Genomic DNA, 144,179 nt, shown 5'->3' with positions numbered 1-144,179 from the left:
TGAATGCAAGCAGCTATTGTTAAAATTACTGTTAAAATGTAAAGCTCTTGTTGCAAAATAAACACTTTCGTTTGTTTAACATGGGTGGAAAAACGTTTGACTCCGTTTGTGCTCAGGTTCAGACCTGAAGGATTCACTATTAACACCTACTGCATGTCATTAGCTCTCGTTATCGAGACCGTCGATACTCAGCACCCCTCCCTGAGTATCAGCTCAATAGAGATGGATCTCAAATCTAAATCTAAACGTGCTGAGAGCCTCGGAAAATAAAACAAGGTCATGAATTGTTCTTCATGCACACAGCTCAGGAAGTCTCGGCAGTAAATTAAACCCCAAAACAGCTCATCCGCAATTTATTTGCACCGCTAAAGTGCCCTGTTTGATCTGTCATTTGTAGAGCCAAAGGTCGGCTCACATAAAACGCCTTTGCCGTATTTAAGGACGCATTATTGTCAAGTTAGCGCAATTAATCACATAAGGGCAATTTGTTTTTTGTTTTTTTAAACAATGATAGATAAACACATTTCATATACTTATATAATTGTGTGTAATATGTAGGCCTACGATTAAAAAAAACAAATGTCGCACCGTCCAAAAAATTAAAGCGTTGTTAAATTAAACGCTATTTTTAAGGCCTCAAATAGCAAATGTAATAATGCCATACAAAAAAATATTATCAAAATTTATATTATTTGTATTACAGCAAGAAACGTCGAGAAACCAATGATAACGCACTTAAGCAGACCTGAATGTGTTGCATTTTCTCTAAACAAATCAGCCACCGATGGTTGTAAAGACACTGTTTAACTACAAACTATTAAAGCTAAATCAATAAAATACTCAAAACAGGCCTCTGTTGGTAAATATATTAAAACAAGGAAAACGTGTGTGTTACAAAATCGTTTTACAGCCGATGAACACTAGAAAGATGTGAAACCAGTAAAACACCAGTCATGAGAAACACTTGTCATCCGCCTTCTTGCTTTCTTGCTTGTAGCAGAATTGGTTGCATTTTTGTGCGACAAATAGATTTCAAGAATTTCAAGAAACTCAATTCTTGCTACTTGCTTCAGTTCCACGGTTTCAACCTGGCGACCGAGAATGTGGGTGTTTTTTTAATGCACACAGCAGAAATGTTGCTGAATTAAAAAATAAAAATAAAATGAATTCATCAAATTCGCGTATTATTATTTTTTTCAAATGTTTGTACAATAACAAATACCTAAATCATGTCAGCCAACTTATCTATACCTAACGTGCATTAGACATTATATTTGTTAATAATATAATAAATAAGCAGGAAAATTTCCAAATAAAAAAAAGATGTGCATACATTTGTATGTGAAGACTTTGTTTTAGTGGTACAGTTAAATCTAACAGTGGTGACCTGAGGTCAAAGTGGGCGACACTTTTTTAAACATTCTATAATTATTAAAAAAATGAGGATTAAATGCAAACTTAAAGCAAGCTGTCTTGTTGTGGGTGTATTTTATGCAATCTCTTCCTGTGTGGGTGCTCGAAGCGAAACGATGCTTACCGTGTGGTGGCGGGTACCTCTGCACGGCCCGGTTTCCGTAGTACGGGTGACCGCTCTGTCCGTCGATGTTGAAGAGCACGTCCATGTCCTCAAGCGGGTACTGCGGCTCCATGTACGAGTGGCCAAGGCCGGGGTGGTGCGGCTCTGCGTGCTGGCCGTTTAGCACCGGGTGTGGATGATGATGATGATGGTGGCTCATCCAGCGGGGTTGCTCCGCACTCACTTCCATCGTGCTTTAGTTTTTTGTTTTGTTTAGCAAAGTTTCATATAAAAACGTGTCACACAGGATAAAAAATTAAAAGGGAAAAAATGCAATAATAATAATAATAATAAAGTCCGGAATTCCTTGATTAATCCAGACGCCTTTTTTCACAGACGTGGCTTCTGATGATCACCTGCAACTGAATAAAAAAATTCACTTTACTGTCAAGTCCGTCCAAGATGTTTCACGTACTTGTGTCTCATTGGTCAGATAGAATAAAATAAAATAAGTGTCCCAGCCTCTAAAACCTCTATAACCGGCGCATTAAATAAAAGTTGGCTTGCTTTTCAAAACAAGCAAAAAATAAATGCAAATAGCGCCCTCTGATCGCAAATTGTAATAAATAAATAAGTCCAGTATAGTGTGAGTCAGGATCCAGCGGGTTGTTTTTAGCAGATTCTGAACGCGGACGCGGACTCAACAGGTCGGGTCGCAATTGGCGCAATGGAGAGTTTCAGTGCGCTCGGACTCCACCGAAACTTTGAACGCACTGATCAAAATCTCTGTTTATGCGCAGCGCTAAAACCTTTCTAACCCCCTACTGACTCCCTCCCTCTTTCTCTCGCTCCCTCCCCTTTCTCTAAACTTAGACCGTCTCTCTCTCTCTCTCTCTCTCTCTCTCTATCTCTCTCTCTCTTTTTTTTCTCTCTCACTTTTTTTTACAGTGAAGGCATTCTTTTAGGATGGCGCCAGGCAGCTCAATGCTCGCAGACAGCTTGTGGCGCGACGCAACTTAAGGAGGGTCTCTCTCTCTGTGTGTGTGTGCTCTCTCTCTCTCTCTCTCTCTCAATTCTCTCAACTCTCTCAATTCTCTCTCTCTCTCTGTCATCAGTAGGGGAGGGGCCACCAAACCGCCCGGACTAATTGAATAAAGTGGGGGGCCAAATACGGAATGATGACCAGGACCTCTGGAGCGCTTCCTCTCTACCCTCCCTACACACACACACACACACACACACACACACACACTATCCCATTCACAAACTTATATAGATCGACTACTGCATCCATACACACTTGCATTTATACAGAACATGTCCAAAGTTAACAAGTCACATCCACCAGAATAAAAACACGTTTTATGTTATGCTTTACAGGGGCGTATATATAAATATGTATGTTACAGGCAATATCAGACAATCTAAAACGGTATACAGGTATACTTTATGGTTTTGTTTTGTTTTTATTTTAGCTATTAGGCCTGAAAAATAGGTCAGCAAAATATTAATCTAGAGATTAGAAAGGCTGTCTCGATTGTCACCTGCATATACAAGCTGATTTATTGTCCATTGTACAATAAGCAAAGTAATAAGCACATTTGCAAACCACATACACTCTCATTCTCAAACATATAGACGAAAATAGAAACAGGCTAATTCATTCATTCATTCATTCATCCATTCATTATCGTTTCTATCTAAGCATATGAAAAACAGTTTTCTGGTTAATTTAAGTTGCAGAAACATTAATAAAAGACTAATGTAAATAAATAATATTAGAATGATTAATAAAAAATGAATACACGTTACTACTTTGATTGTATAGTAACTGTTCGTTTACTTCATTTAACATTTAAAGGAATACGGGAAATAAAATATAGAATATAGAACGCTTTTATTTGTCATATATACATATACATGTGTACAGTACAAGGAAATTCTTTTTTCGCATGTCCCAGTTTGTTTGAAAGCTGGGGTCAGAGCACAGGGTCCAGCACCCCTGGAGCTGAAAGGGTTAAGGACTCCCAAAAGTTCTGGCACTTAAATATTTGATGTGTTTTTATTTCTATTTTTGGCAAATTCAGCAAGTGTCAGAGTAAGACTGAATATTCGGCTTTAAATGTGAAAGGCTTCCGTCGTCATTCTTTTGTGACCTGTTGCCTCTTCCTTTCTCTCTCTCTCTCTCTCTGTCTCTCTCTCTCTCTCTCTCTCTCTCTCTGTGTGTGTGTGTGTGTGTGTGTGTGTGTGTGTGTGTGTGTGTGTGTGTGTTGTTCTCTTTAAACTGCGTGACAGTGCGTCCTCTCGCGGTCACATTCATGTGATTTTTTTCTGCTGTATTGCTTCCATCCTGTTGGTTCAAAATGGAGCTAATATACAGTATATGATCTTGTTCTGCGACACTAGAAGATCTCCCACTTCCCCTTCAAACCTTAAGTACTTTTCTTTTTTGAGAGCAAAAATTGATTTTATTCTTCGCTGTGTGTGGGACTCTAATAGCTCAGACTCCGTATTTACGAATCAAGGTTTATTAGTCACATACACACAGTCATACACAGTACAATGAAATGCCATATTGGTAATTACAAAAAAGACAAAATATATATTTATACTAAAAATAGAACTGTTTTAAAATGTAAAAAGAAAAATTAGAAAATTTAAAATTGAAACTGAAAAAAGAAAATAGAAGCAATTTAAAGTGAACCAAGTGTGCAAAAGTGAGAAATGTGCAACATAATACTGAACAACTGAACATATATTGTGCAACATAATGCTGTGAGTAATTATTATATGCAAATACAAATCTATATGCATACACTACACTACACACACTCACACACTCTCTCACACACACACACACACACATATATATATATATATATACATACATACATACATATATGTATATATATGTATATATAAACTGTATACTGAACAACATAATACTGAACAACTGAACATATATTGTGCAACATAATGCTGTGAGTGATTACTATATACAATTACAAATCTATATACATACATTACACACACACACATATATATATATACATATATATATATACATATATATACACACACACATATTTGTAACATCTCGTTTCTGTCAGTGTGATCGAGGCAACAGTTTTGTACGCCTATAAAAAAGAGTCTGAAGAATAAAAATACTCTTGATAGTCACATGTTTACTGCTCACAAATAAAAGCATGGCAGACTACCTTGCTAAATGACGTGCCATCTTGTGAGACTGGTTGGTGGGGAAACACATGCTGCTATCATTTCCATCGTGACCACAAGAGCTGAAAATCTACCGTATGCACCTTTATATCCGGTTTAAAAAATCGTTTCTTAGTTAAATATTCATTTGTTCTTTTATATTGTTGAGATGTTGAATTAAAATAAACAGGCACGATGTTAAAATTGTATTAGTGGGCCTGTTATGTAGTATATGGATTGGCATTGGGAAATGTTATAATGTTACTGACATGCCAACAACATTACCTGTTTGGACATGGATGTTTTTAATCAACGAACAATAAAACTCTTGTTTTAGAGAAAAATGTATAATTAAAATGCTTGTTTTAAATAAACAGGTAACATTTGCAGGTATAGGTTAAACCAACCAGTAATGTAATTGTGAAATTGAAAGGCAGGCGAGAACTCAACTTCCAAGAATCAATGCATCAGCATAAATTAGAAGGTACATAGTTTGTCAGTACTGAGGGGAAATGTAAAAAATATAATATTTAATACAACTGTTCCACGTCAAGTACGTACATAGAATTGCACTGCATGTGTCACGTTAATCACTGGAGGAAAAATGAAGCTGTCCCTTTTTTAAATAAGTATTATTATTATTTAATTAAAACAGAAGATGCAGAAGTGCAGAAGTGCAGTAGATTAAGCACAATGCAACCTACATATTTGCTGTGTGTTGGTGTATGCCAACAAACAAGCGTCTCAGTCCTGTCCTATGCAAATTTCCTACCCCCCCCAGACCGTATCAGATGCACCTTGGTACCCCTTGACTGAGGGTATTCCTTTTCTAAATTCTCTACAACACACACACACACACACACACACTGTAATGTCAACATTTTAGGATGCAGAAATATAAGACCTTAAAAGGCTTTTACCACATCAGTAAGCTGCAGTATATTTGTTGCTATAGTGACCAGGTTGAAAGGGGGGTGTGTGTTGGTGACCAGCCTCTCCGACGCCACCGTTATACACCAACTGTGACGTCACTGACCCCAGATTAGTAAATAGTCAGGAAATTAATTTAGAAACGACATCATGAACAAGAACAAATATTAAGACCACATTTTCAGGTTTTGTATTGGATAAAACCGGATGCCAACGTTACAGCATGGCGCGTTTGCACGGTGAGCTCAGTGAGCGCTGGGCACCGACACCAGAGTAATAAACACAATACGGGATTCGATTATATTGAACAAAATTGTGTGCTTATGACTGCATGCAGTGCACACCCCAAGCAATTACTGAATAATCTAATTACCCAGGGCAGGCGGGTCCTGTTGTATCCACTACGTGCCAATGTGGCTGCAGGTTTTCATGCCAACCACTGATATTTGGTTTGAAGACCAAGACTAACAAATAAAACAATTCAGACCAGGTGGGCTTGTGTTTGGTTGGTTGGTTTAAAAATACACAAACACTTCGGTCCATTGTAGGCACGACTGGGCACGACTGGGCACTCCTGCCCCGATGGTGAGTGTAGGCTGCTATACTGTATAACGTATTAGATACCGTGTGTATTCGTAAAACGCTTTGAATTAAGGAGACCAGTGTGTGTGTGTGTGTGTGTGTGTGTTCGCCCCGGTTTCTAGTGGAACTGATACAAAAATCGATACGGTGAAATAAATCCACCCGGGAGTTCGTAATCTAAAATGCATTAAGTGGACCAGCATACTTGACTTTGACTCCCATACAGCTCGTGTATCATTTACCTCGGCTACTGTGTGTGTGTGTGTGTGTGTGTGTGTGTGTGTGTGTGTGTGTGTGTGTGTGTGTGTGTGTGTGTCTGACCATGAATGCCAGGCATGCGTTTCCACCTCGCACCAGGGTGAGGTGAATGGGCACTACAGTGTACTATAAAGAAACAGAAAGAAATGAACATGTTGCTGATTTAGTGAAACCTTTCAGCCCAGTTCAGCTTCCGTGAGACGCAGTAAGGGGTCTGTGGTGTGCATTGGCTTCTTCACCAACAAGACTGCAGAGTTGCAAGTGTGTGTGGTGTGTGTGTGCGTGTGTGTGTGTGTGTGTGTGTGTGTGTGTGTGTGTTAAAACTCTCGACTTGGTGGTGGACCCATTCGAGAGTGTGAATGATGTCTTTGCGTGTGTTAAATCAGACACACTTAGCTGTTCAGTAAATCAGTGGTAAGTCAGTGATAGTGGGTCAGGTTGGAGATTGCTCAGATAATCTGTTAGTTTTTTTTAAATGTCAGATTAAAATCAGGTGAAATTCACACTTTTCAACCGTTTGCCTCTAAAGATGATCCCACTGATAACACAAATATACGTACTAATAATAATAATACAAATGTACGTACATAAAAACACGCTCTATACAAATGACCCCACTCACAAAACAAATACACACGTTTGGTCATGTCAGGTTTGTAAAAACAAAATAACAATAAAATTGAATCAACTTGAAATCGAAATGTTAGACATTATGACGGCACCCGTATCATGCAAAGCCACATATAATGGTGTATTCTATCATTTCAAATAAAATATTATTGTTATTGTTGTTATAATAATAATAATTATTATTATTATTCGTATATAATTATGTTAAAAAAAATACATTTAATTTAGTGAAGTTAAAATTCCGCCTTTAATTTTAAAAAGCGAAGATCATTTGCAAACTTGAAAGACATTCATTAACGCATGCTATTTATCATACAGTTTCGTACAACTATGTGACTACAGTTATCTTTATTTAAGAAAACTTTACCATGAACATTAATATAACCTGTGCGATAAACCCAGCTGATTAATGTGTTTTCTTGTGAGTACTGGATGTTTTACGCCGCATAACGGAATATAAAGAATAGAAAATTTCAGACGATTTAATTTAGTCCCTTTTTTATTAACAAATTTTGCCCCAGTTATGCTGGCTTGTTATAGCTATACCTGTAATATCTACAGTGAGCTGCCAATTTATCATTTATACGATCATAACACATGAACTGACAGCGGCTGCAGGGCTGGAGCTTCTGCGGCAATATTCCGAGTGCAGTAATTTATTTATTGTATGTATATATATATAGATAGATAGATAGATAGATAGATAGATAGATAGATAGATAGATAGATAGATAGATAGATAGATAGATAGATAGACAGACAGACAGACAGACAGACAGATAGTAGCTTATATATATATATATTACATTTACATGTAAAATGTAAATATAATATGATAATGTATAAGCTCATTTTATAAAACTGAAGTTAAGGTAACGTAAGGGGTAGATGGAGGTGTGCGTATATGTATGTATATGTATGTGTGTGTGTGTGTGTGCATATAATATGATAATGTATAAACTAATTTTATAAATATAAGATATATATAAGGTAAGGTAAGGGGTAGATGATGGAAGTGTGCGTGCAAAATCATGAACGGAAACACAGGCAGTATTTCAATCGTCTTTCACCGCAATCACTGATAAGCAAAAAAATAGAGAGGAACAAAACAGTAGTAATGTTTTGATTAAAATTATTTTTATACCACGTTAAAAAGAATTAGGATGTAAATACTACGTGAATTTATCTGCAGTCAGGTAGATTACTAAATGTGCACCGTTAAGAGCAGGGTGCAGGATGAATAATACCCCACATGCTGGTGCTTTCTTCAAGTCTTTTCAAGAACGAAATTTCTGTTTGAATACGCGGCGATATTTTAGGTCTTTTCGGTTCTAAGAACCGAGGTTAGAAATATTCTAAAAAAGCGCTCTCAAAGTGAGAGAAAACAGATATTTCTAAGAACGACATTACAGTCATTTTAGTGACGAAGATGAGGGGAATGACTGAGCGCACTTGGGTTTTGGTAAATCATAAAGAAAGGAAAACATGAAAGAGTCGATGAGACATGAAACACACCTACTTTCCATCACTCACTGCTGAGACAAAACGCTCAAATGCGACGTCGTAAAGGCTGTAATCATGCACAATTTTTACTGTTTGTATTGCATAAAGAAAAAATAAAGCGATGTGTATGGAAATGTATATTTATAATGTATAAAACCTGTAATACCGATGCGAACTGTACTCATGCTTCATCTTGTCGCAAGGTCTGAGTGTTTAATGTGTCGCCAACGATAAATGAATGAACATGTTTTTGTTTGGTCTCTATTTAAATTAGGTTAATTTTTGCAGCCCTCAAAATCCACCAGCACAACAAGCATCGTTTATACAGAACAGTAAATACAAGTACATCTCTTAACATATACGTTCTTGCCATGCAGGAAAGAATATTATTTAGTCTTTTAAGGAAAATTTTATGGCTGGTTCTTTTAATATTTGTGTTGTTAGAGTTAACAAAGGAGTCTGTTATCAGAATCGTTTACCACCATAAACGTTTACACCATGTGGATAATTGTTTTAGAGAGATTAGGGTGTGAAGGTCATAAATGATGTCTTTAGGATATCACTCTAAAATACATTTTCAATATATAAGTATTTGTGGCCTATATTGCTCCATTGAGTAACATTTTAAGAAACGGATGGTGTATTGTCCTATTTTTGTATAAACATGAGTCTGTCGTTTGGGTTGGTTTTTGTCAAACCATGGGGGTACATTTGCCAAACAGAGGTTCTCACTATCACAGCCAAAACAGCTGCCGCACTTAAATAAAATACACACATGTAGTCAACACACTGTGGTTAGTACCAATGAAAACGACTGTGGTGTCCCATAATGTCCTCATCACTGGGCTGCGTGTGTGTAGTTCTTACATACAGATACAGAGGCGGAATACACACACACACACACACACACACACACATGCACACACACTTCTCTTTTATGACCCTAATCAGATCAATTTCACGGCTTAAAGAAGGCAGACTTTCCCTGCACACTCAGGTGGTAATAGATCATTAAAGCTCCTTCATCTTCGCAAAGGAAAATGACTTTAAAAAAATATCAGCTAACCATAAAATCCCAGAGCCATTTTTGGAAAGTGGACGTGGGTGCATAGCCTGTGTATCTGGCCTGTGAAATTACTGAACACACTCAGGATTGAAGATTTGACATTTATCTGTCCCTTTGAATTTGCATCGGACACAGCCAAGTGCATCCTATCTGACACATGCACTGAAAAATGTGGCTCGGTGTCTGACATGCATGAACCTCGAGTTCTCGTCATTTCAGTCATTCCGTTACACTCAAGCCTACAAATAGCTATCTGGATTTCTATAAGCACCCTTTAATGCACAGTTCACGGAATTTAAACATTTATGGTGGGAAATTGCTGCCTAGAATTTGTGCCATCTGCAGAAACTGACCATTAAAGGTTTTCTTTGTAAACAAACTGATTCCTGCATGCAGTGATTTAAAGAATAATTCTGAATTTAAAACAACAACAAAATAATAAAGATGCATGGGAAAAATTATTAGGGCTCTACTGTACACACCTCAGTTCTTTTACATTTTGCTGGTGCTACGATTAATTAACAAGAAATAACATAAGAAAACCCTTTTGTCTTAAAAAAATATCTGCGACATCATCAAATATCATCAAAAACGTCATACAAAGTCTAAATGTTTTAAGAAACTACAGGTTCTCAATGGTCTTTTTCTAGTGCCTTTATTTTTTTCATGGAGGCTACTAATATTATAGGACGCATTTTCCCATCATGCAATGCCAAACGCGCCCAAATAACATGCCCAACGTTGCTTGTCATTTTCCTCCAAATACATCCAAACCGTTGACAACAAATGTGAAACCCCAAAGCATTCAGAATCATTAATACGGAAGCGTTCTCGACAGACAGACATCTAAATTAATGCCTTCAGTTCTGCCTTCATCTCTGTTTATTGTACAATGTAGGAAAGAAATTAAATATATGTACTAACCTGCTAAATTTAGGAGGTTGTCTGATGTGGTGGCGCACAGATCGAGGTGACGGTGGCATTTACAGCCGCGTAAGATAAGAAAAGCTGGGGTGCGCACTGAGCTTCTTTCTCCTCCTAGCTCACTGCACACACACACACACACACACACACACACACACACGTACACAAGCTCTTTCAGAGTTACCGTACTTACTGTACAGCAAGCGCGGCTCAATGAAGGCTGCAGGGAAAATGCACACAAATTCGCACAAATATGCACAAATGCGCACAAAAAGCTTAATGTGAGCTGCCATTAACAAGTTTGCCAGACCGAGAAGTTCGAGATCGAAGACAAAACATGAGTATATAAAATTTGTGAGACACATCTCAACACAGCTAATCATTTTATTACATTTACATTTTCAGCATTTAGCAGACGCTTTTATCCAAAGCGATGATACACAATGAGCAATTGAGGGTTAAGGGCCTCCTCAGGGACCCAACAGTGGCAACTTAGTGATGGCGGGGCTTGAACCGGCAACCTTCTGTTTACTAGTCCAGTACCTTAACCACTGAGCTATCACTGGCCCTTATTATAATTATTACATGTAATGTCTTAATATTATTTTTTAAAAATCGTGTTCATTTGTGTGTAGAAAAACTGCAAGTGTTAATGCAACAATAACCATCAATTCAACCAACAATATAAACCAACAGTGTCGTTGATAATTCAGCGCTGGACGGGCATTTTTATTCCTTTGAAACAAAACAATAGAAGGAGAACAGGAGCAAAATAAAATCAAAAGATCGAGCACAACGTCTTTAAAGAATATAATTAGGGTGGTACATTAAAATGAAGGCATTGCTTGGCTTACAATACCAGCCAAAAGCCAGAATCGAGCTGATCAACTGGCAGCAGCAGCTTTATGTTTTATTTCTATCATCATTTGGCATAAAAAGGATGAGTCAAAATCACTCTGAGATTGTACAGATGTATTAATCCTTCAGTCGAAGCACAAATTAAACTCGTTACTAAGAAAAGCTTTACTAGGAAAATTGATTTTTCAAAAAGCATCCCGATCTGGGTGTAAACGCGATTTTAAAACGCGTTCAGTCAGATTAATGCTTTGATAGGCCTATAATGAGCACAAAAGCACAAAATCAAAACAGATAATTGGGGCATATTGTAAATGCAATAACTAAAGATTAGGGATGATCCGGAAAGAGTCATGAATTCATTTTATTTGTTGGAATAGGAATATTAAATGTCTTTATTTCCTTATCAATTAAGCAAATCTGTTTATCTGTTTATCAGATTATTATTGATGCTGATTTCAAAATTAAAAAAACTATATATATATATATACTATATATATATATATATATATATATATATATATATATATATATATACAGTATATACATTTTCCATCTATAAAAAAAGACTAATGAAATACATAGCATTGTTGCATAAAATAAAAAGATAAAATGCGGCTTTGCGCAGTTAATTGTTTGGAGGTGAATAAACGGTACTGATTTTTCAACTTGCACGAAATGACATGTATTCATAAAGATCTACTTACTAACGACGAATTATATCTCAAAAATAAACCCATTATTGTCTCTCAGAAGTTAGTTGGATGGATGGATGGATGGATGGATGGATGGATGGATTATAAGATGGATGGATGGATGGATGGATGGATGGATGGATGGATGGATGGATGGATGGATAGATGGATAGATGGATAGATGGATAGATGGATAGATAGATAGATAGATAGATAGATAGATAGATAGATAGATAGATAGATAGATAGATAGATAGATAGATAGATAGATAGATAAAACATTGGTGGGTACTGGTCCTGGCTGACTGGATGACAGATTAAGACCAGTAACAGCTATATCTGTATCTGTGGCAGCAGGCCTGTGTCTACTCACTATTGCATCATAACGTGCAGGGATTATGGGAAATTAGCATTTCTGATTTCTGATTATTTGGTTTATCAGTAGTGATCATGTAGTAGATTACATTATTAAGAAGAAAAATTCACCCTTCTCTCTCTTTCTCTCTCCCGAGTTCTAATCTTTTATTCCTTGAATTGGTTATTTTCGTTCATGCTGATAGTGTTGGTATTGGTGGTGTTTTTTTTTTCTCTAGGTTAATGTGTTAGTGTTGGTTGTGTATTGATAGTACATTGTTGGTAGTGTTGGTTGGAAGGGTTCAAGTGTCATTGCTCTATTTTAAATTGTTGTACTGTAGTGTAAATGTGTACACTTTATAATATTATAACCAAATATGCCATTGTTTGACAAACCACTAAAGGACGTTTAACATGACAGGAGTTGATATTGTTGTTGGTTATTGGTTTTGATAATACTGGTAAAAAATGGTTGTAGTCACTGTTTTTGTTGTGTTACTAATATTGGCCAATTTAGTGGTGGCAGTAAAGTTGATAATGATAGTGTTGTTAATTGTGATGGATGATACTGATAGTCTTAGTGTTAGTCCAAGGGTATATGTACATTGGTGATGTTAGTGTTGGTGGTAAGGTTGATATGTAGCATTGTTGATTGAGGATGTTGGAAATGTTGTTGATGATGGTGGGGTTAGTATGTACAATGTTTTTGATTTGGTGTTTATACTAATGTTAGTGAAATGGTTGGTATGGAGAGCTGTTGAGCTTTTATTGTTGGTGTTAGTAATACTGGCGATGACAGTGTTGGTGGTTGAATTTGTGATGGTGTGATACTGGTTATGTAAGTGTTGGTGTGAGGGCCAATAGTGATATTGTTCATTTTGTTAATGTTATTGTTGGTGTTAGTTATATCAGTGTGGGAGCAAGAGTTAGTAAGGATAGTGTTGATAGCACTGGTGATGCTGGAGGAAGCGTTGATGTACTGGTGGAAGGATTGATAGAGACAGTGTTGCTTGTGTTGGTGGGTACTGGTGATATAGAATGTTATTGTTGGAGGATAGTGTTCATAGTGCTAGTGTTGATATTAATAATGTTTGGTGATATAGGGATGATAGGGTTAGTATCGATTGTGTGTGTGTGTGTGTGTGTGTGTGTTGGTGATGTTTGTCATATTGGTTACAATAGTGTTAAAGGTTAAGTTAATAGTAATAATGTTGATCTTGGTGGTGTTGGCACAATTCGAGATGATTATATTTGTGGCTGGGTCAATATGGAAAGTGTTGGTTGATGTTAATATTGTTCAAGATAATGTTGGTGGTTGGTTGGGATGTTCTAGAACTGGTGTTGGTGGTTATACGTATATGTTGGAGTAGTTTTGTTGATTGTCTTGGTGTTGTTGAAAATATAGATAATGGTCATGTTGATTCAGTTGATACAAACAGTACTGTTGATTTAGTTTGTTTGTTTGTTTGTTTGTTTATTAGGATTTTAACGTCATGTTTTACACTTTGGTTACATTCATAACAGGAACGGTAGTTACTCATAACACAAGGTTCATCAGCTCACAAGGTTATATTGAACACAGTCTTGGACAATTTATTGTCTCCAATTCACCTCACTTGCACGTCTTTGGACTGTGGGAGGAAACCGGAGCACCCAGCAGAAACCCACGCAGACACAGAGAGAATATGCAAACTTCACACAGAAAGGACCCAGGCCGCCCCACCTGGGGATCGAACCCAGGACCGTTGGCAGAATTAAAGAAAATTTTATTTGTGGGTGGGTTCATATGGATATTGTTGGTTAACGTTAATTTTGTTGAAGATAATGTTGGTGGTTGGTTGGGATGGTGTTATTGTGTTGTTAGAACTGGTGTTGGTGGTTATATTTTTGTTAGTTTTAATGGGTTTGCTTATTGTGTCTGTGATATGGGTAATGTTATTGTTTGGGGATAGTGTTCATAGTGCTGTTGTTGATATTGATGATGTTTGCTGATATAGGGATGATAGGGTTAGTATTGATTGGGTTTGTGTTAGAAATAATGTTGATGGTGGTGTTGGCACAATTTAAGATGATTATATTTGTGGCTGGGTTAATATGAATAGTGTTGGTTATTGGTAATTTTGTTGAAGATAATGTTGGTGGTTGGTTGTTGCTAAAACTGGTGTTGGTGGTTCTGTTGATTTTCTTGGTGTTGTTGAAAATATAGATGAGGGTCATGTTGAGTTGGTTGATAGAAACAGTGCTGCTGGGGATCGAACCCAGGACCAGGATATAAAGAAGATTATATTTGTGGGTGGGTTCATATGGATATTGTTGGTTAATGTTAATATTGTTGAAGATAATGTTGGTGGTTGGTTGGGATGATCTTGTTAATTGTGTGGTTAGAATTGGTGTTGGTGGTTATATTTTTGTTAGTTGATTTTCTTGGTGTTGTTGAAAATATAGATGATACTCATGTATGTTGCTGTTAATTGTGTTGATGGTAAAATGTGTGTTGTGGTGGAGTTATTGTTGGTATTGGTGATACTGGTGATAGTGCTGTCAGGTAAATTGAAAGGGGTTTTAATGTTGGTTACTACAGTATTCTGGTAAGGTTATAGGCATGGTGTTGTGGAATGATTGTGGTGGAGTTGAGAAAATAGCATGTGTGGTAGTTATTGTTGGTGTTAATGTAGGTGTTGGTAACATTGGTAATGACAGAGTTGGTGGAATTGTTTATAGGAATAATGTTAATTGTGTTGATGGTAAAATGTGTGATGTGGTGGAGTTATTGTTGGTTTTGGTGATAGTGCTTTCAGGGAAATTGAAAGGGGATAATGATTGTTTTGGTGTTGTAATGTTGGTGATTACAGCATTTTTGGTGAAGTTGATAGGCATAGTGTTGATGATTGTGTGGTAGTTATTGTTGGTGTTGGTGATACTGGTGATAGTGCTGTCAGGTAAATTGAAAGCGGTTGTAATGTTGGTTATTACAGCATTTCTGGTGAAGTTAATAGGCATGGTGTTGTGGAATGATTGAGAAAATAGCGTTGATTGTGTGGTAGTTATTGTTGGTTGGTGATATTGGAGATGTTAGTGTTGTTGGTGGTGTAAATGTTGTTGTTGGTGTTGAATTGTAAGCCGTTGCTGGTGCTCTGCTCTGCTCTTATCTGCTCTTCGCCCAGATCCAGCAGGATCAGAGAGGCTGATTAAGAAAGAAGCAGCGCGGCCATAATGATGAGCCATAATGAATCCTTATCTCTCTCCTCCAGATTATCAGCCTTTCAGCGCGCCATGGTTTTGTTACATGGGATAATTTATTGCATCTAATACATCACAATGAATCTGATGGGGTGGGGGGAAGAAGAAGCGATGGCCAATGTTTGTAAAAGAGGTTATTTTTTTATCCCAGGGGCAAGGAAAAATGCCTCTGCGATTTTAAATTGGTAGAAAATATAAGGGGATCTGATTAAAAAAAGAAAAGAAATATAAAATAAAAAGAAGTCGGTGGTAATCTTGCCTTGCAGTATGCACTCGCCTATAATTAAGTGTGTCAATTCCAGGCAGAACAACATCGACCTGCCATCACTGGCGAAGATCCCAATTTCACCATGATTTATTTCTCACCGAGAGCAGATAATTAATCATAAACACCGAAAACACTGCAGCACCGCGCAGATAAGGACAATATTTGCATCTAAAAAAGATGCGATGGAGCTAATTCACCCCACCAACCTAAAACCCTGCATTACTGAAAAAAACACCTCCAAGATTTCTAATTTCCCATGACCACTCTTTGGAGAAATGTCATTAAAGCACGGAGAGGAACTGGGAACGACTCAGGAAGGTGGAAAGGTGGGTTTGGCTCTGGGTGTTGATGATATATAGCTGTGTTTTGGTGCGGTACACACTGCTGAGGTAACAGCACAGATACAGATAGGAGGAAAAACACGTTCCATCAAAATAAGATAAAAGATACAACAGCTGATACAAGCAGTAGCTGGGGTTATGATTTCACTATCGTCGTTATCACTCTCCAAAAGATAAGTACAATGTAAAGGGGATAATAATACTTTATTTTAATGGTTTTATGGTTTAGGGAGGCAGAATCATGTCCGATGGTTCTGGAGAACTAATAATAATAATAATAATAATAACAATAATAATAATAATTAACGAATTGGGACTAACAGCTCAGCATTTAAGAGTCAGATGTAATAATTATAAGGTTGAAAATAGAATATTATGTAATTTATTAATAACAATATGCATAATAATAATAACAATAATAATAATAATAATAACACTAATAATGATAATACAGTAGTAGGGTAATCCGTAGCTCAATTGGTAAAGCTTGGTGCTGGGTTATAATGCTAATCCGCTTTCTGCTGAAAAACACGTTGGCCCTTGATCAGTTCTTCTATCCCACAACTGCCAAGTTCGGATTTGATTCTGTATCTAGTTTTACATTTATATAAACAGATTATTATTATTATTATGATGATGATGATGATGATGATGATTATTATTATTATTATTATTATATTACGATAATTTTTTTTATCTAATTCTAAACATCTTTTTGGACTAAATAAATAAACAACTAATAATTTAATTGTAAAACAACAACAACAACAATATAATAATAATATAATAATAACATAATAATATTTTTATTCAAATGTATTATTATGCTTATTTTTTATTATTATTATTGATATTTTGTTATAATAATAATAACAACAACAAAATAATAATAATAATAATAATAATAATAATAATGATAATAATAATAATAATAATAATAATAATAATAATTATTATTATTATTATTATTATTATTATTATAGGAGTGTTCATTGGCTTAAGAATTTGTGCTAGTGTTAATAATTTAAAATCCTAAATCCTAGGACTAGTACATTAGTTTGGCTCTTAATCAAAATTGTAATTTTGGACGTCCCTTTTTTTTATAAATAAATAAATAACGTGGATGTATAATTGTATTCATTCGAATGTATTTACATTTTCAATAAATACATAGTACATTAATAAAAACAAGTAAATAAATAAATGAAAACTAAGTTAAAAGTAAAGACCTTTATTTTTTTATTTTTTTTTATTTAAATACGACTATTTTTGATCAAAAGTTTGTTTAATAACATCCTGTCTGGACTCCAGAGTATTTTCTTTTCCTGCCAGCCCAACATTTCCATTGGCAAATGTAATTAGCTGGTGAGTCTCATTCCTTTCTCTCTCTCTCTCTCTGTCTGTCTTTATGTCTTTTTTTCTCTCTTACTCGTTCTCAGCCATTCATTCTCTCTTTGGATGATCTGTCATTTTGCAGTGTTCTGGCAGAGCTGGGAAGATCGTATCGTTTTATTTATTTCCCCTTTTATTTATTGACGACAGAAAGGAGACGGGGGAGAAGGAGATGAGGGGTGATGAGGGGAGATGAGGGGATGGAGAGATGTCAGAAGGAGAGATGAAAAATGCATGTTGGTAATATTAAAAGAGAGAGAGAAAGAGAGAGAGAGAGGGTGGAATAAAAGACGGAGAGAAAGCTCTGAGATATTTGCTTTACATTAAGGTCAAAAATATGTCAAGGATGCGCAGTGAAGGCGTGAGAGAGAGTCAACACCATTCACATTTCAACATTTACCAAAATGCAATGCGCTGTGCTTTAAATGCTGTGTCATTTGAAGGTCGGTATGATGGCCAGCTTCCCCCCTCACTGCGGCTTTTTTTTATCAGTGCGCATCATCCACTCCCAACACGCAAGCTGTGCAAACCAATCCGCCGCTCCTTCGTTCTGTATGTGTTCGAGAAGATGGAGATGGACCAGATTAGCCTAATGAAACGGATGACAGGGGAAATTGAACACAAACGTCACCTGCCCTCCCACCATCAGCACCAGTTCCCCCCCGCCACACCAATGCCTGCTCCCTAGAGGCGGGTGCACAATAACAGGGTCTTTATCTGCGCCAAAACGTTCTCTAACGAGACGTTTATTATCAGGAGTGTTTTCGTTTATCCAACCGCCCCCCTTAGTGCGAAATCAGCTTTTAAGCACAAGACTCCCTTTTTCATCAATGACCCTAAATTTAATTTCTACTCAGAGAACAGCTCTACACCAATAACAACACTTTAAATTAAATATATACTGTATACTCAAAACTCAAAAGAAGCTTTATTGGCATGACAAATAAGGACATTCGTATTGCCAAAAAATAAAAATAACAATAAGAAAGAACAAATATATACAGAACAGTTACATGTGCAAAAATATAAAATAGAATAAAATATTAATAAAAACAGTGCAAAATAATAACAATAATTATTATTATTAATTATAATATTTACAGTAATGAGGTAGTAATAACGATCAGTTTGTGTGTGTGTGTGTGTGTGTGTGTATGAGACATGATCACCCACTGTCCCTCACCTGGTGGCACACACACACTATATGGACACAAGTATTAGTACACCAGTTCTAATATTTAAATCCATGCTGTTTTGACTGAAAGGGCACAAATTCCCACAGAAGCCGTCTTAGAAAAATAGTGGTCACTCTATTATATCTTTACAACGGGATGTCTAACAAACTCATGGTCAGATGACCATGCGTGTCTGAAGCTTTTGATTCCTTTTTATGATTATGATAGGAAGTTTTATCATTTATAAAATTATAATTAGCTGTTTTATAGGCATTAATACAATATATATATATATATATATATATATATATATATATATATATATATATATATATATATATATATATATATAAATTAAAACAGCAATAAAAACGTAAATTTAAGCTGGTATAAATCATTAGAGAAAATGTCCTGTGATGCATCAACACCTTCATAAAAACGGTGTTGCATTAACACACACGACCGCGTCCAACATTAATTAATGTATAGATCTAATACATATTAAACAAAACATTCATTTTGAGAGAATCAGACAAACGATCTCTTCATTAATGAGTAACCTAATGTAAGCTACACAAATTTGCTTATTGCTGAATTAGAGATCTTATAATTATAATGCATATCGATTTTTTTATTAGACTGTGCTATTAAGGACTGGACGGTAAACATAAATTAAATAATAAAATTAATTGTTGTATTTGCTGAAGTATTGTCATTATGTTTGGATTGTGAATTTACATCTGTGTATAAACTGACGCTTTAAAACAAGACCGTAATCACGATATATATTTAGATATATTTAGAACCCCCATCCCGGTAGATTTGGTCGCCCCCTTTCCCAAACGTTTAACTCATGGCTTTAATGTTTGCTTTAATATATAACTATTTTGGCTACATATCAGGTGTTCTGTTCCATTGTGAAAAAATATTTTGTAATAAAGCTTTACATTTAATCACGACGATGTTTTATAAAACACATTTCCACAATAAAAAAAAACACTTTGAATATATGTATCCTTAAATGCGTCTCTTTTGTTTCACATTTATAAATGCAAAGTCAAAAGACAGTATGTGTGTAAATGGACCATTTGCGTCCTCGACTTCTACACTATACAGGATTTTTTCCTTTATATTAAAGCATGTTTCCTGCCCACACCAGTGGCTTTAGACACTTATGCAACGGACCGTGGCCCAAAATGTACCCAAGTATTTACCCACCTCCTTAAACGCTAAATAATTTCAGATTCCTCTACAAATTGTCACAAAAGACAAAGAGAAACTGGAGATCTGGTCTTTCACATTGCAGTGGTGGAATTTTGGCCCACTCTTCTCCTGCAGAATTGCTTTAATTTAGCCACATTAGCAGGCTGTCAAGCATGAACTGGACGTTTAAGGTCCGACCACAGCATCTCTCAAGTTCAAGTTCAAGTCAGGACTTTAAGTACATTTACATTTTAGCCTTTATCCAAAGCGACTTACATTACAGTTACACTATACAGTCTGAGCAATTGAGGGTTAAGGGCCTTGCTCAAGGGCCCAACAGCAGCAACCTGGCAGTGGTAGGGCTTGAACCAGCGACCCTCTGATCACTGGTCCAGTACCTAAACCTTAACCACTAGGCTACAGCTGGCCACTCCAAAAAAAAGTAGGACACTCCAAAACACAAAACAACAAAAACACGATCTTAACTAACAGCTTTGGGATGAATTGGAATGATGATTGTGAGCTGGGCCTTTTTGTCTGTGTTTAACTTCACAAATTTGTCACTAAGCTTACGGTCAGGTGTCCACAAAAATCTTGGTACCCCCCTTCTCATTTTTAAATGTGTGTGTTTCAGCCACAGCCATTGCTAACAGGTGTAATAAATTAATTATATGAAGGAAATTATATGCATCTGACTTTGCGGCAACAGTCTAGGGAAGGCCCTCTGCACAAAGCAAGCTCTATAAAGACCGAACTGGAACATCAACTGCAGCTTTCTTGACCAACATCAGTGCCCAGTCATACAAATGCTCTTTTTACCAAATGGGCACACATTCCCACAGACATACTTTAAAGTCTTGTATAATCCATGCAGGCCAAATCACTTTTTGATCTAAATAATTGCAGCATTTTAAGCATTTCTTTTCAAATGGCTTGTTTTTTTATTCATTTAAGTATTAGGAGGGTTTGGGGGGGTGCTGGTTTTTTTAAGAAGCTCAGTCAATGGCTGTTTGTTGGACTCTTAAGTGTCTGAGGGAAACAGAGAGTGACTGAGAGGGGAGGGCGATCACATCTTGATTTTCATTGCAATCTTTTGGAACAAATAGTCGCACGGTTTACCATTTACACTCGTTTTCTCCAACACCGGGCCATGGCGACATGTCGGCGCTGCAGGCTCGAGTGGCCACAGGCTAGGATGACCAGAGAGAGAGACTCTCTTCTTGGAGAGCTTGGGCTATCAGGTGTTCAGGGATCAACCCCCCATACACACACACATTCAAACACACACTCCTGTGTTACCGACTTGCTGTTGCTTGGCGTGTTTTCACCACCAGGTGGCGGTTTACAGTGGATGCAGTATTTAATAACAACCGTGTACAAACTGAAGGGCATCTAGAGTGAAAACTACATCAATGTTTAAATTACAATCATGGCATTATCCAAAGTGACTTACAATTATGGCTTAATGATTGGGGATTAAACCGGAAACCTTCTGACTGAGGTCCAGTACTTTAACCACTGAACTACCACTGCCCTGATCTAGGCTAGACACTGCAGGAAATGCATAAAAGCCTTAAGGCCCCAATGATTTAAATTCAGTTTAATTAAAATGATAAGAAATAACATCATTTACAGCGGATGGGCTCTTAACTTTTTTTATTAGTCATTACAGAAGACCTCATTAGGCTCGGCTGTGCTGGTTTGCCTTTTAAAGATAACAAAATCTACTCAGTCAAAGAGGTTTGGACACATCCAGTGCTTTAAAAAATATATAGATATATTATTTCTGACTGATTCTATTAGTGCACCTCACACTAGATGTTTTTATACATGTTTTTTATATATCGTTATACATGAGCTTAAAAAAGGAAAACTAATCAAACACAACACATTTCTACATTTACATTTTCAGCATTTAGTAGACGCTTTTATCCAAAGCGACTTACAGTTGTGACAGTATACAGTCTAGGCAATTGAGGGTTAAGGGCCTTGCTCAAAGGCCCAACAGAGGCAACCTGGCAATGGTGGGGCTTGAACCGACAACTTTTTAATTACTGATCCAGTACCTTAGGCCACTAGGCTCCAGCTTCTTCAAACCGCTGATTTGACTGTTGGTGTGATGTTGTAGATAAGCTTTTTGCTTTGATTGATGGGAAGATGAGTGTAATTTATATATTACAGGTTGCTGAAATGTCACGTCTTTGATAAACAAGCTAAACTGGCTTACCAAGAGGCCGTGGTATGAAAAAACCAATAGTGTAATATTATATCCACACTATCACTTAACTCCAGTAACAGAGAGATGCTGGTGCCACACTGTTAAAGTTGGAGCTCATTCACTTTTACCTGATATTAATGCTCTTACAGCTGCAGTGTTCAAACAACTGAATTTTAAACAACTGCTGAATAAACCCAGCTTTCAATGTTAAAGAACACAAAGCTCTAATTCAGCCTCTCTGACTAAACACATGTTTTTGCAAATAAATTTGGCAATATCATTACTTATAAAGTAGAAGTTAAATAATAAAAAATACTGCTACTACTTCTACTACTACTACTAATAATAATACTATAATAATACTATATAACAATAATAATATTAATACTGCTACTACTACTAGAGTAATACTATATAATAATATTAATATTAATACTACTACTACTATAATAATACTATATACTAATACTATATGGTAATAATATTAATACTGCTACTACTACAACAGTAATATTAATAATAACATTTAAAATAAGATAAAAACACTAATATTAATCTAAATACATATATCAATAATATTTTTATTAATAATAAAAAATTATGAAATGATAATAATAATTGTAAATTAATTATAAAATAATAATAATAAAAGACAACAACAATAATATCACTACTATAACTAATAACAATAAAAGTTATAATAATAATAATAAAGGTAATAATAATAATAATAATAATAATAATAATAAAAGTCATAATAATAATATCATAAAGGTAATAATAATAAAAGTAATAATAATAATATAATAAAGGTAATAATAATAATAATAATAATAATAATAAAAGTAATAATAATAATAATAAAAAAGTAATAATAATAATATAATAAAAGTAATAATAATAAAAGTAATAATAATATTAATATAACAAAGGTAATAATAACAATAATAAAAGTAATAATAATAAAAGTAATAACAATAAAAGTAATAATAATAATAATAATATTAATAATATAATAAAAGTAATAATAATAATAAAGATTATCAAAAGAAAAGTAATAATAATAATAATAATAATAATAATAAAGGTACTAATAATAAAAGTAATATTAATAATAATAATAATAATAATAATAATAATAAAGGTAATAAAAAGAAAAGTAATAATAATATAATTAAGGTAATAATAATAATAATATAATACAGGTAATAATAATATAATAAAGGTAATAATAATAATGATAAATAAAGTAATAATAATAATAATAATATTAAAGGTAGTAGTAATAATAATAATAATAATAATAATAATAATAATAATTAAAATAATAATAAAAAGTAAAAATAATAATAATAATAATAATAATTAAAATAATAATAAAAAGTAAAAGTAATAATAATAATAATAATAATAATAATAATAATAATAATAATAAAAAGTAAAATTAATAATAATAATAATAATAAACTACCAGTGGGAATCAGGGTTCAAATCCCCAGCAGTGCTATTGACCAATCGGGCATCCACATACAGACATGACTGGCTACTCCTGGAAATGGGGATGGGTTTGGGGTGGCCGAGGCCTCTTGGTGTACTGCCGTCCGGTCAGGGTGTGTGACTGCATTCAGCCCCCGTGACTCCAGAAAAATCGTGACCCTGACCCACCATGACCCTGACCAGGATATAGCAGCACACTGTCTAATTACTGCAGGCCAATTAATCAGAGCAGTTATTAAACACTAATAGAGCTCCGGCGTTCATAACAGGATGTTTGAGGCACCTCGACTGATCACATCAGTACAGCAGCAGCGCTGAATCATGATTATCAGCTCAGACGTATATGATGTTTACAGCTACGTTAGCGTTACAGCTTCTACAGCAGGCCGTGTTTATTTATGTGTTTATTTATGTTTGATTGGCGCTCGGGATCATGGGTAATCCGCCGCTACGCTCCAGCATCTTTATTATTTTGATTTAATTTTATAACTCGTTTCTCCCAGCGCTGGATGCAGGACTGTGATGGTTGCCTGGGAAACGCTGATAACACCCAAAGCCCATTTCCATGTCTGAGACGAGGTCAGTACAAAGTCATTCTCTCGCTTTCTCATTCTCTTTTTCCTTTTCTCATTCTCGCGCTTACTTTCTCACTCTCGTTCCTTCTGTCTTTCTCTCTTTCTCATGATCATATTCTGTCTCAATCTCATTTCTCCCATTCTCTTATACTCCCACTCATGCTCACTTTCTCTTTCCATCTCTCTCTCAAACGTACTCACCTGCATTTACACTTTTTACCTTTCTCCCAATCATTCTCTTTCTCATTACTTCTCAATCTCACCCCTCTCTCATTCTCACACACATTCTCACCCTCATTTACAAGCTCCTTCTCTCACCAGTTCTCTCATATTGACATGCTTTTCGTTTCTCCTATTCTCCTCTATTCTCTTTCACTTCTCAGTTCTCTCTTAGTGGGACTCTCAGCCTAGTGGGTAGAGCTTTGGGCTATCACCTGAAAGAGTTAGAATCCAAGCTCTGCAGTGCAGCCACTGTATTTGTACAGTACACGTGTATCTGTATATATGACAAATAAAGGCATTCGATTCTATACACTTATTCTTACTTGATATCAATCTCTCTCTCTCTCTCTCTCTCTCTCTCTCTCTCTCTCTCTCTCTCTCTCAAACTCACTCACATGCACTTACACTCCTCTTCCTTCCTCTTTCTCTCACACATGCTCTCATTCATTCTCATTCTTAATCTCATCTCTCTGACACACATTCTCACACTGATTCTTACTTCATCTCAATCACTCTCTCAAACTCATTCACATACACTCTTCTATTCTTACTTTCTTTCTCACGTGCTCTCATTCATTCTGTTTCTCTCTCATCCTCAAGCAAATTATTCACATTTACATTTTCGGCATTTAGCAGACGCTACTTTCCAAAGCGACTTACAGTACTGTGACAGTATACTGTCTAAGCAATTAAAGGTTAAGGGCCTTGCTCAAGGGCCCAATAGTGGCAACCTGGCAGTGGTGGGGCTTGAACCAGCAACCCTTGGATTACTAGTCCAGTACCTTAACCACTATTCCACAACTGTCCCACAACTGAATGCAAATGTAAGTCATGTAAATGATTAAACTTAGTAATTAATTGGTTAATTACTTATTGATTCACATATTACTAACTGGGCAGCACAATGGCACTGTGGGTAGCACTGTCGCCTCACAGCAAGAAGGTCCTGGGTTCGATCCCCAGGTGGGGCGGTCTGGGTCCTTTCTGTGTGGAGTTTGCATGTTCTCCCCGTGTCTGTGTGGGTTTCCTCCGGGTGCTCCGGTTTCCTCCCACAGTCCAAAGACGTGCAAGTGAGGTGAATTGGAGACACTAAATTATCCATTAATAATAACTCATTCACTCGTTGATTAATTCTCCTACTCATTTCATAAGTCATTCACTCACTTCCTTATTCACTCACTTCCTTATTCACTCACTTCCTTATTCACTCACTCACTCACTTCCTTATTCACTCACTTCCTTATTCACTCACTCACTCACTCATTCACTTACTTCCTTATTCACTCACTCACTCACTCACTCATTCACTCACTCACTCATTCACTCACTCACTTCCTTATTCACTCACTCACTCACTCATTCACTCACTCACTGTTTGGTTTCTTTACAGAGTGAAAGTGTGGAGAGGAGTGGGGTTCAGTAACTATAATGAAATGCGTTATGATAGATAATTAAACACAAACCTCTCTCTGCGTTTCCTGCCTGATAATTTCTTCCTGTTTGTTGTTTTCTTTTCTCTCTCAGCGGGGGGGAGGCAGAAAGTTGGTAATGAGCGTAATGAGAGCAGATAGAGGGGCTTCATTAGCGCCTTTGGTTTAGTAATAAGCTCTATCTGCTTACTGCACCTTCACAAAGTTTGTGCACCGGCAGGCTGATTACACGTGAACTATATTCAGTATATTCAATACAGAAGTACAGAATACAGGCCATTCAGAGAGTTCAGCTCTCTCTCTCTCTCTCTCTCTCTCTCTCTCTCATTTACACACAAAGCTTCAGGCTGAAGAGAAAAATATCCTGCAATAAATAAAGGTTCTAATTAGAAATCACTTTTTTTTAATTGCTCCGCGTCTCTAATTGCTTTTCAAGCTTGTGGTTTCAAAACAATTGATAAAAAAGTGGAAGAGATTGAGGAACAGCGCTATACAGCCCGGAACCTCATAAACATTAATAATTATAATAATGAATTAAAAAATATAAACAAGCTGGTGGCATCACCCTGAAATATCTTTGTTTCCCACGATAACGCTGATGGTTCTTTAACTTTAACTCTGATTTCAAAGACTGAGGAGGAGAAAATGGAAATGAAAATATAACATTGCACAGATATTCAATTCCTCCGGTCATTTGAGGATTAAAGTAATTACAGCGGTAAATCAGGGTGATTTTGTTCATAAACCTGCAAACCAACGTTAAAATATTAAAATCCACAACAGTGAGTTTTAACATTCGCATGTTTATATGTTCACATCTCCAGTTAAAAGTTTGAATTAAATGTTACCTGATGGGCGGCATGGTGACTCGGTGGGTAGCACTGTTGCCTCACAGCAAGGTCATGGGTTTGATCCCCAGGCAGGGCGGTCCGGGTCCTTTCTGTGTGGAGTTTGCATGTTCTCCCTGTGTCTGTGTGGGTTTCCTCCGGGAGCTCTGGTTTCCTCCCACAGTCCACTCAGGTTAATTGGAGAATTGCCCTATAAGTGAATGCGTGTGTGTGTGTGTGTCTGCCCTGCGATGGACTGGTGCCTCGACCAGGGTGTTACTGTGTGCCTTGCACCCATTGAAAAGCTGGGATAAGCTCCAGCACCCACCTGCGACCCTAATTGCATAAGCGGTTAAGAAAATGAATGAAAATGTTTACATGTTTAAATTAAATATTATCTGATTGTGTAAATTCAGGTATTGGGACAACTTCATGTGTATTACAATCACTAACAGGTGTAATAAATCAATTATCTAAAAGAAATTTTATGCTTTCAACCTTGCAGCAACAGTTTAGGGAAGGCTCTTTCCTGTTCCAGCATGACTGTGCCCCTTGTGCACAATGCAAGCTCTATAAAGGCATGAAGAAAAGTCCTGACCTCAACCTCAACAGCTCTGAAATGAACCGGAACATCAACTGACCAACATCATTCTTGACCAACATCAGTGTCCAGCCATACAAATGCTGCCATGTTTTGACTGAATGGGCAAAAATTCCACAGACGTCTAGTCTAGTCGTGTCCAATTACCCTGATTGCATCCTCTATACTGATTCGACCCTTCACCGCTGACTGAGGACGCCTCTCAACTGACATGCACCCCCTCCGGTACGTACAGTCAGTACAGACTGCATTTTTCACCTGCACGAGTCGAGTTCGTACACCGACGGGCACCGTGTACGGAGGGCCACACCCCCATCAGCATTATTCCTCAGCCCTGTGCAGGCGCCATCAGTCAGCCGCCAGTTATGAGGACCTATGATCCGACTTTCTTACCCTCTAACCCTGAACAACAGCCAATCGTTGTTCATGCAGCCACCCAGCCCAGTCGGAAAAGCAGAGCTGAGATTCGATACAATGTATTCGAAACCCCAACTCTGGTGCGCTAGGCTCCATCACAGTTATTTAAGAATGAATTCTACTTTTATATGACCCGGGACATTTTGTTTTACTTCATTATTATTTTATTGTCAGTTCATTTTCATGTTTAACCTCGAATAGTAATTAGTCACAATCATAAGTCGCTTTGGATATGTAATTGATAAGGACGTTAAATGCGTTTGGCTCTGTGAGTTTTTTCCATTTCATCGTTGTTGAACAGTTATGTTCCTGAGAGCTTCAGAAAGCTCTTTTACTTTTACCCTGATTGTTACTGTAGCTTGAAATCCAGCAACACAGAATTTCAACAATATTGAAACCAGGTGATAAATTGTTCAACAGCTTTAACCTTGGTGGGTGAGAACTTGCACATGTCATGCCAGCCATCAGCTTCCGCTCAGTGTTACTAGGTACATTTTGGGAAGGGAGTGCTTACTGATAGGTGAGACAGGAATGCAACTCTTCCACCAAGAAAACTGGGCCAATTACAGTATGTCCCATGATTCAAAGCTTCAGATTGATAGCCCAAACTTGACCCACTAAGCTAAAAGCTACACAAAAGCAACGTAAAAGTTGCATTAAAGCTACATAAAAGGTACTTAAAGGCTTGTTTATTTGTTTATTAGGATTTTAACGTCATGTTTAACACTTTGGTTACATTCATGACAGGAACGATAGTTACTCAGTACACAAGATTCATCAGTTCACAAGTTCATATCAAACACAGTCATGGACAATTTAGTGTCTCCAGTTCACCTCACTTGCACGTCTTTGTACTGTGGGGGGAAACCAGAGCTCCCGGAGGAAACACACACAGACACAGAAAGGACCCGGACCGCCCCACCTGGAGATCGAACCCAGGACCTTCTTGCTGCGAGGCGACAGTGCTACCAACTGAGCCACCGTACCGCCCTAAAGGCTGTGTAAAAGCTATGTGAAAGCTGTGCCCAATTTAATAGTCTGTGTGTGTATACACAATGAACATCAGGGCATTAATCTAATCTAATGATCTGATTTGTTTTTCCAGTGAGAATGTATTTGCTAGTGTTTGCAGTGAAACCCGTTATCAGACAGGATTATTTTTACTGGATTGTGCGTGAGGGTGAGAGAGTGACTGGACTCGGCTATTTGCCGTCATCTCCTCTCACCCGGGGAGTAAAAAGGACCTTGAGCACAATTTAATCTTTCACCTTTGTGTTTGACCCCGATCTTATTAAAGTGCACCTTCAAATCCACGCTGACCGCTGACTCAGGTTCGTCCACACTCTGCGATTAGCACGTCGTTCTGATGTTGTAAGACGGCGTCGTTTAACAGTGAAATGAAGCGCGTGGTTTCTGCTCCCTGTAATGAAAGACTTTATATTCCAAACATCTTCACTGTTTCACTTTCAAAATACACATCAGAGTTAAATACAGCCACTGGCAGGTAGCTGCTAATTCACAAAACGTCACCATTCTGAATTATTATTAATGATTTACTATGAAGCTGGTGTGGTGTGATGGTAACAGCAGTGCCTGAGTTCCAGAGGTTCAAATCCCAGGCCGAGCGCACAAATACAGAAGGCGCATGGTGTTACATGAACCTAGCCATTTTGGGTAGACACATCAGTTCACCCTTAGTGCAGGTCCCAAGCCCGGGTAAATTAGGTTGCTTCAGGTAAGGCATCCGACGTATAAAACTGTGACAAGGGGCACCCAGGTGGCGCAGCAGGATATTCCGCATATTGCCACCGGTCGGCTGGGCGCCATCTAGCGGGCATAATTGCCAGTGCCTGCAGCAGACACGTTTCTGCTTGGGCGATATGACCGGACTATGTGGGTGGGGTCTTCAAACTCTGTGTAAGGACCCTGATTGGCAGATAGAGAGGCGCCTGTGCAGAATGCATGGGTGAAAAAGGGTTCTGCAGGGGGCTGCGCGCGGGTCGGAGGAGGCGTGAGCAGCAATATACCCACCTTGACTGCAATCAGGGATCCACCAGCAGCGGAAGACAAACTGACTACGATAAATTAGGAGAAAATGCATCAAGTATAAAAAGAAAGAAAAAAATCAATTAAAATATATATACAGTGTATCACAAAAGTGAGTACACCCCTCACATTTCTGCAGATATTTAAGTATATCTTTTCATGGGACAACACTGACAAAATGACACTTTGACACAATGAAAAGTAGTCTGTGTGCAGCTTATATAACAGTGTAAATTTATTCTTCCCTCAAAATAACTCAATATACAGCCATTAATGTCTAAACCACCGGCAACAAAAGTGAGTACACCCCTAAGAGACTACACCCCTAAATGTCCAAATTGAGCACTGCTTGTCATTTTCCCTCCAAAATGTCATGTGACTCGTTAGTGTTACTAGGTCTCAGGTGTGCATAGGGAGCAGGTGTGTTCAATTTAGTAGTACAGCTCTCACACTCTCTCATACTGGTCACTGAAAGTTCCAACATGGCACCTCATGGCAAAGAACTCTCTGAGGATCTTAAAAGACGAATTGTTGCGCTACATGAAGATGGCCAAGGCTACAAGAAGATTGCCAACACCCTGAAACTGAGCTGCAGCACAGTGGCCAAGATCATCCAGCGTTTTAAAAGAGCAGGGTCCACTCAGAACAGACCTCGCGTTGGTCGTCCAAAGAAGCTGAGTGCACGTGCTCAGCGTCACATCCAACTGCTGTCTTTGAAAGATAGGCGCAGGAGTGCTGTCAGCATTGCTGCAGAGATTGAAAAGGTGGGGGGTCAGCCTGTCAGTGCTCAGACCATACGCCACACACTACATCAAATTGGTCTGCATGGCTGTCACCCCAGAAGGAAGCCTCTTCTGAAGTCTCTACACAAGAAAGCCCGCAAACAGTTTGCTGAAGACATGTCAACAAAGGACATGGATTACTGGAACCATGTCCTATGGTCTGATGAGACCAAGATTAATTTGTTTGGTTCAGATGGTCTCAAGCATGTGTGGCGGCAATCAGGTGAGGAGTACAAAGATAAGTGTGTCATGCCTACAGTCAAGCATGGTGGTGGGAATGCAATGGTCTGGGGCTGCATGAGTGCAGCAGGTGTTGGGGAGTTACATTTCATTGAGGGACACATGAACTCCAATATGTACTGTGAAATACTGAAGCAGAGCATGATCCCCTCCCTCCGGAAACTGGGTCGCAGGGCAGTGTTCCAGCATGATAATGACCCCAAACACACCTCTAAGACGACCACTGCTTTATTGAAGAGGCTGAGGGTAAAGGTGATGGACTGGCCAAGCATGTCTCCAGACCTAAACCCAATAGAACATCTTTGGGGCATCCTCAAGCGGAAGGTGGAGGAGCGCAAAGTCTCGAATATCCACCAGCTCCGTGATGTCGTCATGGAGAAGTGGAAAAGCATTCCAGTGGCAACCTGTGAAGCTCTGGTAAACTCCATGCCCAGGAGAGTTAAGGCAGTTCTGGGAAATAATGGTGGCCACACAAAATATTGACACTTCAGGAACTTTCAGTAAGGGGTGTACTCACTTTTGTTGCCGGTGGTTTAGACATTAATGGCTGTATATTGAGTTATTTTAAGGGGAGAATAAATTTACACTGTTATATAAGCTGCACACAGACTACTTTTCATTGTGTCAAAGTGTCATTTTGTCAGTGTTGTCCCATGAAAAGATATACTTAAATATCTGCAGAAATGTGAGGGGTGTACTCACTTTTGTGATACACTGTATATATTTAAATTTTCTATTTTTCCAACCTCCCCCCCCCCCCAATTTTCTCCCCTAATCTAGTCGTGTTCAATTACCCTGATTTTATTCTCCACTGGTTCAACCCTCCACCACTGACTGAGCACATTTTTCACCTGCACAAGTCGAGTTCATTTATACAACAGTTAGTTCCGACCTTACAATCTGATTGATTGAAAAGCGTTCTAACCGTGCTGATATTCGTGACAACAGTACGGCCTTTTCACACCACAACTGTATTACTCCGCTGACGCGTTGCTAGTAACAACAAGCTTCATGCACACAAGCCGCCGGTTGTTTTGTAGGCCTATTTGTGCTCACACACATCCAGAAATTGATACGGAAGTGTGCAGATTAACATATACAAATAATGCAATATCTCTTATAATATAATAATTCTTAATTAATTTTATTTTTAGCTTTTTCTCCTTCCTTTCATATTCGCTTATTCATAATCGCTCATTATTTTTATTCCAAACTAGCGTTACTTTGTAGTGTTAAACTATAGGCCTTTTTTAGCCTGCTGTGTTAAGGTGGGGTAGGGAATTTTTACTGTTGCATAGCAAATTCGTTGTGGAACTACTTTTAGGCAGAAGGTATTGTCAATATTAAAGCATATTCAATATGAAATTCAGGGCTTCTTTGATTTATTTTCTTTCTTTAATTTGTAAAAACTGTTGTATAAAAGCAATAGAACACTTGAGGTCGTGTGTTATCGCGAATAACTCCCTCTCGTGTTCTATTGCTTAAATATACCGATCAGCACTGTGCACAGAGAGCCACACCCTGATCAGCATTATTTCTCAGCCCTGTGCAGGCACCATCAATCAGCCAGGAGTTGTCGTAATTACACCAGTTATGAGGACCCATGATCCGGCTTGCCCTTAACCCTGTAAACAACAGCCAGTCGTTGTTCATGCAGCCGCCCAGCCCAGCCCAGCCGGGTGGCAGAGCTGAGTTTTAATACGATGTATTCGAAAACCCAACTCTGGTGTGCTAGCGTATTTTACCGGTGCGCCACCTGAGCGGCCTTGGGCAGTATATTTTGATATTATACGCAGTGACCTTCTGTTCATGTTACTTGTTTGTGTTAAAAATGAACCGCTGATCCACTCATACCAGCACAACACACACTAACACACCACCACCATGTCAGTGTCACTGCAGTGCTGAGAATGATCCACCACCTAAATAATACCTGCTCTGTGGGGGTCCTGACCATTGAAGAACAGCATGAAAGGGGGCTAACAAAGTATGAAGAGAAACAGATGGACTACAGTCAGTAATTGTAGAACTACAAAGTGCTTCTATATGGTAAGTGGAGCTGATAACATGGACAGTGAGTGTAGAAACAAGGAGGTGATTTTAATGTTATGGCTGATCAGTGTAAGTACATGAATATAATTAAAATAAATCTTGAAATTCTGCTGGGGAAAAGATGAGGTGACCGTGGCTTCGTGGGCGTCACTCATCCGTCTTCAGCTTCTCTTCATGTTTATCCAGGTTGCAGTGAAAGTTTACAGAGATTAGCATGAAAGACATCAGAGTTTCCTTTAAAATCAAATGTTAGGGAGTTTAAAAACAGATTGAAGTACTTCGTGTGTGTCTGTGTTTTGGTGAGGTCCTGAATCCCAGACCATAAATCTCTGATGGCAGTGCACGAACTGCACGACATTTATATCTCCTTGATATTTCCTTAATGAGTGCCGCCGCCGCCGCCGCCGCTGCTCTGCATGTGGAAGACATTTCTTATCTCTGGGAAACAAAACTGGTCCAGCAGTAAAAGCTGCACTTCTCTTTGATTCGTCCAATCACAAAGGCCCGATCTGATTGGTGAAAGGGTCCGTCTGTGTGTGCGCGTGATTAGCGGGAAGGACAGGTAACTCCGGGATGTGTAATGAGATATTAATGAGGAGGCAGAGCTGGGAACGGTTAAGCTCAGGCCGGGGCAGAAACAGAAGAGACCGGGCATCAGGTGAACTGGAACACTTAAGAGTTACAGCATGGCATTTACACACAGACACACACAGGCACACACACAGACACAGACAGACACACACAGACAGACAGACACACAGACAGACACAGACACACACAGAGACACACACAGACACACACACAGACAGACAGACACACACGAAGATAAAGGGCACAGTGGGTTTTGTTTCTACTGTAGAACCTCTGTCACCCTCCACAGTAAAATGTAGAGTCAGTGCAATGGTGCAAAACAGTGAAAATTAAAATTTGTTTTAAAAAATAAAGTCAGAATAAATTCAAGAATGAAGTCGTACAAGTTTTAATTTTAAGAAAAACAGTCAAATAAGTTTTGATTTTAGGAATCATTTCAAAATGATGATTTTCAACAGAATAAATTGATTTCAAGGAGAAAGTTGAAATTATTTCGAGTTTAAGTTTCAATTTTAAGAAAATAAAATCAAGAAGAAAGTTGAATTGATTGCAAGATTAAAGTTGTACAAGCATAAGTTTTAGGAATAAAGTCGTCGGAGTTTTAATTTTAAGAATCATTTCAAAATGATATCTAGAATAAAGCAGGGCAGAGCAGTTTTAATATTCAGAATAAAGTTCTATAATTTTTAGAGAAAAAAGAAGTCAAAAGAATAAGTGTAAGTTTCAATTTTAAGAATCAGTTGTAAATGATAGAGTAAAGTTGTATAATTTTCAAGTTCGAGTATAAAAGTCAAAATCATTTAGAGAAAAATCATATGATTTAACTTTGGGAATCATTTAAAAATGACTTAAAACAAAGCAGGGCAAGGTTTGATGTTCAAAATAAAGTTCTATAATTTTTGACTTTGAAAATAAAGGTAAAATAATTTCAAGGAAAGCTGAAATTATTTCGAGTTTAGTTTTTAATTTTAGGAAAAAAATTGTAAGTTTAAATTTCGGGAATCATTTTAAAATGATTTCTAGATTAAAGTCAGGCAATTTTTGATATTCTGAATAAAGTTTTATAACTTTTCATTCTGAAAAAAAGGCAAATGATTTTAAGAAGAAAGTCGTACAAGCATCAATTTCAATAAAGTAAAATAAAATAGTTGAAAATCCATAATAAAGTTGTATAATTTTTAATTTGAAGAATAAAGTCAAAATCATTAAGAAAAAAATTAAATAAAATTGTTCTGATATTCAGAATAAAGTTCTATCATTTTTGATATCGAGAAAAAAAGTCAAACTATTTCAAGAATAAAGTCGTGTCAAGGTTCAATTTAAAGAATTCAAAAAAAATTAAAAATAAAAGTTGCACAAGTTTTGAAATAAAAAATAAAGTTTAAATAAATTTAAAAGTCAGAATTTAAGTCAGAAAAAGTTTTAATTTCAAGAATGAAGTCGAATAAGTTTTCAATTAAAGAATCAATTGAAAAAGATTTCTAAAATAAAGTCGTACAAGTTTCAATTTTAAGAAAAAATCATAGAAGTTTTAATTTCAGGAATCATTTTAAAATGACATCTAGAATAAAGCAGTGCAAGTTTTGATATTTAGAATAAAGTTTTATAATTGTAGATTTTGAAGTTAAAATGATTTCAAGAAGAAAGTGATTTAAGTTTAAAGTTCAAGAATCAATTCAAAATGATGAATAAAATCATACATTTTTGATGTAAAAAATAAAGTTGAATAGTTTTCAGTAGTTTTCGAGAATAAAGTAAAAATTATTTAGAGAAAAACAGTAAAAATGATTTTAAGAATGCAGTGCTATAAGTTTAGATTTTGAGAATCATTAGAATAAAGTCGGGCAATTTTTAATATTCAGAATTAAGTTTTATAATTTTTGATTTTGAGAATGATTTCAAGGAGAAAGTTGAAATTTTAAGAATAAAGTTGTATAAGTTTTAATTTAAGAGAAAAAAATCGTATAAGTTTCAACTTCGGGAATCATTTCAAAACTATATTTACAATAAAGTCGGGCAAGTTTTGATATTCAGATATATAAAGTTCTTTCATTTTTGAGTGAGAATAAAGTTAAAATGATTTCAAGAATAAAGTTTCAATTTTAAGAATCAATTCAAAATTATCGAAAATAAAGTCGTACAAGTTTCAATTTTAGGAATTTTTTTTAATAAATTTCAAAAATCACTTAAAAATGATATCTAGAATAAGCAAGGCAGGTTTTAATATTTAGAGTAAAGTTCTATAATCTTTCGAGAAAAAACTCAAAGCGTGAGTTTTGAAAGTCGTGTAAGTTTTAATTTTAAGAATTAATTCAAAATAATAGAAAATAAAAGTCGTACAAGTTTGATTTTAAGAATACATTTAAAATGATTTCAGGATTAGATTTTGATTTTAAGAATGAATTTAAATGATTTAAAGAACAGGTTTTAATTGTAAGAATACATTTAAATGATTTAAAGAACAGGTTTTAATTTTAAGAATAAATTCTGAATGATTTTAAGTCGTATAAGTTCCATTTTCCCAAAAGTAGTCCATCAGCATTTAATACTTAAGTGTAAGAACAAACCACTGTGATTAAGAAAAGCGGCGTGGTGGCGCAGTGGGTAGTGCTGTTGCCTCACAGCAAGAAGGGCTTGGGTTCGATTCCCTGTGTGAAGTTTGCATGTTCTCCTCGTGTCTGCTTGGGTTTCCTCTGGGTGCTCCGGTTTTGTCCCAGACATGCAGTCAGACCAAGTGGAGCTACTAGAAATTGTCCTGTGTGTATGTTTGTGTGTGTGTGTGTGTGTGTGTTGTTTTTTGCCCTGTAACAGACTGGCTACCAGTCCAGCCCAATGATTCGGACCCACCGCGACCCAATGACCCAAAATCACTGACCAAGCGAAGTGGAAAAAACAGCTTTTAATCGAATGCACAATAAAAGGAAACTGCACTTTCAGTCAGAGTAAATCAGAATATTATTAAAAAGGCGGACCAGCGTACAGAATCAATTCTCTTTTCTTTTTTTAGGTGAGGTGACGGTGACGGGTCAGGACACGTCTGAAAAACCCATCCATGAAGATGTAAAGCCTCTCATACACACACACACACACACACTCTCTCAGTGACTGAACAGTGGCTGGCTTCTGTACACACATCGTATAGACATATCATAGAATCATCCACATAAAAAAAACAACATATCGTCTTTTTTTCCTTTTAAAAAATACTTAAATGACCGGAGAGACTCGGATTAAAAAGGAGAGAGGGAGAGAGAGAGAGAGAGAGAGAGAGAGAGGTCCAGACTGAGAGAGAGAGAGAGCTGGAGCCGAACGGTAGGAGGATCATCAGTGCGCTTTACGTTTCCTCTTCTTTGTTTTCTTGTCTTTCTTCTTGCCAGAACACTTGACACAGTACCAGGACTGATCCTCCGGAGGGGCGGCTATGATCCCCACACAAGGCCTGAGAGAGAGAGAGAGAGAGAGACACAGTTTTGTTGTTGTGTTGTGTTTTATCGGCATTATAAGCTCTGTATTTAGAGCCACCTCTATGGCGTGCCATTTGTATGTTTTTCAGAACACTTTAACTACGCGAAAGATGTTTAAAGAGGTTGAGATTACAAGAGACGTTTTAGTTTTATGCTTTTCAGAAATTTTTAAATCTTAGAAGGAGCCGTTTTTCTAAAAATTTCTTTTATATCTGATCCAATTAGGTATAGATTTCTGTCCTGGGTAAAAACAACTCGCATTCACATAGAATATGTTTAATTGTTAAAGTAATTGAGCAATGAGAGCACTTTGGGGTCTGTTCTCCTTTTAGTAGGTGTCCGTGTGTAAGGTTTGAGTGTCCTATTCTGCATCGTGTGAGGGCTACTTGGTCCTCCCTCTTCTGAGTATAGGTCATTTTGTTTGGTTGTACGCTTTGTTGGATTTCCCCGAGTTTGTTATTTTCTTGTAAATCCCAGTCCTCTTGCCATTTTTCTTGTATATAACTCCTTATGAGGGGTCTTAAGTCTGTTGGTGGTATGTATATTGGTGTGACTGGTTGTTCTGCTGCTCTTTTGGCTATGATATATTTCCCCTTATACCCTCGTGGCCTGGTATCCAACAAAACCTCAGAATTTTATTTGATTCTTCCAGTGCTTTCAGTTTATGCAGTATTTCTTCGAAGATGGTCAATATTTAGTGATTTGATGGCTTGAATGCAGGACTTTGAATCTGTGCATATGGTGGCTTTCTGGTGACTTGATCTCTGGAAATATGTTATAGCCATTAGAATTGCTTGTGCTTCTGCGGTAAAAATGGAGCTGAGACACAGTTTTGTAAACGTGCAGAGAAATAAACAGTTGTCGCCTAGTGGGCACGGTGGCTCGGTGGGTAGCACTGTCGCCTCACAGCGAGGAGGTCCTGGGTTCGATCCCCAGGCGGGGCGGTCCGGGTCCTTTCTGTGCGGAGTTCGCATGTTCTCCCCGTGTCTGTGTGGGTTTCCTCCGGGAGCTCCGGTTTCCTCCCACAGTCCAAAAACATGAGGTTTATTGGAGACACTAAATTGCCCTATAGGTGAATGTGTGTGTGTGTGTCTGCCCAACCTGCGATGGACTGGCGCCCCGTCCAGGGTGTTACTGTGTGCCTTGCGCCCATTGAAAAGCTGGGATAGGCTCCAGCACCCCCCAGCGACCCTAACTGGATAAGCGGTTAAGACAGTCAGTGAGTGGTTCAAGCCCCACCACTGTCAGGTTGCCACTGTTGGACCCTTGAGCAAGGCTCTTAACCCTCAAACGCTTATGCAATATACTGTCACAGTACTGTTGGTCTGTAAGTATTTATGTATTATGATTTCAACGTCATGTTTTACACACTTTGGTCACATTTACATGACTGTGGGAGGAAACTGGAGCTCCCGTAGGAAACCCACACAGACAAACTCCACAAGGAAAGGATTCAGTCGATAGAAACAAAGTCAATATACACTAAAGATCTGATAAGATGCAATTAAAAGAGCTGTCCACATACTTTTGGTCACATACACCATATTGCCAAAAGTATTCGCTCGTCTGCCTTCACACACATATGAACTTGAGTGACTCCCATTCTTAATCCATAGGGTTTAATATGATGTGGTCCCACCCTTTGCAGCTATAACAGCTTCAACTCTTCTGGGAAGGCTTTCCACAAGGTTTAGGAGTGTGTTTATGGGAATTTTTGACCGTTCTTCCAGAAGCGCATTAGTGAGGTCAGACACTGATGTTGGACGAGAAGGCCTGGCTCACAGTCTCCGCTCTAATTCATCCCAAAGGTGTTCTATCGGGTTGAGGTCAGGACTCTGTGCAGGCCAGTCAAGTTCTTCCACACCAAACTGGCTCATCCACGTCTTTATGGACCTTGTGCTTTGTGCACTGGTGCGCAGTCATGTTGGAACAGGAAGGGACCATCCCCAAACTGTTCCCTCAAAGTCGGGAGCATGAAATTGACCAAAATCTCTTGGTACGCTGAAGCATTAAGAGTTCCTCTCACTGGAACTAAGGGGCCGAGCCCAACTCCTGAAAAACACCCCCACACCATAATCCCCCTCCACCACACTCTACACTCGGCACAATACAGTCAGACGAGTACCGTTCTCCTGGCAACCGCCAAACCCAGACTCGTCCATCGGATCGGCAAACGGAGAAGCGTGATCCGTCACTCCAGAGAACACGTCTGCACTGCTCTAGAGTCCAGTGGCGGCGTGCTTTACACCACTGCATCCGACGCTTTGCATCGCGCTCGGTGATATAAGGCTCGGATGCAGCTGCTCGGCCACGGGAACCCGTTCCATGAAGATCTACACACTGTTCTTCAGCTCATCTGAAGGCCACATGAAGTTTGGAGGTCTGTAGTGATGGACTCTGCAGAAAGTTGGTGACCTCTGCGCACTATGTTCCTCAGCGTCCGCTGACCCGCTCTGTCATTTTACGTGGTACCACTTTGTGGTTGAGTCGCTGTCGTTCCCAATCGCTTCCACTTTATTATAATAGCACTGACAGTCGACTGTGGAATATTTAGTAGTGAGGACATTTCACGACTGGACTTGTTGCACAGGTGGCATCACGGTACCACGCTGGAATTCACCGAGCTCCTGAGAGCGACCCGTTCTTTCACTGATGTGTGTAGAAGCAGTCTGCATGCCGAGGTGCTCGGTTTTATACACCTGTGAACATGGAAGTGATTGGAACACCTGAATTCAATGATTTGGACGGGTGAGTGAATACTTTTGGCAGTATAGTGAAATGTAGCTAGAATTAAAGAACACAGACAATATTGATTTATTTCCAGTTTATGTGATACTTACCAGTGGTACCAGTCGTCACACTCGTCACAGCCGATCATGGGACTTCCATCGTCGGGTTTATTACAACCGGGACAGATCCAGATCTGGTTACCCCACTCGTCCCGAATCTGCGGGTCACATGACAAAGCCCATCATGAACATTTCCAAAACGTAAAGGTTTAAGAGACACGGGTGCACTGCTGTGCAATGCTTTCCTTTTAAATGAGGCTCGTCTTGGCTGGTAGTCCTAGAGAGCATAACTGGGAATCTGTTTTTGGTGAGAGTGATTACAAGGAGGTCGACCACATTAGCAAGTGTAGGTCAGTCGGAGGAAGCATGTGTAAGCCACTATTTTCCAGATACTGGCATACGAGGTACACCTCTAAATCCTTGTTAGTAAATAGGATTTACTACAGCTGAGGACTTCTCTGGGCCCATATAAACAGGGCTAGTTTGACTGCACCCTTTACAAACTACAGGCATCCCCTGCTTTAGCTTTTCAAGGGTTTGCTTTACATCTGATATTTATATGACAGAAGTACAGAAGTACAGAACCTGTTTTTACTAGCTGATAGAAATCGGAAGATGATTTTCACTTTTGCGGAAAACTGTGGACATTCATTCATTTTGTTATCTGCTTATCCAATTATGGTCGCGGGGTGGGGGGAGGTTAGGGTTAGGGTGCTTGAGCCTATCCCAGCTTTTCAATGGCCGCAAGGCACACAGACACAAGGAGACTGTCTGTCTATCTATCTGTCTAATCTATATATCTGTCTGTCTGTTCATATAGCTGTCTAATCTATATATCTATCTGTGTCTATTTGTCTGTCTTTTTATCTGTCTGTCTGTCTGTTTATCTATCTGTCTTATAGATCTATCTGTCTGTCGGTCGGTCGGTCAGTCTGTTAATCTATCTATCTGTCTCTATTTATCTGTCTGTCTGTCTGTCTGTCTGTCTGTCAATCTGTCTATCTGTCTGTATCTATCTATCTATCGGTCTGTCTATCTATAGATCTATTTATCTGTCTGTCTGTCTGTTGATCTGTCTATCTGTCTGTCTATCTATCTGTCTGTATCTATCTATCTGTCTCTATTTATCTATCTATCTATCTATCTATCTGTCTGTCTGTCTGTCTGTCTGTCTATCTGTCTATCTATCTGTCTGTATCTATCTATCTATCGGTCTGTCTATCTATAGATCTATTTATCTGTCTGTCTGTCTGTCTATCTATCTCTCTCTCTCTCTGTCTGTCTGTCTGTCTGTCTGTCTATCTATCTATAGATCTGTCTATCTGTCTGTCTGTCTGTCTGTCTGTCTGTCAAGTCAACTTTATTTATACAGCGCTTTTTACAATATACATTGTCTCAAAGCAACTTTACAAAATCCAGGACCAACAGATACAAAAACCCCTGTTGAGCAAGCCGAGGGCGACTGTGGCAAGGAAAAACTCCCTGAAAATTACAGGAAGAAACCTTGAGAGGAACCAGACTCAGCAGGGCCCATCCTTCTTGGGTCTGTCTGTCTGTCTGTCTGTCTATTAGGTTGAGCTCGTAGCCACTGATGCAGCGCTGCTTTCACATCATCATCACATGAAAATCTTCTTCCCCTTAAAGCTTCTTTGAGAGTCCAAAAAGGAGTAAATCAGATGGAGCTAAATCCGGACTATAAGCTTCTCTCGGTCTCTCAGACACGACCGATTACTTCTCCTCCTACCACACCCTCACCGCTTATAACCAAAATATACAAGTGAGGAAACTTATTGAAGATCCCTCGTTGCACGGAGCACATCACTGCTAGGTATGAGAAGCCTCTGTGCTAAGCTGCCATTTGCAAAACAGTTTGCTTCGTTTCAGGTTGTGTTGTGTCAGATATGTAAGGAGGGGGTAATAACTTTTTTCACACCCCTGTAGGTGCGTGTCGGTGCACGCTGGCCGTTCTACACTGTCTATCAACAGACAGAAAGCATCACAGCTTCAGTACTAAGATATTATTTAGGTGGTGGAACACTGCGCATAAAAAAACAGAAGTGCTACAGTCAGTAGTGGTATACCTGCAGTGTGCACCTGATTAAACGTGTTCATCGTGTTTAGGGCAAAGGGAATAACAGACTTACCACGTAAGCACTGACGGTCTCCGTGACGACGCTGCAGCCGCGGGCCTTGCCCTGGTTGGCTGGGGGCTGAAGCACCGGGGGCGGAGGGGGTGGCAGCACCACAGGTGGCGGGTGAGGTATAGGGGCAACGGGAGGTGGAGTGGGGGGAACGACGACAGGAGGAGAGCGCATCCGCGCACCTGGACCCGAGCGGGGCACGGGAGTCCGAGAAGGAGGAGGGGTGGCTTCCAAATCTGAGACCTTACTGATGACACTGCGAGAGAGAGCGAGAGAGAGAGAGAGAGAGAGAGAGAGAACAAAAGAGAGAGCGTTAATTTTTTAGCCCACTAACATCACTTCAGAAAGTCTGTCTGAAAACCTAGTGAGCTGCCTTGCTGCCTACTGCCTACCTGATCAGCTGCCTAAGACATGGAACCCACAAGGCAGATTATTTAGACGCTCTACTTATACAGAGATTACGCCACTGCAGTTTTAACTTACTAAGCTAACACAGTTAGCCTCAGGCCATTCAAACCGACGGGCTGAGGCGGCACAACCCGCTAGCACGCCAGCTAACGTCTCCCTCCGTGTACCGAAAAACGGTTAAACTGCCCCTGACGAGCCCGAATTCACAAATAAACGACACTGGTGCACCTTTACTAGGGATGTAACGATGCACCACAAGACAGTTAAAAATCGATTCACACGTGTAACGATTCAAATCGTTTTACATGTAAAATGAATCAATATTCACTTTCAACAGCAGAGGGCGCTGGCGCTATTCACCTCGCCTGGTTGACGTCACTACAGGGTTGCCAGGTTCGGAATTTTCCAGCCAAATGTATTTATGTAAGGATACTTTCTTTATTTGTATTATTCATTTATTTTTATACAACAGTTAGTTCCGAACTTACAATCTGATTGGTTGAGAACGCTGACGCATCGCCAGTAACGACGAGCTTCATGCACACAAGCCGCCGGTTGTTTTGTGGGCCTATTTGTGCTCACACACATCCAGAAATTCGACCTGCAGCCCGTTTGGCCAGACTCTGAAACTGTTTGATGCCGATGCACATCCTACAAAGCAGCCGTTTCTTTTTTTAACTGCACAATGAACGGAAGTGTGCAGATTAACATATACAAATAACACAATAACTATAATAAATAACTAAATTCTATTTTTTTATTCGATAACACACGACCTCTCGTGTTCTATTGCTTAAATATAATGTGGGATTTATTTCATTTCAGTTTTTTTTTACACAGAGGGAAATGTGCAGCATTGTTTTGCACAGTTTGTACCAACCTCAGAAAGAAAAGGACGTTCATTATTTAGATGAATAAAAGATAAGCACACAAAGTATATTATTTTATTTTTAAGAGAAATAACAAAAGAAAACTTTGTCATAATTTGTCTTCAATTTCATTTTGTTTAAAATCGTATCGTTACATCCCTCACCTTTATACAAATTAAACATCAATGCAAATTTATTTACATTTGAAAAGTCGTGCCGCACTGAACGCTGGGACGCTCCCTCGTTATTCAGTCAGATTATCACTCAGAATTAAGGCGCCTCTTCAGGAGCATTTTAAAAGTATCTAAGAATTTAGACACGCCCTCTTCTCGGGAGTGTAGGATGATGTCAGATGCGTCTAGATGTTAACGATAACTACCATAAAGCCTAAACATCGTAAACAGGAGTATTACTGTATAGGACGATTACAATGAGAATGCTACGATGGGGAAGTAGAAACAAAAGTTGGCACTCTGGCGGCCCACAGCGTCGAGTTCTAGTCTTGTGGGGTTACTGAACAATGGGATGTGAAACGGCCTCCTCAAATAAACCTTCACTGAGTACCTGACAGGTCAGAATGCTCTGCGGCCAGCAGAGGTCACTACAGTGCACAGGGACATTGAGTATATCCAAACTGGGGCAAGCTTGAATGATATCGCTATTTCCCTATTTTTGATACAGCTGTTACCCTAGTGGTGCCAGTACGGGTGGCGATACCGAGCGGAACCGCGCTCTGCGAGAACCCGTCTCAGAACTCCACCTCCAGCCTGAACTACGGAAGTCCTTCTCTAACCCCGCCGTCCTGCTTCACCCCCTGCTGTTGCTGGGCAACAAAGTGATTGACAAGGCCAGAAAGTGTGAGCAACCTCGGTGAGCGCGGTTTTGACCTTGAGAGCGGTGTGTCAAACTTCAAGCTCGTATTACACACACACACACACACACACACACACACACACACAGGCCATTATTTATGTCTTATCTGAGTGACACCTTGAACGTACACGAGCACTCGCCTGCACAAACACACTCACTCATTCACACTCGCCTCCGTCACAACCCTGCTTCAGATGCTGTGAGCTGTGGACTGTTCAGGAAATGACCTCAGGTCTCCTAAAGGTCGTAGGTCGATGGCATCCGGGCATCAATGGAACCAGTGTTAGGGCTTTTAATGCAGCATAAACAAATACACACATTTTCTAGGTGAAGTTTACATTCTTGCTCATTATAATAAACAATTACTGTTTATTTGCTGAATTTCATTTCTTTTCCAACCTGCACTATATGGCCAAAAGTATCTGGACACCTGACCAGGAGCTTGTTGGACGCCCCAGTTAAAAAACAAATGGTATTATAATACAGTGACCTCTATGTGACCTTTTAAGCCACAACAACAGCCACTTATGTGAAGCCTTCTCACTGGACTTAGAAATATGTCTGTGGGAATTTTTGCCCATTTAAACAACAGAGCTTCATATGACTGGGAATTGATGTTGGTCAAGAAAGCCTCAGTTGATATTCCAGTTCATTCCAGAGCTGTTGAGTGGTGCTGAGGTCAGGACTCTGTCGCTTTTCTTCACGTCTTTATAGAGCTCGCTCATGCTGGAACAGGGAAGGACCTTCCCTAAACTGTTGCTGCATAGTTGGAAGCACATCATTTCTTTAAATAATTTATTCATTACATCTTGGTCAGGGGCTTAAAGCAGTGACCTTCTGATGACTATAGCAGTATTGTAACCTCTGAGCAAGCATCAACCTTTGATGCGCGCGCACACACACACACACACACACACACACACACACACACACACACACACACACACACACACACACACACACGTAAGCGCCCACTCATGCACATACATACACACATATGCACAGACAAATGTAAGTATGTAAGCACACACGTGTACACACACACTCACATAAGCTCTCACACACACATGTACACACACACACTCACATAAGCTCTCACACACACATGTACACACACACACTCACATAAGATCTCACACACACGTAAGCACACACGTACACAAACACTCACATAAGCTCTCACACACACATACACACGTGTACACACACACTCACATAAGCTCTCACACACACGTGTACACACACACTCACATAAGCTCTCACACACACATGTACACACACACACTCACATAAGCTCTCACACACACATACACACGTGTACACACAAACACTCACATAAGCTCTCACACACACATGTACACACACACACTCACATAAGCTCTCACACACACATGTACACACACACACTCACATAAGCTCTCACACACACGTAAGCACACACGTACACAAACACTCACATAAGCTCTCACACACACATACACACGTGTACACACACACTCACATAAGCTCTCACACACACATAAACACACGTGTACACACACACTCACATAAGCTCTCACACACACGTAAGCACACACGTACACAAACACTCACATAAGCTCTCACACACACATACACACGTGTACACACACACTCACATAAGCTCTCACACACACGTAAGCACACACGTACACACACACTCACATAAGCTCTCACACACACATAAACACACGTGTACACACACACTCACATAAGCTCTCACACACACGTAAGCACACACGTACACAAACACTCACATAAGCTCTCACACACACACACACACGTGTACACACACACTCACATAAGCTCTCACACACACATAAACACACGTGTACACACACACTCACATAAGCTCTCACACACACATACACACGTGTACACACACACTCACATAAGCTCTCACACACACATAAACACACGTGTACACACAAACACTCACATAAGCTCTCACACACACGTAAGCACACACACGTGTACACACACACTCACATAAGCTCTCACACACACATAAACACACGTGTACACACACACTCACATAAGCTCTCACACACACATACACACGTGTACACACAAACACTCACATAAGCTCTCACACACACGTAAGCACACACACGTGTACACACACACTCACATAAGCTCTCACACACACATAAACACACGTGTACACACACACTCACATAAGCTCTCACACACACATAAACACACGTGTACACACAAACACTCACATAAGCTCTCACACACACATAAACACACGTGTACACACACACTCACATAAGCTCTCACACACACATAAACACACGTGTACACACACACTCACATAAGCTCTCACACACACATACACACGTGTACACACACACTCACATAAGCTCTCACACACACATAAACACACGTGTACACACAAACACTCACATAAGCTCTCACACACACGTAAGCACACACACGTGTACACACACACTCACATAAGCTCTCACACACACATAAACACACGTGTACACAAACACTCACATAAGCTCTCACACACACATAAACACACGTGTACACACACACTCACATAAGCTCTCACACACACATACACACGTGTACACACACACTCACATAAGCTCTCACACACACATAAACACACGTGTACACACAAACACTCACATAAGCTCTCACACACACGTAAGCACACACACGTGTACACACACACTCACATAAGCTCTCACACACACATAAACACACGTGTACACACAAACACTCACATAAGCTCTCACACACACATAAACACACGTGTACACACACACTCACATAAGCTCTCACACACACATAAACACATGTGTACACACACACTCACATAAGCTCTCACACACACATACACACGTGTACACAAACACTCACATAAGCTCTCACACACACATAAACACACATGTACACACACACACTCACATAAGCTCTCACACACACATAAGCACACACATGTACACAAACACTCACATAAGCTCTCACACACACATGTACACACACACACTCACATAAGCTCTCACACACATGTAAGCACACACATGTACACAAACACTCACATAAGCTCTCACACACACATGTACACACACACACTCACATAAGCTCTCACACACACGTAAGCACACACGTACACAAACACTCACATAAGCTCTCACACACACATGTACACACACACACTCACATAAGCTCTCACACACACATAAACACATGTGTACACACACACTCACATAAGCTCTCACACACACATACACACGTGTACACAAACACTCACATAAGCTCTCACACACACATAAACACACATGTACACACACACACTCACATAAGCTCTCACACACACGTAAGCACACACATGTACACAAACACTCACATAAGCTCTCACACACACATGTACACACACACACTCACATAAGCTCTCACACACACGTAAGCACACACGTACACAAACACTCACATAAGCTCTCACACACACATGTACACACACACACTCACATAAGCTCTCACACACACGTAAGCACACACGTGTACACACAAACACTCACATAAGCTCTCACACACACGTGTACACACACACACTCACATAAGCTCTCACACACACGTAAGCACACACACTCACATAAGCTCTCACACACACGTAAGCACACACACTCACATAAGCTCTCACACACACGTAAGCACACATGTACACAAACACTCACATAAGCTCTCACACACACGTGTACACACACACACATAAGCTCTCACACACACGTGTACACACAAACACTCACATAAGCTCTCACACACACGTGTACACACAAACACTCACATAAGCTCTCACACACACGTAAGCACACACGTACACACACTCACATAAGCTCTCACACACACATAAACACACGTGTACACACAAACACTCACATAAGCTCTCACACACACGTGTACACACACACTCACATAAGCTCTCACACACACATACACACGTGTACACACACTCACATAAGCTCTCACACACACATACACACGTGTACACACACTCACATAAGCTCTCACACACACATACACACGTGTACACACACTCACATAAGCTCTCACACACACATACACACACATACACACGTGTACACACACTCACATAAGCTCTCACACACACATACACACGTGTACACACACTCACATAAGCTCTCACACACACATACACACGTGTACACACACTCACATAAGCTCTCACACACACACATACACACGTGTACACACAAACACTCACATAAGCTCTCACACACACATGTACACACACACACTCACATAAGCTCTCACACACACATGTACACACACACACTCACATAAGATCTCACACACACGTAAGCACACACGTACACAAACACTCACATAAGCTCTCACACACACATACACACGTGTACACACACACTCACATAAGCTCTCACACACACGTGTACACACACACTCACATAAGCTCTCACACACACATGTACACACACACACTCACATAAGCTCTCACACACACATACACACGTGTACACACAAACACTCACATAAGCTCTCACACACACATGTACACACACACACTCACATAAGCTCTCACACACACATGTACACACACACACTCACATAAGCTCTCACACACACGTAAGCACACACGTACACACACACTCACATAAGCTCTCACACACACATAAACACACGTGTACACACACACTCACATAAGCTCTCACACACACGTAAGCACACACGTACACAAACACTCACATAAGCTCTCACACACACATACACACGTGTACACACACACTCACATAAGCTCTCACACACACATAAACACACGTGTACACACAAACACTCACATAAGCTCTCACACACACGTAAGCACACACACGTGTACACACACACTCACATAAGCTCTCACACACACAAACACACGTGTACACACAAACACTCACATAAGCTCTCACACACACGTAAGCACACACACGTGTACACACACACTCACATAAGCTCTCACACACACATAAACACACGTGTACACACACACTCACATAAGCTCTCACACACACATAAACACACGTGTACACACAAACACTCACATAAGCTCTCACACACACGTAAGCACACACACGTGTACACACACACTCACATAAGCTCTCACACACACATAAACACACGTGTACACAAACACTCACATAAGCTCTCACACACACATAAACACACGTGTACACACACACTCACATAAGCTCTCACACACACATACACACGTGTACACACACACTCACATAAGCTCTCACACACACATAAACACACGTGTACACACAAACACTCACATAAGCTCTCACACACACGTAAGCACACACACGTGTACACACACACTCACATAAGCTCTCACACACACATAAACACACGTGTACACACAAACACTCACATAAGCTCTCACACACACATAAACACACGTGTACACACAAACACTCACATAAGCTCTCACACACACATAAACACACGTGTACACACACACTCACATAAGCTCTCACACACACATACACACGTGTACACAAACACTCACATAAGCTCTCACACACACATAAACACACATGTACACACACACACTCACATAAGCTCTCACACACACATAAGCACACACATGTACACAAACACTCACATAAGCTCTCACACACACATGTACACACACACACTCACATAAGCTCTCACACACACGTAAGCACACACATGTACACAAACACTCACATAAGCTCTCACACACACATGTACACACACACACTCACATAAGCTCTCACACACACGTAAGCACACACGTGTACACACAAACACTCACATAAGCTCTCACACACACGTGTACACACACACACTCACATAAGCTCTCACACACACGTAAGCACACACACTCACATAAGCTCTCACACACACGTAAGCACACACACTCACATAAGCTCTCACACACACGTAAGCACACACATGTACACAAACACTCACATAAGCTCTCACACATATGTACACACACTCACATAAGCTCTCACACACACGTAAGCACACATGTACACAAACACTCACATAAGCTCTCACACACACGTGTACACACACACACATAAGCTCTCACACACACGTGTACACACAAACACTCACATAAGCTCTCACACACACGTGTACACACAAACACTCACATAAGCTCTCACACACACATACACACGTGTACACACAAACACTCACATAAGCTCTCACACACACATACACACGTGTACACACAAACACTCACATAAGCTCTCACACACACGTAAGCACACACACGTGTACACACACACTCACATAAGCTCTCACACACACATAAACACACGTGTACACACACACTCACATAAGCTCTCACACACACATAAACACACGTGTACACACAAACACTCACATAAGCTCTCACACACACATAAACACACGTGTACACACACACTCACATAAGCTCTCACACACACATAAACACACGTGTACACACACACTCACATAAGCTCTCACACACACATACACACGTGTACACACACACTCACATAAGCTCTCACACACACATAAACACACGTGTACACACAAACACTCACATAAGCTCTCACACACACGTAAGCACACACACGTGTACACACACACTCACATAAGCTCTCACACACACATAAACACACGTGTACACAAACACTCACATAAGCTCTCACACACACATAAACACACGTGTACACACACACTCACATAAGCTCTCACACACACATACACACGTGTACACACACACTCACATAAGCTCTCACACACACATAAACACACGTGTACACACAAACACTCACATAAGCTCTCACACACACGTAAGCACACACACGTGTACACACACACTCACATAAGCTCTCACACACACATAAACACACGTGTACACACAAACACTCACATAAGCTCTCACACACACATAAACACACGTGTACACACACACTCACATAAGCTCTCACACACACATACACACGTGTACACAAACACTCACATAAGCTCTCACACACACATAAACACACATGTACACACACACACTCACATAAGCTCTCACACACACATAAGCACACACATGTACACAAACACTCACATAAGCTCTCACACACACATGTACACACACACACTCACATAAGCTCTCACACACACGTAAGCACACACATGTACACAAACACTCACATAAGCTCTCACACACACATGTACACACACACACTCACATAAGCTCTCACACACACGTAAGCACACACGTACACAAACACTCACATAAGCTCTCACACACACATGTACACACACACACTCACATAAGCTCTCACACACACATAAACACATGTGTACACACACACTCACATAAGCTCTCACACACACATACACACGTGTACACAAACACTCACATAAGCTCTCACACACACATAAACACACATGTACACACACACACTCACATAAGCTCTCACACACACGTAAGCACACACATGTACACAAACACTCACATAAGCTCTCACACACACATGTACACACACACACTCACATAAGCTCTCACACACACGTAAGCACACACGTGTACACACAAACACTCACATAAGCTCTCACACACACGTGTACACACACACACTCACATAAGCTCTCACACACACGTAAGCACACACACTCACATAAGCTCTCACACACACGTAAGCACACACACTCACATAAGCTCTCACACACACGTAAGCACACATGTACACAAACACTCACATAAGCTCTCACACACACGTGTACACACACACACATAAGCTCTCACACACACGTGTACACACAAACACTCACATAAGCTCTCACACACACGTGTACACACAAACACTCACATAAGCTCTCACACACACGTAAGCACACACGTACACACACTCACATAAGCTCTCACACACACATAAACACACGTGTACACACAAACACTCACATAAGCTCTCACACACACGTGTACACACACACTCACATAAGCTCTCACACACACATACACACGTGTACACACACTCACATAAGCTCTCACACACACATACACACGTGTACACACACTCACATAAGCTCTCACACACACATACACACGTGTACACACACTCACATAAGCTCTCACACACACATACACACACATACACACGTGTACACACACTCACATAAGCTCTCACACACACATACACACGTGTACACACACTCACATAAGCTCTCACACACACATACACACGTGTACACACACTCACATAAGCTCTCACACACACATACACACGTGTACACACACTCACATAAGCTCTCACACACACACATACACACGTGTACACACAAACACTCACATAAGCTCTCACACACACATGTACACACACACACTCACATAAGCTCTCACACACACATGTACACACACACACTCACATAAGATCTCACACACACGTAAGCACACACGTACACAAACACTCACATAAGCTCTCACACACACATACACACGTGTACACACACACTCACATAAGCTCTCACACACACGTGTACACACACACTCACATAAGCTCTCACACACACATGTACACACACACACTCACATAAGCTCTCACACACACATACACACGTGTACACACAAACACTCACATAAGCTCTCACACACACATGTACACACACACACTCACATAAGCTCTCACACACACATGTACACACACACACTCACATAAGCTCTCACACACACGTAAGCACACACGTACACAAACACTCACATAAGCTCTCACACACACATACACACGTGTACACACACACTCACATAAGCTCTCACACACACGTGTACACACACACTCACATAAGCTCTCACACACACATGTACACACACACACTCACATAAGCTCTCACACACACATACACACGTGTACACACAAACACTCACATAAGCTCTCACACACACATGTACACACACACACTCACATAAGCTCTCACACACACATGTACACACACACACTCACATAAGCTCTCACACACACGTAAGCACACACGTACACACACACTCACATAAGCTCTCACACACACATAAACACACGTGTACACACACACTCACATAAGCTCTCACACACACGTAAGCACACACGTACACAAACACTCACATAAGCTCTCACACACACATACACACGTGTACACACACACTCACATAAGCTCTCACACACACATAAACACACGTGTACACACAAACACTCACATAAGCTCTCACACACACGTAAGCACACACACGTGTACACACACACTCACATAAGCTCTCACACACACATAAACACACGTGTACACACAAACACTCACATAAGCTCTCACACACACGTAAGCACACACACGTGTACACACACACTCACATAAGCTCTCACACACACATAAACACACGTGTACACACACACTCACATAAGCTCTCACACACACATAAACACACGTGTACACACAAACACTCACATAAGCTCTCACACACACGTAAGCACACACACGTGTACACACACACTCACATAAGCTCTCACACACACATAAACACACGTGTACACAAACACTCACATAAGCTCTCACACACACATAAACACACGTGTACACACACACTCACATAAGCTCTCACACACACATACACACGTGTACACACACACTCACATAAGCTCTCACACACACATAAACACACGTGTACACACAAACACTCACATAAGCTCTCACACACACGTAAGCACACACACGTGTACACACACACTCACATAAGCTCTCACACACACATAAACACACGTGTACACACAAACACTCACATAAGCTCTCACACACACGTAAGCACACACACGTGTACACACACACTCACATAAGCTCTCACACACACATAAACACACGTGTACACACAAACACTCACATAAGCTCTCACACACACATAAACACACGTGTACACACAAACACTCACATAAGCTCTCACACACACATAAACACACGTGTACACACACACTCACATAAGCTCTCACACACACATACACACGTGTACACAAACACTCACATAAGCTCTCACACACACATAAACACACATGTACACACACACACTCACATAAGCTCTCACACACACATAAGCACACACATGTACACAAACACTCACATAAGCTCTCACACACACATGTACACACACACACTCACATAAGCTCTCACACACACGTAAGCACACACATGTACACAAACACTCACATAAGCTCTCACACACACATGTACACACACACACTCACATAAGCTCTCACACACACGTGTACACACACACACTCACATAAGCTCTCACACACACGTAAGCACACACACTCACATAAGCTCTCACACACACGTAAGCACACACATGTACACAAACACTCACATAAGCTCTCACACATATGTACACACACTCACATAAGCTCTCACACACACGTAAGCACACATGTACACAAACTCACATAAGCTCTCACACACACGTGTACACACACACACATAAGCTCTCACACACACGTGTACACACAAACACTCACATAAGCTCTCACACACACGTGTACACACAAACACTCACATAAGCTCTCACACACACGTAAGCACACACGTACACACACTCACATAAGCTCTCACACACACATAAACACACGTGTACACACAAACACTCACATAAGCTCTCACACACACGTGTACACACACACTCACATAAGCTCTCACACACACATACACACGTGTACACACACTCACATAAGCTCTCACACACACATACACACGTGTACACACACTCACATAAGCTCTCACACACACATACACACGTGTACACACACTCACATAAGCTCTCACACACACATACACACGTGTACACACACTCACATAAGCTCTCACACACACACATACACACGTGTACACACAAACACTCACATAAGCTCTCACACACACATAAACACACGTGTACACACAAACACTCACATAAGCTCTCACACACACATAAACACACGTGTACACACAAACACTCACATAAGCTCTCACACACACATACACACGTGTACACACAAACACTCACATAAGCTCTCACACACACATAAACACACGTGTACACAAACACTCACATAAGCTCTCACACACACATACACACGTGTACACACACTCACATAAGCTCTCACACACACATACACACGTGTACACACACTCACATAAGCTCTCACACACACATAAACACACGTGTACACACAAACACTCACATAAGCTCTCACACACACATACACACGTGTACACACACACTCACATAAGCTCTCACACACACATACACACGTGTACACACACTCACATAAGCTCTCACACACACATACACACGTGTACAAACACTCACATAAGCTCTCACACACACATACACACGTGTACACACACTCACATAAGCTCTCACACACACATACACACGTGTACACACACACTCACATAAGCTCTCACACACACATACACACGTGTACACACACTCACATAAGCTCTCACACACACATACACACGTGTACAAACACTCACATAAGCTCTCACACACACATACACACGTGTACACACACACTCACATAAGCTCTCACACACACATACACACGTGTACACAAACACTCACATAAGCTCTCACACACACATACACACGTGTACACACACTCACATAAGCTCTCACACACACATACACACGTGTACACACACTCACAAGCTCTCACACACACATACACACGTGTACACACACACTCACATAAGCTCTCACACACACATACACACGTGTACACACACACTCACATAAGCTCTCACACACACATACACACGTGTACACACACTCACATAAGCTCTCACACACACATACACACGTGTACACACACTCACATAAGCTCTCACACACACATACACACGTGTACACACACACTCACATAAGCTCTCACACACACATACACACGTGTACACACAAACACTCACATAAGCTCTCACACACACATACACACGTGTACACACAAACACTCACATAAGCTCTCACACACACGTGTACACACACACTCACATAAGCTCTCACACACACATACACACGTGTACACACACTCACATAAGCTCTCACACACACATACACACGTGTACACACACACTCACATAAGCTCTCACACACACATACACACGTGTACACACACTCACATAAGCTCTCACACACACATACACACGTGTACACACACTCACATAAGCTCTCACACACACATACACACACATACACACGTGTACACACACTCACATAAGCTCTCACACACACATACACACGTGTACACACACACTCACATAAGCTCTCACACACACATACACACGTGTACACACACACTCACATAAGCTCTCACACACACATACACACGTGTACACACACACTCACATAAGCTCTCACACACACATACACACGTGTACACACACACTCACATAAGCTCTCACACACACATACACACGTGTACACACACACTCACATAAGCTCTCACACACACACACACGTGTACACACAAACACTCACATAAGCTATCACACACACGTGTACACACACACTCACATAAGCTCTCACACACACATACACACGTGTACACACACACTCACATAAGCTCTCACACACACATACACACGTGTACACACACACTCACATAAGCTCTCACACACATACACACGTGTACACACAAACACTCACATAAGCTCTCACACACACGTAAGCACACACACGTGTACACACACACTCACATAAGCTCTCACACACATAAGCACACACACATGTACACACACTCACATAAGCTCTCACACACACGTAAGCATGTAAGCACACAGGTGTACACACACTCACATAAGCTCTCACACACATGTACACACACACACATAAGCTCTCACAAACACGCAAGCACGCACGTCCACACACACACAAGCACACATGTACACACACACACAAGCACACATGTACACACACACATAAGCACACATGTACACACACAAGCACACATGTACACACACACATAAGCACACATGTACACACACACATAAGCACACATGTACACACACACATAAGCACACATGTACACACACACATGTACACACACACATAAGCACACATGCACACACACACATAAGCACACATGTACACACACACATAAGCACACATGTACACACACACATAAGCACACATGTACACACACACGTAAGTACACACATGTACACACACACACAAGCACACATGTACACACACACATAAGCACACATGTACACACACACACAAGCACACATGTACACACACACATAAGCACACATGTACACACACACATAAGCACACATGTACACACACACATAAGCACACATGTACACACACACAAGCTCTCACAAACACGTAAGCACACAAGCACACACACATGTAAGCACACACATGTACACACACACACACACACACACAAGCTCTTACACAAACACGTGAGCACACACGTGTACACACACACACGCACCCTCACTGACATACGCATGCACGCACACACACACACAGAATGAGGACTTAATTATGATCATAGGCAGGTGCACAGGAGGAACACAATAGTGCCAAATTACATCAGATATGCAATTTACAACAATAAAGCTGAAGAATAAAGCCCTTCCTGTCGACACACCCATGCACACACACACACACACGTTTCCTGCCTGGCATGGTGGTGGAAGAGTAAGAATGAGGGAGCCATAACAAAGCAGTCTAAATTGGCCCCCCACAACACACACACACACACACACACACAGTTACCTGTAAGCTGCCTACATGTATTCTGAGGGGTGTGTGTGGGGGGGTAAACTGGTGTTACACTGGGACTATTGATGGGTGTGTGCAGCAGAAGGTGCGTGTGTGTGTGTGGACCTGGTCACATGACCCAAAGCCTGAAACACACACCTGCACGCAGACATGCAGTCTCTGACCACACAGAGCGTTTCTCACGTGAGTGTGTGTGTGTGTGTGTGCGGCTTACATTTTGTCCTGTCCGGCTCCCACTCTGAGCGTCAGTCTGGGTATGACGGGCGACTGCGGCACCACGGGAGCGTCAACCTGCGGGAGAGACTGAGAGAGAGAGAGAGAGAGAGACAGAGTTACACTGTGTATCAATCTATAAAACCTTCATAAAGCATTCATTTAGATGGGTTTGATGTGACCACATGAATGCTTGGACCTCAGGTGGTTCTCAGATCTAACAATCATGACAAATCTTCTCCCGGCATAACGTGACAGTTTGGGGTTTCTTCCTGACCTTGGCAGTAGACCACTGTTCCATGTGCTTTTCAATAGGTGAAGTGAAACTACTTTAATTCACTCCTCCAGCTGAAGCAGCCTTTATCTCTTCTAAGGTGGCTTTTTAGGAAGATACTGGATTGTGTATGTGGTCATTTCGGCCTAAAAGAGGTCAGGCACTCATGTTGAAGGTTCCAATTCATTCCAACAGTGTCTAACAGGATTAAACAAACCTGCGTTGTGCACATAAGCACGATCATGCTCAAACTTTTGCCTCAAAATAAAAGTAGCTAGAACTGAACATAATAAGTAAAAAGTTTCTACATATTTTTGGCTGTATGGTGTTCACAGAGCTGGGCAATGTTAGTAAAACCTGTGCTTTTCTTTCTCCATGATCAGTGAAATAATTCAGCTCAGACTGGAGACCACTGTTCAATGTAATTATTAAAGGGTTCAATCAAACTGGGATTTACTAAATATGGGTAGAAAAAAAGTCATGGCTGTATTTGAACAGAACCAACAGGATATTGGAATGCAGTAGCACTAATGCCACTTCAATAGTCAATCCTTCTACTGTAGTAGGCCACCAAATCTCATCTGTGCTAGTCACCAGTCGGGAACCGAGGGAAGAGATCTCTGTCAGGTGAAAAGAAGTAGTTGGCAAACAAAAGCGTGGCAGTCTGTGGCTATCCTTGGTCAGGGTGAGGGTTTGCAGCGGCGGAGGAATTTACAGTTGGGAACTCTGCTCATTTTGGCACCAATTATATAAAACAATCAAGTGTGGGTGCCTGGGTGTAAATCTGGCCTCAGATGACTGTCCACCAGAAGTTTTGTCCAACTCCCAAAAAATACGCCTTTGGGTGGATTGTCTGCTGTAAATTGGCTCTTGATATGGTAAGTTGTTCAGGGTGTACCCAAGCCTTGTGTCCAAACAGGCTCTGAACCAGCGCAAGTCAAGTCAAATTAATTTGTATAGCACTTTTTACAATGGACATTCTCTCAAAGCAACTTTACTGCATCCAGGACCAACAGACCAAAAACCCCCCCGTCGAGCAAGCCGAGGGTGTGAATGAATCTTTTTCATAGTTCATATTAAATCAACTTTAGTTGCTTGATTGGTGAAAAAATATCATCCTAGGTTCTTTAAGCTCAGCAGTTCAGAAGCTGAAACGAAACCAGCTCGGATTGCGTTTTGCATAAGAAAATGTAAGTGTGACACTGGGGGGGGGGGGGGGGGGGGGGGGCCTTTACTTCCTGGAAGTGAGCTCGAATGGTCAAGAGTGGCAAGTGGACAAAAAACTGAAACAGGGCGCACAGATAAAATTAGGGCTGCAACCAGCCCCGGTTCTGGACTGCTTTGCTTGGGGGGGCAAAGACACAATTTGGGGGGGCAATGCCCCCCTCAGCCCCCCCTAGCCCCGGTTCTGGACTGCTTTGCTTGGGGGGGCAAAGACACAATTTGGGGGGGCAATGCCCCCCTCAGCCCCCCCCTAGCGCCGGCCCTGGCTGCAACTATCGATTAATTTTGTAATCGAGTATTCTATCAATTATTCCAGCGATTAATCGAGTAATCGGATAAGAAATACTTTTGCTTTAATAAAGAGCAAAATAAATACGTATAAGATCAAATAAGACGCGTCTCTTAAAACAAACTGCAGGTTTTAATTCCTTGTGTACAGGACAGTTTAAAGAGAACATTTTAATATGCAAAAACAAAACATCAAAAATAAATCAAATACTTTTAAAATGTAAACAGGCAACCTGAAACTAAGGCATAAATAATAATAAGCAATAATACATAAACATAAGCCTCTAATTTGTGCAACTTTTAGAACTAAAGGTTTCAGCTACAGCTCACGCAGAACATAAAGCTTTAATATTTTTAAACTTATTCTAAAACCTTCTGTGGTTTTCTCTGTCCAGTCTCCTCTGTTCTCCACTCGCTTTTTCTCTCTCTCTCTCTCCATTTTGCAGTCCGCGCTATTAAATCTCGGCTGCGTCCTAAATCGCACTTTCATACTGAACCGTACGCAGGTCCAAAAAACGTAGTATTCATTAAACTGTACATGAAAAGTACCTGGTGTAAGTCCTGTTAAGTACCGTTTAAGTCTGAGATTTCGGATGCAGCCCTCGGCTTCTTCGCGTCACCTGACCACCGCGTGAACGCGTCGTGCAAAAGTGCGAAACATCGTGAGCTGTATATAGTCGTATGGATTAAACGATGCCTCAATGCGATAAATCTGAATCGATGATTTTTAGTAATCGAGTTTCTGGAGGAATCGTTTCAGCCCTAGATAAAGTACATGAATGATGGAGAGGGTGAAGATGACAGACAGGATGAAGGAGTAGATGTAGAGATGGGATGTGGGGAGCTGTGGCCGTAGGGAGGACGGGTGGTTGGTTTTGGTTTGCCCGTGATTCACAGTGAGCTGTTCGCTTTGTGCTGATGTGTGGGGGAACCCCCGCTGCGCCGCTAATCGTTTAGCACAGAAACATCTTTTCTCTTTTTAAGGTTTTTGTTTTCGCCGTCTGTGCATATTTATAACAAAAAAACCCTTTGTGTGTATCAAAGCTTCTCTTTTTATCTGCATCTGCATTCATGCTTTTTTCGATTGGTCCTTTCTACTGAAGAACGTGAGGATCAGCTGGATTTGGGAGAACGTCTGGCAGGTTGCATCATTTTGAGAGAATGGAAGCGGGTGTGTTAGATTCACAAACACACGCCTGCTGTGCAATATTAATCTTTGACACACGTTAGCGCATTTCCACTAGAAATGAGACCCTACGGGAACTGGTAAAAATTGCAGTTCTGCTTTATTTATTTCCATCCAGTCCTAGTAATATTAAAACGTCATTATTGCATGGATTTATATAGATGCTAATACTGTTTATTGGCTTAGGAACTTTTGCACTGTACCAATTTGGGTATATCCAACTCCTCTGGACCTTGGCGCCCCCTGCTGCTGCCTTTTTCTCTATGTATTGATGCATTTTCTTCCTTTTTCTCCCAATGCAGCGTAGGGATCCCGATTGCGTGCTAGGAGGGTATTTTTGTTTTCCCCACGCCCCCTTGGACACGTGCGCAGTCCACCCACCCCTTCTTTTTCGCCTGCGTCTCGATGGATTCGCACATAAGGCTCCTCACTGACTGGCAAAAATGCAAATGATTATTAAACTTTTTACTAGTGCTCACAGTATTTAGTTAATGGTTGAGCAGACCATTGGAAGGGTTAAGGTAATGGCACAGTAATCGGAATGCTGTTGGTTCAAGCCAAGTTGCCACTGCTGGGTCCCTGAGCAAGGCCCTTGAACTTCAACTGCTTGCATTGTATTAAATCACAGAAAGGAGCTAAATGACAGGCATAAATACAATGATTATCAAGTGATGTTTGCAAATTTGCACTGCACCGGTCAAAACAAATTTAATCCCTGCTTTCTTCTTTCATAAGCATTTGACACACTGTCCCAACTTTTTTGGATTTGCATATCAACGCTCATAAATAAACCAACCTAATACAGATCAACTGCAGATTACGGTCTGTAGGCACCCAGCTTTCCCCACACGTGTACACCTACACTTAAACACACACGTGTTGGCCTCCCAGAGGAAGCGCTTGAGGACCTGTACCTGCACGATAAGGCCTGTGTGTGGGTGTGTAGCACGTTCAGGGTCACCCACAGCGGCAGGTTCAGATAGTGCTATCTGCTTATGTTAATTAGTCTTTAAGTGGCTCGCAATGTCTTTTCCCCGCAAAAGCGCCTCGTCCTATTTAACCCGCCCTGTATCGCGATGAGCCCCGGTTCTTCAAACGTTCTCTATTTGGTGGGAGCACACGCCCAAGCGGACACACCCGAGGGGTGTTAGCTACAGCATTAATCACCTCTCAAATAGAGACTGAACCTCAATCATCTGTCTCCCATGAGAAACATACACCGATCAGCCATAACATTAAAACCACCTCCTTGTTCCTACACTCACTGTCCATGTTATCAGCTCCACTTACCATATAGAAGCACTTTGTAGTTCTACAATTACTGACTGTAGTCCATCTGTTTCTCCGCATGCTTTGTTAGCCCCCTTTCACCCTGTTCTTCAATGGTCAGGACCCCCACAGGACCACTACAGAGCAGGTATTATTTAGGTGGTGGATCATTCTCAGCACTGCAGTGACACTGACATGGTGGTGGTGTGTTAGTGTGTGTTGTGCTGGTATGTGTAATTCAGACACAGCAGCCCTCACTGTCACTGCTGGACTGAGAATAGTCCACCAACCAAAATATCCAGCAAACAGCGCCCCGTGGGCAGCGTCCTGTGACCACTGGTCTAGAAGATGACCGACTCAAACCGCAGCAATAGATGAGCGATCGTCTCTGACTTTACATCTACAAGGTGGACCGACTAGATAGGAGTGTCTAATAGAGTGGACAGTGAGTGGACGCGGTGTTTAAAAACTCCACTCATACCAGCACAACACACACTAACACACCACCACCGTGTCAGTGTCACTGCAGTGCTGAGGATGATCCACCACCTAAATAATACCTGCTCTGTAGTGGTCCTGACCATTGAAGAACAGGGTGGATGGACTACAGTCAGTAATTGTAAAACTACAAAGTGCTTCTATATGGTAAGTGGAGCAGTGAGTGTAGAAACAAGGAGGTGGTTTTAATGTTATGGCTGATCGGTGTTTATTGGCAGAACTTTGAGCCACAGTAAAGAATTTCGGGAGCACAAACCGGCACGAGCTTTCGGCGGTGAAAAAGTCGAGGCGGTTCCACACCGCTCCACTGAGCAACGTTCATTTCTTGTCTGCGGCAGAAACTCTGTCTGTCTGTCGGAGCCGTGGCCTGGAGGTGGAGGTCCCGAGATAGCGGGTTCCTGTGTGGCCCCACGTCGGAGCCACTCATTGTGCCTGGATTTGTCCAGTTTTTATGTAAACGCAATACTCCTTTCACCTGAACTAATGCGAGCGCTGGCGTAAGCCCCTTACTGCTACGGACGGCATTTTTTCCGCTAATCTCTGCGGATTGAAGTCCCTTCCGCGCATACCTTCGGGGCGGCTACTGATAAACCGGCCTAACTCAACACCGCCGTGACTCGCGTTTCTCTTTGCCGCCGCTCTCGCTTTTCCGCCGGACGCCAGCAGAGCAGCCTTGCAAAAAATTAAAGCGATCAAGAGATTTAAGTGCAGGAGAGAGAGAGACGCAGGGGGGCCGGAGAGAGAAATCGCTTTCTGTATCCTATCTAGCGGTAGCGGCGTGAGACGAGAGAGAGAGAGAGAGAGAGAGAGAGAGAGAGAGGGTTCGAGTGAGGGGTGAATTATTGAAAGAGACAGAGAGAGAAATGGAACTCTACACTTAGCTGTGTAAATCAATCCTGAGAGATCTTATGTGATGTACATGCGTTATCGCCGCGCTGGACTGTGAAAAGACACCGCGGGACGAATCCGCTCGAGTGGAATTAACACAATCTTTCTTTTCTCTATCAGCCCCTCGCAAACACACACACACACACACACGGTGGGTGGACTGGGTAAACACAGACTCTGGGGTGTATTATGCCCTGTTTGATTTGCACACAGATTGGCAGCTCGGTGTGTCGTGTGTGCGCCGGACTTCAGAGACAAACGGAAAAGAAACGACGGAAAATGTAAATGTCACTCGGGCTCGAATCTACTCGGGAACCTGATTTCTTTGTGCCAGTCGCCTCAGGCTTCAAATACCAACTTTCCTTCTCATTGGGTGTGAATCACATTAACAACAAGATTCTAATCCAAGCTTCACTTCTAAATAATAATAATAATAATAATCATCATCACCTCATCTAAGGCATCCACATGTGTTCAGTACTAAGAAATTCTTTTTCTGCACATCCCAGCGTGTTTGGAAGCCGAGGTCAAAGCTCAGGGTCAGCCATAGTACGGCACCCCTGGAGCAGAGAGGATTAAAGGCCTTGCTCAAGGGTCCAACAGTGACAACCTTCCGATCGTCAGCCCAAAGCTCTATCAACTAGGCTACCAAGAGGAAAAATTTATCTTTAAGCACTACTGTATACAGTGTATCACAAAAGTGAGTACACCCCTCACATTTCTGCAAATATTTTATTATATCTTTTCATGGGACAACACTATAGACATGAAACTTGGATATAACTTAGAGTAGTCAGTGTACAACTTGTATAGCAGTGTAGATTTACTGTCTTCTGAAAATAACTCAACACACAGCCATTAATGTCTAAATAGCTGGCAATATAAGTGAGTACACCCCACAGTGAACATGTCCAAATTGTGCCCAAAGTGTCAATATTTTGTGTGACCACCATTATTATCCAGCACTGCCTTAACCCTCCTGGGCATGGAATTCACCAGAGCTGCACAGGTTGCTACTGGAATCCTCTTCCACTCCTCCATGATGACATCACGGAGCTGGTGGATGTTAGACACCTTGAACTCCTCCACCTTCCACTTGAGGATGCGCCACAGGTGCTCAATTGGGTTAAGTCCATCACCTTTACCTTCAGCTTCCTCAGCAAGGCAGTTGTCATCTTGGAGGTTGTGTTTGGGGTCGTTATCCTGTTGGAAAACTGCCATGAGGCCCAGTTTTCGAAGGGAGGGGATCATGCTCTGTTTCAGAATGTCACAGTACATGTTGGAATTCATGTTTCCCTCAATGAACTGCAGCTCCCCAGTGCCAGCAACACTCATGCAGCCCAAGACCATGATGCTACCACCACCATGCTTGACTGTAGGCAAGATACAGTTGTCTTGGTACTTCTCACCAGGGCGCCGCCACACATGCTGGACACCATCTGAGCCAAACAAGTTTATCTTGGTCTCGTCAGACCACAGGGCATTCCAGTAATCCATGTTCTTGGACTGCTTGTCTTCAGCAAACTGTTTGCGGGCTTTCTTGTGCGTCAGCTTCCTTCTGGGATGACGACCATGCAGACCGAGTTGATGCAGTGTGCGGCGTATGGTCTGAGCACTGACAGGCTGACCTCCCACGTCTTCAACCTCTGCAGCAATGCTGGCAGCACTCATGTGTCTATTTTTTAAAGCCAACCTCTGGATATGACGCCGAACACGTGGACTCAACTTCTTTGGTCGACCCTGGCGAAGCCTGTTCCGAGTGGAACCTGTCCTGGAAAACCGCTGTATGACCTTGGCCACCATGCTGTAGCTCAGTTTCAGGGTGTTAGCAATCTTCTTATAGCCCAGGCCATCTTTGTGGAGAGCAACAATTCTATTTCTCACATCCTCAGAGAGTTCTTTGCCATGAGGTGCCATGTTGAATATCCAGTGGCCAGTATGAGAGAATTGTACCCAAAACACCAAATTTAACAGCCCTGCTCCCCATTTACACCTGGGACCTTGACACATGACACCAGGAAGGGACAACGACACATTTGGGCACAATTTGGACATGTTCACTGTGGGGTGTACTCACTTATGTTGCCAGCTATTTAGACATTAATGGCTGTGTGTTGAGTTATTTTCAGAAGACAGTAAATCTACACTGCTATACAAGTTGTACACTGACTACTCTAAGTTATATCCAAGTTTTATATCTATAGTGTTGTCCCATGAAAAGATATAATGAAATATTTGCAGAAATGTGAGAGGTGTACTCACTTTTGTGATACACTGTATATATATATATTTAATATACTTTTCACGAGTTTGTATTCATAGACATAAACATGAGTATGTTTTGATACTAGGAGAATACTTGAAATCACTAAATGTAGACTGGTAACTGTTGCATAAAAATAAATCAGGTTTTAGATTTTCATGCTGTTAAAAATAAATTTGAACAGCTTAGAAAAGTTTCATTTCTAAAATTTTAGTACAGCGGTACCTTGAAACTCGACGTCAGTCGGTTCTGGGAGTGATGTTGAGTTTAAAAGGCGTTGAGTTTCAAGGTATTTTTTCCGCATAAGAATGTTTGGGAAACCTGTTAATGCGTTCCATGGTCCCGGATACACGTGGAGCTTTCAGACTGGATTTGATGGTTATTCCACACTAATGCAGATTCGTCTCATATTCGCTAAAGCAATAAGCCACGAGAGGCCGTGCGTTACTGTGATTTTAGCACGGGGATGACGTTTTTGAGACCTAAAACTTCTTTCCCCGTGCTAAAATCATAACAGTAACGCACGGTCTCGAGTGGCTTATTGCTTTTATAAAACGGCGGTCAACATAAAATATAATAAATACAACAATGTTTAATTCATAAATGTATTTATTGTGTATAAACTTACAATAAAGCATTCTTCCGCGACGCAAAATAGTTCGATTAACAGTGTTGCTAGGCAACATGAGGGCGAAAATAACATTAACTTTTTCTATTCAGTGGCGTATTAATATGGAATGATGTGAGGTGGTCATAGGTGTGCGTTTATCGGGGATTTTACAACGGCTTCGAACGCGGCTCAGCCAATCAGATTTTAGGACCGGAACTATCCGTTTTATAAATGACATTTTACTGCACCGCTCAAGCCGAGCGCTGAGCAAAGCAGCAGTCGCACAAACGTCGAGTTTAAGGTACAAATTTCTCGTCGAAGGGTGTTGAGTTTAGGAGATGTTGAGTTTCAAAGTACCACTATACAAGCGTTTAGACAAATGAAACTACGATCAGATGAAGCGAAAACACAACACTAAGGCACCGCTCACATCTTTATTTTGTTTTAGTGTTTTTATTCGATTTGTTTGTATGCATGTTATTTTCCTTGTGGAATGTTTGCACAGTTGAGTGGTTATTTTAATTTGATATTATTGCGCAGCACTTTGGCCGACACTCGTTGTCTTTTAAATGTGCTATAGAAATAAAGGTAACCTGACTTGACTTGTGCTTCTTTTAATGTCGGGCTGGGCGTATGTTGCTTTGGACAAAAGTGGTCACTGATGCTGTAAAAAATAAACTAATTTTAACAGGCACATAAACACGAAATGAACTTGTACACGAACACCCCCTTTGTGGAGGCTTTACGTTACACCTTGTAAACCACAGTGAAACCAGATTACTATTTTATATTACCAGTATATTCCGTTTCGATGCAGTGCTTGTGCTGCCGGGGTCGCAGTAAGAATCATAAACGACTGCTTACAATTCTAGCAATTCAGGGTTAAGGGTCCAACAGTGGCAACCTGACAGTGTAGCTTGATCCAGCAACCTTCTGACTGAGCTGCCACTGATATGGGTCTGCTTCTCTGTAAACGTACTGGAGCTTCACACCTCAACATGACATGATACAGGACACAAACTAAATCTGGTCGTCCCTTAAGCACAGCAATCTAAAATACTGTCAGGTTAGAATTTTAGCTGTGCTGTTGATCAATCTTAGCGTCAACCTTGGTGTGATAAGTGCATCCAACCACTACACCACCCGAGTGCCCCAACACCAGGTACTTCCTTTAACAGTACTGAGCTCAGAGTGATGGCAAAGCCTGAGGCCAGTCTCGTCCTGTCAATCAGTTATAACTGTGTATGATAGTGCAGTGGTCTAACGCACAAGCCCACCACTGAGATCAGAGTAGTAATCTCAGCTGTGCTATCAACCGGCCAGGCAACTACACAGTCACGACTGGCTGTGTTTCAGTAGGGCAAATAAATGGTCAGAGCTCAAGGTCAGCCTGGAGCCCAGAGGATTAAAGGCCTTGCTCAAGGGTCCAACAGTAACTGCATGGCAGAGCCGGGATTTAAATCCACAGCCTTCCGATCGACAGCCCAAAGCTCTATCGACCAGGCTACCACTGTCCCGTAAGAGGAAAATTGCATTTTTTAAGCACTTCTATTATTTTTTAGTATTTTAATATACTTAAAAAAATAATAATCACTTTAGTTTTACACACATACGAGTATATTTCATGTTTAAGTATTCATAGGGTGTGTCTGAAAACCTAGCGAGCTGCCTTGATGTATTACTGTATTACATATGCAGCTGCCTCAGTCGAGAGGATTCTAATAAGTCATAAGGCGGATTATTCGAACGCGCTACTTAGACAGCGGTTCCATCGGGTTTTCGGTAGCTAAGCTAACACAGTTAGCCTCATGCCATTCAAATCAATGGGATGGGGTGGCACAACGCGCTAGCATGTCAACTAACATCTCCCTCCTTGTACCGAAAACGGTTACATTCACTGACGAGCCCGAATATGCAAATACTTGTGCAAGTTTATACAAGTTGAAAATCAATAATGGCGCCCAGGTGGCGCAGCGGGATATTTCCGCTTGTACACCGGCACCGAGTTTCTGAACTCCTCGGTTTGGCCACCGGTCGGCTGGGCGCCATCTGGCGGGCATAATTGGCAGTGCCTGCAGCGGATACTAATCGGCCATCGTATCTGCAGGGTGGGGGCCGGGCAGAAGAGACGCCTGTGCAGAATGCAGGGGCGAGAGGAGGAGGGCTGTGCACGTGTCGGAAGAGGCGTGTACGGCGACGTGCTCTCCTCGGATGCAATCTGGCATCTCTCAGCAGCGGAAGACTAAACTGAGTCGCTAAATCGTGAGGAAAATTAGGAGAAAATGCATTAAAAAAAATAATAATAATAATTTATTTACATTTGAAAATAACTCTGTTCGTTTCTCTGCACCGTTCGCCATATTTTTGGTGTTTCTGTGAGAAAAGTGCCGCACTGAATGCTGGGATTGCCTTCACTGCTAAGGCAGCATCGGATGCTCACTCGTCCTTGAGTCTAAATACCATTGAGATTTTAAGATACCTTACGAGTGAGAATATTAAGGCGTCTAGGATTTGGAACAGCCTCCTTATGGGGAAGCGCATGTAGGATGATGTAAAATGCGTCTATGTAGAGAGATCACTAGGTTTTCGAACACACCCATAGGCATGAACAAGAGTACGTTTTGATAGCCAACTGGTTATAACTAGAGATGTACCGATCGGGGTTTTTGGCACCGATTCTGATCTCCTTTCAGGGATATCGGCCGATAGCCGATTCTAACTGACCATACACACACGCAGGTTTAATGTTATCCAGTTCAGTCTTAAAAAACCTTAAAAAGAGCCTCACAGTGAAGATAAACCGGAGCAGCGCGTGTGTGTGTGTGTGTGTGTGTTTGTGTGTGTGTTTGTGCCTTTAAGCCTTTAAGAGAAATGATCTGTTCACTGTATCGCTTAAAGTGATTCACGAGTCGATTCATTTTATGTGAAGCGTAAGTTTCTCTTCTCAGTTATCTCTCCGTGTTTACTGTTATTAATTAAATGTCGTGGTTTTAAATAAACACCAGCTAGTACAGAACATTTTGTGTGACTCTCTTACATTAAAAAGCTTCATTAAACTGCTGTTACCACAGATCTGTAACCGAGTCAGACTCGTTCCGTCTAATGCCTAGTTCACACTACACGATTTTTGCCCTGATTTTCGCTCGGCGGCCGGTCGGCGGTTGATTTTCCGGGTCGGGAGCAACTCGGCGTTTGCTCGGCGATCAAAACTCGGCTCTCAGTCGCTAAGTGTGAACTATCCAACAACTCGACCCGACCGGCTCGCCGACCGCTCGGCGACCGGATCGAGTTTTCTGGCACGCCAGATATCTGATCTCAGACGTGCGACTGGGAATGAGTGACATGTCGAACAGCCAATGAGAACGCAGGATACAGCGTGAGGGGAAATGCAGGAGAGGACAGGGGCTTCATTAATATCGTTTATATCAGGATACACCGACACACACACGTTTTTTACAGTATTTCTGATTTGATCGTCCTCTGCAAAACATAATACCCACGCTGCATTGCAAAACTTACTACAAAACAAGCCATATACTGTTCGTGTTGCCAAATCCACTCAGATTCATTTATTTTTCCTCCTCGATATTACGCTGCACATCAGCGCACAAACCCTCTGATCTCTCGCTACTTGTTGACGTTCATTTTTTTGGACGTGGTGTCATTAAACTTCTCGTCACAAAAAAAAAAAAGAACGAAAGAAAAAAAGGGAGACCAGAGAAGCTCGCCTGCGATTCCAGTTGGTGATGGATGGTGTAGTGTGAAACCCCCTATCGCCGATCAGTCGTGTAGTCTGAAACACACACCGACTGAAAGACTCCCGTGTGCAGGAGATTCAGTCGTGTAGTGTGAACTGTACAGCGACCTGACCACTTGGAAAGTCGTGTAGTGTGAACTTGGCATAAGCAGCTAAAAGTTTTCTGATGATCCTAAAAGTTCAGCAGATGATCCTGAACTAACGAATTTGGTAATGAATAAACTTTTGCCTCTGATTGGCTCTGTAACGTTTTCTGTTCTCATCTACATCACAAGTAAGAACCGCTTACGATTTACCAAAGTGAACCAGGAGTTTATATAACGTGCTGATAGAATCGACTCAGATGTGACCGGGTTGAATTATCTTTTTAAAGTAAATATTACAATCAGCAAAATTACATCGTATGTATGATGCACAACGTTAATTATGTTATTTTAGGTCATGAAGAGCTTTCACGATGGTTTCTGTACGATGGTTGATGAATGGTGATGTGATGGTTGGTGCTTCGTAGCTCAAAGTCTGGATCAATCCACTGAGCTGTTAACTTAACGTGATCTTTATATATCACACGATCGGATCGGCTACTTTTAGGAAATATCGGCCGATCGCCGATAGCATAGTTTGATTAAAAATCGGCCGATACCGATTCGTAGCCGATCGATCGTTCCATCTCTAGTTATAACTGTATGATAGCAAAGCGGTCTAGCGCGCAAGCCCACCTAATGCACACCGAGATCCGAGGTGTAATCTCAGCTGTGCTATCGACCGGCCAGGCAACTACACGGTCATGTAGAGATGCTCAAGGAAAGGTTTTTCTACTGGTGCTACAGTTACATGGTCGGCAGTGCTTGGCTCTACCTAGTAGCTCTAGTCTGCGACCCTCCTCGATTGGGGGTGGGGGGCTGCAGCAGCAAATATGGATATGACTAAACTGGGAGGGAAAATTTGCATTATGGTGCAAAACGATAACGTATCAGCACAGCCGTGATTCTCGGGTACAGTGACAGGAACGCTGACTGTTAAGCATCATCCTGAGGAGCGCTTGGCTTCTTACCATTATACTCAGCTTCTCCACTTTGGGCTTCTCCTTGACCTTCTCCTTCTTCTCCTTGTCTTTCTCCTTCTTCTTCTCCTCCTTGTCGCGTTCTTTCTCCTTGGGCCGCTCCTTGTCCTTCTCCTTGTCGCGCTCCTTCTCCTTGTCCTTCTTCTTTTTCTTCTCCTTCTTGTCCTTCTTCTTCTCCTTCTCCTTGCTCTTGGTCTCTTTGACGTGGAGGAGTTTTTCGGGAAGGATGGGGGGCAGCGGGGGGAGCATGGAGGGAACCCGCGTGAAGGCCGAAGGGCTGAAGAGCGGGAGGGAGGCGGACATGGCGTCTTTGACCCCGAACGACAGTTTCCTCTCCTCCTTCAGCGTTCGGTCCTTGCTCTTGTCCCGTTTCTCTTTGTCTTTTTTGCTCTTTTCTTTATCTTTCTTCTTGTCCTTGTGTTTGTCCTTTTCTTTCTTCCCTCCGGCGGCGTCTATCCTGGCCTCGAGTCCGAGCGATAACTCCGGCCAGGGCGTCTTCAGGTCCTCGGCTAAGCCTCGCTCCTTGTCCTTGTTCTTCTTCTCCTTGTTTTTCTCCTTGTTCTTCCCTTTGTCTTTGCTCTTCTCTTTCAGACGCTCTCGGCCCTTCTTCTTCAGCTTGGTCTTGATGTCCTTCTTCAGTTTTTTCTTCAGGAGGGACGAGGCCGCGGGGTCTTTGAGCTGCGGCAGGTTGAGGGTTGGCAGCGTGGGCGTGGGAGGCGAGTTAGAAGGGGTGGTTATGTACGGGGGCACTGGTGATGCCTGGCAGGGCACAGTCTGGCCCTGATTAGCTTTTCGGATGACCTCGTCTATAGAGTCGTCCAGGGTCCAGCGGTTCGGGGCAGACGCGAGCAGGCCCGGAGGCGGTACGGGTGTGTGTTTGACCGAGTGGGTGTGTAGCGGTTTGAGCGGTGTGAGTTTGGCCGGGTGTTTCGGCGGGCCCTTCTGGAACCCATCGCTGTCGGAGTCCGAATCGTACGCGAATGGGTCATCAACACCCGCCCCGCCCGAGCACGCCCTCGCTATCACGGCCGCGATGGAGTCCTCGATGGCTTCGTCCTTGAGCTCGCCGTCGTTGGAGACGTCCTCGGAGTACGATCCGGTCAAGCCGCGCATCAAATTGGCGGGCCCTGGGCGTGGGCTTCGAGGGCTTTTGGGTCGCCCGGGCGACCTCTTTCCCGCCTTCTGTCCACTTTTCGGCGGGGTCATGGTAAAAGAGCGAGCTGGTATGGCAGACGGAGTGCCGATCCCTCTCTTGGGCGATTTATTCTTCTGACGGGCAGGGGACAGGGACGACACTTTGGGTTTGTGCCCGGGTGTCGGAGGCCCTGCGGTGGGACGAACCATGTCGAGAGGCAGAGTCGGGGACGGGGAGCGCGCCATGTGCTGGGCGTTGAGCGAACTGAGAGGCTCGCGAGGCTCAAAGCTCCACTCTGGGCTGGCGCCAGCTTTGATGCTCAGACGTGGCCGCTTGGCAGCGGGTAGAAGTCCTTCTGGCCTCGGGCTGTCTGAGCTGCGCTGGCCGAGCCAGTTCTCGTCGTTTTCTTCGTCCTCACCTTGCTCTTCCTCGTCTACCGAAACCTGCATGGCCTCGGCCGACGTGCCCATGTCCGCGGGGACCTGCTCCTCCTCCTCTTCATCTGAGACAGAAATAAAGGAGACAATTATTAAGTAAAGAAATAAAATAAATAAATAAACAGCAGCATGTTTGACAGTCGGGCATTTATTGCATTCTAACAGCTCCCGGTTGGTCATGAGACCTTTCAAATAATACGAAACAAACAAAGTATTTAGACGTCTTGACATTTTTATACACCGCTGTGTTGTTTCACCACAGCACTGCTGGGAAAATAAACTCTGCTTACTAACACACCATCACTACTGGCCAGATCACTCAACCCGAATGCAAGATGCTAAATAATATATACAAATGTATTTAATACAGTATTATGTGGATTGGGACGCAGCCATAGATTCGCACAAACTCCCATAGTCTTGTCATCCCGCCCTAGCAGAAACTGCTCCAAGCACTGCCAATTATGCCCGCTAGATGGCGCCCAGTCCACCGGTGGCAAACAGTTCGTCTCGTTTGAGGAACTTTGAAAGAGTCAGCGGCAACCTGGGTCAAAGTTCAATCAGGTGAAAGTTCAATCTCATGAGCATCGTGACAAACAGGAAGACAGGACAGAGAGACCAACAGGACAGACAGACAGGACAAACAGACCAACAGGACAAGACAGACAGGACAAGACAGACCAACAAGACAAGAAAGGCCAACAGGACAGGGCAGACAGACAGACCAACAGGACAGACAGGACAGAACAGAAGAAAGGACAGACAGGACAGAGAGACCAACAGGACAAGACAGACAGGACAAGTCAGACAGACCAACAGGAAGACAGGACAGTACGGAAGAAAGGACAGACAGGACAGACACACCAACAGGACCGGACAGACAGACCAACAAGGCAAGATAGGCCAACAGGACAGGGCAGACAGACAGACCAACAGGACAGACAGGACAGAACAGAAGAAAGGACAGACAGGACAGAGAGACCGACAGGACAAGACAGACAGGACAGACAGACCAACAGGAAGACAGGACAGAACGGAAGAAAGGACAGAGAGGACAGACACACCAACAGGACAAGACAGACAAGACAAGACAGACACACCAACAGGACAGGACAGACCAACAGGACAAGACAGACAGGACAGACAGACCAACAAGACAAGATAGGCCAACAGGACAGGGCAGACAGACAGACCAACAGGACAGACAGGAAGACAGGACAGAACAGAAGAAAGGACAGACAGGAAGACAGACAGGACAGAGAGACCAACATGACAAGACAGGACAGACAGGAAGACAGGACAGACAGGACAGTCAGACAGACCAACAGGACAAGACAGGACAGACAGGCAGGACAGAGAGATCAACATGACAAGACAGACAGGTCAAGACAAACAGACCAACAGGACAGACAGACAGACGTGGTGCAGGAGAATTCAGAAGCTAAATTCCACTCTAGTAAAATGTTTGTGCACCTGTACACACACACACACACACACACACACACACACACACACACACACACACACACACACACACACACACGTGCCGACTCCTGCGCCGTCGGTTAAAGGTGGGTGTCAGGAGCACGGCGGAGGAGGCCGGTGGTTTCTCTCTGACACCCTCTATTATAAATAGTGTAATCTATATGGTAATACTGTTGTATTCTATAGGAGCTGAATGAGGAGCAGATAACATTGTGACTTTGGGCTTTTCTTCCGCTATGGTAATAGTTATCAAAGGTTATTTGAGAACGACACGCCGGCCGCACCGTGATTGGCCGAGCCTGGTTATTTACGATATGAATTATGATAAAGATGATGTCTCTGCTCCTCCCGCGCTCTCGCCGAGGAGCCTCGCCGCACAATAAATTGCGATCGTTAATCACAGCGGGCTTTGTGCTGCCCTGATTACCCGCCGACGCCACCGCCGCGTAATAAGAATTTTTATTTAAAGGAAGAATATGGATTTGTCATCGCTTCCTTAGTGCAAATGAAACTGACAATATTTTACGATGCTGACATTTAATTTGTTTTTTTTTGTCTTTCTTTTTTTTTTAAGAAAGGAAAGCAGGGAAGGAGAGAGAGAGCACGCAGCATTTGCATTTTATGGCTCTATCCTGCTTCTTTCCTGCACGGCTGAGTATCTCTCCACTAAAGAGAAGTGAAGGACCTTAATGACTCAGAGCTGCGGTACTAACAGGAGAGAAGGAAGAACGGAAGAAAGAGTCGGTACGTTTAAAATCAGATCGGACGTAAATAAGAAACGTGAAGGCGAAGGACCAGAAAGTGGTGACTGAGGGTCTGTCCGAAAACTTAGTGATCTTTCTACACAGGTGCTTTTCACATCATCCAAGGCCGTAGCATCCGCTATATGGCCAAAAGTATTTAAAAAACAAATAATATTAAAACAGAGTGACTTCTGTGTGATCTTTTCAACTAGAACAGCCGCCACTCCTCTGAGAAGGCTTCTCACAACACTTTAAGGAATGTCTGTGGGAATTTGTGCCCATTCAGTCAACAGAGCATTCAGCTGATGTTCCGGTTCATTCCAGAGCTGTTGAGTGGGGCTGAGGTCAGGACTTTAAACCGGAACAGGAAAGGGCCTTCCCTAAACTGTTGCTGAAAAGTTGGAAGCACAGAATTTCCTTTATATCATTGATTTATGAAACCTGTTAACAATCGCTGTGCCTGAAAAATATTAATTCAATAATTAGAAGGGTGTCCCAATACTTTTGTCCATGTATTGTAGAGCTGAATGTGTGTGTGTGTGTGTGTGAGAGATTTTTCCCTCTTTTGCCTGCTCCTGTATTTAGGGTTTGCCCCAGCGGATACCAGACTTGGCACAGTTTATACACCGGATGCCCGTCCTGATGCAATCCTCCTATTTTTATCCAGACTTGGAGCCCCCCCCCCCCCCCCCCTCCTAAATTATGGAAAAGACCACCGTCACGGGGTTAAAAATGTCCAGCATGCTGATCTGATCATTAACACTGAATAGCAACAGACCTCCTCAATGTACGGGTCTAGCATTATGGCCTGTGGCGTTCTCATGAGTCAGCGGTCATCGTTCGAGTCCATCTTGATCAATTATCAGTGTTCGGCTTTATCACCGAGACGCTTTTATATAGGAATCATCATCATATGGTACCATAAAGGATTGTGGGAGGATTGCAGGCAGTTATAGCCTAGTAGTTAAGGTACTGGACTGGTAATCAGAGGGTCGCTGGTTCAAGCCTCACCACTTCCAGGTTGCTGCTGTTGGGCCCTTGAGCAAGGCCCTTAACCCTCAATTGCTCAGACTGTATACTGTCACAGTACTGTAGGGCTGCCGCGATTGGTCGACGATAAAAATGTGTCAATGTCAATATTGTAAGTCCATGCATCGTTTTTAAAACTTTGTTTATAAACCATCCTGTTTTATTTCTACAACGTTTCCGTTCATATAAGCGTTCACATGATTCCCTCAGCACTACATGGCGCGTGCACGACCTCGGTCGTATTTGGTCCCGTCACTGGTTGGCGGCATTAAGCGCAGTCTTAAAAAATGCCGTCTGCACCAGTCAGAGGCCGATTGTAGAGCTTTCAAAGACCCAAATCATCAAAAGTTATGTGATACTCAAAACTGGTACAAAACAAAAAGGTGGTCTTGTACACTGTGCAAAGCATCGATGGTACCACAGCAGCACAAGTGCCATGCTGCACGTCTATATCGTTTCATTAAGCTTCTTAATCGCGGAGATCTTGGAATACCGTATTTTTTAGCGAGTTCAGTTAGACCGCCGCGCACTTCGCTGTGTTGGGCTCGTGATTTTTGCAGCGGCGCTCAAAGCGCAAAAATCTTCTCATGTTAAACACCACTTTGTTTACATGGCTTAGAGTTTGAAGTAAGTGTTGAGTGAAGGTGTAGATTAGAATCTGGGCTCATTCTGTCGTTACTGTACGCTGGACTTAATGAGACGTGTTCACATCTAACTGTTTTATTTCTGCTATACGTTGAAGCACTTTGCTTTGAGTACAGAACGCCATAAACACGTGCTGCACTTTTTTAAATATGGATCACTTGAGAATGTGATAATATATGGACATAAACCCTGTTTACATTTAGTTTTGTGCTGTATTATTATGCCGCACAGTTTGCTGTTAAAATATAAGAAGCTTAAATTAGATTCTGAATTAAATTTTTTGGAGGAAAATTAATCGTTTAGATGAATCGACTAATCGATAAAATAGTCTATAGATTAATCGATAGAAAACTAGTCGTTAGTGGCAGTCCTACAGTACTGTAAGTCGTTTTAAGTATTCAGCTCAAATCAATAATCAATAATCACAGCATGAGACGCTGGGCGGCTTTTATTTCTAACAAAGTCCAATTTTTGTTCCAATCCCAGAAATGAATCCGACTTCTCCGCTACTGCAGAAGAAATGCAAACAAACATGAGCCCGAGCAGGAGTGGTAATTGATTGTGTCATTTACAGACGGGACGCGATAGCTGGAGCCGCAGAGCCAAAAATGGCAGAGAGAAATGAAAACAAGCTCAGACGAATGTTGGGAAGTAATTAAAATGAAGAGATAAGAGAAGGAAACGGGGCGGAGGGGACGGGGGAAAAAAACGGGAGAGTGAGAACACACTGGGAACGTGTCATCTTAGCCCAGTCGGCGTCTCTCCGAATACACGGGACGACTAAAAATTGTGGGTCACGCTGGATGGGAAACCGGGCTGTCGTTAAGATGCACCTTCACTGCTATGCTTCACATGTAGATCCTGGATTAGGAGGAGCTGTAATTAACATCAGGTCGTTTACTGGGGCTCCGATCAATGAGGAAACGAATAACAAACCTGACGGAGCTGAATGAGAAAAGATAAGACTCGATTACTCGCAACTGAGACTCCAGTCTGGGTTCTGTGTGAGTGTTTCTTGGATCTTCCTGCATGTTTGAGCAAAAAAATTTAAATCTGTTCATTTTTAAATGACTAAGAAGAAGCCAATCCACCTTCTGCCTTCACCTTCTATAAGAGAAAGACTTCTCGGGAAGATCTCATGACAGACATGAATGGTTGGCTGCGTTAGTATTGGAGCATTCAGCAAACAAGGAGAGCAACAACCATTTTATTACCTCACACCGCCGCCTTCTTGTCTCTTTGGATGAACTCATTAATTTCTTTATATTATTTTAAAATCGTTGCTTTTGAAGATTGTTTGCTGGAAAACTTTTTGTGGTTGGACAAGCTTGGTTGCCAAAACTAAAACTGGGCTCAATTTCCCCCAAGACGCACTTCAAACCCTCGAGGAAAGCCTTTCCAGAATGGCGGAGGCTTTTCAAGGGTGGCTCAATGGGTAGCACTGTCGCCTCCCAGCTTGAAGGTCCTGGGTTCGATCCCCAGGTGGAGTGGTCTGGGTCCTTCCTGTGTAGAGTTTGCATTTTCCTCCGGGAGCTCCGGTTTCCTCCCACAGTACAAAGACGTGCAGCAAGTGAGGTGAACTGGAGATACTAAATTGTCCATGAATGTGTTTGACATTAAAACCTGTAAAATACGGCGTTTGTATCGTCTCAGTCCAGTGCAGATTCTGTCTGACCAGTCAGCGGTCTGCACCGTTTCTCACCCAACAATACCATGAAGAGGGGTAAATGAATTACTAGTACTGAGATATAACAAGGGTCACTAAATGTGGGTGGCACTGTCGCCTCACAGCAAGAAGCATTCAAACTCCATCAACTCTAAAATTTTGCAGTACGTACATCATATGGCCAAAAGTATTTGGACACCTGACCATGAGCTTGTTGGACATCCCATTATAAAGACAAATGGTAGCAGCCGCTCTTCTTAGAAGGCTTCTCACAAGACTTAAGTGTGTCCACTCAGCCAAAAAGGGGGAAGCATTTGTTTGGCTGGGTACTGACGCTGGTTAAGAAAGCCTCAGTAGATGTTCCGGTTCATTCCAGAACTGTTGAGTGGGGTTGAGGTCAGGGCTCTGTGCAGGACACTGAAGTTTCTTCAAACTGAGCTTTTCTTCATGTATTTATAGAGCTTGCTCATTCTGGAACAGTTCATTTTCTTTATATACTGATTAATTACACCTGTTAGCAATTGTCATGGCTACAACACGTGAATCCACAGACTAGAAGGGGTGTCCCAATACTTTTGTCTATATAGTGTACCAGAGGGTGCACCAGATCATGTAAACTCTGGCCGTCATACATTATTTGACCTTCTAATTTCCACCAGATCACTGTCCCCCAGTACACTGCAATAATTGCAGTGTTCCACATAATAGTCAAAAAGTATGTGGACACTGGACATTTTATTCCAAACCATGGAGATTTATATGGAGTTGGCAGCACCTTCACAGCTAAAAATATTTATTTATTTATTAAGATTGTAACGTCATGTTTTACACTTTTGGTTACATTCATGACAGGAACGGTAGTTACTCAATACACAAGATTCATCAGTTCACAAGTTTATATCAAACACAGTCATGGACAATTTAGAGTCTCCAGTTCACCTCACTTCACGTCTTTGGACTGTGGGAGGAAACCCACACAGACACGGGGAGAACATGCAAACTCCACACAGAAAGGACCCAGACCGCCCCACCTGGGGACCGAACCCAGGACCTTCTTGCTGTGAGGCGACAGTGCTACCCACCTAGATTTCCTTCACTCCTGTGTGCTTTAAATCTGCGTCTCTCTCACAGACTCATCGTAGTCGTTGCTTGCTTTGCTTTTGCCTCTAATGCTGGGTATATTTTTGCAGATATCTGACACTACACTGATCTGTTCATTCCAGTCGTCAGGAATCACTGATGACCTTTTAGCCGTCCAGCCTAATAAACTAATCAGCTTTAACATTAAAGCTCTGCGTATCGGGGAATATGGACATATTTAATTTAGCGCGCTGGTATGATAAGAGTTAAATTTACACTCATTGATTTTGTAATCTCATGTTGCTCGTTCAGGTAATTACAGTTTCAGGTAATTGCAGCATGCAGGCCGATGCAGATGGTTTTGGGATTGGGATTGGTGTGAGTGTGGTGTTCAGGTTGGATATAATAGCTGATTAGATTCTTTACTTAATCCGTCGTATTTGTGGGGATTTGCAGGTCTGGAATGAGCAAGATGGACAAAATCACTCTCATCATTATCAATACTATTGAGGAGAGATGTACTGAGATCATTTTATTACCTCACGCCACCTTTTTCTTTTCTCTTTGGATGAACTCATTATTATTCATTTCTTTATATTATTTTAAAATCGTCGCTTTTTGAAGATTGTTTGCTGGACAACTTTTTGTGCTTGGACAAGCTTGGTTGCCAAAACTTAAACTAGGCTCAAATTTTCCAAGATGCACTTCAAGATACACAGCTTTTCTAGCTGTGAAGGGTGGCTCAGTGGGTAGCACCGTCACCTCCCAGCATGAAGGTCCTGGGTTCGATCCCCAGGTGGGGTGGTCCAGGTCCTTTCTATGTGGAGTTTGCATGTTCTCCCTGTGTCTATGTGGGTTTCCTCCTGGAGCTCCGGTTTCCTCCCACAGCACAAAGACGTGCAAGTGAGGTGAATTGGAGATACTAAATTGTCCATGACTGTGTTTGTGATTAAACTCTTGAACTGATGAATCTTGTGTAATGAGTAACTACCGTTCCTGTCATGAATGTAACCAAAGTGTAAAACATGACGTTAAAATCATAATAAATAAATAAAAACCTTCAGTCTAAACAATAGTTTTGTCCACAATGTTCTAAAAAAACTGAATTGTGGGGAAAAACAGAAATGCTTTCAATGTTCCTCTGGAAATTCAGAAAACTACTGAAAGTAAAGCTATATTTCCAGTGCACGGTACCTTACAGTACAACACAGTACACATCAGAAACCAGAACCGTCTGTACCTTATATAATGCTTTGTTGGGCGCCAGTGAAAGTAGGACGAGTGTCTACAGGTGAGGCTGCATCCTCCACCACACACTGAGAGCAAATAGTACCGACAGCAGGACGGTTTTCTCATCATGGTGTTTCATTTTCTTTCTTTCCTGTCTTCATGTTTTAACTTCACGGGTTTGATAAAAATTGATTGCGGTTTAGATGTTAAATACGGCGTCTGTATCGTCTCAACCCAGCGCTGATTCTGTCTGACCAGTCAACGGTCTGCACGGTTTCTTACCCAACCATACGGCTCGCTTCAGTACGCTCGAGCCTCTGGTGAAGAGGGGTAAGTGTATTACTGGTACTGAGATATAACAAGGGTCACTTAATGTGGCCTCACAGCAAGAAGGTCCTGGGTTCGATTCCCAGGTTGAGCGAGCCGGGTCCTTTCTGTGTGGAGTTTGCATGTTCTTCCCGTGTCTGTGTGGGTTTCCTTCGGGAGCTCCGGTTTCCTCCCACAGTCCAAAGACGTGCAAGTGAGGTGAACTGGAGATACTAAATTGTCCATGACTGTGTTCGATATTAAACTTGTGAACTGGTGAATCTTGTGTAATGAGTAACTACCGTTCCTGTCATGAATGTAACCAAAGTGTAAAACATGATCCTAATAAATAAATAAACAGTAGCGGTCTGGCACGGATTAATTCTGTTTACATTATTTCTTATGGGAAAAATAGGTTTAACTAACAAACATTTTGACTTAAGAACGGCCCTTCGGCACCAATTAAATTTGTAAGTCAAGGCTCTACTGTATATATATAATGTGGGATTTGTTTTAATATTTAATTTCAGTTTTTTTTTTTTTACACAAAGAGGGAAATGTGCAGCATTGGTTTGCACAGTTTGTACCTACCTCAGAAACAAAAGCGCATTCATTATTTAGATAAATAAAAGATAAGCACAAATACGGTATTGTATTTTATTATTAAGAGAAATAATAAAAGGAAACTTTGTCATAATTTGTCTTCAATTTCATTTTCTTTAAAAAAATATCGGGGAAAAATCGTATCGTATCGTGAACCCATTATCACGAATCGTATCGCATCGTGGGTAGCAGGTACGGTCTTGGCGTTATTAAGAGAGCATTCTTCGTAACTGGAAATATATCTGTACGCTAAACGATAAAGAAATCGCAGACGAGGAGCCTGAACACGACTTTGGAGTGACTTTGACCTCGCAAGTGCAACAAGTTCTCAGGCGGCACAGCAGCTCCTCCGTTCTCTGGCTCTCGTGACCTTCACGTCCATGAGAGACTGAAGGGGGGGGGAAGGCTTCCGGAGGCTTCCGCCTGTAACTTATTCAAGAAAGAGCTTTGAATAATTGTCCCGCAATATGAGTCTGCCTGATTAATTGCTTGAGATAAGGGCTGATTCGTTCTCTCTCTCTCTCCCGGCAAGGCCTTCCAGTACAGCCTGCTGATTCTCCTAATCACCCTAGTGTACCATCAAACACCGCAGCGTGTGTGTGTGTGTGTGTGTGTGTGTGTGTGTGTGGGTAACAGGAAAGAAAAGAACTGTTTTCGGGTTAGGTTGGGGTACAGATGGTGGCTCTTCTTTATGATGTTTCTTTCTTGTGATCTTCCTCATGATCCACACACACACAGGGCGGTGTGGGATGAGGGCAGTAAACAATGGCGGCCCATCAGCGCTCGCTCTTTCAAGCTAGTTGTGCTAAAAACACTGGGATGATAAATGACTTGTATTGCTTCGAAAAAATAAATAAGCAGAAGCAGGTGGGAAACAGAAAGTTTCCTTCCACAGTTTACCGATAAGCACACGAGGGTTTTGTAGCGTCACGCCGCTGCCCACGCGCCACACGATTGCTCTTCTTTTGAACCCTCGGCCAAACTCACAGATCTACACGAAGGAAAACGATCGGGCGCGAACACAACCTGACTGTGACCTGAGGTCAGACCCCCGACCACGATCTATACACTGATCAGCCATAACATTAAAACCACCTCCTTGTTTCTACACTCACTGTCCATTTTATCAGCTCCACTTACCACATAGAAGCACTTTGTAGTTCTACAATTACTGACTGTAGTCCATCTGTTTCTCTACATGCTTTTTTTAACCTGCTTTCACTCTGTTCTTCATTGTTCAGGACCCCCACAGAGCAGGTATTATTTAGGTGGTGGATCATTCTCAGCACTGCAGTGACACTGACATGGTGGTGGTGTGTTAGTGTGTGTTGTGCTGGTATGAGTGGATTAGACACAGCAGCGCTGATGGAGTTTTTAAATACCGTGTCCACTCACTGTCCACTCTATTAGACACTCCTACCTAGTCGGTCCACCTTGTAGATGTAAAGTCAGAGACAGTCGCTCATCTATTGCTGCTGTTTGAGTCGGTCACAGGACGCTGCCCACGGGGTGCTGTTGTCTGGATATTTTTTTTGTTGGTGGTTGGTGGACTATTCTCAGTCCAGCAGTGACAGTGAGGTGTTTTAAAACTCCAGCAGGAAACCCACACAGACACGGGGAGAACATGCAAACTCCACACAGAAAGGACCCGGACCTCCCCACCTAGGGATCGAACCCAGGACCTTCTTGCTGTGAGGTATTTTCTCTAAGCTTAACCTAACCAGAGCCCAAGGAAATCCCACCCAAGCTCGTCCAACTGTCGCTGAAGGCTATTCCATCTGAGCTTCTAAGATCTAAGCAACACCCAAGGAAATACAGTCCAGGCTTGACCCAACCGTATGATCTAAAACTCAGCCATGAGCTAAAACCAAACTTTATCATAAACAAGAACAATAAGTTCATATTTATCATATAGTTTGACTTTTGCATGTTTTATTGAGAATGTCCCGTGTTCCACATGTAATACACCTAAGAGCATATAAAATATGGACAGTGGTATCGTTCAGGAGTACAAATGAACCAACAAATCAATAATCCAAAAGATTTCTGACAGGATTATTTTTTTGACAACAGATTGATCTAAGTTGCAGCTGTAATTTATAAGTAAGGCCCAACCTATTTAACATTTATCATTTGTGCAGCGTTCAAGTGCCTCAAGTTTCCTGGTTATGAGGCGTCCTAGTGTAACCGAGCGTCTTTAGAGTTTGCTGAGTTTATAAAGAAAGAAATAAACTCTACATAGACTAACTATCTGGAGCAGAAAACTTTACTGGCCTGTTCTTTTGAGGTGCAGCACAGAGACGATCACGTGTATAGAGAAGCGACACTTTTACATCGATTATGGAATCCACAAAGGGACAAAATGCACTTAATACATAAACACTAGGGATGTAACGATACACTCTACCCACGATGTGATGTGATTAACGATACTGAGATCATGATACGATTTTTTCCCATTTTTTTTTTTTTTTAAACAAAATGAAATTGAAGACAAATTATGACAAAGTTTCCTTTTATCATTCCTCTTTAAAATAAAATAAAATACTGTATTTGTGCTTATCTTTTATTTATCTAAATAATGAATGTCCTTTTTTTCTGAGGTTGGTACAAACTATGCAAAAACAAAGCTGCACATTTACCTTTGTGTGTAAAAAAAACAAACTGAAATCCCACATTAAATAAATAAATGAATAATACAAATGAAGAAAGTATCTTCACATCAATAAATTTTGGCTGGAAAATTCAGAACCTGGCAACCCTGTAGTGACGTCAACCAGGCGAGGTGAATAGCACCAGCGCCCTCTGCTGTTTAAAGTGAATATCGATTCATTATTCATGTAAACTCATGTGAATCGTTACACATGTGAATCGATTTTTAACTGTCTTGTGGTGCATCGTTACATCCCTAGTAAACACCCATCAAACATAGTCAGCACACGACAGCACAGAAAAGTCTCTTACGCTAGCAATCCTACGGCAATTCAGTTAGCAATCGGTTAGTCAAAATGGCCAAGATATTAAAAAGTAAAGCAGTTTTAAACACGACTCGGGTCACTGAGTTTGAAAAACTAACAACAGATTCTGTGGACGCAGAAAGAAGGAGGGGGTCAAAACACGGACGAGTATTTCTGTCTTTGAGATTGTTGCTGGATGTTCCAGGTTTACGTTCACTGAGCCACCAAATCATGGCTCAAAGATATTTTCTCTAAGCTTAACCTAACCATAGCCCAAGGAAACCCCACCCAAGCTCGATCCATCTGTCGTTCAAGGGTATTCCATCTGAGCTAAATCTAAGCAGAACCCATGAAAATCCAGTCCAGGCTTGACCCAACCGTATGATCCAAAACTCGGCTATGAGCTACGGTCAGGAAACCAAAGCTTGAGAGCATTTTATCTGACCCAAACATGGCTGTTACTCAACGTTCAACCATTAAGGTAGAGCTGTGCTGTGTATTGTAGCTTCCATGTATTCTATCATTTAATTTATGAGTGTAATTTAATGACTAATGTCAAATGTGACACTTTTCTTATTAGAAAAAACAAGGTCTGTAAAATTAAGCACTTTTTCCCGTGAGTTTAGTACGGCCCTACTTACAAGTGTTACGCAATATGCTGGTATTGTCATTAAAACAATAAAAAATACGTGAAACGTGTCACACGGACACAAGATTAGAGTTTCCCCAGAGATGGACGTGAGATCAGGAGGCTAAAAGACAAAAAAGAGAGATTTTCACACGGCGACGGTTCTATCTGCTTTGATCACGGCTCTTTCTTTCAGGCTCCTGAGGAGACAGACTGGCTGGGGCACCCTCATGTTCTCAAAGCCAAACATCAGAACTACACCGAAGTAACGCTAGCCTTCTCTTCTCTTTTTTCCCTCTCTTTCTCTGTCTCTATCCGTAGATCAGGGGCCCTGATCGCGCTTTGCGATTAGAGGACCGCAGAAGTCGGCCTGCCCCCAAAACAAAGTGTTTTTAAGGCTTCTGTTTTTCCGAGGCCTGGCGCCACTGGGAGAACAGTAAACAATAAACACGGACGGATGTTGTGGGGCACGTACGCACACACACACACCTCGCACGCCCGGGTCTTCGGTGCCGGCGCGTACGTTGCGGCCTGATGAATCATTTTGGCTGCATCGAGAGGCAGAGCGTGGAGGCGTCGTGTCGGTGAACGTCAGACGCTGTCATCACCCACAGACAGCTTCGGCATACGGCTGCTGGACGAGCGCACATTTCTACCATCACCTACACGCACCTACACGCACCTGCTTTCCTGTAGCGTCCGCGCGGCTAGCCAAAACAAGCCGCGGTGGCGGGGCGGTGTCGATCTGCTAAGCGAGACGCGAAAACATTCACGGCCGCTCGGTGGAAGGAGAGCAAAGCGAGAGGCCGATGTTTTTAACCCTGTTAAATAAACAGGTCCAAATTGACTCGGCGTTATCTTTACATCACGCTGGGCTCTCGGGAAAAGAGCCGCTCGAGTCGAACACTTAAGAGCCAACTCGTGGCAAATTGACTTCTACTTCAAAGTGCGCAATTATGTCTTTCAGCAATTAGAGAGGTCGAGAAAAGGGCCTCGCTTGAGGTTTGCCAGTGAACCGGTGGAGGAATGCCCCCGGAGCGGGCCGAACAGGAACACACACACGCCCATTAGCCGGGTCGAAACGAGGGCTAAAACCTCTCCACACGCTCGTGTGAGCCAGACGCCGTACACGTCTCCGCGCTGGCATCGGCGAAAGAAAAGCATTAAGCGCTCCAATCAAGGGTACGAAACCAAAACACGGGGGAGGATTTTTCTCCAATCGTTTCCAGGTCGTAACGGCGCACGGCGGCCGGACGATATCTCCGCTGGCTTTGAAAATCGCAGAAGTTTGTTTTCACTCTGCTCTTCTGCCGGCTTTTCATGCTAATAACGCGCTCCTATCGGAGGCAATTAGAGTTGCGCGCGATGCCTATCGGCGCCACGTTACCCGCGCGGAGAAAGAAAACGTTTGCTTTTGAGAGAGCGCGCGGCGTAAACAGATAAGCCGGGCCGCGGGTCCTCTGTAAACACTTTGTTCTGACTGTAGGTGGGTAACGCCGGCCTGACGGTCGAGCCGATGAGCCGCGGCTACCGCCGGCGCTGTCCGGTACACAGACACAAGCACAGTGAGAAAGAGGAGGCCAGTAAAAGCGCTCTGCACATTCTTCATGAATTTAGGAGACTTTTTTTATATCAAGGTATTTAAAATGAATTAGGAGGCTGAATGTGAAAGTGGTTGAAAACGCTGCTGCCAAGAACTCCTTCCAGTCTTCAAAATAAAGACGTCCCAGCACTTATAATAAATAAATTCCATTAATTTAAACTTTGCAGGCTTACTATTCAATCTTTACACTGAAACTCAGGAAATACTCAGTTCTATTTTTATTATTTGCTTTTGTTTTGTTTTGTACTGTTAAGTATTTGTTGTATTATGCTACAGGGGCTTTAATTTCCTTCGGGATCAATAAAGTATCTATCTGTCCGTCCGTATTTTATTGTGTAAAACCTTTTATTTCTGATTTTTCCACCATAAAAGCCAAATCAGTTAGTGGTTTAATAATTAGTAATAAATTAGTTAAAAGTCAGTCAGAATTAGTAATAAATTAGTTAAACCTAGTAATAATTTATGTTATTACAACAGACGTACTGTTACGTACTATTATTAAAACATGTTTAAATCAGGTCATTTTATTATTTGCTTTTAAATAAATAATTAAACCAAGTAAAATAAAACCAAATAAAACCGAAATGCTTCATATTTACAAATCTGAACATAAATATCTAGATTTATGCACATTATTCAGTTCAATTTGTCTGATTTGCCAATTTCCAGGATCCTACAAAGAAACTAGAAACACAGAGTGACCGCAATATTATCAACAAACCAATCGTGTACGCAGTCATGAGCAGCTCATGGTACAAAATGTAGGCACGTTGGATGAACGTCAGTATTTTATTGTGTAAAACCTTTTATTTTTTATAAATTCTTAATACATTTCTGAAGCTTCTATTTACATTAAGTTATTTAAAATTAATTAAGATGCTGAATGTGAATTGTAAAAAAAAATTACTATTTTTAATAATAATCCACAAAACAAGAGCCAGGAACTCCTTTCACACCTCTGACATGGGGACCCCCGTCTTAAAGATCTATGACAATCCAGCATTTTTAATAAATAAAATCTACATTTTACATTTTTTACTTTAAGCAGACACTTTTATCCAAAGTGACTTACGGTACTGGAACGGTATTCAGTCTAAGCAATTGAGGGTTAAGGGCTTTACTCAAGGTGGTGGGGCTTGAACCAGTGACCTTCTGATTACTAGTCCAGTACCTTAACCACTAGGCTACAACCTCCCGCTATATCTATATATTCAAATATTAGAAGCACGTTGGATGAACGTCGACTATCAGGATTTTATTGTGTAAAACTTTTAATTTTTTATAAATTATTCATGAATTTAGGAAACTTTTATTTATATTAAGTTATTTAAAATGAATTAAGAGGCTGAATGTGAAATGTAAAAAAACATAATTTTAATAAAAATCTACAAATAAAGCCAGGAACTCCTTTCACCTCTGACATGGGGACCCCCGTCTTAAAAAATAAAATGTATATATTCAAATATTGGAAGCTCATTGGATGAACTTCTACCTTCAGTATTTTATTGTGTAGAACCTTTTATTTTAAATCATTTCTAAATAAATTTAGGAAACTAAACTCCTTCCACCTCTGACATGGGGACCCCATCTTAAAAAATAATGAAGACCAGTTTTTTTAATAAATAAAATCCATTAATTTAAATATTGGAAGCATGTTGGATGGACGTCTACCTTCAGTATTTTATTGTGTAAAACTTATTTCTGATTTTTCCACCATTAAATCCATATCAGTTAGTGGTTTAATAATTAGTAATAAATTAGTTAAACCTAGTAATAATTTATGTTATTACAACAGACGTACTGTTACGTACTATTATTAAAACATGTTTAAATCAGGTCATTTTATTATTTGCTTTTAAATAAATAATTAAACCAAGTAAAATAAAACCAAATAAAACCGAAATGCTTCATATTTACAAATCTGAACATAAACATAAAAATTTCCAGCATCCTACAAAGAAATAAGAAACACAGAGTGACCACAATATTATCAACAAACCAATCGTGTACGCAGTCATGAGCAGCTCATGGTACAAAATTCCAGACTCCAAATCTCTGGAGGACAGAGAGTACGACAGGTCGCTCCGGGAGAACAACAGAGAGCCTACAGATAACCACAAAGCTTCAGGAATCATGGTGATAATGCAGCATTATTTATAAACAGTAATACTGATGTTAAGATTATAATCTATAGTCAGTCAACTGATAGAGAAAGTAAAAGTTATAAATAATGAAAATAAAGCAACAATGAGAGTTTAAAGCGCAACAATAATATTGATGATATTGATTTACAAGGTTACATTTAAGGTTTAGTTTGTTATGTTAATATTCTATGACCATTTACATCTTCCAGGACCAGAATGAAGCCGGAAGAACCTTACGGTGCCAATGCCTTGAGAAATACATTAACAAAAGGTTATTTACTGATCTTTAGGGGCACCACTATAATAAAAACTGTTATTAGATGTGTGTGTGTGTGTGTGTGTGTGTGTGTGTGTGTGTGTGTGTACATATACATCAGTGTGTGTATGAGACGGTATAAAAATATTACATTTATGCAGGTCACCCGTTTCAGTTAGCGTTTACTTAGTAAACACATCATGGCGTGACATTCAAACACCAAAATACTACAAACATACAAACGGCAAAGAAAGAAATCCTAAACACGCCCTAAAACATCCTCTACAGCAAAAGGTTCCTAGATCTTTTCATTCTGGGTCTCGTTTGTGTGCAAAAAAGTCCTAAAAATCCAAATATCCTTTATTTAGATGTATTTTATAACTCCAGTTATTTTACTTTTAAGCACATCAGGTGTAAATTCATAGATGTCTTGTTTTTATCATTACTGTACACTATACAATCTAAGCAATAAGGGTTAATGGCAACCTGGTGGTGGTGGGGCTTGAACCGGCAACCTTCTAATTATTAGTCCAGTACCTTAACTACTGAGCTACAACTGCCCACTGTTTTGATGTGAAGGCCCACAGATGCATTAATGACTGTTCGGTGTAGATAGATATTATAACTACAACCTATCAGCCATAACATTAAAACCACCTCCTTGTTTCTACACTCACTGTCCATTTTATCAGCTCCACTTACCATATAGAAGCACTTTGTAGTTCTACAATTACTAACTGTAGTCCATCTGTTTCTCTACACGCTTTGTTAGCCCTCTTTCATGCTGGTCTTCAATGGTCAGGACCACCACATGACCACCACAGAGCAGGTATTATTTAGGTGGTGGATCATTCTCAGCACTGCAGTGACACTGACATGGTGGTGGTGTGTTAGTGTGTGTTGTGCTGGTATGAGTGGATCAGACACAGCAGCACTGCTGGAGTTTTTAAATACCGTGTCCACTCACCGTCCACTCTATTAGACACTCCTACCTAGTCGGTCCACCTTGTAGATGTAAAGTCAGAGACGATCGCTCATCTATTGCTGCTGTTTGAGTCGGTCATCTTCTAGACCTTCATCAGTGGTCACAGGACGCTGCCCACGGGGCGCTGTTGGCTGGATATATTTGGTTGATGGATTATTCTCAGTCCAGCAGTGACAGTGAGGTGTTTAAAAACTCCAGCAGCGCTGCTGTGTCTGATCCACTCATACCAGCACAACACACACTAACACACCACCACCATGTCAGTGTCACTGCAGTGCTGAGAATCATCCACCACCTAAATAGAAGAACAGGGTGAAAGCAGGTTAAAAAAAGTATGTAGAGAAACAGATGGACTACAGTCAGTAATTGTAGAACCACAAAGTGCTTCTATATGGTAAGTGGAGCTGATAAAATGGACAGTGAGCGTAGAAACAAGGAGGTGGTTTTAATGTTATGGCTGATTGGTGTATATATATTGGATTTTAATGCCATGTTTAACACGTGTGTCATTTTATGGTAAGATAGGTATTATTTTTCTGTCCGCTTGTTGTATCTTGTCTTTATTGTTTGAGCTATTTTACATTTTAATTTTATTTCTATGGTTGTGAGGTGGGTTAAAACTGTTTCTGTGTTGTCTTGTGTAAGAATTTCTTACATGGTTCCACGCGTGTGGTACTTGCTGTCTCTCCTTGGTATATTTGGAGCGTTCTATAAGTCTGTTCTCATAAAAATACAAAGTAAAAAGGAGCGCAGCTCCCCGGACACACGGGAACAGTCCTCATAGTCCCACACTGTAGTGGAAAACTACAGCGAGCTAATCCACATCTGATCTAAAATGTTCTGACATGCACATCTGATCACGTCGGCTCTCCACGTGGAGTCACGGTGGATGCGGGACATCCAGACGCGCCGCATTTCTGTCCGTCTCCCTCACACACGGTCATCTAACGCCAAACATCCATGCACAAGTACACACAGACAAAGCATCCAGTGATTCGGCTCAGCACAGAGACGTAACGCGGAAATAAATGATTCGCACTCTCAGTACATTCCTGGTTTTACTTCTTAGAACTTCCTGAGTTAAAACTACATTGTTTTTTATTTTATTCCATCAATACTGAAATCTAATTTGGACACGATCATTTTTATGAGCATGGTGTCGTTCTTAAAGAAGTATTTCCATTTCCAGGGGGGTCAGAAGGCATGGACGGATAATTCCAGATAATTCAGGCCTGTGCAGCATTTCTAAAATGTTTTTTTTTCCTTTAGACGGGCACATTTTAATTAAAAAATATAATAATAATAACAATAATAATAAAAACGTGACGTTAATAAGACTGCACACGTGCGTACTGAAAGAGCGTATCGCTTTACCAGCCGAGCAGCGCACACTGCCTCCAATCTAGTACTAACAGTTTAAGTATGTGATTAGGGACGCAGCCCTGGAGTAAAAAGAGTTCTGTAATAAAACCCTGGTCTGTACCACGTAACCTTCGAGCCACAGGTCTTCCTCGTCTTGATCCTCCACCCAGAACTCGAGGATGACCGGCATTCAAAGTTGTCTGTACGATCACCCGAGTGGTGAAATGAACTTCCCCTGTCTGTCCGAACATCTGAGCCTCTCACTGTCTTTAGTAAAGAGGTGATGAAGGACTTTAATCCTCTTTTAAACACTTAGGCTGAGCAATAACATGCACTTAATTTCCTTCAGGATTAATAATGTATCTATCTATCTACTATCCATTAAAAACGGTATCAAGTCATTCATAACGGTATACTGATGAGCCAAAACATTAGGACCACTCGCATAATATGCTGTCAAACAGCTCGAGCCCACCGAGACAAGGAGTCCTGTGGTATCTGGCACCAGCACATTACCAGCAGGTCCTATGGTGCATCCTGGTTCCTTCTCTTGCCAGGGTAAGCAATGCACGATAAACGATGCCACAGTACAAGATGCCACAGCCTTCATGTCTTCTGGCATTAATGAGTCTTGGTGGCCCAACAACCTGCCGGTGGTTTGTGGTTCGTCCTTCTTTGGACCACTGACGGTGAAACTCAACCCTGTTTCCTAATTATTATTATTATTAATTTTTTAAGATTTTCTCCCCTTTCTCTCCCGATAATCAATCCATCAATCAATCTATCTATCTACCTGTGTTCCATCCATCCATCCATCCATCCATCCATCTACCTAATCCGTCCATCCATCCATCCATCCATCTACCTAATCCGTCCATCCATCCATCTATCCATCCATCCATCCATCCATCTACCTAATCCGTCCATCCATCCATCCATCCATCCGTCCATCCATCTATCATCTATCCATCCATCCATCTATCATCTATCCATCCATCCATCCATCATCTATCCATCTATCTATCCATCCATCCATCCATCCATCCATCTATCATCTATCCATCCATCCATCCATCCATCCGTCCATCCATCCATCCATCTATCATCTATCCATCTATCTATCCATCCATCCATCCATCCATCCATCCATCATCTATCCATCTATCTATCCATCCATCCATCCATCCATCCATCCATCCATCCGTCCATCCATCCATCCATCTATCATCTATCCATCTATCTATCCATCCATCCATCCATCCATCCATCATCTATCCATTCATCCATCCATCCATCCGTCCATCTATCATCTATCCATCTATCCATCTATCTAATCCGTCCATCCATCATCCATCCATCCATCCATCCATCTATCATCTATCCATCCATCTATCTAATCCGTCCATCCATCCATCCATCCATCCATCATCTATCCATCTATCTATCTAATCCGTCCATCCATCCATCATCCATCCATCCATCCATCTATCATCCATCTATCATCTATCCATCCATCTATCATCTATCCATCTATCTATCTAATCCATCCATCCATCCATCCATCCATCTAACTATCTATCATCTATCCATCATCCATCTACCATCCATCCATCTAACTATCTATCATCTATCCATCCATCCATCTACCATCCATCCATCCATCCATCCATCCATCTATCATCTATCCATCATCCATCCATCCATCTACCATTTATCTATCCATCCATCCATCCATCCATCCATCATCTATCTATCTAATCCGTCCGTCCGTCCGTCCGTCCATCCATCCATCTATCTATCTATCATCTATCCATCATCTATCCATCCATCCATGGATTCCAGACAAATGCGGAAGGTACGTTGGCTGTTTTTGACCTGTGCTTGTCCTGTGTATAGTTCTACCTTGTGCTCAGTGTTCCAGAGTGGCACTAGACTCATGTCGATCTTTCAGTGCACCTTCCTTTATTCTATACGTCCCTGGAACTCCATTCCCTCAAACAATTCCCCCTCACTGGATGTTTTTACGATAGTGGTGGAATGTAACGTTCCACGTGTGGTCACAAATCCCCCGTAGGTGTTGAACTAAATGAAGATGAGCACAGTACTTATTTGGAAGCTGAGGTCAGAGCGCAGGGTCAGCCATTGTGCGGTGCCCCTGGAGCAGAGAGGGTCGAGGGCCTTACTCAGGGGCCCAACAGTGGCTGCATGGCAGAGCAGGGATTCAAACTCTCAACCTTCCAGTTGCCAGCCCAAAGCTCTACCTACTAGGCTACCACTGTCCCTAACAGTGCTAAAAAAGTGGGAAACATCAACCCAGAAGATTTGATCAGGATGATACAGGTGGTATAGACTGGTGAAGGGCATTATGGGATGCAGGTGAGTGCAGTGTTCTGCTACACGTCAGTTTGAGATCAGGATCGGTTTAGCTCGGCGCGGCTCTGACGAGAGCGATCGCTAGCTCGGGTCATGCCCTCTTTGTGAGTGTCTGCGAGGTCAGCGGGTCGGGTCAATCGGAGGGGAATGTTAGCCAAAGCGCTTGATTTATTTATTTAATCTTTCATCCGACTCCGCTCGTCCGCCTACCGGTCCGGATCATCCGAAAAGAAAGAGGAGAGAGGGAGAGTGACGGCGAGGGGGGAAGAGAGAGGAGCGCTGCTTCAAATTAGCCTGGATAAATAATCCACGTTTCCACTCCGTAAACATTGTACCTCGCCACAAAGGCAAATAAACTTTCCGGAAAGCGTTCGGGCAGCAAAATAAAGAGTCACATGACACGGCCGCCCCATTTCCTCCCCGACTCCTCTATAGTCGTGTTACAGAGGCACCGGCGCTAACATCCAGTGAGCGGTTCGACTGCGAATGCTCAGACCATTAATAGATGGAAGAAACGATTGGTGGCTTTTGGCTTCCTCTCAGCCTCTGACCTTGGCAGGAAACCACTGTTCCATATACTGTGATGGACTGGAATTCAACAGACTCCATTTGAACGCTGTTCCTACTTATCAAGTTCTGGTGTCTCAATCTATAGGAACAGTTCATAGGAACAGTTTGGGGAAGGCTCTTTCTTGTTCTAGCATGACGGGTTCATAACTACGTGATATGATGAACTTGGTGTGGAGGAACTTTTATGACCCGACCTCAAACCCACTGAATCTCTTATGAATTAACTGGAATGTAGATCGCAAGCCAGCATCAGTACAATGTTTTTACAATGAGCACAAATTCCCACAGGCACAAAACGGCATCAAGTCATTCACAGCAGTACACTGATGAGCCAAAACATTAGGACCACACGCATAATATGCTGTCAAGGGGCAAGCCATAGCCTAGTGGTTAGGGTACTGGACTAGTAATCAGAAGGTTCAAGCCCCACCACTGCCAGGTTGCTGCTGTTGGGCCCTTGAGCAAGGCCCTTAACCCTCAATTGCTCAGATTGTATACTGTCACAGTACTGTAAGTCGCTTTGGATAAAGGCGTCTGCTAAATGCTGTAAATGTAAACAGCTCGAGCCCCCCGAGACACGGACTCCACAAGACATCTGAAGGAGTCCTGTGGTATCTGGCACCAGCACATTACCAGCAGGTCCTATGGTGCATCCTGGTTCCTTCTCTTGCCAGGGTAAGCAATGCACGATAAACGATGCCACAGTACAAGATGCCACAGCCTTCATGTCTTCTGGCATTAATGAGTCTTGGTGGCCCAACAACCTGCCGGTGGTTTGTGGCTCGTCCTTCTTTGGACCACTGACGGTGAAACTCAACCCTGTTTCCTTATTATTATTAATTATTATTAATTTCTAAGATCTTCTCCCCTTCCTCTCCCGATTTTAGCGTAGTCAATCTGTGCTGGGGATCCCTGATTCCAATCGAGGAGGGTATATTTCCTGCTTATGGGACAGTGGTAGCCTAGTGGGTAGAGCTGTGCTATGCTATGCAGCCACTGTTGGGTCCCTGAGCAAGGCCCTTAACCCTGTCTGCTCCAGGGGCGCCGTACGACGGCTGACCCTGCGCTCTGACCCCGGCTTCCAAACAAGCTGGGATATGCGAAGAGAAAATTTCATTGTACTGTACACACCTGTATATGTATATACATGTATATGCCCGGTCATCCCACCCAGCAGACACGGTGGTCAATTATTGACAAAGTATAGCTTCTTCATCTTCTTCTCTGCCTCCGCATTTGAAGACCCGACCCACTTCGTCTGGTCATCTTACCCAGCACACACGGTGGCCAATTATTGTCTGCTGCAGGCACTGCCAATTGTGCGCGCTAGATGGCGCCCAGCTGACCGGTGGCAACGCCGGGGTGTTCCGAATCTCGGCTAATTATTAAGATTTAACAACGTTTGTTTTACACACTTTGGTCACATTCATGACAGGACAGGTAGATTAATCAAACACAGTCATGGACAAGTTTGTATCTCCAATTCACCTCACTTGCATGTTTTTGTACTGTGGGAGGAAACCGGAGCTCCTGGAGGAAACCCACACGGACACTGGGAGAACATGCAAACTCCACACAGAAAGGACGCAGACCGCTCAACCTAGGAATCAAACTCGGTACCGTCTTGCTGTGAGGCCACCCAGTCGGCCTAACTGGTCCTTATTAAAGTCACTCGGGTCTTTACGCTCATCAGATCAGCTGCATTCAACACATGAACTATAAGGAACCACCATGAGCCCAAGGTTTAACAGATCGCTCATCTTCACATGTACCATTGTTATGAAACAGGCATTGCCATTGCGGAGTACAGCTTCAGGTGTCCACATACTTTAGACCTTATAATGTGAGTTTTTCCGCCTTTATTAACAGTTGCTGTTAATTTTAAACACAAATTTGCTGCCGTCTATTTATCCAGGGTCTAATTGACTAGTACAGCATGATGGGAAAAAAATCAAAGGTCTAATATCAATATTTCTTCTCATAATTACACCTAAACATTGCTGTGTTCCATCAGCTAAGTTTAGATTAATATAGACCTGCAGGCCAATCAGAAAGCAGGATTTTTCATGGTCATGGCAAAACAAAAATAATGCAGCCGGACAGAAAAATGTCCCGTCTCTGACCCACACAGTGAAAGAAAACATAAGGAACATGGAATCTAGTGACCGACTGCTCTGAACATCTCAGATTAGACTCCTCTGAACCACTTGTAGCTACTGTAGGTAAGCAGCCACAGTTTCACCACGTCTTAACCGACACCAGAACTCCGAGAGACGTCACGCTTCTCTCTTCAGATGGAAGGTTCGGTCTCGTGCACATTAGTTTAGTTCCTCTGAACTCTTCGTCTCTTTGTGAACAAGAGGACAAGAAAAGAAAAGAAGTGGATAAAAGAGCTCTGAAAGAGAGGAACAAAAGAATAAGGGGAAGAAAGAGGGTTCAAATCCCAACCCGCATGAGGGCCGCAACACACAACTCCACAACATTCTTGTGTTTCATCGATGGCCAACGCAACACAACAATACGCCTCATTTACACCAACGTCTTTGAGACTGTGCGTGTATAAAACGTGTGTGTGTGTGTGTGTGTGTGTGACGCGAGTGAAACGTTTGTGTAAAATTAATTCTTTCATTACAATAATTGTGTGGCACAGAACCGAGTCACCAGTTACAGAGAACTTTACACCTACCGCAAATAATAGTGAGTACATGAAGGTGTGTGTGTGTGTGTGTGTGTGTGTGTGTGAGTGTGTGTTGAACAGAGCCCAAACAGACCGGCGCCAGCAGTCTGGCTTTCTCGTAACGGCTGAACGCCGACGGAAGACTGGGACAGGAGAGAGAGAGAGAGAGAGAGAGAGAGAGAGAGAGAGAGAGAGAGAGAGAGAGAGAGAGAGAGGACCAGGACAAACCAGTACTGGTACCATCCTGTACCCGCCATCCTACTGAATGTTTTACTTACACACACACACACACACACAGACACACACACAGACACACACACACACACACACACACACACACACACACACACACACACACACCTTATTGTAACTTTCCATCTAGTAACAGAAACTTAAATAGATCATAACACTAATGGTAATAATAATAAATAATAAACAATAATAATAAATGATTAAAATAAAATAAACAAAACAGCAATTAATCAAAAACATAAAAACAAAAAATAAAACTAATATTTGAAAAAACTAAAAAAAAGTACTAGTAAGAAAAAAAAACACTAACGAAAATATTTAATAATCAATAATAATTAATGAATAATAATAAAAATAATAATAAATAAATAATAATAATAAATGATCAACATAAAATAAATAATAAACAAAGGAAAGCAAATAAACAAAAACTAAAAATTAAAACAATAAATTTGAAAAAAAAAAAAAAAGTATTAGCATAAAATAATAATAATAATAATAATAATAAATGAATGATATAAATGAACAATAATAATAAATCATTTGAAAACAAAAAACTAAAAGTACCAGTAAGAAATAAAACTAACGATTATATTCATATTTAAAACTGAAACAATAATAATAATCAAAATAATAACAATAACTATAATAATACTAAACGGATAAAAGATCTCTTTCAGCTTTACCTTTTAGCTATAAAATAATGATGATAACCAATCAAGAACACACACCACCACTTTCTAAAATAATGAATGTAACAGCTGATTTTCAAACCTTTACCACTACAAAAATAAATAGCAAAATAAAAACACTTTTACTATAATCCCAACAGCTCCAGTAAAATTCTAACCTAAAAATAAGTAAATATGGAGTAAATAATAACTTTAATTCTTCACCTATGTGTGCGTGTACGTAATTGGTTAATGTGTACATTTTATATATAGTGTTATAACCTAATTATAATACAGGTGAATACAAAAGGTACTAAAACTCACATTTCATTTAAAGCTGAACTGAAGTCTGACCTACAAAAGTCAAAATAAATAAATAGTAAATAAATGCTAAAAACCCAGCAGTTCAAACCCACCACCTAATAAAAAAACACATAATATAAAACACTAAATCTTAAACTTTAGTAAACAGAAGAGCAGTTTCTCTCATCTCGCTGCAGTAAGATCATTTTAATTCTCTCCGTTTCTTTAAAATGTATTTATTTATTTATTTATTAAAAACTGCTGGGTCAACGAGCTCTGAAGTCTGGAGTCGGGTGAGGAACAGTAAAGCTGCTCTATCTCAAAACCTGAGAAAAATAATCCTGAACCGCTGAACGCAGCTGAGTCTAAAACACACAGACGTAAATTAAAATTGGATTTAAGATGAGTGGTTAGAACTGAAAGAGAAAAAGTGCACGATTACTCCTACCATAAAAATAAAGAAAGAAAGAAAGAAAAATACGTGAGCGCTCCTGTCAGCACAATCGGCAAGTCAAAACACTTCAGCACAGCAACCGCTCTCTGTTCCAGTTCACACGCGCCCTTAATGAAGCTTTGTGAACCTTCACAGCTTCACTGTGCAGCGGGGATGAAGACGCTGACATGATGAGATCAAGCACGATGATAAAAATCATCATGTAAAAAAATCTCAATCATCAAGAACCTTCAGCACTGCAGCACAGACGAGCTGATCTGAGAATCATCAAGCTGAAGTATCATTAAAAAAGTAACTACTACTAATAATAAAATAATAGTGGTAATAATAATAATAATAATAATAAAAGTAGTGATAATAATAATAATAATAATAAAATAATATTGATAATAAAAATAATAAAAATAATAAAATATTATTAATAAAATAATATTGATAATAATAATAATAATAATAAAATATTAATAAAATAATAGTGATAATAATAATAATAAAAAAAGTAGTGATGATAATAATAACAATAATAATAATAAAATAATAGTGGTAATAATAATAATAATAATAATAATAAAAGTAGTGATAATAATAATAGTAATAATAATAATAATAATAATAGTAATAACAATAATAAAAATAATAAAATAATAAAATAGTGATAATAATAATAATAATGATAATAATAATAAAAGTAGTGATAATAACAATAATAATAATAATAAAATAATAGTGATAATAATAAAAATAATAATAATAATAAAATAATAGTGATAATAATAATAATAATAATAAAATAATAATAATAAAATAATATTGATAATAATAATATTAATAATAATAATAAAATAATAGTGATAATAGTAATAATATTAATAATAATAATAATAAAATAATAGCGATTATAATAATAATAATAATAAAATAATAGTGATAATAATAATAAAATAATAGTGATAATAATTATAATAATAATAATAAAAGTAGTGATGATAATAATAATAATAATAATAATAAAATAATAGTGATAATAATAATATTAATAATAATAATAATAAAATAATAATAATAAAATAATATTGATAATAATAATAATAATAAAATAATATTGATAAAAATAATAATAATAATAATAAAATAATAGTGATAATAATAATAATAACAATAATAAAATAATAGTGATAATAGTAATAATAATAATAATAAAATAATAGCGATTATAATAATAATAAAATAATAGTGATAATAATAATAAAATAGTGATAATTATAATAATAATAAAAATAAATAATAAATAATAAATAATAATAATAATAAAAAATATAAATAAAAGTAACAAGATTATTACTAATACTACAACTAATAATAATAAAATAAAAATTATAATATTTTTAGGAACAATAACAACTACAAAAATGATAAAATAATAATAACAATAAGATTTATTTTAAAACTACAACTAATAATAATACAATGATATTAAAAAAACAACGATAATAATAATTACTAAAAAATTATGTAATGATAAAATCATAAAGATAATAATTACCATAAGTCAATTATAGCAATAAAAGTAATAATGATAAAATTATCACTATAATTGTAATAGTACTAATAAAAACATTAACAATAATAATATTTACTTTTACATTTTAAGCATTCAGCAGAAGCTTTTATCCAAAGAGACTTACAGCACTGTGACGGTATATTGTCTAAGCAATTGAGGATTAAGGGCCTTGCTCAAGGGCCCAACAGTGATAACCTGGCAGTGATGGGACTTGAACCAGTGACCTTTCAATCACTAGCGCAGTACCTTAATCACTAGGCTACAACTGCCCTGAGGTTTTTCTAATATAGGAGAATTTGCAGATGTGCGGTGTAAACCCCTGGTTCCAGCAGTTTTGAGCAGTTTGGTTAAATAACACAGACTATCGCGCCGTGTTTTGAGCCGTGTGGTTCCCTGAGATTTCCAGTTTCTCTTGTGTACAGGATCATGAAGGCATGTGAACGCTGGGTGGAAGAGCAGAACTCTGCTGCTCAGACTGAATGAATTCCCTTGACGTTTTTCTAAACAGACCCACTTATGGTTATTAAGTTCCATAAATACAGCCGCTCACAGTCTGCCGTGTCGCCGTCGTTTGGCCTCCTCAAGACACATAATTGCTTAATTTACATTTGACTTCCTATTTCCTCCACCGAAGAGGAAGCCATTAGATGCCCTAAACGGACCCGGCCCAACAATTACACCGCCGTCTGAGCCGACCAATCAGCTGCGGAGCCTGAGCGCTGTCCAGGGAGACTCCAGAAGGGAGTGATGGGAAAACAGGAAAAGGATGGGATACTGGGGGGGGGAGTCCTGTGTCCTGCACAGAGTCCTGACCTCTCCTCAGCCCCGCTCAACAGCTCTGGAATGAACTGGAACATCGACTGAGGCTACCTTCCTTCCAGTATTAGTGCCCAGCCGTACAATGCGGTCATCTTTTGAATAAATGGGCACAAATTCCCACAGACACTTTCACGTCTTCTCAGCTTGTAGCTAAAAGATCACATAGAGGTCACTGTACTTTAATACCATTTGTTTATTTAAATGGTACGTTTAACAAGCTCATGCTCAGGTGTCCAAATACTTTAGACCATATAGTGTATGAAGGTCACTGGTTCAAGCCTCACTACTGCCAGGTTGCCACTGTTGGGCCCTTGAGCAAGGCCCTTAACCCTCAATTGCTTAGACTGTACACCGTCACAGTACTGTAAGTGGCTTTGGATAAAAGCGTCCACCAATCGCTGAGAACGTAAATGTAAAGTACTCGGTACTGGAAGGTTGTTAGTTCGCGTCTTTAAAACTTGATTATTTGGATTGTTTTTGGTTGTTAAAGTTGTTTTGGATCAAAACATCAGGTTCATCATAAAACCTAAATGTTCAGCAGCGTTCTTTTTGTGTGCAGCCGTTAAAACAATAAAAACTTTTACTGGTTTTAACTGAAACAGAGGCAGAATAAATATCATAAAGTTTTTATTCTGTATTTACACTCTCATTCACCTCCAGGCCAGAAAACAGCACTTCTTCAGCACTTCATCAGGATAAATGAATGAATAATCCTGTGACTCTCTGTACTAAATGAAACTTCTCTCACATTTACCTTCATGAAGCTTTCAAAAATAAATATTCCACCACTGTTTTTACTTACACTGATCAGCCATAACATTAAAACCACCTCCTTGTTTCTACACTCACTGTCCATTTTATCAGCTCCACTTACCATATAGAAGCACTTTGTAGTTCTACAATTACTGACTGTAGTCTATCTGTTTCTCTTTTGTTCTTCAATGGTCAGGACCCCCACAGGACCACCACAGTGCAGGTATTATTTAGGTGGTGGATCATCCTCAGCACTGCAGTGACACTGACATGGTGGTGGTGTGTTAATGTGTGTCGTGCTGGTATGAGTGGATCAGACACAGCAGCGCTGCTGGAGTTTTTAAACACCTCACTGTCACTGCTGGACTGAGAATAGTCCACCAACCAAAAACATCCAGCCAACAGCGCCCCGTGGGCAGCGTCCTGTGACCACTGATGAGGGTCTAGAAGATGACCGACTCAAACAGCAGCAATAGATGAGCGATCGTCTCTGACTTTACATCTACAAGGTGGACCGACTAGGTAGGAGTGTCTAATAGAGTGGACGGTGAGTGGACACGGTGTTTAAAAACTCCAGCAGCGCTGCTGTGTCTGATCCACTCATACCAGCACAACACACACTAACACACCACCACCATGTCAGACACTGCAGTGCTGAGAATGATCCACCACCTAAATAATACCTGCTCTGTGGTGGTCCTGTGGGGGTCCTGACCATTAAAGAACAGCATGAAAGCAGGTTAAAAAGGTATGTAGAGAAACAGATGGACTACAGTCAGTAATTGTAGAACTACAAAGTGCTTCTATATGGTAAGTGGAGCTGATAAAAATAAATGTTATGCCTGATCAGTGTATGTATTAACATAAATAAATATTTATTTATTATTTATCACAATTTTAAGGTCATGTTTTACACACTTTAAACAGGACAGGTCACTCGTCACACAAGACTTATCAGAACACAAGTCTTTAATATCAAACACAGTCATGGACAATTTTCTATCTCCAGTTCACCTCACTTGCACGTCTTTGGACTGTGGGAGGAAATCGGAGCTCCTGAAGGAAACCCGGACCCGGACCGCTCCACCTGGGAATTTAACCCAGGACCTTCTTGCTGTGAGGTGACAGTGTTATAAATGAATAGATATAAACTGGGAATGTGTGCGGAATACATGTCCTAATATTAATAACAAATATTACGTATTACTGAAAGATGTAAAAACGCATTACAAGCTACTCTTCATGGAAAGGGCCTTCCCTAAACTGTTGCTGCACTGTCGGATGCATGTCATTATCCTAATGTAGCTAATTTTTTAACTCTTGTTTCAGCCACAATTGCTAACAGGTTTAAAAAAAAAAATCTAAGGGGGCGTCCCAATACTTTTGACCATATAGTGTGTGAATACTGCTGCTTGTACTACCCTGCGCTGAAGGTGAAGGAGGACGCGTCCAATCATTTATCCTAGCTCAGAGGTGAGGAGGAATGAGAGGGGGTCAAATCTGACCAGCCAGGGGTGTGTAAACTTTTGTAGGGGAGTCTACATCACACACACACACACACACACACACACACACACACACACACACACACCTAATTCAAACAATAACACAGCATTAAACACCACATATAAAGAGACGTAAAGGATATTGGTTGGTGTGTGTGTGTGTGTGTGTGTGTGTGTGTGTGTGTGTGTGTGTGTGTGTGTGTGAGGGCTTGCAGACAGACGAACGCCACTTTACCTCTAAACATAAACACACATTCTGGTCAGAACCTGGTCATGACCCTTCCCACGCGCACACACACACACACACACACACACACACACACACACACACACACACACACACACTAAACTTAGCATAAACGCTACAATAACATTATATTACATGTAATCATGATAAATGTGTTTGTATATGTGTGTGTGTGTGTGTGTGTGTGTGTGCGTGTGTGTGTGCGTGTGTGTGCGTGCGCGCTTTAGCTGCATTACTCCTCGTGCAGCCCAACAGCCGGGGCAGGAAATCCCTCAAATCATGTTATTAGATAAATGCACCAACGCAGGTCAACACTCGGCCAGGCTGAAGTCTGTCCGAGTCTGAAACTGTGTGTGTGTGTGTGTGTGTGTGTGTGTGTGTGTGTGTGTGTGTGTGTGTGTGTGTGGGAGTGAGAACTTATTTCTAAAATGTTAATAAAAAGCCAGAACATTATTGTCGCCAAATTAAAAAGCTTTTCAAGTAGAAAGACGGACAAGATGAGAGAGAATTCGTTTCCTACCCACACAGACGAGCTGCTAATACTGCAGAGACTAAACAGAATCCAGACAGACAGACAGACAGACAGACAGACAGACGGCTCATTAATTACGATACCAAAAAACTATAGGGACAAATTTTATGAAGCTGGTTTGTTTGTTTGGATTTTGGCACCATGTTTAACACATTTGAGACATTTTTTGGCATGATCAGCATTATGTTTATTGTAGCTTGTCTTCATATCATTTCATTTTTATTATTGTCACGTCTAGAGATGGGACGATCGATCGGCTACGAATCGGTATCGGCCGATTTTTAATCAAAATATGCTATCGGCGATCGGCGATCGGCGATATTTCCTAAAAGTAGCCGATCCGATCGTGTGATATATAAAGACCACGTTAAGTTAACAGCTCAGTGGATCGATCCAGACTTTGAGCTACGAAGCACCAACCAACACATCACCATTCATCAACCATCGTACAGAAACCATCGTGAAAGCTCTTACGATGTAATTTTGCTGATTGTAATATTTACTTTAAAAAGATAATTCAACCCGGTCACATCTGAGTCGATTCTATCAGCACGTTATATAAACTCCTGGTTCACTTTGGTAAATCGTAAACGGTTCTTACTTGTGATGTAGATGAGAACAGAAAACGTTACAGAGCCAATCAGAGGCAAAAGTTTATTCATTACCAAATTCGTTAGTTCAGGATCATCTGCTGAACTTTTAGCTCCTTAGACGGAACGAGTCTGAGTCGGTTACAGATCTGTGGTAATAGCAGTTTAATGAAGCTTTTTAATGTAAGAGAGTCACACAAAATGTTCTGTACTAGCTGGTGTTTATTTAAAACCACGACATTTAATTAATAACAGTAAACACGGAGAGATAACCGAGAAGAGAAACTTACGCTTCACATAAAAACGAATCAACTCATGAATCAATGAATCACTTATAGCGATACTGTGAACAAAGCGTCTCTTCTAAAGGCACAAACACACACACACACACACACGCACGCGCGCGCTGCTCCGGTTTATCTTTACTGTGAGGCTCTTTTTAAGTTTATTTACTGCTAATCCCCCCCCCCCGATCGGAATCGGCTATCGGCCGATAGGAGATCGGAATCGGTGCCAAAAACCCCGATCGGTCCATCTCTAGTCACGTCACATTAATGCAGGTGTGAGAGGTGAGTGAATGAGTCGTATTCTCGTATTCTCTCACAGTTTTAACACACATTAAATACAAAGCACCATCTGTTCAATCAATACATACACAGGCCAGTGATGGCTCAGTGGTTAAGGTACTGGACTAGAACACAGAAGGTTGTCGGTTCAAGTCCCGCCACCACCAAGTTGCCACTGTTGCTGCCTGAGCAAGACCCTTAACCCTCAATTGCTCATCGTGTAAGTCGCTTTGGATAAAGGCGTCCGCTAAATGCTGCAAATGTAAATGTAAACATGTAAAGCTATGAATGTACAGATATACAGCATTAAAGTATAATCTACTGTGAGTCCGTTCATGTAAATGTTTCAAGTATTATTCCAGCATATAACGTTTCAATGTAGAATTAGAATAATTTTATAATGTCCAGATGTGCAGGTGTTGTACAGAATGTAGGGATGTCCCGATCGGGGCCGATCAAGGCATTCTTTAACTGATCGTGTCGGCTTTACTAATCCCGATCCTTCGTTTTATGTCAGCATGTCCGCTGTGTGGAAATACTTTAAATTGGAAAGTGAAACGAGTCCAACAGCGAAGTGTAACGTCTGCTATGTGAGCGTTTCACGAGGCGGTGGGAGCAGAGCTGCGTTCATCACTGTAGAACTTTACTGTTTATACGGTGTGTGAGTCCAGGATCACTCCGGTTTACAAAACAACGTAATGATGCACTCGCTTAATAAAGAAATAAATACACAGTGTAGTCACGAACTGTCGGGAGTAGAGATGCACGAGTACCGATACTGGTGTCGGGTATTAGCCCGATACCGCGCTCATTAACTCGTACTCGTACTCGCAAACGAGGCTCCGATACTAAACATCCGATACCGTGTACCTAGTGCACGTTGCTGCGTTAACGCAGGGATTTTCAACCTGTGGGGCGGCAGTGCTTGTCTGGGGGGGGGGCGTGACATTACGAGATTTTTTTACTTCTAAAACTAAAGCAATTCACACGCACGTTTAATGTTATTTAGTTCCGTTTGAAAAAAAAAAACCTTCAAAATAGAGCTAACAGTGAAGATAACCGGTTACAAAAGCAGCGACCGCTGTTATAGGACGTGTTTGTGTTCAATACTCTGTTCACAGTGTCGATACAAGTGATTCAGGAGTCGACTCATTTTAAGCTTCTTTTCTCAGTCATCTCTCCGTGTTTACTGTTATAATGAATGATGCGGTTGTAAATAAACACCAACTACTACAGAACATTCTGTGTGACTCTCTTACATTATAAAGCTCAGGCTTAATTATACTGGTTATTACCACAGAGCGGGAGTCGACTCAGAGTCGTTTACGATTTACCGAGGTGAACCACGAATGTATGTGCTGATAGAATCGGCTCAGATGGGATCGGACTGTATTATCCTTTTAAAGTAAATATTTCAATCAGCAGAATCGCATCGCATGTACGATGTGCACAACGTTAATCACGTGCGTTTATTAATGAACGTTAACGTTAGCTTGTCAGAAGCTTTCTCAATGATGTCTGTGCGGTGTTTTTTTTTTGTTTTTTTTACAATTAGTGATGGCAACCCAAGCAACTGTTCCACTGCACTATTTTGCAGGTATTACCCCAAAGGGTCAAAACACACTCACGTCACGTAGAAACGTCCATCAAACCATTGTCACAATACAGGCACAGAAAAGTTTGTTACAGTTACAACACGCATACAAGTACGGTGGCTCATAAGAAACAAACCAGATATCATTTAACCAAACGATCTACAATTACTACTAGAGATGCACGAGTACCGATACTGGTGTCGGGTATTTGCCCGATACCGCGCTCACTAACTCGTACTCGTACTCGCAAACGAGGCTCCGATACTAAACATCCGATACCGTGTGCCTAGTGCACGTTGCTGCGTTATGCCTGGTTCACACTACACGATTCTTGCCCTGATTTTCGCTCGGCGGCCGGTCGGCGCTAGATTCGCCGGCTCGGGAGCGACTCGGCGTTCGCTCGGCGATCGAAACTCGACTCTCGATCGCCAAGTGTGAACTATCCAACAACTCCATCCGACCGGCTCGCCGAGCGCTCGGGTTTTCTAGCACGTCAGATATCTGATCTGAGATGTGCGACTGGGAACGAGTGACATGTCGAACAGCCAATGAGAACGCAGGATACGGCGTGAGGGGAAACGCAGGAGAGGAGTGTAAACAGGTGGGACGGGGGGATAATATAGTTTATATCAGAATACATCAGCACACACACACACACGTTTTACAGTATTTCTGACCTGATCGTTCTCTACAAAACATAACAACAAAACACCAACATTGCAAAAATATTTATTAACCTCCAGCTCACTACAGAACGATCCGTGCTGCTCGTGTTGCCAGATCCACTCAGATTCATTTATTTTTCCTCCTTGATTTCATCACATCAGCGCACAAACACTTTGATCACTCGCTACTTGTTGACGTGCATTTTTGGACGTGGTATCGTTAAACTTCTCACGTGTGTTTTTGTTTAATATTCTAAATAGGTATTGGTATCGGTATCGACAAGTACAAAAATACATGTACTCGTACTCGGTTGGGAAAAAATGGTATCGATGCATCCCTAATTACTACCAATCTGATACGGCACCTAAAAAATAAACACTCAGCCGAATACAGTGAGTTTATTATTATATGATGAGAAGAGGAAGCGGATGTCCGCTAACACGGCAGAGATGCTGATTCTCCTCAAAAAGAACCTTCACTTCATTCTGAGTGTTCTAGTTTTACTACTACAATGCTGCACTAAGTTTGTTTACTTTTATTGTGTAAAAATAAAAGAACATTAAGCAATAGCTTGGATGCAGGTGATTTTTTCCCTACAGCACTGCGGAGCTATTCAGTTGTTAAACATGTACACTGGATTAATCTGAATAACTGTAATGTACTTGAAGTGTGCACTGTGTGAACAGTATTATCCAGTTCTTATCTAGACAATATCTAGAAAACACAAGTATCGGTTTGAGACTGTATCGGATCGGGATCAAAATTAATGATCGGGAACAAAAAAACGTGATGGGGACATCCCTAACAGAATGAGTTATGTGTATCAAGTCAAGTCAGACTCATTTATACAGCGCTTTTTACCATGAACATTGTCTCAAATCAACTTCACAGAATACAGGACCAACAGACCAAAAACCCCTACACAGGCAGCTGCCTCAGTAGAGAGGATTCTAATAAGTCCTCGACTTATAAGTCAGGTCATTCGAACCCGCTACGTAGACAGAGATTACATCAGTTTTATATTGTGGCTCCGTTTTATATTTTCATTTTTTTGGCTGCGAGACAGATTTAATTGTTTTCACATTTAAGATATTTTGAAGAGGAGGGAAGAAAAGCAGTTGTGCGATCTCTGTATGAGTGAAGCTCAACCCCAAACACTTTATTACGCTTTATTACCAGATTCAGCACATTCAGGGTGTGTGTCTAAATTCTTAGATTTCTTAAAATGCTGTTTAGTAAGGCACCTTAAATTTGAACGGTATTTTGACTGAGTTACGAGGAAGCATCCAAAGCTTCCTTAGCGCAAGGCGATCCCAGCATTCAGTGCGGCACGACTTTTCTCACAAACTACAAACATGGCAGACGAATGCAGAGCAACCTCATTGATGTTTAATGTGTATAAAGGTGCACAAGTGTCGTTTGTTTGTAAATCTGGGCTCGTCAAGGACAGTTTAACCGTTTTGGGTACACAGTCGAGGACTTACTAGGATCCTCTCTACACACCCACAGTCTCTGGTCAGTTTTACCACCTGCTTCATCCTGGTCAGGGTCACCATGGCTCTGGTGGCTCTTAAAAGGCAGAGGACGGACGCTTGGGTGGCGGACGCTCCACCTTCCCCAACGCCACGTCTACATTTCCAACATTTAGCAGACACGGTTATTCAAAGTCACTTACAGTTGTGGCTAATTACAGTGCAACAAAGTAAGCATTAAGAGCCTTGCTCAGGGGCCCGACGGTGGCAACTTGGTGGAGGTGGTGTGGTTCAAACCAGCGACCTTTTCCTACAATTTACAACTGTGACCATCAACAGTCCAAGCTAATTTCATGACTGATTTATTATCTATACTTTATTTCGATTGCTCCTGTATTCAGGGGTCAGCACAGCAGATCATTTTGGTCCATATACCTGAATTCGGACAGTTTACACGCTGGATGCCCTTCATGATGTATACCCGGGCTTGGGACCAGCATTAAAAGAGCACTGACGAGTGCACCTCCCAATGGCTGGGCTGAAGACCGGTAGAAGAACTGCTCTGCTATGTTGAGCTCTGAAGAAACGCTGATTTACACTGATGCACACACTGCTTACTCAGAGAACATACAGACTGTTTTTAATGCTCTGGAATTACACAGCATTTAGTACAATAAAAAAGGAAAAGCAACTGCTTCAATAAAAATTGGGACAGGACAGCAGCAGTGAGCAACATTTCCTGCTAAAAAAAACTCCCTACAGTGATTTAAACTGTTACCATAATAAAAAAATTCCACATATTGTGATTTGGGCTCCTCCAGCCACCCCTAAAAGCAATGTATGAACCTGTCCATCACTCGCTCAGCACCAAAATCCTTCTCAATTAATTCTGCGCTCGTCTCTCCCTCTCTCTCAGTCTCAGTCTGGCTCCTTCACTGGCCGCCCGGTTCCCCTGACGCAGCCCGTCTCAGGCCCTATCGGTGCATTAATCTAAGCTGTGTTTCCTTGCCTCCTCTGGTGCCATGGGGGCAAAACCTCAGGATGGAAAAACCCTGTTTGTATTCAGAGGGCGAGCCATCGCTCCCTCCATCTCCGGCTTCGTCTCTCCCCGATGGTCCTCTCCATCTTCCACCTCGGCCCCGCCATTTTTTACTCCCCGCACGGCACGAATCCATCTCTTCGCTGCCAACGCTCAAATCTTCGTTCGGCTTCATTTTCCTTAGAACGTGTCGTCGTTTAAAAATGCTTTGTGTTACGTCTATTACGCTAACCCACCTATCGGCTTGCCGGGAATCTCCAGACGTCTGGGAAGGTTTGGGATTGGGGTGGCTATAGCACTGCGATAAATTGGAACCCTGTTAAAAATGTTCCTGTCTTCAGTCCAGGGTTTCTCAGTGCAACCGGACGACTGCAACACCGACCGGACTAGTGAACCAGGTTTCAATCCCACCTGCAGTACAATTCAGACCACTTGGCGTCTTTTACACTTTCGGTCTGTCCAAAAACCAAGTGATCTCTCTACATGGACGCATTTTACACAGAGGTGGAAAGTAACGAATGACATTTACTCGCGTTACTGTAATTGAGTAGTTTTTTTGTGTACTTGTACTTTTTAAAGTAGATTTTACAACCAGTAATTTTACTTTTACTGAAGTATGTTTTGTATTAAGAATTTGTAATGCGCTACATTTTAAATAACATTCGTTACTGAGTACAAAGTGCTGCAGTGAATTCTGGGATAGAAAATAAACTGGTGCTAAAATAAAGGAGCTGTAATCTAGGTATAGAGGGGGGAGGGAAGGTGATTTTAAAAGTTTAACATGTTTGGAGTTTGATGTTTCGTTATTTGATAACATAGTCTGATGTCAAAGAACGGCAAAGTTTTGTCTTATAAATCCTGAAGGTTTTCTTTGGGTCATTTAGTGAAAGTCACAACACCTGTAACCTGGACTTGTTTTGAGTTATGAGATCTGCAGTATGATGTTGTTTGGTATTTGTTGGTGATGAAGAGAAGGCTGCTCTATAGAATCCACAATTAATGTCGATTTCAGTGGTTATACAGTTTGAGAATGTTTTATGGGATGGTCTGTACTACAATGACACATTACACATCCCTAAATGTTTTAAATGTTGTATCAACATGTTTTTTCTATTATATTTTAATTAAACACAACTATTGTGAGATTTATCCACTTGTCCTGTTTGCATTACACAGGAGATACCCCCCCCCCCCCCCCCCCGCTGTTAAAAACAGTAATATTTACTCCGAGTACAATTTAAATGAGTTACGTTTTACTTGAGTATGATATTTTAGGGCTGGGTATCGCCACTAATTTCCTGGATCGATTCGATTCCGATTCAATTTCGATTCAACACATTTAGGCATATTTGAGTTACATTAACAGGTTTTGTTTAAATAGATGTTCAGAGAACGAATGTGATAATTGTACAAAGTACATAATATTTTCATTATTAAAAATATTTGTGTATTTTGTTTACATAAATAATTAATCCAAAACAGAAAACAGTAACATTCATTTGTTATTATTATTTTATATGTCTGACACGCTACAACATTGTAAATGTAATGTAAACATACACCTGGCTGTTGAACAGCTTATGCCAAGTTTACACGACACGACACTCTGATTAACACCTGGTCGCTGTAATGTTCACACTACACGACTGATGGGCGATGGGGGGTTTTACACTACACCATCTATCACCAGGGGGAATCACAGGCGAGCTTCTCTGCTCTCCAAAACTACGTTCTGTCACGAAAACACACGTGAGAAGTGATGAAAGGTTTAATGATACCACGTCCAAACATGCACATCAACAAGTAGCGAGAGATCAAAGTTTGTGCGCTGATGAAATAAATGAATCTGAGTGGATTTGGCAACACGAGCAGCATGGCTTGTTCTATAGTGAGTTGGAGGTTAATAAATATTTTGTTTTGTAGAGAACGATCAGGTCAGAAATACTGTAAAACTCGTGTGTGTGCTGATGTATTCTGATAGAAACTATATTGCGCTCCACCACCTGTTTACAACCTCTCCCCTGTGTTTCCCCTCGCTGTTTCTCACATCGATCGAGAGCCGAGTTTTGATCGCAGAGCGAACACCGAGTTCCTCCCGAATCTAGCACCGACCCGTCGCCGAGCGAAAATCAGTGCAGAAAGTTGTGTAGTGGTCAGAACCTGAGCTTCTGCCATGCTAAACTGATGTGCAGGTCAGATCTCGTCGCATGAAAAAACACTGGCTGGTCAGGCGAAATTAAAGGGGGTAACAGATTTCCATGTGCACCGTAAAAAGGGGCGTATTTAAAAGATCGATCTCGCGTTTATATGAACCGATATCGGATCGTTCAAATAAAGATCGATTCGAATCGAAAAATCGATTTTATAAACCCACCCCTACAATATTTTAGTCCTCATTGCACCTCTGATTTTACATCATCCTACACTCCCGAGAAGAGGGCGTGTCTAAAGTCTGAGATTCCTTAAAACGCTCCTACTGAGGCGCCTTAATCCTGAGTGATGATCTGACTGAATAACGAGGGAGCGTCCGACGCCGCCTCAGCGCTGAAGGCAATCCCAGCATTCAGTGCGGCACGACTTTTCTCACAAAAAATGACAAATATGGCGGATAAATGCGGAGCAACCAACGGAGTTCTTTTCAAAAGTTAATAAATTCACATCACATCCAACACAAGTCATTTCTGTCCTCACAGACGTGGTCCCAGATTACTGCAAGTCTTACAGACGAGTCTATTAAGGAGTCTAATCAACACTAAATCTTAATACAAGTTCAGTGTTCGTTTGTTTGTTAGGATTGTAACGTCATGTTTTACACTTTGGTTACATTCATGACAGGAACGGTTACTCATTACACAAGATTCGATACCCGATGAGCCACCGTGCCGCCCATACAAGTTCAGTGAGCCACAGACACAAGCGAACGGGTCACAAATGAGCGTCTACAGGAAACTGCACTGCTGCTGAAGGAAGTTCTAGCTGTTTTTAAATCCACAGGGGGGTAAAAGAAGCACCCTGGAGAGAGAATGATTAACGACAGCGCTGATAGAAACAGGAACAGCGCATCAGTTTGTGTTACTACGACCTGAGATCAGAAAGATCAGGTCAGAAATCTACGAGCTCACAAACATTCTTATGCAAGGTGTGATGGGGCCAGTTGTAGCCTAGTGGTTAAGGTACTGGACTAGTAATCAAAAAGGTCACTTCACCTCTGCCAGGTTGCACATGCTGGGCCCTTGAGCAAGGCCCTTAACCCTTAATTGCTTAGATTGTATACTGCCACATAGTGCCGGACAATAATTCGATATCGATATATATCGCGATAGAAAATGTTTCAATAACGGTGATATGATTTTTAAACAAATTCGATCGATATATAAGTGCGTGATGACGTACGCCACAGGCACGAAGCCAGTGCTCAGCGTTACCGCTCTGATTACACTCCCTACAACACGGTGTACTTGTACTTTTTAAAGTAGATTTCATAGCCTGTAATTTTGCTTTTACTGAAGTATGTTTTGTATTAAGAATTGTAATTCGCTACATTTTAAATAAGATCCGTTACTGAGTAAAATAATAAACGCTAAAGAAATCGCGTCTGGGAAACTACTGCAGTGAATTCTGCGACGGCGAGTCGGATCTTTTGTCTCGGTTCCTTTTAAAGAGCCGTATGTATATATAACGACTCCCAGAAGCGCGAATCGATTCCTTTATTTCATTTTAAAGAACCGTTCAATAGATTCGAATCATTCTACGACACATCACTAGTGGTTATACAGTTTGAAAAAGTTTTATGGGACTAAAATGACACATTACACATCCCTAAATGTTTTAAATGTTGTACCAACATGTTTCTTCTATTATATTTGAATTAAAAACAACTATTGTGAGATTTATATCCACTTGTCCTGTTTGCATTACACAGGAGACCCCCCCCCATTAATAAAGTAACTAAGTAACGTTTACTAAGTACATTTTAAATGAGTTACCTTTTACTTGAGTAGACTTTTAGACTAGTAACTTTACTCGTACTTAAGTAAAAATTCATTAAAGTAATAGTACTTTTACTTGAGTACAATATTTTAGTCCTCTTTCCACCTCTGGTTAAGACATATATTAATATATTATATTATATATTGTCAAAGCTTATGTTTATTTGAGAATGATGTCGTGTTTTTGTTTGTATACAAAAGGTTAAATACAAATAAAAGATGAAAGCTAATTTATTTGTATTATTATTATTATTATTTCTAAAATATTATGTAGTTTTAAAGGGTGAGATTTTCGCAGGTACAGCCTTCCAATGTTGGTGTTCTTGGCAGTTTTTCTGACATTTCTATTATTCATATCGATATCGGAATTATATCGTATCGACCGAAATTAGGAGTTATATCGTGATATAAATTTTAGCCATATCGTCCAGCCCTACTGCCACAACTGTAAGTCGCTTTGGATAAAAAGCCATGTCCATAAACTCTTGATGCATGCTCAATAATGCAGGTACACAAATCCACAAAGTTGACTCAGTTCATCTGGACACAAGTTTGTTGTAGAGAAACCACTCAACCACTCGATCCGAGTGACTTCAACAGTCTGAGCTGGTGTTGAATACCCCGACCTTATATGCAGAAGATTGCATAACAATGGAACCGGTGATCAGGTCCATATGAAATTCACAATGAGCATTAATTACAATGACCATGTGTGTCTTTCACACATGATTGGTGTGTAGCTCCTATTACAGAAGATGGTGAGAGATGTACTCTCAGGCCTCCTCCCCGGTTCAGAGATGGTCGTTCCCTCTTCACATAGACGGCCTCTTTGACTCCCCGTTCAAACCAGCGTTCCTCCTCATCAAGGATCTGCACATCGTCATCATTAAATGAGTGTAAACAGCAGAGTCCTGGCCAGAAGAGGTCGATCTTCTATGTTGGGCCGTCCGTTTCGCCAGTGGCTGTTTAGTTTCCCCGATGTACAGTTCCCGGCACCTAACGGCATACACTACGTTACTCTGTTTGTGTCGAGGAACCCGGCCCTTAGGGTGAACTCATTTCTGGCGTAGCGTGTTCTGGGGTTTGTAAGCAACTGAAACGCGGTGTTTGGAGAATATCCGTCTCAACTGTTCCGATACTCCCGCCACATACGGAATCACCACCGGTTTGCGCTTAGACCGCGGTTGTTCTTCTCCTCCCTTCCATAAAGACATGGTTTAATGTGTTGAAGTCTGGCGTGGTAAAACTCCAGTGGCTTGACCTCATACCAGTGGTGTCCAAATACTTTTGGTCTCGTTTTTAGATCTGCGATTCAAAATGAAGTGATTAGTGCAGCAGAATTAGCCACACGTAGCCGATCACGTCTGTGCAGATGTTCGATATAAACTTGTGTGTAAGCAGTGACTACCGTTCCTGTCATGAATGTAACCAAAGTGTAAAGCATGACACTAAAATACTAATAAACAAACAAACAAACAAACAACATTTGTATGGTTGGGAACTGATGTTGGTCAATAAAGTCTTAATTGATGTTCCAGTTTATTCCAGAGCTGTTGAGTGGGGTTGAGGTCAGGGCTCTGTGCAGGACACTGGAGTTTCTTTAAACTGAGATTTTCTTCATGTCTTGATGGAGCTTGCTTTGTGTACAGGGGTACAGTAGTGATGGGAGGGGAAAGGGCCTTCCCTAAACTATGGTGCAAAGTTGGAGGGACAGAGTTTCATTGATATTACTGATTCGTTACACCTGCTAGCAATTGTTGTGGCCGAAACGTGTGAATTAAAAAAAATAGAAGGGGTGTCCCAATACTTTTGCACAAGTGTTAAAATGCAATTCTGAATAATGAAACAAATCTATTAATACAGTACGGGTCATAAAGCCTAATAGACAAATATCATGATTCATAAGAAAGGCATCATGGTTCAAATACACATGCACACACACTTTGTTTCTGTGTGTGTGTGTGTGTGTGTGTGTGTGTGTGTGTGTGTGTGCGCACCAACACGCTGGGGGTTCCACACAATCCCCAACACCGCAGCTTGGCTTTAATTTCACCCACACAAAGATAAAACCGAGTGTATCTGATGAGGGAAGCTTCAATAAGAGTCCAGACTGAAACTGTATAAATGCACTATTTCATTCCTCATGCAGATAACAGAGTGTGTGTGTGTGTGTGTGTGTGTGTGTGAGACACATGATGCCTCGGCAGCTAAGAGTCTGAGTCACGGAGGCACAGTCACGCTGGAACTGTAAAGGACCTTCCCCAACCTATTGTCCAAAACTAATGTCAATAAAGACATGGTTTGGTGTGGTGAAATTCCAGTGGCCTGACCTCATACCAGTCAAACCACTTGGGTCCAACACCCTTGTGGTCTGGTGTCCGAATACTTTTGGTCACGTTTTTAAATCTGCGATTCCACATTTAGTGATTAGTGCAGCAGAATTAGCTTACGTGTGACAATCGTATATATGTATGTAAACCCGCAACACACGCAACGTGTAAATGTTCCAGCCAGCTTCCGGCGTAGTGATGAAGCGTCGCTCCCTACTCCCTACACACTCTGAAGTTCACTTCATTTGAACATTCTCGTTACCTTTGGATCGGAATCTCACTTAAAATGGTGGAATACCCTACGTAGTGCACTTCACAGGAACGACCGGGGTGAATGGAACGCTCCTACAGAATCGGTGCTGATGGTTGTAAGACGCTTTCTGAACCAATCAGAGCTTCTGATTGTAATTGTTAGTAAGAAATGCTGTTATCTGCATTTATTCAGTTTGCGTCACACAGATGACGTGGTAATGAAACGCTCGATCGGCTTTCTAACCACTTCCTGTTTTACTTCACCACCGGGAAAAGTTTGGAGGTTTTTAATTATAAGCACATTTACAAAATAATGGATTATGTTCCTAATGGGACGCACGCTTATAAATGTAATAGCATCTGGAAGAACAGAAGCTCAGGTAAGCAGCGGTTATGATGGTTTTTGCTGTGTTTGGGATTTTGGCCGCCGTGCCGTGATTTATCGAGCGCTTTTGTTCTGTAATGAAAACAAAACGTATCAGTTGAAGCTTTTAACTGGAACCTTCTTGTTACAGAAATTACATTCATTTACACAATGAGGAGGAAAGTAAAGACACGAAGTAAAACGGCTCTAGCCTAAAGACTCGTGACCTGACTCGGACTCTAGCCTAAAGACTCGTGACCTGACTCGGACTCTAGCCTAAAGACTCGTGACTTGACTCGGACTCTAGCCTAAAGACTCGTGACTTGACTCGGACTCTAGTCTAAAGACTCGTGACTTGACTCTGACTCTAGCCTAAAGACTCGTGACCTGACTCGGACTCTAGCCTAAAGACTCGTGACTTGACTCGGACTCTAGCCTAAAGACTCGTGACTCGACTCGGACTCGTATTTTGTCACTTGTGAACATCTCTGCCCCAAAGTATTAGTGAAAGAATGATGTGTTTGAGTGTAATACACTATATGGCCAAAAGTATTTGGACACCTGACCATGAGCTTGTTGGACGCACCATTTAAAAACAAATAGAAATAAAGTATAGAGTGACCTCTGTTTGATCTTTTCAGCACTTGTCTGAGAAGCTTCTCACAAGACTTTGAAGCATGTCTGTGGGAATTTGTGCCCATTCAGTCAAAATATGACAGCATTCCTATGGCTGGGCACCGATGTTGGTCAAGAAAATCTCTATTGATATTCTGGTTCATCCCATATCTGTACAGTGGTGCCACTGTTTGTTTGTTTATTAGGATTACCAGTTCACCTCACTTGCATGTCTTTGGAATGTGGAAGGAAACCGGAGCACCCGGAGGAAACCCACACAGACACGGGGAGAACATGCAAACTCCACACAGAAAGGACCCGGACCGCCCCACCTGGGGATCGAACCCAGGACCTTCTCGCTGTGAGGCGACAGTGCTACCCACTTAGCCACCGTGCCGCCCCAGTGGAAGTCGGAAGCATATAATTTGTGTTATATAATTGATTTATTACACCTGTTAGCAATTGTTGTGGCTGAAACACATTAAATAAATAAATAAATAATGAATAGTGGTGCCCCAACACTTTTGTCTATATAGTGTAACTTTCACACACGTGTTAAAATGCAGGTTTAAATAATTAAATAAATCTATTAATACAGTTTAGGTTAAAAAGCCTAATTAATAAATATGATGATTCTGAGCTGTAGCCCCGCTCCACCCACCCGTCCGGACAGACTCACCACCCGTACAAACTGGAACATCTCATCAGAATTTACGTCTCCCTGTCCCGTCTCCCTGTCCCGTCTCCCTGTCCCGTCTGCCTGTCCCGTCTCCCTGTCCCGTCTCCCTGTCCCGTCTCCCTGTCCCGTCTGCCTGTCCCGTCTCCCTGTCCCGTCTCTCTCTTTCTCTCTATGCCAGTGTTATTTTCTCTCGCCTCTTGTGTCCCGTGCCGGTATTAAGTGCTTACCCCGTCGCCCTCTCTGCTAGCACAATAAACACCCGCTAATTCCCTGGCACCGCTTAATGCTTCGCCAAGGCTCAATATGTGTTTGTTGTCAGGGGGGCCCCAATTACGGCGCCCTGTTCTCTTCGCCCTTTATTTTCCGAGGCGTCTCTGAACGCGGCGAGCTGGACTGAGGGCTTCCGGAGTTCTCGTCCGCACACTGAAGCGTTTCATATTAAGTGCTTAAACGTGTTTGGGAGAAAAAGAGAAGAGTTTAAGGAGAGAAGCTAACACATCTCAATTTCTCTTTACTTTCTTATGTGCCAGACACATGGACACACAGGGGGTCTGTCCGAAAACATAGTGATCTCTCTAAACGGATGCATTTTGTGTCATCCTACGTCTTCGATTCCTAAAAATGCTCCTACTGAGGCGCCTTCATTCTGAGTGATAATCTGACCGAATATTGAGGGAGCGTCCGGTGCTTCCTTATGCCAAGTTCACACTTTCCAAGTCGTCAGATCTCTGTACGGTTCACACTACACGACCGGATCTCTTGTAATCGGGAGTCGTCGTTTCAAGTCGTTGTGGTTTTCACACTACACGACTGATCGGTGATAGGGGGTCACTCACTACACCATCGATCACCAGGAGGAATCACAGACGGGTCTATCTGGTCTCCCAAACTACGTTTTGTCATGAAAGCACACGCGAGAAGTGACGAGGGGTTTAATGATACCACGTCCGAAAATGCACGGAACATCGTGCTGTGGCCGCTCAGGTGGCGCAGCGGTAAAAACACACGCTGGAACCCAGAGCTGGATCTCGGATACATCGTATCGAATCTCAGCTCTGCCTGTCGGCTGAGGGGCCACACGAACGACGATTGGCCTGTTGTTCAGATATGGGCGGGACTAAGCCGGATGGGGTCTCTCTCTCTCTCATGACTGATGCGATTACGACCTCTGCTGGTTGATTGATGGTGCCTGCACAGAGATGAGAAGAGAGTGCTCTCAGGGTGTGTCTCTCCGTACACAACGCTGAGCTGCACTGCACTCGTCAAAGTGTAGGTGATGAGATGCATACGGCTGCTGCCCACGTGTCGGAGGGGGCGTGGGTTAGCTTCGTTCTCCTCAATCAGAGCGGGGATCGGCATTGGTGGAGAGGAAGCGTGACGCAATCGGGCAATTGCAAATGCATTTTTAAAAAAAAGTGTGTGTGCTGATGTAGTAGGAAAAATAAATGAATCTGATTGGATTTGGCTACATGACCAGCAGGGATCTTCTGTTCTGTAGTGAGTTGGAGGTTAATAAATATTTCTTGCAATGCAGCGTGGGTATTATGGTTTGGTGTGGATGATAAGATCACAAAACACTGTAAAGCTTGTGTGTGTGCTGATGTATTCTGACAGAAACTATATTATGCCCCGTCCCACGTTTTTACACACCACCACCGGGTTTCCCCTCACCCCGTATCCTGCGTTCTCATTGGCTGTAGTTCGATATAGCACTCGCAACCTGCTCGCAACACCTTTCACCTTTCACGACTCGGCGAGCCGCTCGTATCGAGTTGTTGAACAGTTCACAATTTTGTATCTCTAATTCACCTCACTTGCACGTCTTTGGACTGTGGGAGGAAACCGGAGCACCCGGAGGAAACCCACGCAGACACGGGGAGAACATGCAAACTCCACACAGAAAGGACCCGGACCGCCCCACCTGGGGATCGAACCCAGGACCTTCTTGCTGTGAGGCGACAGTGCCGCCCACTTAGCCACCGTGCCTCCCACACACAGCGATTGAGAGCCGAGTTTCAAGGCCCGAACAAACGGCAAGTTGCCTTTGAGCTGCCACATCTAGTGGCGACCAGTCGGCGAGCGAAAATTAGGGTAAAAATCGTGGCAGTCCAGCATTCAGTGCGCCACAACTTTTCTCGCCAGAGAATTCAAATATGGTGGACAAATGTGGAGCAACCGACAGAGTTCTCATTGAGGCGCACGAGTGTGGTTTATTTACAAATTCAGGCTCGTCAGGGACAGTTCAACCGTTTTCGGTACACGGAGGGAGACGTTAGCTGGCGTGCTAGCGGGTTGTGCCGCCTCAGCTCGTTTCCAAACAAGCTGGAATATGCGAAAACAGAATTTCATTGTACTGTGTACGTGTGTGTACGTGTGTGTACGTGTGAATGTATATACGACAAATACAGTCGAGCCTTGAGTTACGAACGGTTTACCATACGAACATTTCGGGTTACGAACGATCTTTTTCAACTTAGTTAGGGCTGGGCGATTTTCAAGATTAATTCGGTTAATTCGCATGAACGTTTTCACCCGGTTAGAATGTGACAATCGCGATTGTTTACATACTTTAAATTTTTATTAAAATACTAACATGTCACGAAGCAGAAACTGACCGGACGCTCGCGGAATATAAATCAGGGAAAGTTTAATATCAAAAGGGCAAAAACAGGGTACAAAATCAGGTAAAGTCCAAAACCAGAGGATAAACTAAAACAGTAAACGGAAGACAACAAGGGTTATACACGGTAACGGTTAGATTTAGAAATAAACAGCGCAAACACGATCGGCAAAACGAGACACAAACAGAAGAGTTTCATTAAGATTCACTGAATCAAACACTGCCGAACTGAATCAAAACTCCAGTGCCGATGAGCGCGATCAGGATTGGCTGACCGGGACATGCGACAGTCACGTGACAGTCCGTGAGAGCATGGGATTTGTAGTCCATATTGTTAGAAGCAGAACTGTAACAATGTGAGCGTGTGAGCCAATGAGATGCGCTGATTGGCTGGTGCAAGACTGCCATCGTGAGGTAGAAAGTGGTAGAGCTTCTCAACTCCTGAACTAAAGATACAGGACTAGTAATCAAACTGGTTCAAGCCCCACCACTGTCAGGTTGCCACTGTTGGGCCCTTGAGCGAGGCCCTTAACCATCAATTTCTTAGACTGTATACCGACACTGTTTGGATAAACGTACCTCATCCACTTTCCTTTCGGCACCTTCTCAGCTGTGACCCTGCAATGGATTGGCATCCTGTCCGGGGTGCTTTGCTGAAACCAGACCCACCACAACCCTGACCAGGATAAAGCAGTGCTAGATCAGGGCTGGTGGAAGTTTTCGATTCATAAAGCTCTGTACGCCAGGGGGTGTCCAGAATTAGTACTAGTACCAGTATTTATTTCACATCATGTTCATGTTCGGCACGACCTTATCCTGGTCAGGGTTGTGGTGGGTCTGGTTTCCCAGGAATCACTAGGTGCAAAGCAGCAACACACCCTGGACAGTGCACCTAGTGATTCCTGGGAAACCTGACCCACCGCAACCCTGACCAGGATAAAGCCGTGCTAAAGGATGCCAATCCATTGTGGGGCCGAAGCTGAGAAGGTGCCGAAAGGGAAGTGGATGAGGTACGTTTACATTTTCGGCATTTAGCGGACGCTTTTATCCAAACAGCGACAGTATACAGTCTAAGCAATTAAGGGTTAAGGGCCTCGCTCAAGGGCCCAACAGTGGCAACCTTGCAGTGGTGGGGCTTGAACCAGTGACCTTTTGATTACTAGTACTGTACTAGGGCTGGGTATCACCACTAATTTCCTGGATCGATTCGATTCACAAGGTCCCGATTCGATTCAATTCATTTCGATTCAACACATTTAGGCATATTTGAGTTACATTAACAGGTTTTGTTTAAATAGATGTTCAGAGAACGAATGTGATAATTGTACAAAGTACATAATATTTTCATTATTAAAAATATTTGTGTATTTTGTTTACATAAATAATTAATCCAAAACAGAAAACAGTAACGTTCATTTGTTATTATTATTTTATATGTCTGACACGCTACAACATTGTAAATGTAATGTAAACATACACCTGGCTGTTGAACAGCTTATGCCAAGTTTACACGACACGACACTCTGATTAACACCTGGTCGCTGTAATGTTCACACTACACGACTGATGGGCGATGGGGGGTTTTACACTACACCATCTATCACCAGGGGGAATCACAGGCGAGCTTCTCTGCTCTCCAAAACTACGTTCTGTCACGAAAACACACGTGAGAAGTGATGAAAGGTTTAATGATACCACGTCCAAACATGCACATCAACAAGTAGCGAGAGATGAAAGTTTGTGCGCTGATGAAATAAATGAATCTGAGTGGATTTGGCAACACGAGCAGCATGGCTTGTTCTATAGTGAGTTGGAGGTTAATAAATATTTTGTTTTGTAGAGAACGATCAGGTCAGAAATACTGTAAAACTCGTGTGTGTGCTGATGTATTCTGATAGAAACTATATTGCGCTCCACCTGTTTACAACCTCTCCCCTGTGTTTCCCCTCGCTGTTTCTCACATCGATCGAGAGCCGAGTTTTGATCGCAGAGCGAACACCGAGTTCCTCCCGAATCCAGCACCGACCCGTCGCCGAGCGAAAATCAGTGCAGAAAGTTGTGTAGTGGTCAGAACCTGAGCTTCTGCCATGCTGGACTGATGTGCAGGTCAGATCTCGTCGCATGAAAAAACACTGGCTGGTCAGGCGAAATTAAAGGGGGTAACAGATTTCCATGTGCACCGTAAAAAGGGGCGTATTTAAAAGATCGATCTCGCGTTTATATGAACCGATATCGGATCGTTCAAATAAAGATCGATTCGAATCGAAAAATCGATTTTATAAACCCACCCCTACACTGTACCTTAACCTTTAGAGTAAAACTGCACCCAATGTACCGGACTAGTAATCAGCAGGTTGCAGGTTTGAGCCTCACCAACGCCACATTGCCACTGCTGGGCCCCTGAGCAAGGCCCTTGGCCATCAATTGCTCAGACTGTACTTGGTCATAATTGTAAGTCGCTTTGGATATAAGCATCCGAAATACATGCCATAAATGTAAATAAATGCGAGACATAGACACGATCAATCGTGTCTGTGTGTAGACGCCCGACCGGCCGATAGCACAGCTAGGGATTTGAACCCCGGATCTCAGCAGCAGTGGTTGTTTGCTAGTGTAATTCATCACTGCACCACCCACGTTTACATATTATAAAACTAAATCTGTAGGAGTCAGTAAAACCTCAAACGCTTTCACACAGATGCTTCAGGTTTGGTTGTTTAACAGAAAACAGCAGATTAATGCAACTACACGAGAGGAGAAAATAAAAAGACGTGAAAAATCAACGAACACAGAGAAAAACAAAACAGCCGAACGTGTGAACAATAAAAGCAAAACCTTAATACAGAGGAAAATCAAAGAGAGCAAAGTCAGCTTAAAGACTGCGAGGCCTGAAGCTTTGATACAGCTTTTTAATTCCAGTCGTCTCGTTCTTCAGTTTGCTTTTGTTTTTCCTCTGCAGCATCTTCAGACCGATGAGCGAGAACAAATCACGTGCAATGAAAAGAACCAGACAGGAGAGGATTAGTGAAACTCCGAGCTGTGTGAAATGAAATGTGTTATTTATTTGATTTTGAAGTTCTCTACCTGTTATTTAATTATAATTGCTGATATTTTCAGAGGCACGGCTTTATTAGGTCTACAGGCTGCATCAGAAACAAATTCTTTACTGATATAAATACCAGGTCATGTATATTGGAAGTGTTTCTTTAGTTGCCCACATGAAGACTGTAGATCATTAATACACCATACTGCCAAAAGTATTCACTCACCCGTCCAAATCATTGAATTCAGGTGTTCTGATCACTTCCATGTTCACAGGTGTATAAAACCAAGCACCTAGACATGCAGACTGCTTCTACACACATCAGTGAAAGAACGGGTCGCTCTCAGAAGCTCGGTGAATTCCAGCGTGGTACCGTGATGCCACCTGTGCAACAAGTCCAGTCGTGAAATTTCCTCACTACTAAATATTCCACAGTCGACTGTCAGTGCTATTATAATAAAGTGGAAGCGATTGGGAACGACAGCGACTCAGCCATGAAGTGTTACCACGTAAAATGACAGAGCGGGTCAGCGGACGCTGAGGAACATAGTGCACAGAGGTCACCAACTTTCTGCAGAGTCCATCACTACAGACCTCCAAACTTCATGTGGCCTTCAGATGAGCTGAAGAACAGTGTGTAGATCTTCATGGAACGGGTTCCCGTGGCCGAGCAGCTGCATCCGAGCCTTATATCACCGAGCGCGATGCAAAGCGTCGGATGCAGTGGTGTAAAGCACGCCGCCACTGGACTCTAGAGCAGTGCAGACGTGTTCTCTGGAGTGACGAATCACGCTTCTCGTCTGGCGATCTGATGGACGAGTGTGAGTTTGGCGGTTGCCAGGAGAACGGTACTCGTCTGACTGTATTGTGCCGAGTGTAAAGTGTGGTGGAGGGGGGATTATGGAGTGAGGTCGTTTTTCAGGAGTCGGGCTCGGCCCCTTAGTTCCAGTGAAAGGAACTCTTAATGCTTCAGCGTACCAAGAGATTTTGGTCAATTTCATGCTCCCGACTTTGTGGGAACAGTTTGGGGATGGCCCCTTCCTGTTCCAACATGACTGCGCACCAGTGCACAAAGCACAAGGTCCATAAAGACGTGGATGAGCCAGTTTGGTGTGGAAGAACTTGACTGGCCTGACCTCAACCTGATAGAACACCTTTGGGATGAATTAGAGCGGAGACTGTGAGCCAGGCCTTCTGGTCCAACATCAGTGTCTGACCTCACTAATGCGCTTCTGCAAGAACGGTCAAAAATTCCCATAAACACACTCCTAAACCTTGTGGAAAGCCTTCCCAGAAGAGTTGAAGCTGTTATAGCTGCAAAGGGTGGCGACATCATATTAAACCCTATAGATTAAGAATGGGAGTCACTCAAGTTCATATGTGTGTGAAGGCAGACGAGCGAATATATACAGTATATATGGTCGTATAATGTGGTCGTTTAATGTGGTCGTACATAATGGGGTTTGTAACTAAAGTAAAATCAGGTAAAAAAGAGGAAACCTGAGGTTAAGACAGAGTACACACACACACACACACACACACACACACACACACACACACACACACACACACACACACACACACACACACACACACACACACACACACACGTTTCGAGTTAAAAGTGGTCGGTTCGAGTCCTCTCTCCAGGATTGATCCCGGGTCAGCCGACCCCTCTACCGAGCCACACAGTGGGTTATTCTCCGTCTCCCAACACACACACTCGTACACACTACCTGACTCCATACAGCAGGGAGTCATCCCAGTCCTGTCAATCACAATGCTCCGAAAAGCCTGTACCCTCTCCGTCTCCCTTTCACACACACACACACACACACACACACACACCATCATCTGTACACACACGGGGCACAGAGAGACGAGGGTAAACGCTTGTGACAGGGGGCATTAGGGTTGGGTTGAGCCATCTATCATACAGCCAGGACAGAGTAACATAAGAACCGAGTATTCCTTCCCACACACACACACACACACACACACACACACACACACACACACACACACACTCTAATAAATCAATAAGAGTAAGCATACACTACACGGCCAAAAGTATGTGCACCCCTGGCCAAGAGCTAGTTAAAAACCCAATACTGTTAGCCATACATCTGTGGGAATTTGTGCCCACCTGGTCAAAATTGCATTTGTAAGGTCCGACACTGATGTTTGGTGAGAAAGCCTGCAATCAAGGTTCCAATTCATCCTTAAGATGTTCAATAATGTTAAGGTCAGGGCTCTGTCCAAGCCACTGGGGTTCAACCTGTTAGCAAGGGGTGTTCATTAAAAGGGGTGCACACATACTTTTGGCAAGGAGAACTGAAAAAAATAATAATAAACAAAGATTTAATTCTTGAAACGTCCATCCGGTCACAGAAGAGTTGCAGAAAGCATTTTACGTCATATCCGTTTCCCCAGACCCCGATCAAGGAGGGCCGTACCTAACACACGTCCCCTCCGACACGCGTGTAGTAGCCAACCGCTTCTTTTCCCCTGCACAAGTAGGGTTCACACGGGGATCGGTACTGCGCACTGATCGTCGTTATTTACCATCTCTGTGCGGCACCACGAGCCGCCAGCAGAGGCCGCAATTACAGCAGCATTGAGGAATCCTTTCGGCCCGCCTACCCTCAGACACAGCCAATCATGTCAGTGTAGGTGTTCAACCAGCCGATGTTCAAACTCGAGATATAGAGATTTATTTATTGATTTATTTACTGGTTACACAAGATTTATCAGCTCAGGTCTTTAATGTCGAACACAGTCATGGACGATTTTGTATCTCCAATTCACCTCTTTGGACTGTGGGAGGAGACCGGAGCGTCCGGAGGAAACCCACAGAGACACGGGGAGAACATGCAAACTCCACACAGTCCTACACGTCTCTCACAAGAACTTACTCGAAGAATTCTGGCTCAAACTGCCTAATTTATTTATTTGGATTTTAACAATGTTTCACACGTGTGTCCTTTTATGGCAGCGAGCATCCAAACCTCCAACAGGTTTAAACAGACCCCAAAATAACAGAATCATCGCAGGCCGCTAAGACGTACAATGCCAATTACACAGTGATGCTCGTGTGTATACGGAGGCATAACTGTACTGTGCACAGGCGCCCAGGTGGCACAGCCGGATATTCCACTAGCACACCAGCGCCGAGATTCTGAACTCCTCGGGTTCGAAACTCGGCGTTGCCACCGATCGCCATCTAGCGGGCATAATTGGCAGTGCCTGCGGCAGACACATTTCTGCTAGGGCGGGATGACCTACGGAGAGCCACACCCTGACCTTCAGTATCCCTGGACTCTGTGCAGGCGCCATCAATCAGCCAGCAGAGGTCGTAACTGCATCAGTTATGGAAGCATTTAGCAGACGCTTTTATTTTAGTATATTGTCTAATAGGGCTGCAACGATTAGTCGACGTAATCGATAACGTTGACTAAAAAAATGTGTCGACGTGGAATTTCATTGTCGACTAGTCGTTATTGATGCGATGCACTAAAGGGACTGCAGGGGGCGCAGCATCGCTTCCATGGCGCAGCGGGGAGTTTATGAAGACAGAGAGGCGAAGATAAAGAGACCGAAACTTTCTAAAGTATTTCAGCCAAAATAACCCAAAAGAAACGAGCTGGACGCAGACACTACAGAAGATGTTCATGCACCCCTCAGATGGATGAGATCTTCACAGACAGCATTCACATGTTTCTCAACCACGTTATAAATGTTTCTGACTTCCAGAGTGATAACTTCTGAAACATAACAGTTTCTAATGCTGTCCAAAGCTTTCTTATTTAACTGAATTTTTTTTATTGTGATTGTGTATTAATGTTTCAAATATATTTAATTAAACTATCAAGCTTAAGTTTCATATTCATGTTTCATGGGTCATTATTTTAATTTGATATTGGAACTTAAATAACATAACAGGGTTTTAAGTTAAGGCAGAGATGGAGGGTATGACATAAATAGTCGCGGACTAGTCGACGAATCGAAAAAATAATCGTCAGATTAGTCGACTACTAAAATAATCGTTAGTTGCAGCCCTATTGTCTAAGCCAGTGTTTCCCAACCTTTTTGACCCGTGGCACATATTTCACATTAGAAAAATCACAAGGCACACCAGCAAACAAAAATGTCACAAAAAGTATTGTTGTACTGCCCTCTAGTGGAAGAGAATGTAACTGTTCTGCCCGTCACTACACGCCGCTCGCTTAGAGTACCAAATTGGATAATCTTCCACGGCACACCTGATGATTTCTCACGGCACAGTGGTTGGGAAACACTGGTCTAAGCATTTGAGAATTAAGGGCCTTGCTCAAGGGCCCAACAGTGGCAACCTGGCAGTCATGGTGCTTGAACCAGTGATCTTTCGATTACTAGACCAGTAACTTAACCGCAAGGCTATAAGGCGAGATAGGCATTATGTTTCTGTCTGCTTATTTTATCTAGTCTTTATAATCTAAGCTATTTAATAATTCAATTTTAATTTTTATGGCTGCGAGGTTGATTAAGACTGTTCTTGTGTAAGGATTTCTTTTATGGTTCCAGGCACGTGTACTTGTCTCTTCTTGGTGTATTTGGGGCGCTCTATAGGTATCAAACTGCCTAATTAAAACAGAACTGGTGCAGCACAGAGTCCGAAATGTACAATCCAGTTCATGCAGTCAGATAATAGACAATAATGGAAATGACTTTGTTTAAGCTTTTTAAGCTTTGTTTCAATTTGTGACTAAGACAGACTCAGTCGAGCAGATCAGTAGGACTGTAGGATTGTAGGACTGTAGGATTGTAGGACTGTAGGATTGTAGGACTGTAGGATTGTAGGACTGTAGGACTGTAGGATTGTAGGACTGTAGGATTGTAGGACTGTAGGACTGTAGGATTGTAGGACTGTAGGATTGTAGGACTGTAGGACTGTAGGACTGTAGGACTGTAGGATTGTAGGACTGTAGGACTGTAGGATTGTAGGACTGTAGGACTGTAGGATTGTAGGACTTTAGGATTGTAGGAATGTAGGACTGTAGGACTGTAGGATTGTAGGATTGTAGGACTGTAGGATTGTAGGACTGTAGGACTGTAGGATTGTAGGACTGTAGGATTGTAGGATTGTAGGACTGTAGGACTGTAGGACTGTAGGATTGTAGGATTGTAGGACTGTAGGATTGTAGGACTGTAGGACTGTAGGATTGTAGGACTTTAGGATTGTAGGAATGTAGGACTGTAGGATTGTAGGACTGTAGGACTGTAGGAATGTAGGACTGTAGGATTGTAGGACTGTAGGACTGTAGGATTGTAGGACTGTAGGATTGTAGGACTGTAGGATTGTAGGACTGTAGGACTAGGACTGTAGGATTGTAGGACTGTAGGATTGTAGGACTGTAGGATTGTAGGATTGTAGGACTGTAGGATTGTAGGACTGTAGGATTGTAGGACTGTAGGCTTTTTCTCCGTCTCTCCCTCTCTGTGCCTCACGGTGTTCGGCGGGAGCTCCTCAGATTTATTTGATGGTGTTTTAATTTGCTCTCTGATTTGATCTGGTTGGGCAAAGTGGCGCATTTAGGAAGGTCTACTGTATTTTACAGCGGCCAGCGGAGGCTTAAAAAAGACAAATGGACGCGAGCGACGAACGGAAAGACGGGATGGAGAGATGCACGCTTCTCCATCGATCCCCATCCTTTCTGCTCGCGTCTTATCTGCAGGTCTGACTGAGACGGCCTAGTTTAAACGATTCCGACCTTGTCCGACATAAATAGTCAGAAAAGTACAAAGCGCAGATAGCCTTTCCTCCCTCTCCCTCTCTCAGGAAGGGAAATACATTGAGATAAGGTGGAGTATTGTGATAATACTGGACTTAGTAGATCAGCTACCGTGTCACTCTGCACACTGACTACTCTGCTAGTCTGAGACAGTGTGTGTGTGTGTGTGTGTAATAAGAATTACACTTAAAAGACGAGGATCTATTCATTAGGTCTCTTCTCCTGAGCGCTCACCAGCCAATAGAGACGAGCCCCGGGTCTATTCCCTGTCCGAAGAAGACGTAAACGTCGCACGGGAGTAAGAAAGAAGAGAAGGGCCGCCTTTAATATTCATTCTTTTCTCTTTTCCGCGTGTCACCGGAGCTGCGGAGAGGGTGCGGATCTCTTCACGCGCAGTCAGCTCCTTCTTTAATCATTTTACGCCCATGTGAGGCTTTCAAAAGGCGGCCCGATAACGAGGCGGCTTGAACGCGAGGACTCAATTGTGAACTGAACGGGGGCTGGGTGCGTATAAACCAGGGTTTTTCAAACTTGTTTTCAAGCGACACACATTTTGCCCCATTATTTTTTAACACCACCCAGAGAAAACATCAACACACATCAAATTCATCAAAACGAAAGACAAAGCGAAATTTCATACATGAAAATGGTGGTAATCTGGTCTCACTGTGGTTTACAAGGTGTAACGTAAAGACTCCACAACTGTACTGTGCAGGATATTCCGCTAGCACACCAGCGCCGAGATTCTGAACTCCTCGGTTCGAAACTCGGCGTTGCCGCCGGCGCCATCTAGCGGGCGTAATTGGCGGTGCCTGCAGCAGACACGGTTCTGCTAGGGCGGGATGACCGGACTAAGTGGGTGGGGTCTTCAAATGCTGTGTAGCAGGCAGCATGGGTGAAAATGGGTTCCACTAAGGGCATCGCACGGGTCGTGAGCAGCAATATACCCACCTCGACTGCAATCAGGGCTCCCCCAGCAGCAGAAGACAAATCAGCCATAACATTAAAACCAGCTCCTTGTTTCTACACTCGCTGCCAATTTTATCAGCTCCACTTACCACATAGGAGCACTTTGTAGTTCTACAATTACTGACTGTAGTCCATCTGTTTCTCTACATACTTTTTTTTAGTCTGCTTTCACCCTGTTCTTCAATGGTCAGGACCCCCACAGGACCACCACAGAGCAGGTATTATTTAGGTGGTGGATCATTCTCATTCTCTGCTGTGTCTTAATTACCAGCACAACACACACTAACACACCACCACCATGTCAGTGTCACTGCAGAGCTGAGAATGATCCACCACCTAAATAATACCTGCTCCGTGGTGGTCCTGGGAGAGTCCTGACCATTGAGGAACAGCATGAAAAGGGGGCCAACAAAGCGTACAGGCTGCCGACGAGTTCGAAATGTCAGCTCTAGTATTACCCGATTACAATACTGTTTAAAATACTGCACGGCCACTGATCTGTGAGCAGATTTCCAAAAGCTGGACAAACTCGGACACAGAACAAGATCTTTTTCTCCAGTGCAGCACAATCCAGAGCTACTTTCAGTACAAGTACTTGTACGTATCCTGAGCTGCTGGTTTATAAGTGATAAGTAAATAAACCCCAACCACAAAAACACCCGCACCGCTCATTAATGCCGTTTCAGATGGATGCCGTGCTCGTCCGGGTAAACGCAGCCTCGACAAGCTCGATTTGGACCTGCTGGACGTAGGAAACAAACGACCTGCTCTCTAGCTTTCACTGGCCTGTTGATTCCTGCTCCGGATCTCTCTGCATACAGCGGATCTTTATCACCTTGTGTGATCGCTGTAATTTCAGTGTACAGATGCAATCGGTCCGTCTCTCCCTGCGTCCCCGCTTCCCTCCGGAGCCAATAACAATACGCTTCAGCACAAGAGATAAACAACAAACGAGCGCCTGCAGACCGAACCCCACACGTAGCTCCTGGCTTACTCTTACTCGTTCAGTCGCTCAGATCCGGACCATTCATATTTATAATATCGTTATTTATTTATTAGGGTTTTAACCTCATGTTTTACACTTTGGTTACATTTATGACAGGACAGGTAGTTACTGGTTACAGAAGATTCATCAGTTCACCAAGTCACCTCACTTGCACGTCTTTGAACTGTAGGAGGAAACCGGAGCTCCTGGAGGAAACCCTCACAGACACGGGGAGAACATGCAAACTCCACATAGAACGGTCCCATACGGCTCCACTTAGGAATCAAACCCAGGACCTTCTTGCTGTGAGGCGACAGTGCTACCCACCGAGCCACCGTCCCTGGAACATTTATAAAGCACTCAGCATCTGATCCTCCACAGCAGCAACAATCTGAGGTCACTTTCCATCATGTAGCTTTCCATTTTTTTTTCTTCCCCCAATTTTTATCTCCTAATCTAGTCGTGTCCAACTCCCCTGATTGCGTCCTCTATACTGGCACGTACCCCCCTCCGGCACGTACAGTCAGTACAGACTGCATTTTTCACCTGCGCGAGTCGAGTTCATACACCGACGGGCACCGTGTACGGAGGGCCACACCCCCATCAGCATTATTCCTCAGCCCTGTGCAGGCGCCATCAGTCAGCCAGCAGGGGCCGCAGTTGCACCAGTTATGAGGACCTATGATCCGACTTTTTACCCCTAACCCTATAAACAACAGCCAATCGTTGTTCATGCAGCCGCCCAGCCCAGTCGGAAGGCAGAGCTGAGATTCGATACGATGTATTCAAAACCCCAACTCTGGTGTACATGTTTGTTTGTTTATTAGGATTGTAACGTCATGTTTAACACTTTGGTTACATTCATGACAGGAACGGTAGTTACTCATTACACAAGATTCATCAGTTCACAAGTTTAATATCAAACACAGTCATGGACAATTCAGTGTCTCCAATTCACCTCACTTGCACGTCTTTGGACTGTGGGAGGAAACCGGAGCACCCGGAGGAAACCCACGCAGACACGGGGAGAACATGCAAACTCCACACAGAAAGGACCCGGACCGCCCCGCCTGGGGACCTTCTTGCTGTGAGGCGACAGTGCTACCCACCGACCCACCGTGCCGCCCTGAAGTGGACATGTAATCAACCTTCATCTTTGGCTAGTTGGTCCAGCGAAACGTCAAGACGCCCGACTTAAAATCCCTCTCCTCCACATAGTCCTCATGTACAAGGAGTTTGTTACAAACCCTAGCATCGTGGCCAGTCGAAGGATTTTCACATTTCAGCGCAGTATCCAACAACAAAGAACTGCTCGCCATTGCAAATCTATAACATTTACTGCTGCATCCAGGGGCAATGCAAAAGTGACCCCACCTTGGACTGTACAGTTAATGTTAACTAATGCGAACTAATCTCATGGGGTTATAAGCTTACGCTAGGACAAGACAGCTGCACTTGTCTGAAAAAGCTTATTAGTTTTAATCTAGTTTCACTGCCGGTTAAACCTGTAAGGATTTTAAGAGTGTAAATCCATCTTCATTCATGTCCACTTTAAAAAGCGAATCTAAACACCTGGGGCAGAATTAAAAGACCTTTTAATATCCACATCAGACTGCACCACAAATATGTATACAGATAAAGAGGCTTGCAATAAAAAATCAAAGGTAGCCTCTTATAAACAGCACTTAAAAGATCTGGGTACGAAAATATGAGCTTGCCGCTCAGGTGGCGCAGCGGTAAAAACACACGCTGGAACCCAGAGCTGGATCTCGGATACATCGTATCGAATCTCAGCTCTACCTGCCGGCCGAGGCTGAGCGGCCACATGAACAACGATTGGCCTGTTGTTCAGATATGGGCAGGACTAAGCCGGATGGGGTCTCTCTCTCATGACTGGTGCAATTACGACCTCTGGCGCCTGCACAGAGATGAGAAAAGAGTGCTCTCAGGGTGTGTCTCTCCGTACACAACGCTGAGCTGCACTGCACTCGTCAAAGTGTAGGTGATAAGATGCATACGGCTGCTGCACACGTGTCGGAGGGGGGCGTGGGTTAGCTTCGTTCTCCTCAATCAGAGCGGGGATCGGCATTGGTGGAGAGGAAGCGTGACGCAAAAAGGGGAGAAAATGCATAAAACAAAATATATATTTTTTAAAAGTATAAACAATTTTATTAAAACTTTATTTTAAATTAATAAACTTTATTTTATTTAAAAAGAATAACTAGTACAAAATAATTTTATTGAAAATGAATAAACTTTTTCTTTTATATAATTTAGGTTTTTTATATAATTATATAATATATATTAGACTTTATTAAAAAAGATTGAACAATTTTATTTAAACTGAATATACTTTATTTTATTTAAACTGAATAACTACTAAAAAATAATTTCAATTAAAATGAAAAAACTTTCTTTTAAATAAATAAACTTTTTATTGAAAAAGAATAAACAATTTTATTTAAACTTTATTTTATTTACATTAATAAACTTTATTTTATTTAAAATAAATAACTACTAAAACTAATTTTATTGAAATTGAATAAACTTTCTTTTAAATAAACTTTTTTCTTTATAAAAGTATACACAATTTTATTTAAACTTTATTTTATTTAAATTAATAAACTCTATTTGTACTGAACTTTAATTATTTTAACACTACAGTCAGTACAGGACGTGCTGACACTGAGCAGCACATTAGTAGTTAAACAGCTCCAGCCTGTGGCTGTGTTCCAAACTGCAGCAGATTTACGGCCGAGACTCTTTTATATATAAAACTGAAGTTTAAACACTTAAAATTTATCTACACGAGTACCGAGACGGGTTCGTGTCCTTCACACATGCCAACATCACATGGCCGTGTACTGGGAAGAACAAGATCCCCTTTATACACAGCTTATCAATCAGATGATTATCCACTATCCAAGTGACTCTCTGATAAATGATTCCTCATCACAGATCGATTACAGGGTAACGGACAACACCCTCGTCCTGTTTGGGATTAGTGTACCAAGATATTGCTTGTAATCAGAAATCAGCAATAAGTCAATGATGTTAATCCTATTTTTGTCTTTCTTTCGGCTGCTCCTGTATTTAAGTGTCACACATCGGATTGTTCTGGTCTGCGTACCTGATCTGCAACCCTCCTTATTTCTATCTGGGCTCGGGACCAGCACCGAGAGCAAACCGACAAGCAAATATTAAACTTTTAACAGAAGAAGTTAATAAAGTGTTTTGCTCCCGACTAGGGATGCATCAATACCATTTTTTCCCAACCGAGTACGAGTACAAGTACATGTATTTTAGTACTCGCCGATACCGATACCGATACCTATTTAGAATGATGCAATCTGGAGCATTATGGAATAGTGTAAGTTTTTAGTGTAAAATAGTGCAGTGGAACAGTTGCTTGGGTTGCCATCACTAATTGTAAAAAAAAAAAAAAAACACCGCACAGACATCATTGAGAAAGCTTCTGACAAGCTAACGTTAACGTTCATTAATAAACGCACGTGATTAACGTTGTGCACATCATACATGCGATGCGATTCTGCTGATTGAAATATTTACTTTAAAAGGATAATACAGTCCGATCCCATCTGAGCCGATTCTATCAGCACATACATTCGTGGTTCACCTCGGTAAATCGTAAACGACTCTGAGTCGACTCCCGCTCTGTGGTAATAACCAGTATAATTAAGCCTGAGCTTTATAATGTAAGCGAGTCACACTAAATGTTCTGTAGTAGTTGGTGTTTATTTACAACCGCATCATTTATTATAACAGTAAACACGGAGAGATGACTGAGAAAAGAAGCTTAAAATGAGTCGACTCCTGAATCACTTGTATCGACACTGTGAACAGAGTATTGAACACAAACACGTCCTATAACGGCGGTCGCTGCTTTTGTAACCGGTTATCTTCACTGTTAGCTCTATTTTGAAGGGTTTTTTTTTTCAGACGGAACTAAATAACATTAAACGTGCGTGTGAATTGCTTTAGTTTTAGAAGTACGTGTGAGCGTGGTCAGTGAGAATAATTCAATCTGTCTCCCGTGGGTGAAAAATTAATTGCTTTAGTTTTAGAAGTAAAAAAATCTCGCAGTCACGCCCCCCGGTCAGGCACTCGCGCCCCACAGGTTGAAAATCCCTGCGTTAACGCAGCAACGTGCACTAGGTACACGGTATCGGATGTTTAGTATCGGAGCCTCGTTTGCGAGTACGAGTTAATGAGCGCGGTATCGGGCTAATACCCGATACTAGTATCCGTACTCATGCATCTCTACTACAGAGTCTGATTGGATTTTCATGACCTTGTTACCTGCTCGCTCTCCCTTCCAGTTATGCTGTAATAATTAGAGCCGCCGGAGGCTAAAGCTACTCTCTGTAAAACTGATACTTTACTTAATTCACGTTTTACATTTCTAACTTAATTTTCTGTCGTTTTACCCCGAGGTGGTTCTGATGGAAACCTGTTTACCCGCCCCAGGTTAAGGAATGAAGTCGAGACTGCCGTGCCAACGATGCTGCTCCTGCCGGATGTGACGGGAACCTGGCGTGTTTGCGCCAAGAACGTCAAGAACTCACTACAGACTTTATCACAGACTGGACTGAATAATAACTCCAATTATTTTTGTTAGTTATAACTTTTAGTTCATTTAAATGTGTGTGTGTATGAAATTATTCTCCAGGCCACCCAAGAAGGACGGAGGTCCCTGCTGAGTCTGGTTCCTCTCAAGGTTTCTTCCTGTAATTTTAAGGGAGTTTGTCCTTGCCACTGTCGCCCTCGGCTTGCTCAACAGGGGCTTTTGTATCTGTTGGTCCTGGATTCTGTAAAGTTGCTTTGAGACAATGTCTATTGTAAAAAGCGCTATATAAATAAACTGACTCGATTTTAAATCCCTGCACATGTGGATCTCTGGTGGTAAACTGGAGGTAATTTGCGGGGTAAATATGCACATTTGGAGGGTAGTATTACTCCGCCTCAGACCTGAAGTGCACTTGTGTTCCTAATACTTCTACCACAGCGGGTTTAAGCAATGCCTGTGGTTAAAACTGAGAAATAACAGTGTTTCAAAAACAAGGTAGAAGTGTGTGTGTGTGTGTGTGTGTGTGTGATGGGGACACAGGGCAGAAGAGAGAAAGTCTTTCTTTTGGCAAAGTGGCACCCAGCTGAGTTCTGGCTCCAGGCCCAGTTAGGCCCCCTGCCCTGGCTAAAGTCTCACAAACACACAGCTCGCTACCACCTAGGCCGTCTGCCATCCGGGCCGGACCCACTAGCTATCACACCTCCCACGCACCCAACCACACACACACACACACACACACACACACGAGTTCACTTCCTGGCCGACTCAGAAAAACCCCGATCATGTCGGCCTCTCCACCACCCGCTGGCAGCAGTGTGTGTGTGTGTGTGTGTGTGTGTGTGTGTGTGTGTGTGTGTGTGTGTGTGTGTGTGCGCGCAGACTGTGAAGAAGTGTATGAACGTATAGGATGCCAGGCGCTTAGACAGGAAGCGCAGGAGGATGGCGACAGGTGAGACGGACTCAAAGGAAAAAGAGGAAAGGGCTGGAAAAAAGAGAGAGGGAGCCAGCTTCCGTATTTTCACTCAGCGGAAGCACACGCGCACACACACGCACACACACACACACACACACACACACACACACACACCTCATAATCACAGTTACCCCTTGTACCACAATGTCCAGTCCAATAAACTAACCTTACATATACACCGATCAGCCATAACATTAAAACCACCTCCTTGTTTCTACACTCACTGTCCATTTTTATCAGCTCCACTTACCATATAGAAGCACTTTGTAGTTATACAATTACTGACTGTAGTCCATCTGTTTCTCTACACACCTTTATAACCTTTTCACCCTGTTCTTCAATGGTCAGAACTCTCCCAGGACCACCACAGAGCAGGTATTATTTAGGTGGTGGATGATTCTCAGCACTGCGGTGACACTGACATGGTGGTGGTGTGTTAGTGTGTGTTGTGCTGGTATGTTTCTTTGTTTATTAGGATTTTAACGTCGTGTTTTACACTCTTTTGGTTACATTCATGACAGGAACGGTTGTTACTCATCAGTTCACAAGGTTATATCGAACACAGTGATGGACAATTTTGTATCTCCAGTTCACCCCACTTGCACGTCTTCGGACTGTGGGAGGAAACCGGAGCACCCGGAGGAAACCCACGCTGGCACGGGGAGAACATGCGAACTCCACACGGAAAGGACCCGGACGGCCCCGCCTGGGGATCGGACCCAAAAGACAGGATGCCAAGAGTCAGGATAGACTTGACAGGACTAAATAACGATAATCACACGTTTTTCTGTAAAGTACACACTGACTGCGGGTGAGGAGCTGGAACGCTCGTGTGACCCTGACCAGGATGAAGCGGCTGATGGAAATGAAAAGAAGTAGCGCACGTTTGTGCAGTAACAAGGTTAGAGGTTAGAGGTTAGAGAGAGAGAGGGAGAAAGGCTACGTAATGCTTAAACTACACTCTGTATGTACAGTATGTATACAGCAATTAAGATACGGCAATTACTGAAGGGGGAAGAGCACATGACTGACCCTTGGTGGCAGTGAGATACAGAGGTGCCCAGGTAGGTGGTAGGCAGCGAGACAGCTCAACAGGTTTTCAGACAGACCCAAAGACTGATCACGTAAACAAAAGTGGACTCGCTCATGTTTTGAGCATCGCCCGAGATTCATCACAACACCGCAAACCTCCAAAAAAAATATGTATATCAACTGTCTTCTAATGGCGTATGTAGTGTGAGGTACCTTGGTGCAGTGGGGCCAGTGGAGGGAGGTGATCTGGGATGTAGTCCCTCTTGTCTCCACGCAGGACGTTCCGGGCATCTGCTTCGAAGGTGGAGGTGGGGAACTGCAGCGCGCTGCTCTTGCCGATAGGGAACTGCGGAGCGGGATGGAAGAAGCTCACCGGCTCCAGATTGTTGACGTAGTCTTCCAGTTCCGAGACGCTCACCCCCATCAGCCCGAACGCCTGCTCCAGGTCGCTCAGCCCGGGGTCCGTCCGTCCATCTGGGGAGAGAACGATGAGATGTTTTCATAGTGCAACCGAGAAGTATAAAAACACCGAAGACTAAAGTTTATTTATTCACATTTATCACAAGATGCATCAGTTCAAGAACAGTCATGAACAATTTTGTATCTCCAATTTATTTTACTTGCATGTTTTTGGACTGTGGGAAGAAACCGGAGCTCCCAGAGGAAACCCACAGACACAGAAAGGACCTGGACCGCTCTACTTGAGATTAGAATCCAGGACCATCTTGCAAACATGCTCCAAAATCTGCTCGATGAGAGAAATAAAGCCTGTTGCTAGTGTAAAAGCCCCCCATTTGCCTCGTCCATTACTGAGAACTGAGCAGATAAACGGGTTTATCATGAATTACACTGAAGGGGCTGTAAATTCAAGCCTGTACTGTTCTCTTGGTGTACACCACACATGTACTGTACTTGACAACTTCTCAAGATGATGGTGAACAGCGAACAGTGCATGGTTATTTGTGGTCCATTTTTATTTTGTACACAACAAATGCTTACACGAAGAACACAACAAATATAAAGCTCTAAATGGGGTTAAGCATTCAAGCCTGTACTGTTCTCTTAGGTTAGGGCGTACATGCATTTGGGTACTTGTTGAAAGTGTGGTGAAGGTTGACAAACTATATAACCGGTCAGCTGTGTCCTTTGATAATCCATTTTGTACACAGAAAAATAAGGAGAAGGATTACAGGGTCAGATATGATCGTTTCATGGTCCGTTTTCATTTAGTACAGGGTAACAAATGTACAGAACTGAATAGGTTGATTATTTAGGCCTGTGCTGTTCTCTTGGTGTACACCTCACATGCACTTGACAGCTTCTGGAGATGATGATGAAGAGAACTGGGACCGCAGAAGTGGTTATTTGTGGTCCTGTGACGGTCAGTTTTCATTTTGTACATAGCAACAGAGCACAGTTACATATTTATAGTGCTGAAGGGGTTGAGTATTCAGCCCTGTACTGTTCTCTTGGTGTACACCACATATGCACTTGACAGCTTCTGGAGATGATGATGAAGAGAACTGGGACTGCATAAGTGGTTATTTGTGGTCCTGTGACGGTCAGTTTTCATTTTGTACATAGCAACAGAGCACAGTTACATATTTATAGCACTTAGGGGGTCAAGCATTCAGCCCTGAACTGTTTTCTTGGTGTACACCAATCATGCACTTGACAGCTTCTACAGATGATGATGATGATGATGATGAGAACTGGGACTGCATAAGTAGTTAGCTTAGATAGCAACAGAGCACAGTAACATATTTATAGTGCTGAAGGGGTTGAGTATTCAGCCCTGTACTGTTCTCTTGGTGTACACCACACATGCACTTGACAGCTTCTACAGAAGATGTTGATGAAGAGAACTGGGACTGCATAAGTTCCGGTTCTGGTACTGAGATTGTCAATTTTCATTTTGTACATGGCAACAGAGCACAGTAACATATTTATAGCACTTAGGGGGGTTGAGCATTCAGCCTTGTACTGTCCTCTTGGTGTACAGAACAGACGCGTTTGACAGCTTCTGAAGATGATGATGGGATAACTGGGCTGCATAAGTAGTTATTTGTGGTCCTGTGACAGTCAGTTTTTATTCTGTGCATAGCAACAGTGCACAGCAACCTTTACATAGCACTTAAGGGGGTTAAGCATTCAGCCTTGTACTGTTCTCTTGGTGTACAGAACAGATGCGTTTGACAACTTCTGAAGATGATGATGAGGAGAACTGGGACTATTCGGACTGTGACAGTCAGTTTTCATTTTGTAGATAGGAATGAAGCACAGCAACGTTTGTATAGTACTTAGGGGGTTGAGCATTCAGCCTTGTACTGTCCTCTTGGTGTACACCACACATGCACTTTACAGCTTATGAAGATGTTATTTGTGGTCACATGACAGTCAGTTTTCATTTTATAGATGGCAACAGAGCACAGCAACGTTTGTATAGTACGTAGGGGGTTGAGCATTCAGCCCTGTGCTGTTCTCTTGGTGTACACCACACATGCACTTGACAGCTTCTTAAGATGGTGTTGTTGAAGTTGTGGTCCTGTGACAGTCAGTTCTCATTCTGTACATGGCAACAGAGCACAGTAATGTCTGTATAGAACTTAGGGGGTCAAGCATTCAGCCCTGTGCTGTTCTCTTGGTGTACACCACACATGCACTTGACAGCTTCTCAAGATGATGATGATGACTGTATACATAGTTAGCTTCTAAGGATGATGAAGGGTGACTGGGACTGTACAAGTGGTCAGTTGCGGTCCTGTGAGGGTCCGTTTCCATTGTAAGTTATTGACAATTTTGCATAGCAACCGAGCATGGCAACAACATCATATGACGAACTGCCACTCCAGCGTATTTTGATTAGCATGTAGCATGTTAGCACTGCTGGCAGGCTACATCATGCTAAGCTAACGATGTAAACACTGAGACGTACGCGGCGTTTACGGTGGCGTGTGTGTAAATATCGCGGTTTATCGATGAACACGATCATTAGCAGAGACTTACAGAGCATGGAGTGACGGTGAGTGGAGCGCGCGAGCTGCAGCAGGAAGCGCTCGAGCAGGTCCGAGATGAGCTCACAGGCGGACAGCTGTACCGAGTCCCAGCCCAGAGCCTGGCAGAGCTGAGCCACCGACACCCGCAGCACCGAGCGCGCATACCTCTCACACATCTCCCGGCCGGACTCAAACACTCCAATCCCGACTAATCCGCCTATCGCATCTACACCAGCACAAACTCGGGCGCCTCGGACTTAGCCGGCGCCATCTTTAGTTCTCCAAGTGACCAGCACTGGGAGTGCGCATGCGCAGAAGAGCTGGCTGCCTCGCCGTCGTTTGAAGTATCGTCGTTAGGACCGGCTGTGTCCCAATCCGCGTCTGTTCCGTACGTATGGCACTGCTTGAAGCGGGTTTGCATTTTGCGTTAAAGTTTATCCACGTACTGACCAAACACGAGCCTGCTTAGCTTTGGACGCCAAGCCGCCGTAAAATTGGCAACAATAGCAAGCAAACGTATTCCAAGTTTGACTTTTTCGTCTGGCTAACTAGGTAGTGCACTAGTTATGAAGTGGATATGGTCACGTGATGCAGTTTCATGCGTTGTTGTTGATGTTAGACGCGGCTGTGTTCCAATCCACGCCCGTGCAGAACGAAGCGCACTAGTTAAAAGAGATTTACATCAAATCTCCATCAAAGTACTGACCACCGTCAAAGTAGCGACCATACTCCACCTTATCTAGCTTTATGAGTCTTCGGGGAAGCAAATTGTAGTTAGGTTAGCGTAGTTAGCAAAGTACACGCAAGTTCATTCTCGTAGTGCACTAGTAAGGGTGCACAGAGCGTGCGCATGCGTAGAAGAGAGAAGTACATCGACCCTGTTTCATATGTTAAGGTTGACCTCGATTTAACCCTCACAATATTTACATCATTTATAGGGCTCTAGTTGGGAAGTTCAAGTGTTTACGTATAACTAAGTTATACAGCAGTTATTTCATTTCAGTAAGAAGCTTCTGGGTAAAAAGACAACAGAAATGTATAGTTAAGTTTACAAAAGTTTATGTACTTATAAGGACATGTGCAGTATGTGCTGTTTGTTTTCTAAGCTTGGAACACTAGTGAGACGGTCTACTGTCAAGTTTATATCGCCGCTCAGGTGGCGCAGCAGTAAAACACGCTAGCACACCAGAGCTGGGATTTCAAATACATCGTGTCAAATATCAGCTCTGCCATCCGGCTGGATTGATGGTGTCTGCACAGGGTCGAGGGGTAATGCGTTGATCATGGTGTGGCTCTCCGTACACAAAGCTGATTCGCATAAGAACACAACTCGTGCAGGTTAAAAAAGCACACGTGTCGGAGGGGGCGTGTGGCAGTCTTGCTCTCCACAATCGGGGGGCGGGGTCAGCACCAGTAGAGAGGAAGCATAAAGCAACTGGGTAAAAATTGGATGCGCTAAAAATCGAAAGTAGAAAAAGGGAGAAAATGCATTTAAAAAGTTTATACAGTATGGACATGAGCTAAGAAGCATGATATATCAGAAGGTCTTTATTTTTTTTGTCCTTGTGAGATAGTTCTACTGATGCATGGTCAAATAAGGACAAAATCTAAAGGCACTGACTGTTTACTCTTGTTAAAGCAGCTATGACAAGGACAGACAGGCAGACAGACAGATTATTGACCCCAAAGGAAATTAAAGCATGCAACATAAAGAATGTGCTGTTTTATTTTTCACTTCGAGTTTTTTTGCTTGTAAAAACTGTTTATTAGACTGGCTTTAAATCCCACTAAAGCCTGTGGTTTGTGACAAGGCTTTATTTCTGGCTATTCCTGCAGTATTGTTACAATAACTGGTAGAATCACTCCCTCTGTACACCCCTGCCCAAACCCCTAGGAACTTACACATTTTTGCACCTCATTTTTTGCCACTTTGCACCTCAAATCTGTTAGAAATTCAGCCGAATTCAGGAGCCAGGAGACCGCCAGTCTTCAGGAGTAGAGTCGTTTATTAACACATACAGATAGATGTATGGGCACAGCTTGGAAGACCGACAAAAAATCTAACTACATATATTTTGGGAAGACTTTATATACACTAGAAATGAGGGGAGGATTAGAAAGAAAGAGGAGGAGGTCAGGGGGGCAGGAATGACCATGCAGAGGGGGACTGCAAAAGGTGACCAAAAGGTTGGGCTAGGGTAATAAAAGGGTGCTGGTTTTATTATGGGTAATACAGGAGATAACAAAAGGGCTTTGGGCTTAATAACACAATTAGGTGTGGGTAGACAGGATTGGGTGTGTGTAGGAGACAGGGAGTGGGGTGATACAGGATGGGGGATCAAACAGGAGGGTTCATTTCAATATACAAAATGTAAAGGGGGATAATTTCTCTTAAATCTTATATGCTGCTATTATTGACTGCACGTTTTGTGTCTGTATGTTATGTGTTTTTCTTGTTGCTGTTGTTTTTCTTCTTTATATGATTCATTTATGTTGAGAAGTACCACACAGTATTTCATTGTACTATATAC

General features: G+C 41.9%; 2 protein-coding genes across 4 annotated transcripts in view; both read right to left on the bottom strand.

Annotated features, from left to right (window-relative positions):
- The window catches only part of gata3 (GATA binding protein 3), a 12,874-nt gene extending 11,101 nt beyond the window's left edge, over positions 1 to 1,773 (bottom strand). For 2 of the 3 annotated variants that reach the window (XM_063007184.1, XM_063007203.1), the window contains exon 1: positions 1,538 to 1,773. In XM_063007184.1, coding sequence (XP_062863254.1) covers positions 1,538 to 1,766 — 229 coding nt within the window. In that variant the 5' untranslated portion in view covers positions 1,767 to 1,773. Of the gene's footprint in view, positions 1 to 1,531 lie in introns of all 3 variants that reach the window. The other variant, XM_063007193.1, reaches the window with a different exon arrangement.
- A 34,757-nt stretch (positions 1,774 to 36,530) lies between these two features.
- Positions 36,531 to 141,945, bottom strand: taf3 (TAF3 RNA polymerase II, TATA box binding protein (TBP)-associated facto). The gene is made up of 7 exons (XM_062996776.1): positions 141,659 to 141,945; positions 138,866 to 139,126; positions 71,495 to 73,140; positions 58,185 to 58,273; positions 42,044 to 42,296; positions 39,951 to 40,057; positions 36,531 to 37,085 (listed from the first exon to the last, which is right to left on the bottom strand). Exons 1-7 carry the CDS (start codon positions 141,822 to 141,824, stop codon positions 36,971 to 36,973), a joined length of 2,637 nt encoding a protein of 878 aa, XP_062852846.1. The 5' UTR covers positions 141,825 to 141,945; the 3' UTR covers positions 36,531 to 36,970.
- Between the last annotated feature and the right edge of the window lie 2,234 nt (positions 141,946 to 144,179).

The sequence above is a fragment of the Trichomycterus rosablanca genome, chromosome 1 (assembly GCF_030014385.1).
Source record: "Trichomycterus rosablanca isolate fTriRos1 chromosome 1, fTriRos1.hap1, whole genome shotgun sequence".
NCBI lineage: Eukaryota > Metazoa > Chordata > Actinopteri > Siluriformes > Trichomycteridae > Trichomycterus > Trichomycterus rosablanca.
Note: the sequence above shows the minus strand (reverse complement) of the source record. Positions and strands in the feature narration are given on the sequence as shown.

Coding starts and splice junctions, on each gene's coding strand:
- taf3 (XM_062996776.1), bottom strand. CDS start 141,824: ATGTGTGAGAGGTATGCGCGCTCGGTGCTGCGGGTGTCGGTGGCTCAG. Junction 42,297..58,184: donor GGAGCCGGACAGGACAAAAT/GTAAGCCGCACA, acceptor TCTCTCTCGCAG/TGTCATCAGTAAGGTCTCAG. Junction 37,086..39,950: donor TGTGACGACTGGTACCACTG/GTAAGTATCACA, acceptor TCTCTCTCTCAG/GCCTTGTGTGGGGATCATAG.